We start from the raw sequence: 144,179 nt of genomic DNA, 5'->3' as shown, positions 1-144,179 counted from the left end.
GTATCTGAAAAACACGAAATTAACATTCTATCTCATGGTCTCAGTCAAATAGTAAGCTAATTAATTATTCTTTAGTTGTGTTCCTAATTTCATGACACAAAATAATTTAGTAAAAGAATCATAAATTGTACAAACTACCATACGAAATTGATAATTATACTCAACACCCAATTGCAATAACCCACTTTTATTTCTACAGTCTTGTCTTCCAAAAGAATCTGGAACTGTGAAACAAAACAAAGAATGCAATGCTGGCCAGATGTCCAGATTAGATGTGATTATCTCCTGTCAGAAAAACTATCTTAAAATTGATGACTTCATGCAAAAATAACATACAAATACCTCAGCATAATCATTGAGACCTTCCTCTCATGATCAATTTACAACCTGTATTTTCGGCCTTACTTCCCACTATATACTCCACCCCCTGCAAGCACACACATGGTGCCCAAGTCATACTGGATTACTCATTTTTCCATTCTACTTCCCTCTACACACACACACACACACACACATACACACACACACACACACACACACTTTCTCTACTTTTTCTCACCTCCGTACTTTTCTTTGCTCCTCCTTCTCCCTGTACTGGAAGATCCTCCCTCTTACCACTGTCTCCCCCTAGAATCGGTGTGCTATATTGAAAAGGGTTTGTTGTCAACTAGATCTAGGTCTGATCCAGATCTTACCTAATAGCTGTGTATGACCTTTAACAAGTTACTTAACCTCTCTGAGCTTTAGTTTCCTCACAGGTATTAGGATTAAATAAGACAATGTATGCACAATGCTTAGCACTATGTCTAGCACATGGAAAGCAATGAATAAATTAACTGAAAATCTACCTTCCCTTAATTTAACCTAACTCTAATGCTCTCTCTTCCATAAAGCCATCTCTAGTGGTTAAAATTAATCACTATCTCCCATTCTTCTAAACCATTTTGCCTACACAAATACTGTAGGCATTCTTAAGACATATTGTGTTATATTATGACTTCTTGAATAATGTCTTCATCCTTCACAAGACAAAATATCCTTGACAAAGTCACCAGAGTGACACTCCCTTTGCATATAGGTGGTGATAATTGTCTTTGAATTTTAAGAGCCCTCTTGCCTGTCTTATCTACCTCTTTCAAAAATAGCCTAAATACCAGTTATAATAACAATAGTTTATATTATTCAGTACTTTATTTCATATCTCCTCCTTTCTTCTTAACTTTCCAACTCTTCTTTCCCACGGCCATTCTAGCTAATGACATTACTTCCACTTTATGGAAATTCAGAAGACAACTTTCACAAGCTCCCGATATAACATCCACTGACTTACTTGTAATTGTACCCATATATTCTGCCTTCCCTTCTGTTACTATGAATAAAATATCTGTGCTTCTATCTAAGGCCAACTGCTCTACTTAACCACTGGAATCTATCTTCTCTTACCTACCGAAGGACATTGTTCTATAATCAATTGTTTTCTTCTCTATTCAGTCATTCCCATCAGCATACAAAAAACTATAATATTAGTGATTTTTAAAATATTCCTTAATCCTTCATTTCTCTCCAATTAGCTTTTGTCCCCATTTCTCTCTTCCCCCTTACAACAAAACTCCTTAAAATACTTAATATCTCTAATTCCTTTTCTTTCATTCTCTCTTGATATCACTCTAATCAGACTTTTCTGTAATTTCACTAGGCAACTCTAGTTCATCTATCATCTCCACATTACTAAATCCAATGGTCAATTCTCAGTCATCTCACTTGAACTATCAGCAGCATTTGAATCTGTTGCACTCCTGAAAACACTTTCTTCGCTAGGCTTCCAAGAAGTGTGCTGGCAAATGTTTAACAGCTGATTCCGATAAAAAAGAAAATGTGTGCACCTATATATGTACATGAGTTCATTATAAATTTTACTGATACAAGGATGTGTAGCACCCAGTCTACAAATAATAATAAGATATGCAATGTTTTGTTGTAAATTCCGTTAGTTGATTTTTTTAAAGTATTTTTGTTGGTTTTTGCCAAATTCTTGTAATCACAGCCAACTTAGTGTTGTAATTGATGAATGAATAGTTCCAACATGAATGTTGGTTGATCATTATATTTTGTTACATTAATGAATAAGATGAAAATAAAACAACAAAGATGGTTTATGTGAAAACTTCTCTTTCATCAATTATGTGATTTCTTTGCTGAACCAGATAATTTTTTAACAGTGGACAAATACATCCTCAATTTCTATACCAATCCCAATGTAACAGCTACAGACGCAATTTACTTTTAACTTGCACTTGCATCATTAACATTTTTTATTACTTTCTTATCAGCAAAATAATTAATCAAGCAATTGCAGCATTTGCAATTTCTGAGATATAAATATTCCCACAGCTACCAATGTGACATCCCTGAACACAGATCTGGAAAGAGATGCACAACAGCACATTATATAGCTTTTCTACCACACAAATATAAAAGATTTGAATAACCTCAAGAGCAGAGATGGTATCAAGATGAAACACAATTAGGAATTGGTAAGTGTTGAGTATTTATTACTTTTATTTTTAATATAATTTATTTACATTTATATACAAGTTGTAAATGGCTGTGTTTAACAACCAGCTTGCAAATTTGCTGAAAATGTAATAGGTTCTTGCAAGCTAATCTGAGCCAGCTGCAGCACACCACTGTTTCCAGGGCAGTTCTCTCTTCTAGGTTCTCCTCCTATATCACAGATGCCCTTTCTCAATCACTTTTACTAGTTCCCCCTCATTTCTCACATCCTAAGACTTCTCTTTATTCTTACTCCCTAGGTAAGGGAGTAAGGGACTGAACTTTATTCAGTCTCCTAGATAATCTTATCCAACCTCCTAACTTTAAATATTATCAGTACCTTCAAGACTTTCAAATTTGTATCTATAGCTCAGAACTTTCCCTCACATCCCATATACATAACCAACTAAATACTCAACATGATGTCTAATAAGCATCTCAAACTTAACTTGTCAAAACTGAACTCTACATATGATCCACCCACCCTCAATCTGCTTCTCTTGCAATGTTCTCCATCTCTCATTCTTCCAATTATTCATGCCCAAATCCCTGGAGTCATCATTCATTCTTCTCCTCTAATTCTCCACATCTAATTCATCAGTAAATCCTGTAGGCTCAAACATCAAATTATATACAGACTCTCATCATTTCTCACACCTCCAGTGTTACCATCCTGGTCCAGGTCACCATCATCTATCTCCTGCATTATTGCAGTAACCTCCTTCTAGTTTACATGCTGTCACTTTTGCCTTCCCACAGTCTTTTCTAAACACAACAGCGAGAAAGATCCTTTTAAGTCACAAACCAGATTATGTCACTCCTCACCTCAAACCCTGCAGTGACTCCCCACCCCACTCAGAGCAAAAGCCCACCTCTGTAACTTCAGCTCTTACACCTCTCCTCTTGCTCAGTATATTATACCCCCAGTAGTCTCTGCTGTTTCTCAAATATACCAGGAACTGTCCTGCCTCAGGGCCTCTATACTTGCTATTCTGCCTAAAGCATACTTCCCTTGATATCCATAAAGCTTGCACCTTCACTTCTTTCAAATCTCTGCTCATATGTCATCTTAGTAGTGAGGCCTTCCTTAATACTCCTATATAATATAGCAAACCTCAAGCGTAGCCTCTTGAAAGAAATAAGAATCTCAATTAGGCAATAATGGATGGAGAAGGACATTGTGTAGTATTTATCTTCTACCTAAGAAGGTTAGAAATATAAAAATAATGTAGATGAACCAGGAGCTCTCTTCAATTTCAAAATAAGATATGTTAACAAAGAATGGTGGCATGAACATAAGCTAATACATCTGAATAGAACTTTAATTTTTTAAAATGCTTTCATATTTTACTTGTATAATAGTTTTAACAACTCTGAATCAGGGACAAATATTTTAATCCCCATTTTGTCAAAAAATTAAACAATCAGCAGTTTCCCTGAAATGACCTCACTTTCTAACTCATTTCTACCCACTATTTGCTAATGTAATACCATGTTATACTATGCCTCCCTTACTATTTATATGTATTTGGGGGCTCTAATCACATGATTATCTCTAGTGTCTAAGGCTTTAGGGGGTTTTTTATTTCCTTATTTATAAACAGATATTTTTTGAAAACCTATTAAGCTCCAGAGAACTTTTTCTTTTCTCTCTCTCTCTCTCTCTCTCTCTTTTTGTTTTTTACAGTTATAACTTTGAAGCTCTTTTTTACTTCTGTGGAATTTTTGTAAGTATTTACTTATTTTAGTCTTTTATTATTTCGAAGGGCAATTCTCAAAAATGCATTAGTAGCATTCCCATAATCACAACCATAAAATAATTAGCTAAGTAAGAAGACTTTCACTCATTAATGTTGAGTAATTACCCAGGGAAGATATCATATTGATTCAAAGCAGCAAGATGTTCTCTGAACCAGCAGAGCTTATTATGCCCCTCATCTTGGTTTGAGAAAAATCTGTCACATTAAAAAAAAAAAAAAAAAAAATGGACCAGGTGCAGTGGCTCACGCCTGTAATCTCAGCACTTTGGGAAGCCAAGGTGAGAGAATCACTTGAGGCCAGAAGTTTGAGACTGGCCTGAGCAACATAGCAAAATCCCTTCTCTACAAAAAATGAAAAATTAGCCCAGTGTGGTGGCACACACCTGTAGTCCCAACTACCCAAGAGGCTGAGGCAAGAAGATTGCTTGAGACCAGGAGTTTGAGGCTGCAGTGAGCTATGATGGTACCACTGCACTCCAGCATGGGCGACAGAGTAAGACTCTGTCTCTAAAAACTAAATAAACAAATAAGAAAAAACAAAAGGTCAACTATGATCAAGTCTCTTTTAGACAACTTAAGCTTTTGTACACCAGCATCTAGTGCTGGAATTGTGGCTACCCTTTTATGTTTCTTTTGATTATTAATAATGATCATCACCTGGTGTCAACTCTATCATGGTCTTCAACATTCTCTACTTAAATCTTTATTTCTGGTTAATGAAAGTTTGAACTTGTGGGTAATCTAAAACTAGACACCAATTCAAAAATGATAAATTAAATAAACAAGACAAAATGACAAGGATCCTGTCATACAAGTCAAAAATCCCTAGCCAGATCTCTATAAGTTGAATAAAGTGGAAAGTTGAGACAATTATCCAAGTAAGTCAAGACTAACATTTGAATTGATCTTCAAATAATCAAGTATAAGTGGAAAATTTTTCACCTGAATTGCCCATATAATGACATTAATTCTATTTTGTTCATTAAAGGAAATCTACTTTCATATAACTCCTGATCAACTGAAAGAATGAAACTAAATGTGTATTAACTAAGGGCAGGCACAGGAGGAAATGGAAGTGGAGGAATCATTTTTTAAAATAAGAAATTTTTGCATGAAATATGCAATCAAAGGATATAGTGAATGTTAAATAACTGGAATTATAGGTAATCATGTGCCTGTTAATTAAGGCTCAACTCAATTGTACTTGGCCTAAGAATAGCATTGCCAGAAAGTTATAAATAATGGGATAGGTAATTTAAATTTGAAACAGTGATTGGCAATAGTGCTAACAAATGGACTTTTAAGGGGGAAAAAAGGATGACACATAAAATCATTTGCCACAGCTTAAAAAAAGTAAGAATTATAGAACACACAGTGGTATCATTAGGAAAACTAATATCAAAATAGTAATGTTTGGAACTACTAGAGGAAAATATTAGAGGAAAAGGTGAATTTAATAGACAAATCTTAGAGAGCAAAGCATTTAAAATAATGAAATTCCTTTATATAAATTTATTCAACATTTTTACAGTTTAAAAATAACCTTTACGTGCATGATCTTATCTGATTCTAACCACTGAGAAGTTTTTCCTATTTTACCTGAAACTTCAATTCATAGAGGCTTGTCCAAGTGTTACCAAGTAACAGATTTGGAACTTAATTCTAAAGGTTTTGATTCCAAGTATAGTGTTCTCTCCACAATACCACCCTTAAACGTTCAGAAATAGAGTTGAGCATATTTCTAAGGAAAAAATAAAATACAACTTGACCAATCTGACATAAATAGTATCACTAAATTTTAGAATCTAGGGCCAAATGTTGAATCACTAATTTTCACGTGTTAATTAAAAGTTGTATTCATAACAGATAAGTAAAAATGGCCCTACCTTTATAAGTTTGGTAGATAGAGAAAATAAGTTCTTTCATTCAATAACCAAGCATTTATTAAGTATCTTACTTTGTTCCAAACACTGGGAACTCAGAACTGGGCAAGATAGGCAACAGTCTACCCTCACAGAAATGTTAGTTTGGAAGTAAAGATAATTGACTAGGAAATTTCAATTCAGTAAAAGATTAAAATAGTGTGTAATAATGCTATGATAAGGTACCAGATGTCATGGGAGCAGAAGAATAAGTTGATGCCATACATACCATGTTAACAAGTTCGGCCTTATACACAAGGAGGAATGCAAAGTCATAGAAGATTTTTAAATCAAGGGAAGCATGACCATTTTTTAGTTTTAGAGAAATTACTTTACAGATTGAAATATATCAATTAAAATGAGAAACACCAATTAGATTTTCTTTTCTTTCATACCACTTTTAATAAATATATGGAAAATTGAATAGTTACAATTTTTATTACTTATCAGATATTATGACTAGAAAATAAAAAATTTTATTAGGAAAGATATACATATGCTTAATTCTTACTGTTGATATTATTGTTTTTGTTTTTTTGCAAATCAAGGATATTCATATGAAAATAATAAAATAATACAATAGAAAAGTTATTGTTGCCCTAGGTCTTTAAAAAGAAGTTTTTAATATTAAAATTTACAGTTCTAGATGATACAACAGAGGTATCATTTTATTACTAATATTAGCTAGAATTTATTGAGCAATGCTAAGCATTCTGCATAGATTATATTATTTAATCCTTATAAGAATCCTAAGAAATATTATTATATACATTTTGAAAATGAGGAAATTTTAAAATGAGGGAAATAGGCCAGGCATGGTGGCTCATGCCTGTAATCCTAGCACTCTGGGAGGCCGAGGTGGGCGGATCATTTGAGCTCAGGAGTTTGAGGTTGCTGTGAACTAGGCTGACGCCACGGCACTCTACCCTGGGCAACAGAGTGAGACTCTGTCTCAAAAAATAAAATAAAATAAAACAAAATGAGGGAAATAAAGTACATTTGCCCAAGGCTACATAACCAATAAGTGCTGGAACCAGGATTCAAACTCTGGTCTATCAGGCACTAACGCCTATACTTTTAAGTATTATGACATATTGCAACTTGACTTAGTAGGAAAGGATCACAGTGTTTCTTTTTTCCATATTTTTTTCTGTCATTGTCCTTAGTAATTATCCTTTACCCTCCTTAAAGTAATTTTTTAATATACTTCAAACACCTGTTGGTCAGGATATTTCCTTTATCGAAACAGAAAGATATTAGTATAAAATGGTGGGTTTATATTGCTCCTTTCAGGTAAGCCATGCTTTCAAATTTTCTATAGAATAGTTGAGGGGAAGTATGGGAAAAGTGGAAGGCTAAGAACAAATAAATAGAAAGGAAGAAGATAGCAAATTGCACCTTCAACTAAATATTGAAATATGCATCATTCCAGTATAACAAACTATTAATAGAAAAAAATAAATAAAACTTGGAATTTTAGTGGCCAGACTTAAAACAAACCTGAAGACTAAAATCATTTGGTATATATTAGATGGTTTACAAATTACGTTATCATCTTTAGAAGAGAAATAATATAAATAAGAAATGTTAAAAAAAAAAAAAAAAAAAGCACAGTATGGCATTTCTATCTGTGACCAGATGTATCATTGCCATATCTGGGCAGGTTTACTCCAGAAGCTGACTAGGAAGCTGAATCCAAACCACTGATGGAGGGAGACTATGACTTTGAACACAACTTTTCTTCTCCTTGGACCAAAAAAAAAAAAAACACACCACTATTCTGATGATAAGCATTTGTGTAGCACTTTCCTATTTATAATTCAGTATTTACATAGACTAGGTCTAGGTATCTTGATTTGATCCTCACAATAATCGCTTAAGAAGTATTATTAGTGTAGTCATTATTTTAAGATGAGGAATTTGAAGGACAATCTGTTGATTTGCTTTAGATACCTTAGCCAGCTGATGGTAATGATTGGATTCCAACCCCCGGCTCTCCTCCACTGCACCATGATGCCTTTCATTTGTTCAGGGAATACCACATTCATACAGTGAAAAAAACATTGGACAAGCTTCTGACTCTAATTCTATCACTAACTAGCTTTGTAAAAGTCAAGTTCATATACGTTATCTTATTTGATGAGAAAAAGAAACAACATGTAGTAAGGGGGAAAAAGTATTAAACCCTTTTAATAAATGAAACTGAAGTTCAAAGGATTACATGATTTCCACAAGGTCACCTGGTGCCATCATCATCAGAAGGCATATAAACTCTATTGTCTATGTGGGAGATTGGCACTTTGAGATATTTTTTTTTTTTCCTCTCCCTAAATTTTCCCATTTCCTTTCTTGTCATTCAGGCAGATAACTGGTTCTGTACTTTATTGCCACAGGGGAAGTATATGCCAGGACGGAAAACAGAAGCGATTTTTAAGTAATTCCAATTTGCTTTTCAAAACCCTAAGCCCTCAGAATAAAAGAAGAGTTTGTCACAGAGATGAAAGAGACATTCTCAAGTATAGAGAGACAGACACTTTCTCCTAGCCTCTCTACAGTCTAGAAAGAGATTTTCCCAGCTGAGGAAAACTTGAGAGAAGTCTTTGGATCTCAAGGCAGCAGGGATCATGGCTCTGCTTACAGGTGATATTACCAGTAAGGCAGCAATACCCCAGAGAGGAATGGCAGCATAATGCATCTAGGCAAAAGAAACACAGAAATTCTAGTAAAAAAGAAAATTCATGACTTGGAAGTAGCAAATCTCTGTCATACTAGAAAGATCTATCTAGACACAATAACTCATATCTCAGAGGTAAGCTATTGCATATAGATGATCAATTAGCAGAGTATAACCACATTTCAGATGGAACCCTACGTTAACCCCAGGGAAGTGGGGAAAACCTCAGAAAGGATTGGAGTTATTTTGTCCACTACTCAGTGACTAACAGTCAAAAATAAAGTTGAATTATAGAAAATAAAAGGATATTTCTTACATACCTAAATTTACAGACCAAGGCCTCAGTACCTAGCAAGACAGTATCAACAGAAGAAATAGGATACAAAATCTTACCCATAATCTTTGAATGTTTAAATTTAATAATTCATTTTCACAAGACTTTCTACTTTATAATACATCATTCCTCTTTATCGTAAAACCTAAAATAAATGGGGTCAGGAGAATTGTTTCATAATAAAGGTGATTTGGCCATAATTCTTGAAATAGCTTTGACAAATTTACAAAAAATTGAACCTTTGAAGAAAGCTTACTAGTTGGAATTCAGAATGACTGGACACAAGAGACTGGGTAAAACTCATGATCCTTTGCTGACAAAGCAACCTACATTGAGGATACAGAAATCCTCCTGTCTTGACTGCTACAAATTCCTGAGCAAGAATTATTGCTGCAGAACAGGCCCCCTTCCTCCAAAAAAAAGATGTTATATATATCAGCCTTATACTAAAAAATATTTTATAATCATGAACATGGTAACACAGTAAGAATTAAGAAATAAGCATATAAAGACTATAATTAAGAAAGAATCATATTCTTATAGTTTAGTGAATAAATTATTAAATAATAGTAAGGGATTTATTTCTTGACAAAGGCCTGAATGAACTGAATGCCTTAATCCAATGTTTTAAAAATCCAGTGTTTCGTGTACATCTCACTGATTAGATTCTTCTACCCAAAAAGATAACCAATAATAGGCCTAAAGGAGAGATCAAATATTCTATTATAAATGGAACACCTAAGCAGTCTTCCAAAAACCTAGAAGTTCACTCATTTTATAGTATCAAATCATTAGCATATGATTTGCACATTTTCCCAATACACAGGATGTATTAAATAAAATCAATTAACATCATTTTATCTCTATGCCTATTGTTTGCTTCATAGCATACTCCTAATCAGTAGTTGAACATAAAAAGTATTCATTTCTCACTCCAGAATGTGCTTCCTCCGTGCCTCGTGGATTAATGAATATTTTCCAACATCAAGAGTTTTTGGCTTCATGCTTTCCAATAATCCTCTCAACAAAGGTCAAGATGACCCTTGTGGGGAATTTTAACTTTAAAAAATTCTTTAATAAATTATCTATTTTACTTTGACTTACAGAAATTGCAAAAGTTTAAAAACTGGTTTTTTCCTATTGCACCCCCAGGAAGATTCAGTACTTAACTATTTTGAGTTTTATTGGCTATGGAGGAAAAAAAAACCTGAAGTTTTGTGAAATGGAAAAAGCATCTGGTTATAGTACTGGTATGGCAAAAATGAAAGATCAAACACAAATTTGGTAAAATGTATGCAAAAGGAATAGAATGCCCACACAGGTGCATTCAATAAATTCAGGTACAGGTGTACCTCGTTTTACTGTGTTTCACTCTATTGTACTTTGCTTTTCACAAATTGAAGGTTTGTGACAACCCTGCATCAAGCAGGTCTGTTGGCACCATTGTTCCAAAAGCATGTGCTCATTTCATGTCTTTGTGTCACATTTTGGTAATTCTCCTAATATTTCAAATTTTTTCATTATTATTTTATCTGCTATAGCGATCTGTGACCAGCAAATTTTGATGTTGCTATTGTAATTGTTCTGGGGTGCCACAAACCAAGCCCACATAAGAAGGTATACTTAATTGATAAATGTTGTATGTGTTCTGACTGCTCCACTGACCAGCCATTCCTCCACTTTCTTCCCTCTCCTTGGGCCCCGCTATTTCCTGAAAAACAACAATACTGAAATTAGGCCAATTAATAACTCTACCATGGCCTCTAAGTGTTCAAGTGAAAGGAAGAGTCATGCATTTCTCACTCTCAAAAGCTAGACATGACTAAGCTTAATGAGGAAGGCACATGGAAAACCTAGATCGTCCTAAAGCTAAGTTTCTTGTGCCAGTTAGCCAACTTGTGAATGCAAAAGAAAAGTTCTTGAAGGAAATTAAAAGAGCTACTCTGGAGAACACATGAATGATAAGAAAGCAAAACAGACTTATTGCAGATATAAAGAAAGTCTTAGTTGTCTGGATAGATCAAACCAATCATAACATTCCCTTAAGCCAAACCCTAATCCAGAGGAAGTCCCTAATACTCTTCAATCCTGTGAAGGCTGAGAGAGGTGAGGAAGTTACATAAGAAAAGTTGGAAGCTAGCAGAAGTTGGTTCATGAGGTTTAAGGAAGGAAGCCATCTCCATAATACGAAAGCACAAGGTGAAGCACGAAGTGCTGATGTAGAAGCCACAGCAAGTTATCCAGAAGACCTAGTAAAGATAATTGATGAAGGTGACTACATTAAACAACATATTTTCAATTCAGACAGGATTATAGTAGAAGAAGACACCATCTAGGACTTTCATAGCTAGAGAGAAAAAGTCAATGCCTGGCTTCAAAGCTTCCAAGGACAGGCTGACTCTCTTCTTAGAAGCTAACGCAGCTAGTGACTTTATATTGTAGCCAACACTCATTTACTATTCCACAAATCCTAAGGCACTTAAGAATTATGCTAAATCTACTCTACCTGTGCTCTATAAGTGGAACAACAAAGCCTAGATGATGGCACATCTGTTTACGACATGGTTTACTGCATATTTTAAGCCCACTGTTGAGAACTACTGCTCAGAAAAAAAGATTCCTTTTAAAATATAACTCCTCATGACAACACACTCTAGTCATCCCCCAAGAGTTATGATGAAAATGTGCAAAGAGATTAATGTTGTTTTCATGCCTGCTAACACAACATCCATTCTGCAGCCCACAGAACAAGGAGGAATTTCACCTTTCAAATCTTACTACGTAAGAAATACATTTTGTAAAGTTATCATGCCATACATAGTGATTCCTCTAATAGAGCGAAGCACAGTAAGTTTAAAACCTTCTGGAAAGGATTCACCATTGTAGATGGCATCAAGAACATCCATGATTCATGGAAGGTCAAAATATCAACATTAACAGAAGTTCAGAAGAAGTTTATTTCAATCCTTATAGATGACATTGAGGGATTCAAGTCTTCCATGGAGGAAGTAACTGCAGATGGGGTGGAAATAGCAAGAAAACTAGAATCAGAGGCCAGGCAAGGTGGGTCACACCTGTAACCCTAGCACTCTGGAAGGCTGAGGTGGGAGGATCGTTTGAGCTCAGGAGTTCAAGACCAGCCCGAGCAAGAGCAAGACCCTGTCTCTACTAAAAATAGAAAGAAATTAGCTGGACAACTAAAAATATATATAGAAAAAATTAGCTGGGCATGGTGGTGCATACCTGTAGTCCCAGCTACTTGGGAGGCTGAGGCAGAAGGATTGCTTGAGCCCAAGAGTTTAAGGTTGCTGTGAGCTAGGCTGATGCCACAGCACTCTAGCCCAGGCAACAGAGTGAGACTCTGTCTTAAAAAAAAAAAAAAAAAAAAAGAAAGAAAAGAAAAGAAAAGAAGACTAGAATCAGAAATAGATGTGACTGAATTGCTACAATCTCAGGATAAAACTGGAATGGATGAGGAGTTGCTTCTTATGGATAAGCAAAGAAAATGGCTTCTTGAGATGGAATCTACTCCTGGTGAAGATGCTGTGAACATTGTTGAAACGACAACAAAGGATTTAGAATATTACATAAACTTAGTTGATAAACCAGTAGCAGGGTTTGAGAGAATTGACTCCAATTCTGAAAGACGTTCTACTGTGGGTATAATGCAATCAAACAGCATCTCATGCTACAAAGAAATCTTTTGTGAAAGGAAGAGTCAATTGATGGGGCAAACTTCATTGCTGTCTTACTTTAAGAAATTGCCTCAGCTACTCTAACTTTCAACAACCATCACCTTGATCAGTAAGCAGCCATCAACACTGAGGCAAGACCCTTCACCAGCAAAAAGATTACAACTTGCTGAACGTTCAGATGATTATTAGCATTTTTTAGCAATAAAGTATTCTTTAAGGAATTTACATTTTTTTAAAACATAATGCTATTGCAAACTTAGTAAACTACAGTATAATGTAAACATAACTTTTATATTCACTAAGAAACCAAAACATTTGCATGACTTACATTATTGAGATATTTGCTTCATCGTGGTGGTCTGGAACCTAACCCACAATATATCTGAAGTATGCCTATACATATTTTCCCTTTTAATGATTCTGAAAAAAATTTCAAGAGCTTAAGGAAAGCTAGAGATAGAAAGAGAGTATGCCCAGATAAAGAAAGTCAAATGTAAATTAGTGAGATAGTACAAAAAAAGTTAAGCCACAAAGTGCAGGAAACAAATAATGTAAGAAAAAAACTTTAAATGAGGAAAGAATAAACAGAAGAGTTCTAAGGTCCTTTCCCCATAGAGAAGAAAGAAAAACAGTAATGTCACTTTTATGAAGATAGATCCCACTAAAAGCAAAGACATTAATTAAGACTGTAACCCCAGGAAACAATAATCTCAATATCAAGGGTACCTATGAGATATATGGCAATATCATATCTCATAATTCCAACTGTGCAACATTATTCAGCTTCCCTTTAAGATACAATGTCAAAACATATAACTATGAAAAATACAGTATTTAACTTTTAGTATGCAGTAAAATCTGTTTATACATCCTCCATTACATGTCTGAGAACAGTTGCAAAAATGAATTCAAAGGAAACAAAGTGTCATCTAAATGAATAACATCAAGTAGACTTCTATACCAGTTTAAGAGACGCTCTGAAGACAATAGAATAATTTTTTAAAAAACATAAAAATGAGCATCTCTCTTAAAGTATCAAAGGCATTGATTTCTTTCAAATATTTAATTACAATTAGGAGAATTAAAAATTGTTCAAAAAGAAAACTCCATGTACTAAAAAATTTTTGAAGTATACTTTATCCTTAAAATAGCAACTTTCTGGCCAAGTGGGGTGACTCACACCTGTAATCCTAGCAACTCCCAGACTGAGGTGGGACCAGCCTGAGCAAGAGCAAGACCCAGTCTCTACCAAAAACAGAAAAAAATTAGCTAGGTGTGGTGGTGTGCACCTGTAGTCCCAGCTACTTGGGAGGCTAAAGAAGGAGGATCACTTGAGCCCATGAGTTTGAGACTATAGTGAGCTACCGTGACGCCAATGCACTCTACCCAGGGTGACAGAGACTTTGTCAAAAAAAAAAAAAAAACCACCAGCAACTTTCCACTGAAAACACAGGGAGGGACACAACTATCATTAACTTTTATTTCTTACATTAACCCACATGAAATCATTTCAGATGAATTCAAGAAGACGTTGAAATAGACCCTTACAACACACTATTATCTTGCATCATATCATAGAATACAATTTACCTTAGATTGGTTCTAAATTTTCACAAATTAAAATATGTCAAAGATTGTCCTAAGGGCTCAGCTAGGAGCAAATCAAGTTACTAGTGTAGATGAGAGAATCCTGAATGAAAAACAACTGGTGAGGGAAAAAAAATCTCTGACAGAGAAACACAAGAGTCTTTTGTTGATAAAACTGAGACGTATAAAAATGTGAAGAGACTGGAGTGGGAGAGTTAGGAAGCAATATAATAAAGCAAAAGAGCAGTGAATATGGGGATTTGAGGTACTGCACTTTCAGCTTATCCAGAGAAGACAAGAGTAGCACCTAGAAATGGGCTTAGTGAGAGTTCACACCCATTCCCACTTCCCACCATGGTTGTATGTCTTCAGTGAGAGAATCTCCTCTCTACTTTGATAACAATATACTAAATAAACACCAAATAAAAATCTGTCTTATGAAAATTTCATATTTTAATAATAAATTCAATAATGAATAAACACTTGGCTCAATGAGGATATTGTTTAAAATCACATAAAGTCTAGTTCTTTCTTCATATCTATCACATGTAACAATGAAGAAAGAAAAAGATTCAAGATGATGAAGGACAGTGCTCCCTGCAGAATAAATCTAGGTTAAACTTTAAAATATTTTTCTTATATTATATAAACGGTAGAGATAGACTTAGCCAATTAAAAATATAATGCACATGTAATAACTTTTGGCTAGTTTATAATATTCAAAAATACATATCTTAATACTACCAGTTTTAAGAGAGTTAAAAGCAAGAAAAATTATTTCTCTAGCTAGATCAGTTTATAAGGAAAATTACATAATGCATATACTTTAGTATCATACAAATACATACTTATTTTGCTAATTATAACTTGTTGATTCCTTTAAAAATTTGATCCATTACATCAATTAATTGTTAAGGAAGGAAGAGAAGGAGGGAGGGAGGGAGAAGAAAAAGAGGAAAAGAAAAGAGAGGAAGCCTCTATAATATTTTCTTATAAAGTATTATAATTTTCAATAATTTATCAGCAATTTCTGTAACAGTTCTTTAAAGGTAAAGAAACTCAGTATATTGGGTTTAGAAACCTTAAGTTCACCCTGCTTAGTTAAGTTATACTTATAACACCAATTGCACTTCCTCCTCCTCCTTCCCACATATATTTTTATCCCTTTCTCTCTCTTCCTTCTCTTCTTTCTCTCTCTCCCTTCCCATTCTTGCTCCCTCTCCCTTTTCTCTCTTCTCTCTCTCTCTCTCTCATACACACACACACACACACACATATATACAAAAGAAGTATTTAATTCACTTCTTAGTCTAAAATAAGACAGTCCAATAGGAACTGTCTGGAAAAGTGTTAGAAAGAATAAAAACACACACGAACACATGAAGTTAAATAACTCAGAGAGCCATATCGTTTATTGGCTACATTCCCAAAACCATCTTTGTTCTAGATAAACCAACCGTGTCAAGTCTGGACAAGTGTGTGGCTCCAAAACCTCATAGAGAGTTTACTTCTCTCAGTGATATTATGAGGAACAAGAAGGGAAAGATCTATGTTACCCCAGGAGAGTTCAAGAGTGTTTGTATAAATTTTTATTCAAAACACTCAAGAGACTCTTTATAGTTCATTTCATCTTCCATATCATGTCAAAAACAAAAACAAAAAACACCAAACTGGTTTCACTAGGATCCTTTGGAGCAAAGTTATCAGAGGATAGATCTAGGCTAAATCGAATCCCCAAGGAATGACCTATAACTATGCTTCAGGAACACACTGGATCTTGATTAATTCCAATAATAAAAGTTAAGGAGAAAAAAAGCAGCTGTTTGCTTCATTTGGGGAACTTGATAATCATGTTGTTGGATAATGCATGTATCTGAAAAAGCATAACAGTTACCAAAGTTGTGTTTTATCACAAAAGTGAAGATTTACACTAGAATAAATCCAAATATAAAATCGTTTTAATCAAAAGATAAATTATAAAGCTATAATTTTGTTCGGTGCAAACAAAATTACGTTGCTATCTTTTACAAATATATAATTAGTTTGATAAATATTAAATCCATGGGGAAGAGCTCTACTGTACAAGTTTCTTTTTTTAAAGATTGTTTAAAAGTAACCTTTAAGAAGCTAAGAAAACAAGCTAAGGAAAATTCCAAATCTGTGGTACTCTATCCTTATTACAAATGGTGATATATAAACAACCTAATTTGTGAAATTGCAAATATCTATAATTAAATACTACAGTCTACTTCATTTTACTTTACCAAAATATTACTGAATGATGTACCACTGAAAAGATAGTATTATAGTTAATATTTCCCCCAAAGTGAAGCAAAATTCTATTCTCAAATGGAATACAATTTAAATTACAAATATCAGGACGAAGAAAAAGGAGAAACATATATAGGAACCTCATAGCCCACCTTTCTTCTTGACTGGCATTCTTGAGTCTTTCCACTGCCACAGGATCAAGATCTCTTTTCAGGTCTCACCTTGATCCAGCTGGATTGAGGCCAACAGCCAGGTAACTGTTGCAAACCACTTCACTGTTCAGTTTTGAAATCCAAGCTGAGTCTTCTATTTCAGATAAAGAAAATAATGATGTATTTTTTCCACAACTAAACTTTTTACACTGCCCACAGAGTTTAGAGAAAAATAACTTTTGAGTTTTTCAAGGTTTTCAATTTTCATAAAATATTTATACTGTTTTTAAAAGCTGAAAAAATTATTGTAAGCATAGAAAACGTTATTAAAACTCCTCTTCAGGCAGCAACATTTTTGGAAGTTCAATGACTAACTCAATTAAGGCACAAACCAAATTTAGACAGCTGTCTCATTACTTTATACAAGACCAAATTCAAAGATGAACTGGATGATGATAAAGATGCTCAGTTCTTCAGAGAAAAATTTAATCCCCCCCCAAAAAAAATACTTTTAAAAACCTCTTTGATCTATAAAAAAGTGGGTGAGTTTGAACAGTTTTCTGGGGCAGAACACAGACTGAAAGCCCCCCTTCTATTTACTGGATCAGAAGTTCCAGATCTCACCCCCTCAGTAAGACAGAAGCCAGCTTGCTGTCACTTTCATTATTTTCTTCTGTGCTCTCCAAGCCCCCCAGGCTTGATCCTTAATGCCCCTCTGATTCTGATCCTCCCATGTATTAACTGAGAGGATTGAAAAAAAGGAAAGCAATCCCTTGGCATGGAGACATTAAAGTGACAGTGCTACTCAATGGGCACTTGATGCAGCATGAGTTGGCGAAGCGGATTTCTTCACACTGGAGTCATTCACATCATGCCATCTCTTCGCATCCAAGCAGCTCCCTATCCAGCGAGGAAAAACACTGAGACTGTTCGAGAGGAGAAATCAAACCTTCCCCCAAAGGTGTTTTCAGAGACGCTGTAGTAGTATTAGACATGTAAGCATAAGCTATGCAAATGGTCCGCGATTTTCTAAATGTGACAGTGGCAGCTGCTTGGCTTTCACATCCACCCTTTCTCAATCTCTCTTCAAACTACCCACCTTCCTTTTGCAGAAAAGACACATTTCTCTGCCACCGCTGGCCACCCCTGCCCACACCCCGTTCTTTTATAGAAGAGCACTGTAATGTCCTGCACCCTCCATGCGATGAAATGTTTCCTCAGGCAGGAGAAACAGCAGCACAAGGAAATTATATAACTCTCGAATTTGGCTTCTCTAAGACATGGAGACTGGAGGGTCGGGGGTTGCCGGTCTGGGAGATACTGCTGGGCATTTAACGTGCACAAAATAGTGCCGGGCCTCCTCGCAGTGCCTCCCACCCTGAAAAACTGGCTGACAAGCGGGTCTTCTCGGGATACAAGGGGCAAATTTTTCTCCAGTTGCTTTCCAAGCGGGGCGAAAGAATGAAATCTGAGGGGACTAAAGACTAGAGAGAGTCAGACAGCTGCGAGGGGAGGAGGCTAGTCAGGGCTGCTCTGACAGCGCTGGACGGCCGATGGGGGGCTCTGAGGAGGAGGTGCCAGAGAAGCGGAGCCTTAACACAAACACACGGGCCAGGTAAAAGTGGTGAGCGCCCTCAAAGAGTGAAAGGGACGAGTAGTTAGCTACTCCCCAGCTAACGAAACTGCTCTGAGGAGAGGCAAGCGCGCAGCAACATTCCTACGCTCGGGCCGCCGCATGTTCCCCTCAGGACAAGAAGAGAAGAGGGAGCTAGGCTGACAAATAGCAGGGGGAGGAAATAATGGGCTGGTGGGGGGCGGGCCCAGAGGCGTCTGGACCTTGTCGAAGCCAATGACTGGCCGTAATGTCTGGGCGTCACGTCCAATCACAGCCAGGATGGAGGGCGCGGCGTTTGACTGAGTGGGGGCAGGGCTGGACTGCCAGTGGGAGGCGTGAGCCGTAAGACCGCACCACTTCCCGCCCAGAGCGTTTTGGGTCCCCGCCCATCTGCAAGTCACGTGAGCCGCAAGATGGCGGCGCTCGGGCGTGATGTTGGGGCTGACCTGAGGGATGCAGGTGTGGTGCCGCTGGGAGCTGGGGAAGCGCCCAAGGTAGGCGGAAACCCCTTAATATGGGCTATGGTTTCTGCAGCCTCAAAGTGTTGCCGGACTCTGTACTAAGATGATTCATGAAAAGGGAATTAAAAAGCTAAAAGAGGACAGCTCCCAAGCCCGTGCAAGGCACAGTCGATTAAGTTTCCAGTTGCTAGGAAAAGAGGCGAAGAGACAGTAGAAGACCCGAAGTCAAGTCCTTATTATCTGCAGCTTGTTTTCTCTTGTCTCTGGGCCTTTGCACAGGCCATTTCTTCAACTTAGAATATTTCCCTGCTCCTGACCCCTCCCAACTACCTCGTGAAATTCTTTCAGATATTGGTTTAAATGGCACGTCCTCTGACTAGATTGTTTTCCTTTCCTTTTCCTTTTCTTTTCTTTTTTTTTTTTTTTTTTTTGAGACAGAGTCTCACTCTGTTGCCCGGGCTAGAGTGCCATGGCGTCAACCTAGCTCACAGCAACCTCAAACTCCTGGGCTCAAGTGATCCTCCTGCCTCAGCCTCCCGAGTAGCTAGGACTACAGGCATGTGCCACCATGCCCCGCTAATTTTTTCTATATATTTTTAGTCCAGCTAATTTGCTTCTATTTTTAGTAGAGACGGGGTCTTGCCCTTGCTCAGGCTGGTCTCAAACTCCTGACCTCAAACGATCCTCCTGCCTTGGCCTTCCAGAGTGCTAGGATTACAGGCATGAGCCACCGTGCAGGGGCCTGTTTTCCTATAGGCTTTTTTTTTTTTTTTTTTGACATCCCCATTATGCGTTTAAATTTCCTGCTTATTTTGTTCTGACTCCCACTAGTTTGTGGGTTCCTGACTTTATCTTGATTACCCGGGAACTTGGCATAGGCCAGATGCTCCCTAAATGATGAGCGAGTATTGAATAAAATTCTGAAGGTCAGATGAAGTAACACACATGAAGATACCACAAAACCATAAAGTACTTTGCAAACTATAAACCTACATAAATGCACTGTTACTGGTATAAGGGTGGTGACCAGTTGAGTGGCCTTGGCTTAGTTAATTTGTAGATAAAATGTTGGTTATGCTTACCAACAGGGTAAGGGATATACCATCATCACAAAGGTGGATTTCCCAAGGCAAGGCTTATCCATTGCACTCTGGATGTGCTGACCCCTGTGATTTTTCCAAATGAGGGAAACACAACAGCATAATATGTGGTAGTGGGGAACTGTGATTGTGCTCTCCCATGGTAAAAATATTTATAAAAAGAAAAAGATGTTGGTTGTAGCAATATATTTACATTTTAAACTTAAAATGAAAGCAATCCATTCTTTTGACAATGCTTTGCAAAGTCTGGGACAGACACTCAGTAAATGTTTGCTGTCCTGTTTTCAGTGTTTTAGTATTTAATGTCCTGTAATCTTGATCCTGGTTGTCTCTTTTCCCTATACAGAGCTTAGGATGTAAACTAGGTAGGAGATTAGTACAAGATACTGCCTGGAAGTTCTCTTTGTAGGAGGTGGGAGACTTCGATGAATTTGATGAGAGGACAACAAAAATTTATTTGAGGTTTCTGGTTAATCATCAGGTTATTGACATTTATCTTCTTAGTACATTGGATAGGTTAGGTACAAAATCTCCCCTATATTTTATTATCTCTTCTATCACATTTTCCATTTGGATGTCCGGGAGAGGCAAAACATTAAGTCTAGTCCCTGAAAAATTGTAATTTGTAGAGGTTTTTTTTTTTCCTATCCTCTTCAGATATTTTGAAGAAAAAGAAAAAACTTCTGCAGTAGTGCAGGGAAAGAAGCTATTCCATTATTGCTCATCGCGTAACACTATAAGAAGGTCCAAAGGAGCTCATACCTGCTGTATGTTGATGCAGTGGGCAAAGGAGTATTGCAGTGATCAGCTGTGTGTCTATTGACTATCAGAAGCACTTGGTGTTATTAAAATGCAGATTTCTAGGCCTCATCTTACCTCTTTGAATCCAAATATCTCTGGAGGAAGTTCAAGAGACTGCATTTCAAATAATCACTCCCTGTGATTGTTGTGCACACTCAAGGCTGAGAACCACTGATTCATTAAGTATCTTCTGTGTTCATTATGCTTAGTCCACTCTAATTATCTTGCCTAGTTCGCCTTAAATTTGAGATTTAGTATTTGCCCTTGACCATAAACGTTATTAAAATGGAGATTGGTGTAAATTTGTGAAGGGCCCTCGATTTTTTTTTTTTTTTTTACCTGTTTGGCTAATCTGGAGGAAAAAGCATTGAACTTTGCATTAACAGACCTTCGCCTTACTGTTGTAGTAAACAATTGCAACCACAAATTTGAATTTGCAAGAATGTCCATATTTCCTTGTTTAAATGAAATTAATCCCCGTAATGCCGGAGTGGCAAAAGATTTAGCAAACATTATTAAGACTTTTTTGCAGAGACCTGTGAGTCTTACCCAGAGCAAAACATTCAGAAAGGATCCTGTCTGAGACTGCAGTTTTGTTTTTGTTTTTTACCTCATTAGTTTCTGTTAAGATACTGCTAGTCAACTGGGCAAGTCCTTATGATCCATTGAGGTTGGCAGTTGTCATGTATACCACATAACTATTTCTGGCAAAGGCCCTGCTTCCACCTCAAGTGCTAATAGGGAACTGTATGTGTAATTTATATAGTCCAAGGTAGCCATGATCCACTCTCTGTTTCCAGCCTGAAGCAGTCTCCCTCTTTCTGATTTTCTCTCTCACTATTCTCCCAAGGCATCTGTGTTCTGCTTCTCCAGGAAACTCAACACAATCTCCAAAATGAGCTCAGGCTTTCATGAGAAACAGAGGATAGAGACAGTTGTCCACAAGGAGTTTACACCTCCCCTATAGAGCTAGAAGATCAAGGAGAACTACAAAGGGCCTGGTTATCTTCTTGGAATGAGGAGAGGGGAAAACTGCAAAGATTACAGAAATTCAGTATATCTCACTAAGTTATCTTATACTAAGTCCTAAGGTGAGTCAGCTGTTCGGAACCTCAGTTTTCTCATGTAAAAGTAGAGGTGATCATTATCCTACCAATTTCTTAAATTATGTGAATCAAAAAGCCAGTCTAATAGATAATAAAAACTCAGAAAATATTGATTGAATTATTAACATGAAGTGTATGAAAGCAGATGGCATAGTACCTGGAACATTACTATAAATGTTTTTTAATCTGAATCTGTAGAATTTATAAGGTCTTATTTAATATTAATATCATCAGTTATTATGGCTCTGAAATTTTGTGTTTTCCAGGACATCAAGATGGCAGCATCTATGAATGATCAGCCCAGTCCTTCTCTAGGAGATGCAAAACTCAGAAGACCAAGAGTCATTGAAATCATTGAAAAAAAGTTTGAATGTTTTAGAAAAGAAATGTAAGAGATACATCCAGACTGAAGTCAATAACTTTATTTGCAAATCTTTTATATTGCCATTATTTCTGAGTATCTGAGATCCCATTAACTTTATTGAGTTGCTTATGAAGAAAGGTTATTAAATAGAAGGACTGGAGGGAAACATGGACAGATGAAAATAGGGGGTTGTTAGAATATTTGGGATTGTGTATAACTTCTTCTGCTTCTTAAACAATATCCAAAATTATTGCGGTAATTTTTATGTAATAAATATATTTTAATTAGAAGTAATTAGGAGAAAACCATTTTGCGGAATACTTATATTTAACTGATAAGCAATTGTAATTTATCAGTTTAGGATTGATTATCTCAGCCACAATACTTAGCAAAAGGGAATGCAGATTTCATGGTATACATACAGTCTTACGTTATCATTTTGACTTTTAAATGAATAGAACTTAAGAATAAAATCAAAGGACAGTTGATCTTAAACTTTAGAAATTTCTGGATTTAGGTATGAGTCAGAATAAGAAAACTAGATCTGTCATATCTCTTTGGATGAGGTTTTATAAATCCTGGACAAATTATTTTAAATGTATCTGAACTAATTAAGAAATAGCTATTTTCTATAAGGCCTAACCAAATAGAAACAGTTTTTTTTAGATGACCTGAAGCAAATTAATTTTTAGTAGCAGGAAATTCTTGATTTAGGTAGTTCATAAAATTTGGCTACCTTGGAACATACTTATATTTATTTGTGGCCAAAATTCTTTAAAAGAGCTCTATTTTAGAATCACCCTAAGTCATTTCAGAAAGAGAATCGTATCCTCCCATTAAAATGCAAGTTCCACAAGGAGTGGGAATTTTTTTTTCTTCTCTTTCTCTTTGTTTACCACCCCATCCTCAGCTCTTAGAAAATACTTTTCACATAGTAAATGTTCAAGAAATATTAGATGTTGAGTAAATATATAATAACAAATAACTACCTAGGAAAGGATATATCCATTAGGAGAATATTATGTTGAACTTAATTTTTCTCTTTGTGTTTCTGTTAGGACATTAAATATATACGGAACGATGTCCTTTGCAACAACAGCTGGTTTCTCTGGAATACTAGCAAACTTCATTTTTAGACACTGCTTCAAAGTTAAACATGATGCTTTGAAAACATATGCATCAGTGACTACACTTCCATTTTTGGCTACTATAGTTGCTGAGAAGTTCCTTTTAACTGATGCTTTATATTCAGGTAAATTTAAATTCACTAATATGTAATGCAGTTATTATGTCTAACTAAAGATACTAATTAACATATACTGTTGCTACGGCTAATAATAATCCCTTACATTTGTGTATTGCTGTACCACTTACAAAGTACCTTCACATATATTGTCCTATTGATCCCACAACAGTCCTCCTAATTAGGCAGAGTAAGTAGTACTGTTTCTTTCTTACAGATAGGCAACCCAGAGGCATGTTCAAGTACATGAGAAGCAACATTATATAATGGACAAAGAGTACACTTTGGCGTATAACACACATGATTTCAGGTCCTGTCTCCCACCACTTAAGTTTGTGACATTCAGCAAGTCATTTAATCTCTGAGCTTCAGTTCTCTTATCTATGAATCATTACTAATAGTACTTATCTCACAGGATTGTTGTGAGAATTAAAAGGTACTGTATGTTAAATGTCTAACATGGTATCTGTCACATTATGGGCTTCTAATGTTATTTCCTGCCTCCTCACCTTACCTTGAGTTTTACAACTAGTAATTGATGGAAGCTTTAGCCCTTATTCATTCTTCAGGTCCCTGCTTAAATATCTTTTTCCCAGGGAAACCGTCTCTGATTCCATTATAGTAGGATAGGTTTCTAGATAACATTCTCCATACACTTTACCTTCAAAGCATTGTGCACACTTACAATTATTTAAATGTTTGTCTAATGTCTTTATTCCCCAATAGACTGTCCAGAAAGTCAGAGATAAGGTCTCTTTTATTCACCACTGTATCCCTAGCATCTAGTACATGCCTGACACATAGTAGATAGCAAAAATGTATTCACTAGAATACAGGTGTCTGGTCTGCTAGTTTAGTATTCTTTCATTGTGAAATTGCTTCTGTAACAACCACATATGGAACAGGTAATTCTCCATATGCTAAAATATAATAAAAGCATTTTTAAAATGTGATGCATTTAGCCTGTTATGTGCCATAGACTTTGAATTTCTAATATTCTTTCTCCTGTTTCATTGTCATTGAGGACAGTGCAGATAACTACTCTATGAGATAAAACACTATTTTAAAGGCTCTTATCCTGAGTTTTAAAGGGAGACTAAATTTACTTTTGTTTTTCAGATAATATAAGCCAGGAAAATTGTGTTCTTAGAAGTTCACTGATTGGCATAGTATGCGGAGTTCTATATCCCACTGGTTTGGCTTTTTCTAAAAATGGACGTTTAGCAGTCAAGTAAGTCTATCTGTTGTTTCTTTTCTTTCTTCCTTTTTTCCCTTCCTTCCTTCTTTTTTTTTTTTTTAAGGTTAATAAACTCTCCTTATTCTTTAGCTGTCAGTAATACATTTTAATTATAGTAGGTTGGTATTTCAAATAGCTAACTTTTAACTTTTTTGCTATCTGCATGAGACACCTAGAATGGAAATTATCAGTTGAGGAGAAATCAACAAACTTTTGATAAAATATATCCAGGAGAAGTGGTAACTCTATTTCCTTTTTAGGTATCATACTGTTCCACTGCCACCAAAAGGAAGGGTTTTACTCCATTGGACACTGCTTTGTCAAACAGAGGTGAAAGCAATGGCAATTCCTCTAATCTTTCAGACAACGTTTGGAATATTTAATGGTCTACAGAAGCATGCAGCATTTCAAAAGACACTTGAGAAAACTACATGAAGATTAACCAATAAAATGAATGGATGCTAACTCAGCAGAAAGGATTTTTTATGATGAGGACTCGGGCATTCCTGAAAGAGTTAAAAGTAACACTGGACAGACCATTTGTTTCTGTCCCTTTTGCCTGACATATAGTAAATACTCAATAAATATTCAATAATTCAATCAATAAATGTAAGTTTCATCTTACATATAAGATGTAAATTTTTATTTCCTTTCAAAATGATATGTTTGCCTGGTATATATCAGATATTTAATAAATGTTTAGTAAATCAGTAAATGTAACACAAAATGGAGGTTTCATCTTTTTTCCTTATGTATGGAAATGGGTTTTGGCTTCAAGGTCTGATCTATGCAGTTATATTAATATATTCATTAATTCGTCAAACATTTATGGGCACCTGCTATGTCTCAGGCATTGTGTTACATGTAATAAGAAATAGTTCTTACCCAGAAGGGACTCAAAATTAGAGGAATGAGAAATATGAACACATAGTATGAAAGGATTTAAGAGGTATACACATGATTCTGTGGGGGCACTGAAGGTATAACTATTAACTACTTAGGCAATAGGGAACACTGTGGAGAGAAAAAGTAACATTTGAGCTAAATTTTTTTTTTTTTTTTTTTGGAGACAGAGTCTCGCTCTTTGTGCCCTGGCTAGCGTCAGCCTAGCTCACAGCAACCTCAAACTCCTGGGTTTAAGCAATCCTGCCTCAGCCTCCCAAGTAGTTGGGACTACAGGCATGTGCCACCATACCTGGCTAATTTTTTCTATATATATTTTTAGTTGGCCAGATAATTTCTTTCTATTTTTAGTAGAGACGGGGTCTCACTCTTGCTCAGGCTGGTCTCGAACTCCTGACCTCAAGCAATCCACCCTCCTCGGCCTCCCAGAGTGCTAGGATTACAGGCATGAGCCACCGCACCTGGCCTTGAGCTAAATTTTGAAGAAGGGATTGGAAGTTCATAGGAAGGCAAGGTATGGAAATAACATACAGACTATTTCTCTAAATTCTGATTCACTATTATTTACTATCTTCTTAATATTTACTAATTGTCTTTACTATTTAGTTTAAACAATATTGAGTGCCTACTTACCGTGTGTAGACACCAGGGGTACAAAGATTCACTTCCTGCCCTCAAGAAGCTTAAAATCTAAAGAAAGAGTTCACAGCATGCTTCTTTAGAGTCTCCTAAAGCGTTCCTGACCCACACATTCATTTTGTTCAGGAAATAAACATTGATGAGAATTACAGAATAGAACCTCACATTTCATTCTCCTTGTCCTAATCATATTCATTTTGAGATTGAAGACCCTTTTGTTTATCTAGGAAAGTTTTGATTTCTCCTTCATTTTTGGAAGACAATTTTGCAGGATATAGTAAAATCAGTTGGCATTTTCTTTTTCAATATTTGGATATATCATCTCACTTTCTTATAGACTGACTGCAAGATTTCTACTCAGAAACCTGCTGGTAATCTAATAGCTCCCTTATACATGCGTTGCTTTTTCTTGCTGCTTTCAAGATTCTTTTTGTCTGTGATTTTTGATAATTTGATTATGATGTGTCTCAGCATATGTCTTTTTAGATTTATCCTAGTTGGATTTCTTTGACTTCTTAAATTTGTGTGTCTATTCCTCTCCTCAGATTTGGGAGGCTTTTGGCCATTATTTTTTTCCCACAGGATCTCTTTCTTCTCCTTATGACACTTTTGTAATGTGTATGTTGTTCTACTTGATGGTGCCCCAAAATTTCCTTGGGCTTTCTTCATTTTCCTTCATCCTTTTTTCTCATCAGCCTCAGTAATTTTGACAGTCTTGTCTTTCAGTTTACTGATTTCTTCTTTTGTCTGGTCACGTCTGTTGTTGAGTCCCTCTAGTGAATTTTTCATTCAGTTATTGTATTCTTCAGTTGCAAAATTTGTTTGGTTCTTATTCATAGTTTGTACCTCTTTGTTTATATTCTTTTCTTCACGCATTATTTTTCTGATTTCATTTAATTGTCTATTTGTGCTGTCTTAATTCATTGAGAGCAAAATTATGACAGTATGACAGTACCCTATAATTCTTTTGTAGCTGATGTATCTTTTTTTAGGGTACGTTTCTGGAGACTTACTTTGTTCGTTTAAATGTATCATATTCTCTTTTTTTTTTTTTTATGTCTCCTTTTTGTTTGTCTGTTTTTTGTTTTTGTTTTTGTTTTTTTTTTTTGTCATTTGAAGAATCAGCTACTTTTCCCAGATATTGTGGTCTAGGTTCATATAGAAAGGATGTTCCCCATTAAGCCCAGCTAGAGATTCTGGAGACTTCTCAATCCTTTTCTGGGATTTCATCCTCTCTGGGATTGAAGAGGTTTTTGGGTTTCTATTCAGGAGCTCCTCCTGGTATCTGCCTTTGTTAATGTGGCCTCCACAGAAGCAGATGCTAGGGTCATATTTCTTGTACAGTCTGCAGAACCATGAGCCAAACAAACCTCTTTTTAAATTTCCCAGTCTCAGGTATTCCTTTATAGCAACACAAAACTAACTAAAACACAAAAGTTGAGGGTGTTCATCTTCATTATTTACAAGAAATGCCAAAAGGAATTCTTCAAGTTGAAGGGAAAAGATAATTATACAGAGATATTGCTCCAGAAAAGGAATCCACACAGAATCCCATAGGCATATGAACCTACAGCAGCTCGAGTGGGGTGCCTTTCTGAGACCCTAGATACTAGAGAACTGAGAGCACATCTGCAGATGCTGCATGTCTCCAAAGAGGGATAGAGGAGCCCAGGCATTTCCAAAGACCCCTAGGAAGGTCCCCACCACCCTTCTGTGGGCTTCTGTTGAGACTGAGACATGAACAGAAAGCATTTTCCAGTTTCTTGCCCAAGCTGCTTGCCTGGATGGGGCCTCAGCTTCTCCAGTCACAGGACCAAGGTCCCATTTTGAGAGTTTAACACTGGGTTGCACCCCACCCTCAGGCTCAGTTTAGACTGGCAAGGCTACTACCTCTTCCTGGCTGGGGAGGGACAGAGAAACCAGGCTTTCTAACACATATCTAAAACAATACCCACCACCCTGCAATGGGCTGCTGTGAGACCAAGTCTTGAGTAAGCTGCACTCCCCACAGTTTCCTATCAATGCAGCCTGCCTGGGCAGGGTCCTCCTTCTCTGGTCACAGGCCTAAGACACTATTTTGGGATTTTAAAGCTGAGCTGCATCTTGGGCTGAGTTTGGGCTGAGGCACCTGCAACCACCACCCAGCCGAGGCAGGACAGGGAAGCTCGAGCTCTCCTACACACACCTAGGACAATTCCCACCACCCTGCTACAGTCTCCTCTGAGACTGAGATGTGAACAGACTGCACACCCCACAGTTTCTTGTTCATGCCGCTCACCTGAAAAGGGCTCCACCCTCTTTGACTGCAGCCCACAGCTGACACCATTTTGAGAGTTTAACACTAGGCTGCACCCCACCCTTGGGCTGAGTTCAAGATGATGTGGCTGCAGCCACCACTCAGCTAGGAAGGGACAGGAGAGAGCAAGATCTCCTAAGCACACTTAGGACAATACCTACTGACCTGTTACAGGCATCTGTGGGGCTGGAGACTAGCCTGCCCAATCTATTGCAGCTACCAGTAACACCAATATAGACCACTTGGGTCCTAGTGGGTGGTTGTACCACCACTACTGCCACCTCCCACAAAACACCAGCTGCTCATGGGCCTGAGAACCCATCCACACAACAGCCCTCTCCTCCAAATACAAGCTTTTGAATAAGCCACCTGAAAGACCAAGAATTGGTCCTCCAGGACAAACTTACACTGCCATAAGCATAAACTGCTCTGGGACCTCAAATCAGGCACACAGAGCCCACTGCTGCCACTACTAGGGCCTGAAGATGGGCTCAGCTGGTATTCAAGCCTCCAGCGAAACTTCATCATGGCCTCAACTTATAATTGTGCCCTAAGCCATCACAGAAATCACAGATTCCACACAAACAGAAACCAAAAGCAAGCAGGAGTAGCTATACTTACATTAGGTAAAACAGAATTAAATCAAAAACAGTAAAAAAAAGAAAAAAAAAAAAAAAGACAGAGAAGGTCATTACATAATGATAAAGGGATCAATTCACCAAGAGGATATAACAATCCTAAATCTACATGCACCCAACATTGGAGCACCTGGTATCACAAAACAAATACTACTACACCAAAAGAGACAGACAGCAACACAATAATAGCGGGTGACTTCAACACCCCGCTCACAGCACTAAATAGATCACTGAGACAGAAAATTCAACAAAGAAACATTGGAATTAAATTAGACTTTAGACCAAATTGATTTAACAGGAATTTACAGAACATTCTACCCAGCAACTACAGATTATACGTTCTTTTCATCAACACGTTCTCCAATATAGACCACATGTTATACCACAAAACAAGTCTTAATAAATTTTTAAAAATCAAAATCATATCAAGTATCTTCTTAGACCACAGCAGAATAAAAATGGAAATCAATACAAAGAGGAACTTCAGACATTATGCAAATACGTGGAAATTAAACAACATGGTCCTGAACCATCACTGGGTCAATGAAGAAATAAAGACAGAAATATAAAACTTTTTGAAATGAATGAAAATGAAAACACAACATACCAAAACCTGTGGAACACAGAAAAAGTAGTGCTAAGAGGGAATTTTATAGCATTAAATGATTACATCAAAAAAGTAGAAAGATCACAAACTGACAGCCTAACATCACACCTCAAGGAACTAGCAAAATGAACAAACCAAACCCAAAGTTAGCAGAAGTAAGAAAATAAAAAAGATTAGAGCAGAACTAAATGAAATAGAGACCAAAAAAATGCAAAGAATTAACAAAACAAAACGTTGGTTCTTTGAAAAGATAAATAAAATTGATAAACCACTAGCTAGATTAACCAAAAAAAGAACACAGAAAATCCAAATAAACATAATCAGAATTGAAAAACGAGAATTATAACTGATAGCATAGAAATACAAAAGATTATCACAGGCCAGGTGCAGTGGCTTATGCCTGTAATCCTACCACTCTGGGAGGCCGGGGCAGGAAAATCATCTGAGGTCAGAAGTTTGAGACCATCCTGAGCAAGAGTAAGACCCCATCACTACTAAAAATAGAGAAAATTAGCTAGGCATGGTGGTGCACATCTGTAGTCCCAGCTACTTGGGAGGCTGAGGCAGGAGGATCACTTGAGCCCAAGAGTTTGAGGTTGAAGTGAGCTATGATGACTCCACTGCACACTAGTCAGGGTGACAGAGTGAGACTCTATCTCGGGGAAAAAAAAAAAAAAAGATTATCACAGACTACTATGAACAACTATAATCTCACAAACTAGAAAGGGATGAATTCCTTAAAACATACAACCTCCCATGATAGAACCAGAAAGAAATAGAACTCATGAATAGACCAATCACAAGTAGCAAGATTGAAGCAGTAATAAAAAAAATCTCCCAACAAAAAAATGCTTAGGACCAGATGGATTCACAGCTGAATTCTACCAGACATACAAAGAACTGGTGCCATTGCTACTGAAACTGTTCCAACAGATCAAGAAGGAGAAAATCCTCCCTAACTTATCATTGTGATACCAAAGCCATGAAAGAATGCAACAAATAAAGAAAACTACAGACCAATATCCCTCATGAACATAGATGCAAAATCCTCAACAAATACTAGTAAACCAAATCCAACAACTCATTAAAAGAATAATTCACAAAAATCAAGTAGGTTTCAATCCAGCGATGCAAAGGTGGTTCAACATATTCAAGTCATTAAATGTGATACACCACATAAACAGAATTCAAAACAAAAACCATATGATTATCTCAGTAGATGCAGAAAAAGCATTTGAAAAAATTCAGCATCCCTTCAGGATAAAAACCTTCAAAAACTCAGCATAAAAGGAATATACCTCAAAATAATAAAAACCATATATGACAAATCCACAGCCAACATCATACTGAATGGGGAAAAGTTGAAAGCATTCCCCCTAAGAACTGGAACAAGACAGGATACCCAATTTCACCACTACTATTCAACATAGTACTAGAAGTCCCAGCCAGAGCAACCAGGCAAGAGAAAGAAATAAAGGACATCCAAATTGGTAAAGAGGAAATCAAATTATCTCTCTTTGCTGATATGATTTGATCCTGATATGATTTGATGCTGATGTGATCTGATATGTTTGATGATATGATTCCATGCCTAGAAAATCCTATGGACTCCTCCAAAAGGCTCTCAGATTTGATAAATTAATTCAGCAAAGTCTCAGGTTATAAAATCAACATAAAAAATCAATAGCATTTCTGTACACCAAGAATGACCAAGCTGAAAAGAAAATCAAGAACTCAGTCCCATTTACAATACCTGCAAACAAAATAAAATACTTATTAATATGTTTAACCATGGAGCTGAAACATCTTTACAAGGAAAACTACAAATCACTGATGAAAGAAATCATAGATGATAAAAACAAATGGAAAAATGTTTATGGATTAAAAGAATCAATATTGTTAAAATGACCATACTGTCCAAAGCAATCTACAGACTCAATGCAATCCCTATCAAAATACCAAAGTCATTTTTCATAGAATGAGAAAAAACAATTCTAAAATTCATATGGAACCAAAAAAGAGCCCAAATACCCAAAGCAATACTAAGAAAACAAAACAAAACAAAATAAAACTGGAGGCATCACATTACCTGTCTTCAAATTATACTACAAAGCTATAGTAATTAAAACAGCATAGTGCTGGCATAAAAGTAGACACATAGATCAATGGAACAGAATAGAGAACCCAGAAATAAAACCATATACCTATAACCAACTAATCTTCGATAAAACAGACAAAAAAAATACAACAGGGAAAGGACACTATATTCAGTAAATGGTGCTGGAAAAACTGGATAGTCATATGCAGAATAATGAAACAGGATCCATATCTCTCATCATATATAAAAGTTAACTCAAGATAGATGAAAGACTTAAAAGTAAGACTTGAAACAATAAAAATCCTAGAAGAAAACTAGGAAAAACTGTTCTGGACATTGGCTTAGGTAAAGAATTTATGACTAAGACCCCAAAAGTAAATGCAATAAAAACAAAAATATACAAATGGTACTTAATTAACCTATACAGTTTCTGCACAGCAACAGAAATAACGAAGAGTAAATAGACAACCTATAGAATGTGAGAAAATATTTGCAAACTATGTGTCTGACAAAGGACTAATATCCAGAAACTACAAGGAACTCAAACAACTCAGCACACAAAAAACCCACAAACAATCCTATTAAAAAAATGGGAAAATGACATGAATAGGCATTTTTCAAAAGAAAAGATACAAATGACCAAAAACATATGAAAAAATACTCAACATCACTAATCATCAGGGAAATGCAAATTAAAACCACAGTGAAATACCATCTTACTCCAATTAGAATGACCATTATTAAAAAGTAAAAAAACAATAGATGTTGGCACAAATGCAGTAAAAAGGGAACACTTATACACTGTTGGTGGGAATGTACAATAGTATAACGTCTATGGACATTAGTTCTCAAAGAACTAAAAGTAGTTCTACCGTTCAATCCTGTACTCCCTTTACTGGGTATCCACCCAGAGGAAAAGAAATCATTATATCAAAAAGATACCTGCACTCATATGTTTATCACAGCACAATTCACAATTCAAAGATATGGAATCAAACTAAGCACCCATCAACCAATGAGTGGATGAAGAAAATGTGGTATGACTCAGTGATAAGAAAGAATGAAATAATGTCTTTTGCAGCAACCTGGATGGAACTGGAGACCATCATCCTAAGTGAAGTAACTCAGGAACAGAAAAATAAATGCCTTATGTTCTCAATTATAAGGAACTAAACTGTGGCTACACAAGGACACACAGAGTGGTATAATGGACATTGGAGACTCAAAAGGGGAGAAAGTGGGAGAGGTGAGGGGTCAAAAATTACATATGGAGTACAATGTTCACTATTCAGGTGATGGGTACAAAAGCCCAGATTTCACCACTATACAATATATGTGTAACAGAATTCAACTGGTACCCTCTAATTCTATTAAAATAAAAAAAGGAAAAAAATTAAATGAGAAGTATAATTTGCAGAAAAAATAATATAAACTTGGCCGGGCGCGGTGGCTCACGCCTGTAATCCTAGCACTCTGGGAGGCCGAGGCGGGTGGATCGCTCGAGGTCAGGAGTTCGAGACCAGCCTGAGCAAGAGCAAGACCCCGTCTCTACTAAAAATAGAAAGACATTATATGGACAACTAAAAATCTATATAGAAAAAAATTAGCCGGGCATAGTGGCGCATGCCTGTAGTCCCAGCTACTCGGGAGGCTGAGGCAGTAGGATCACTTAAGCAGAGGAGTCTGAGGTTGCTGTGAGCTAAGCTGACACCACGGCACTCACTCTAGCCTGGGCATCAAAGTGAGACTCTGTCTCAACAACAACAGCAAAAAAAAAAATAAAATAAAATAAAATAAAATAAATAATATAAACTCTTTGAACAATGAAACACTTTATCAGTTGCTCAGAAATTTTGGAAGACAAAAATTAAGATTTCTGAGATATGTTATGATCATGTAGTTTTTGCTATATTTAACTATTTTTGGCATAATGTTTGCTAATAATGTTTAGATGTACCTTCTAAATCAGCACTGTCCAATAAAAATATAATGTAAGCCACATATATAATTTTTAATTTTCTAGTAGCCATACTTAAAAAGCAGAAAGAAACAAAGTATTAATTATTATATATTTTATTTAACCCAATATATTTTATTTAAAATATTATCATTTCAATGTGTAACATAAAAATATTTTGTACTAGGTCTTCAAAATCTGGCATGCATTTCATACTTACCACAAATCTTAATTTGGACTAGTTACATTTCATGTGCTCAATACCCACATGTGTCTATTGGCTACAGTACTGGAATGTATAGTTGCGAGTCAAGTGTCAAGCAATCAAACAGTTCCTAAGCAGCAACATGGTGGCAGCTGCTAAGTTGACTTGCCATAATTTCATTGACTCACCTATTTTTTCTTCTTTTGAAACAAGGTCTTGCTATATTACTCAGGCTGGTCTTGAACTCCTGGCCTCAAGCAATCCTCCCACCTCAGCCTCTCAAGTAGCTGGGATTACAGGCGTGAATCACCACACGCAGATCCACACTTCTATTGATTCAGCCAGTAATGAGACCAAGAGTCCTAAAAGATTTAGAGAGTTTATTAACCATGGAACAGCAAGCAGCATGAGCTTTCATGTTCTCACTGCTTCATCTGGCCATTCAAGTCCCATAGAGATTAAGTGGAGGCAGACCCAGGTGGACCCCGCACAAAGATGGATCCATGTTATAGATGAGGAATACCAAGCTGAGGTAATCCTCAATATTACAAGGGTGCTACAAGCAAACCTGTCCAAACTTTGTTTCTACGAACAACAATTATCTTTATTACCCTGGTCAGGAAACAAATTTGCCCTCTGACCCAGAAGGAAACACAATCTGAAGCTTCCAAGACTACTATGCAAATATCCTTGAAAGGATAGTCCAGGTCACAGAAGATTTAGAAGTGCCATTTAGAATTGTCTCCCAATAACTGGCTTTTCTCTTGGAAGCAGTCTTAGATATTCTAGGCAGAGATAGATGTTCCATAGTGTCCTCTACATATCTCAAAAATAACATAGAACACACAATTAGAATTGTCTTTTGTGCTTGTCTGTCTCTCCCACTATTCTGTGAGCTCTTGGGAGCCAGTGAAACACCAGTACTCAATAAACGTGTAGTGAAGAAATAAGTAACTTTCCAAGAGCTATATTGTCTGTAATCGATAGGCAATAAATCCTGTAAATCATCCATGACCCAGGCACTGCGCCAGTTGAATATATGTGCATACAAACACATGTTTTATTAAGTGCTTTGAAATAAACAGGATAATGAGAGACTAATAGGAAGATTTTAATTTAGATTAATGACCAAGAAAAATTAGGGTTTTATTAATCTAAGACTTGAAGAATAGGAGCCAGCCATGTAAAATCTGGGGATCAAGAGTGGTCAAGTGGAAGGAGCAGCAGGGCTAAAGGATTTATAGCATCAAAAATCTTGGAGCGCTGAGGAACTGAAACACCAAAGCATCTAGACAAGCACAGCAAGTGAGTATTCAAATGGCTCAAGATGACTTGGGAGAGCTTAGAAATAGAGCCAGATTATGCAGGGTTTTACAGACTATGTTAATGACTTAGGGTTTTATTCAAAGTCCAGGAGAAGCCATTAAGTAATTTTTAGTAGGGTATTTTATAATGTGATTTAAGATGTCATTTAAAGTAATCTCTACTACTAGGTGCCTTGTAGAAAATAGAAGAGGAAGAGGAGTCACAACCCCATTAGGAGTCTGTGACAATAAATGGTGACCAAATATGTCTTACTCTGTTTTGTTTCATTTTCAAGCTTTTTAATTTGCCTTTCTTATCCTCATGAGTTTGGTTCCCTAAGTCTAGAAACTCAATATTTTTCATTTTACAGAAGAGGATTTAGCTTTCCTCCCTTCTCTTGCATTAATATTAAACATTAGCCAAGCCAAACTGTTAACCATTCCTTAAATACCTTATACTTTCTGACACCTACCCCTCACCTGTAATGCCCTCCACCTACTTAAATTTTACCATTATTTTGTGTCTAGTTTATATATTCCTTTAATCTTTTCAAAAAACCTCAATACACTAAATTGCCTTTATTAATCCAGAATGGCATGCTACAGATTCTATACAGCATGAACATCTATTACTTTCTAAATTGGCTTTAAACCATTAAAGACGAAATTGTAAGAATGTGAAATAAAGTATCAAGAAACAAAGTACAGTATACACACACACACACACACACACACACGTTATAGTTGGTATCTTAATAAGCTGGTTTTCTCAAACTTTCTCTACATTACCTCAGAAACTTTCCAATTAGGGAATAGGCTGACTTTCCACGTAGGAATCTGCAAAACTGTTTTGATTTTTTTCTGGTTCACTGACTAGACGATTTGATATCAGCTAAGTACCTCCCAGCAGAGGAGTTTTGGGGGCTCTTCTCTTGCTCACCTTGCCAATATGAAGACTTCCCTTTATCTTGAATAGACGTTCTCCTTTGATAAAGCTCAATGATTCTCAAAGCAACCTTGTTAAGCATTGTTATTGGATCTTCACAACATAATCAAGGAGAATGTTACTTCCTCTCCTATTTATAGATGAGGAGAGAAGATAAGAACTGAGACAAAGGTCTTCAGAAGCATAGTCCAGGACTTTGGTTCTCAGTTGTCCTAACTGATGGATCCACTAGGTTCCCTCCTCTATGAACAGTTCCTCTCAGCCACATTAACCCAACCCCGCTTTCAAATAAGCAGTACTCTGGAAGGCACCAGGAATTCTCTGAAAAACAAGCTCCAGCTCTTGAGGTGCTCAGACTATGGTGAGGCAATCAACTAGATCATAACATGGCACAGGGAGCTGAAATGCCAACGGAGAGTACAAAATCGATGGCGCAAAGAAATTTCAGTTCTTTTTTGACTTCTTAACTTGAATAGCTATTGAATGCCAAAAGCTGTGCGGTTTTCATACTCAATGCCAACATCATGAGGTAAGTTCTATTAGCCAGGAAATTAAGTAACGTGCCCAAGGTAGGTTTTCAACGGAAGGGGAAAGTGAAGGTCACCCGATTTATGTTTCGAAATTTCACAATCTCTACAAACTCTGTCCTATGGGGGCGGCGGTAGGCGAAAAGATCACAATCTCAACCAGCCCAACCTCATCGCTCACCCGCCCAGCACCTCCCCCGGCCTGAAGCCCCTTAGCCGGAAGCCGCTTTAGGCTGCAAACCAGGTCCTGGAGCCCAATTATTGGCCGCAACCCCGCGCCCGCCCAGGTCTAGTCACGTGTCAGCTCAAGATGGCTGCGCCCAGTATAGTTGAACAAAGGTTGCAGTGAGCCCCAGCGAGGCTGACGAAAATCGGAGGCGGGAGCGGCTGCTGGAAGAAGGAGAGCATAAGGTACTGACATTCGGGAAAAAGGGGTGAAGAAAATGTCCCGGTATCGGGAGGAGCACAGCGAGGTGACACGCTTGCCACTAGCAGCGCGGGAATGAGATCAGAGAGGAGGGGAGTTGGCCCAACGGTACTGACCGTCTCTTCACTTTCCTAGGAGGAAATAGAAGGAAAAATTCTCTGTGACTGAATTTAATCCCGAGTTTATCGCCACTTTACAGAGTCACAGATGTCCCACTTTACACATTTCCTGTATCTCAGAGCTCGCATAAGAGTGATGTGAGATAGCTAATGCAAAAATCTTTTGAAATATTTGTAGTATTTAAAGGTGGCATTGTCTTTGATAGAGATGTATTACTAATAACGAAGACACGATGTCCTACAAGAACTGCCCCGTCAGGACTTATACTGAATTAAGGGTGACTTTAGACACACCCTAGAAATGTATATTTCATGGAACTCAGAACCTCGCCAATATGTAAAACATAGGAGTGATAGCATTTGGCTTAACATTTTGAGGAAATCATTTTATTTCTGACATATACATTATACACTTTCTCTCTATATACTGAATTTGACAACATACATTCCTCCACCCCATACACAAAATCACTCAGAGCTCCTGTACAGCAGGGTTTGTGTCTATCATGTTATTGTAGCCAAGGCCCGCAAAAACTTGAGTCCTGGAAACCTAGACCTAAATTTGTAAGGTTGCATTGTACTTATTAGGTTAATTTTAAGTCTAGAGATGTGGAATTTCAGTGCACTCAGTATTTCCAAATGACTTCTTACATATTTAAAACAGGTAACAATAAATATATGTTAAATTAGTGCAGTAAATTAATCTTGTAGCAAATGATAGTGAACCAAAAAAATATGACCATAAAACCATGTTGTCCTTTGCTGTTATCCCTGAACTTTTGCTTTTCTTAACTGTTACCCTGAAATTTATTGAGCCAGATCTGCTTAAAACTTTGTTAATGGGCCAGGTGTGGTGGCTCACGTACTCCTAGCACTCTAGAAGGCCAAGACCAGAGGATCTCTTGAGCTCAGGAGTTCAAGACCAGCCTGAGCAAGAGCAAAACTATGTCTCTAAAAAAAAATAAAAAATAAAAAAATTTGTTAATGAGGCAAATCTGTTGAAAACTCATCATTCACCATTTTCACCCTAACTGGTGCAGAGATCAACAAAATACTGGCATGTAGGTTAGATCCAGCATACAGCTTGTTTCTGTACAGCCAGCTGGCTAAGAATGAATGATTTTTTTATATCTTTTAAGAGCTAAAAAAAAAAATTAAACAAACACCCCATGTTACCTGCAAAGCCTAAAATATTTACTATCTGGTCCTTTAGAGAAAAGTTAGCTGATCCCTGGTCTAGGGTATACTAGAAGTAAAAGTGCTGGGTATCTGTGTCTTCTACCTACTAAATACCAAATTCTTTCCTAAAGTGTTTGTACCCATTTAGGGTACAATTTACACTTCCACCAGCAGCACATGAGAGTGTCAGCTACCTCACATTCTTGCCAGTAATGAGAATTGTCAGATTTTAATTTCAATGAAGTTGAGCATATTTTCATGTTTATTGGCTATTTGACTTTCCTTTTTTCATGAAGTGTCTGTTCAAATCTTTTGTCAATTTTTCTATAGGGTTGCTTACCTTTTTTTGTCATTCATTTGTAGTTGAGTATATGTTCTGGGTTCTAACTACTTTGTCAGTTGCATTGCAAGCAAACATTTTCTCCAACAATAGTTTATCTTTATAGTATCTATAGATGACCACGGGTTCTAAATTTTAATATTAATGTTAGTTTTATAAGTCTTATTGTTAAGTGCTATTTGTGAATTGTTTAGGAAATATTTTTAAGGGTTATAAAGATATTTTATATTTCCTAGAAGCTTTATGTGTTGCTTTTCATGTTCTGGTTTCTGTTTCACTTCGTTTTGTTTTTTTGTTATTTTGTTGTTGTTGTTATTGTTTTGGCTTTAGTTTTCCCCAGTATGGTACATATGCATTGATTTTTCAGATTATGAACTCTACAGTGCTTTTAAAATTAAGTATTTAGTCTTCAGGCTTTTAAAGTTTTTTTTTTTGTTTTTTCTATAGATGTACATTTTTGAAAAGTGGTATTTTTATGTTTTTAAGGCTCAAGATGGAAAATCATAAGCCAGATGATACTAGTGAGGAAAATTCAACAATTTTGAGTATCATACTCAGAAAAATTAACCAGCTTCCAGAATCTGAAAGGTAAGATTCCTTCTTAATTTAAAAATATCTTTTTATTGGGTGGATTTCCGTCACTGATTACCTCAGATTTATCTGGTGGTTTGAGTGTAAACAACATAGGATGTCAGAAGGAAACTGAGCCCTTTTCTTGCCTGAATGAGAAAGCCAAGACCTGGAGAGATTAACCATTTTGCTCAACACCACATAGCTAATTGTGGAAGTCAAGGCTAGAACTCATGTCTTTGCACATTGCTCATTAATAATGATTTAGTTTTTCCATTCAGCTTAGAGTGTAGTAAAATGTAACATTTACAGACCTATTTAAATAAAACTTTAAAATAATTTTTAAAATGTCTTCTTTCTCAATTCATTTCTATCAATATGAAATGAATTAGCTTACCAATCTAAAAGAGTACCATGGAACACACACATAGCTAGACAGGGGATGTCAGAGAAAATGGGATCATGGCTAGAGATCTTTAAGATATTATTAAAGAGAAAAAGAAAATATAAGGAGTATATAGACAGTGTACTTATCCAAGACAACACAGGCAACTCTTAATACATTGCACTTTCACAAAATGTTCTTAGACCTTGTCAGTCAAGAAGGTCTCTCTGACTTTAAAAGGATGAAAAGAAGCCAGCCTGAGGAGGTGTGAGAGACAGTATCTCAGGTAGAAGAAATGGCATATGCCTAGCCACAGGATAGCAAAGGGTTTGCCATATTTATGGAACCATTGTTACTGAAGTACAAAGGAAATGGACATAAGAAACAGGAAGGATTTTAAGCAGGGGAATGATGTGATCCATCTAACATTTGTAAAGAATGTTCCAGCTGCTTTTTGGAATACAGATTTAAGATATGAGAGAAAGGAAATACCAAGACCAGTAGAAAAACTGGAGTAGTAATCCTGGTTAGTGGAGATAGTAGGGTGGTAGCAGTTGAGATGAAAAAAGGATGGATTTGAAATATATTTTGAAGGTATAATCTTATTATCTTTCAGGAATGAAAACTGCACAAATTCCGATCTTGCTGCCAAGATCGGCATACCATCTCAACAAGGGAGAACCTATAAACCAAGAGCAGTAATAACGTGATGAGATTTCAAAAATGCTACATATCTCTCCACCCATCCATCCCAACACACACCCTTTTAGTTGTTTTCCTGACGTAAATAACAGAAAACTTTTAAAGCAAAATAGGACATGTGTCCATGTTTCCAGGCCAGCAAGGTAGAGGAAGCCGGAAAGACTGACACAAGCAAGAGAATAGACAGTGGCAGCTTTGAAAAGAAAGGCTGTGTCACTAGGGTCTTGACCAAATTAGAAAGGAGAGCATGGGGGAGCTGCAACTGCAGGAGGAAATAAATTGCTTTCAATCGTTGACACCTAAGCTGGGCAGATGACGATGTCCTGTTATCTTTGCTTAGTTCCTATTTTTTCTTTTCATTTCCATTTTAAGTTTGAATCCTCATTCCTTCTTACATTATCAAACAAGTAGATATGTTTAACAGTTACTTGGTATGTTCTTAAGTGTATGGAGCTTTTTTAATACCAAAAACTTCATTTTATGATCTACAAAGTAATTTCACGTACCACATATTTCATTGCCATTTGTTAAATTTGGTCTTATATGTGTCTACCTATTTCCTGTGTATTTTTTGTCAAAAAGTCATGCGTTTCTAGTTTTATAGGAACTTTTTTGGAAAATTGGCAAGGGGATAACAACAATTTCATGCTAATTGAATTAACTGAAAAATTTGACTTTATGGTATCACATCAAGCTAAAAAGCTGCAGAGTAAAACAAACAGTCAGCAAAGGGAAGAGACAACCCACAGAATGATAGAAAATATTTGTATACTACCCTCTGACAAGGGATTAATAACTAGAATATATAAGGAACTCCAACAACTCAATAGGAAAAAATCAAATTATGTGATTAAAAAGTCAGCAAAAGATCTGAATAGATATTTTTCAAAAGACATACAAATGTCCAAAAGGTGTATGAAAAAAAATGCTCAACATCATTAGTGACCAGAGAAATGCAAATCAAAACTGCAATGAGCTATCATCTCACTCCAGTTAAAATGGCTTTTATAAGACAGACAGGCAATAACGAATGCTGGCTAGGATGTGAAGAAAGGGGCACCCTGGTACACTGTTAGTGGGAATGTAAATTAGTGCAACCACTATGGATATCAGTATGGAGGTCCCTCAAAAAAAAAAAAAAATAGAACTACCATATGACCCAGCAATCCTACTGCTAGGTATATATCCAGAAGAAAGGAAATCAGTATGTTTAAAAGATACCTGCACTTCCATGTTTATTGCAGCACTATTCACGATAGCCAAGACATGGAATCAACCTAAGTGTCTGTCAACAGATGAATGGATAAAGAAATTGTGTTACATACACACAATCAAACATTACATAGCCATAAAAAAGAATGAAACCCTGCCATTTGCAAAAACATGGATGAAACTGGAGAACATGTTATATAAAATAAACCAAACACAGAAGGACAAATCTCACATGTTCTCACTCATATGTGGGCTAAATATTAAAATGATTGATCTCATGGAGACAGAGTAGAATGATGCTTACCAGAGTGTAGGAAGGGTATTGGGGGGCAGGGAAATGGAAGTGGTTAATGGGTACAGAAATATAGTTAGATAGAATGAATAATATTTGATAGCACAACAGAGTGACTATAATCCACAATAAGTTATAGTTTAAAATAACTATAAGAATGAAATTGGAATGTTCCTAACACAAAGAAATGATAAATGCTTGAGGAGACAGATACCCCAGTTACCCTGATTTGATTAATACACATTGTATGCCCGTATCAAAACAGCACATGTACCCTATAAATATATTATGTACCCATAATAGTTAACCTAAAAACAAAAATTTGACTTTAGCTATATAAAATCTGGTTCGGAGACAGCAAACTTTGCTATTCAGATTCCAGTTGCACTATTTGTTTTTATTTATATACATATAAATGTGGGTTTATTTTTATGTATAACAAAGGAATATGGGCAAATAATTTATGTCTCTGAGCATTGGTTACTATTACTAAAATGGGGATAATACATATTTCATGATTGTTATGAAGATGAAATAACTTACTATTTTAGAGGAAGTACTCAAGTTTCTCATTCCCTCCACCCTCACAAAAAACACACGCTTTTCACATTTACATGTTTTCTGTGGTTGTTTGGTGGGTTCTCTAGGTTGTTATCACTCTTATTATCTTGTGTACCCTAAAGTTTCTGTACTGCCACTCTCTGGTACTGCCATTACCATTTCTATAGACTTGTTATATTTCAAGTTTCATTATCTTTCTTCTCCAATAATAGTCAACTATGAAAACCTTGAAGGTAGAAGATAATTTTTTGCACCTTTAGTACTAAGTCTGCTGCATGTAGTGGGTTCTCAGTAAGTGAAATGACAGGCATCATTATGATTGCAAAGTGATAAGTAGAAAAAGTAATAACTTATACTATGTAGGGAGCTTAACTAGGACTTCCTACAAAAGCTGTTTGAAAATCAGTGTAAACCACAGATGAGGGCGTACTGTGTAGCTAGTTTGGCTAGTTAAGAGTAATGAGAAATTTAAGAGAGTGTCTGCATCATAGATGGCAATGCAGGTAGTGACAAAGTGAAGTGGTAGGCTGAAAAGTTTGAATTGGAGTCAGCATTTTCAATAACCAGCAATAATGTTAGGTATTTTTTCCCAAAACTAAAGAATGTATAGAACATGGGTTATAAATTCATACATACCTTGGCTTAAAATCCATTTCCACTATCTCAAAACATCAATTTATTCTTCATCAATGGGTTGCTGTAAAGTACCTGGCATAGAGTATTGATTAAATGTTAGTACTCCCCCATCTCCCAATACTGACACTAATGCTTCAGGGAATAGTGAAAGAAAACATGTTAACTCCACATTATTCAACACCTTCTGTGTCAAGTGCTGCTGAAACCAAATTGAAAACCCCTTTGTATCCATTGTCTTCAAACTGTTTACAGACTAGTGGGGAAGGCTGACATATAAATCAATGACTATAAGATAGTACTACTTTATGGTATATTGTGCTAGAGAGGTAAATATTGGTTATTATGGTAGCTCAGAGGTATGCAAATCAGACTCTTCAGCTGTGCCTTGCTACATAATTAGGACGAAATTTCTATACTGATATCCTTTGCAAAATCACAAAATACGTTTAACAGAATCTGAATGTATTACTGTATCCTAAAGTGTTGACCAAAAGACTTTTAGAATAAAAATATTAATATATAGGTTAAACGTAATGGTTTTTTTTAAGATTTTCGTTTTACAGAGCTGTAAGGCACAGGTGTATCCAGTTACTGTATTCCAAAGTCTTGGTAAATTCTGTAATACATGGCAGATTTGGAGAACTCACATACACAATGGAACCAAAGAAAAAGTTATGTTTTCTTACCCTCTCAGGAATTTACTTGATCATGGATCAACATATATTGGACTTAATGCTGGTCTCTGTGGCCTAATAGCCAACAGTCTTTTTCGACGCACCTTGAATGTGACACAGGCTCGTATTGCTGCTGGCTTACCAATGGCAGTGATCCCATTTTTCACAGCACAGGTAGCTTACACAAGTTTTGTAAGTTTACCTTTGACCACAGGTAAATTCTATTTCACTATCACCATAGAGTTTGCTTTGGTATATGTTATTTGCAACTTTAGTTAATACTTAAGCATTAATATCAAGTAGCTATATGCTGTAATGTAGCTGAGTGTTTGGATAAGATTGAATCATGCTAACCTCTCTATGTAGTGGGGCAACTAATTCACATTAGCATGGTCTACTGGTAAGATGGATATACACAGCAGTTCTAAATACTTTTGCTTTGTCTAACTTACCTTCCTCACAGTGATCATTTAGAGTAAGAAATATTTGGAAACTTTTTTTTTAAAATACTGGCTACCTTAGAATTTTTAAATTTATATTTTACAGAGGAGTTCCTTAAAGGGAAAAATATTTTTATGGGAATAAGACTCTTTATGTAGTAAATCTCTCAAAGCACTAAATACATATACAAGATTTATTAAATAAATGGAGATGTGATTTCCTTTTGAAAATTTACCAAGTTTGCTGAGTGCTTTGAGTATAGCTTATCACAAAAAATCTTTTGATGAATGATTTCAAACGAAAATGTTACCACGGAGGCTAGGAAAGTTAGTTCATCTAAATTTTCTTTATGTTAAGTGCTACTCCAAATTTGTTTAAATTGATACTTTGTTTGAACTCCCATGACCAATGTGGAAAGAATTTTTATAATCAAGGGAAACCTACTGTCCAATAGACTGAGTGAAAATATTAGGCAAGGTCTGTTAACACAAAACAAGTACAGAAAGCTAAAAATAGCCCAAACCCTTAGATTATTATATGCAAGTTCAAAACAAGTAAGAGAAATTTTTTTCCTAAGCTGGTTTATAACCATCAGTTATTCCTAGCTATTTTAAGTTACCCATACATGGAATTGTACCTTTTAACATGCCTTGTAGAATTGCATTTGCCGTGTTACTACCTTAAAAATATCTGTGATACAGGGCATTTTGCATTCTTTAAATCATTTGTTTGCTTGACTATTATGACCTTCAATTCCAGAATGAATTTATTTCCTAGGTGATTTGAACTGTGAAACCTGTACAGTAACTCGGAGTGGACTGGTTGGTCTTGTTTTGGGTGGTCTGTATCCTGTTTTCCTGGCTATCCCTGTGAATGGTGGCCTAGCAGCCAGGTAGGACTGTTTTCTCATAATCAATTAAAAACTTTTATAATGTGATTACCTAGAAAACTCACAACTTAAAATAGCAAATTTATTTTGTTTTTAAGGCATTTAGACCAACGGCAATGTTACCTTCTTGATTAGAAGTTGTTAATAAGACTTGTTTTTTCTTATAAGTAATCAAATTTTACTTTTCAAGAATTTGAAATAGTTCTAGAACTTTCTCACACTGTGTAGTCATGCTACTAACCTTAATTTGTGTATTGAATGTTCACTACAAAGCTGCACACAGTACTATACCTAACATGAAAGTTTTATTATATGAATAGTTTTCTTAGGTACCTAAGTTTGAGCACTTGCACTAAAGGAAAATGCCAGAAATTGTCAAGCTATAATGGTTATTCTCTGTTGAACTCCTGCATTAGCAATCTATGCTATATGAGCCTCCAGAGGTGAGCTGGAGAAAGGGGTAAAAGAAAACAGAGGACAGTTTTTAGGACTAATGGACGCTAAAGAGTGTAGCATGACCTCAATCTTTAGTTTTAAGACTTCTAGGGTTAATATAAATATTGTTCATAGGTTTGCTACGTGACACAACAGTCTTTTATTTTCTTGCAGGTATCAATCAATTCTGCTACCAGAGAAAGGAAACATCTTAACGTACTGGATTAGAATTTCTAAGCCTGTCTTTAGAAAGATGTTATTTCCCATTTTGCTCCAGACTGTGTTTGCAGCATACCTTGGATCTAGACAATATAAACTACTTATAAAGGCCCTTCAATTACCTGAACCTGGCCTATAAATTCACTGATTTTAAGCAAATATGTACTCATAAAAAAATAAAATGGTAAAAATAACCCATGTCTAATGTTATGAATAAACATAGACTTGTAATTTATCGCAAGGTACAACTGGGCAACAAAGGCTGAATCCCATAAAGGCTACCCACTTGAGAGCATGACTTCACTAGTTTGCCAAATATTATCTCTTCCACCTTGCTCATTCCATTTCTTTACGTTAAGCATTGAGTTTGGACTGTAACACAAGAGGAAAAAATGAATAGCTATACAGCCACTTGTCACTGAAGAGTTCATGAAGCCAAAGAGGAATGAAAATGAAAAAAATGTATAAATACTCTATAGCAAATGTTTCTTTTACTTCATTTTCTCAATGCAAAGTGTTTCCATAGGTATTACTAATCCATAGAATCTTAGAATACATTTATTTAACCTTCTTCACAATGGGATCAATCTCAATCTTACTGACAGACAATCAGGACCAGCTTGAGCTATTATGATAGAGCGCTACCTACTTCAAAAAAATCACCTTATTTATATCTTGGACAGCTGTCGTTTTAACATTTAGGCAGTGTCTATCTTTGAAGCTTCCATCTATTGAGGGGTCATTCTTCAGAATCATAGACCTGAGCTGCTTTTTTAGCTGTGTAGTGCTAAGCAAATTAACCTCTCTGACCCTCAGTGAAACATCCTAGTTAATTCATTTCCTGAGATAGTTCACTTATTTTTTTTACTGCCCCATATGATATGTGGGAAAGATCATTTAAATTTTTGAAGTGACTTATTGTGTTCTCCTTCCTAAAATTTCTATCCTAGTTCTCTAAACTATTTTGTGACAGCATCCAAATCAGCAGTGTCCAATAGATCTTCTGTGATAGTGAAAATATTTTATACCTGCACTGTCAATGTTAGCCATTAGTCATGTGGCTGTTGAGCATCTGAACTGTAGCTACAACTGAGTAAGAGATTTTTAAATTTTAATTAATTTAAAAATTTTAGCCACATGTGGCTAATGCTTATTGGACAGTCCAGGCCTAGACCAACACTTTATGAAGCAAGCCAATCATCACAGAAAAGTACCAAACAAAATTTTAAGTACCCATCCTAGATCATATTCATGAGCACTTAACTATTCTTAAGTGATCTTATGCTACTTAAAATTATATGAAAAGAATGTACAAAAGGCAGCTTTCCCAGTGAAATAGGCTTTCAACTTCGTTTAAAGGAAAATATTATATAAAGCAGTGCTGCCAAAGATTTAAAACTCCAGTGAAATTAATAAAATACATTTTTCAGTTTTTCAGAAAGCAGATTTGTTCTTTTGACACATAAAATGTACTCTCTACCAGCCTTATATAAGAAATGATTCCAATTATGAGGCAAAAGAATCTATCTATGAGGCACAGAATAGACTAAAAGGAAACATGCCAAAATGTTTACTGTTGTATATATTTTCTGGGTTATAGAGTTATGGGTGATTTTTCTTGACTGTTTCTGGATTTTTCCAAGTTTTCTGTAATGAATATGCTTTACTTTTACAAGAAATAAGGGAAAATATATATATATAAAACATCTAAAGGGGAAAAAATTACCTATTTATTTTTATAAGCTAAAATATCAAGATGAAAAGCTCTCGGACCCAAAATTATCCATTTTATCTGCATTCTGTCACTTTTATTTAAAGCAGAGTTCTACTTATCATGGCAAAAAATGAATTAAAAGTAATTTCAAAAATAAGGAAGCCAAATTACTGAGTTAGGCTCCTTAAGAATATACAGAATGGTATAATCAACTCAGATAATTCAAAACCCACTAATATAAACTTCAGATTGTTGATAATTTAAAATGTTTTCTTACCTGTCCTTAAACATTCCCAAGGTATTCACTCCCTAGCATAGTATCATTTATAAATAAGTATTTCTGTAACCAAAAAGAATTTCTAATATCTGTCCTCTGCTACGTATTTCTTAAGTCATCTTTCCAATTAGTAGAAATAGGCAACTTAAGCAACAAAGCATGTTAAGTCTGTTGCTACAAATTTACATTACCAAAATATTTGGTCAGAGGGCAAACACATGACATGTAAACCTGAAGTGATCTGCATTGCAATTTAAGCACATTTAGTCATTTGTAGCTAAGACCTAAAGAACACTGCTCTCAATTAGTCAGGAAAATAGTTTTTAATATTTCTGTCCAGTCATGGTAGATAAACTATTTAAATCTGTCACTTACAATTCACTTTGTATAGTTATTTGGCTTAAAAAAAGAGGGTTCACGTTATGTTTATATTAAGACATTAATATATTTTGTAAACCCCAAACTATAGTACAAAGCCAGAGGGGTACAAGAAGCTAACTTCTGTGGATGTACAGGAAAACATACAGAATTTGGAGGCACACTCTAAAGGAAGATGAGCTACCAATAAAATTCAAATCAGTGTATTAACTACAGAAATATTGAAAACACAATTAGTGACTACATTTTTAAATTAGTTCATTGTGAAAATTGAGCAAAATATTTTTAACAAGTTTTGGTCAACAAAAATTACAGGATATATTTTAAGCAACAGGGAATGACTGGCTTAGAGTATTGAAGCTATACATAAAAGTATTCAAATTCAAATATATGAAAAATACTGTGCTTGCCAAACAACACTGCATTTCTAATGGGAGACTTCACCTTTTTGATCCCTGGCTTAGATGGCAAATAAATGAAAACACAGCTCAGAAAAACAGTAAAAACATAAACATTTAGGAAGGTCTCAAAACTTTATATCGATAGTGAATCTGGGGGAAAAAAGTTGTAAATATATCTTACTAAATATTTAACTTTCAAGAGTCGTCAGATTATTTAGCTTACAAATTTGACTAAACTATCAAGACCTTAAACTACACCTTCAAAATGCTAAACTAGGTAAATCACATATTAAAAGGGCAATTAATCATCAGTGAATTACCCACTCTGTTCTATCAAAGTTGTAATTATGGTCATATTATGGGTAAATAATGTTGGTGCCTTTGGTTAAAGAATGATAACCAGTTGTACTGTTGTAGAATTATAACCACCTGTACTGTTGCAGCATCAGCCAGCCACTTAAGCCTACCTCCTACCCGCTCTCCTCCCCTTTTTTATCATCTGCACACTTCCCAAATGAGTAAATAAGATAAAATAACTCAGTCTACCCCAGGTGAAGGAATGTCCAACGAAATGAAATAAAACAATCCAGAGTTTTCAGTATTTTTTCACACTTGTAATAAACTGGAAAAATATTTCAATTAAGTAAAACAACCATTTGCCACAAAAAAGCCACTCCCATCATCCGGAATACTAAAGCCCTTATATATAACACTAGAGAAATTTTAATATAAAACAGTAGAAACTAATATACCATTCATTAGAAACCTCAAATTATTAAAAACAGTGTCAAGTACTATGAGAAAGCTCAAGAAGCCAAAACCTCAGAATCCACACATCCTGGTGTTACCCTAAATTGCAATTAACTACCCACACATTTAATCATAATCACTTTTTCAAAGATATACAGACAAATCAGTGCGTCTATTTAAAAAGACTACTCTCTATAATTAAGGACTTCACATTAACTTTTATAATCTATTTGGCAAGGTGTCTGTCTGTATTCCAAATTAGCTCTCATGTTCCAGGAAATAAACACAAACTCATGATATGCCTTGTGATCACTGATGGCCTGTTTATGTAATTCTAGAACACTAAATGTAATTCCATAGAATGTGCTCTTGATTGTGTAAAAACTCTAATATTTCTTGATGAAATACTATAAATCTCTTCTCCAATGGTTACAATTTTTAAAAGGTATGCAAAGAACTGAGTATCACTCCCATGAAAGACAAAAAAAACGTATAATTTTGTTCCAAGATTAACTTAGTCTCATGTATCTCTATTAAGTCTTTCAAGGATTCCAGAGAATCTTTTCATATCTCCATTTCTGGAAAGTGAAATCAGTATAGAAGTAATTTGGGAACTTGAAAATGGCATTCATTTTTTCAGCAGATGCCAAATTTTTGACCGACATGGCTCCCACAATTACTTTGTTACCATCAGTCCATTCAGTTAACAGGTTGTAGGAAAAGATTCGTTTTTGCAGACACTGCTAAGCTGTTTAAAGAGAAGAGAGAGAGATTAATTCAGTGATTATAAAATGCACAAATATTTAAAATACTTCGAATACTTTTTGTTGGATGATATCAGAGGTGTGACATTTTAACAAACGTGGACTTTTAAGATAAGTCTGGTCAAAGAAAGTCAATGATAGAAATAGGTCAATATGATGTGTTAGTTCAATTAATGTATGAATTCCTGCCACCATCAGAAAACAAATATTAAAAAGCTACATCTTTAGTCTGGTTCTGTATCATTTTACCATAGAGGCACAAAAATAACCAAAAGGGTTCCCCAAATACCATTAGAGTAAATAAAGCCAAACCTGAAAATTTCAAAACAATCCATTTTATATTCCAGAAATCTCCTTTATCCAAATACTAATCATTCAGAACACAATTTTCTAAAAATAGTAAGACAACAGTTTCATATTAATCATAGCTTTTTTAATTAACAAGTAGTGAAAAGGACACTGTAAGATATTGTTTACTACATACTGAAATAAACAGATCTGTTTAAATTCAGAAACCCAAACATTTACAGTAAAATGTGCTTACACATAAATATGACCAAATTTATTTAAAGCCCCTGTTAGAGAGGTCCTAAATACATGCAATTATCATGTAAAAACAAGACCATGAAGTTGATGTAAAAAATGACAAAATCACTAAGTCACCAAAACTAGGAAAAAAATAATGAAATGGAAACTAAGAAAAGACAATAAAAACATAAGGAACCTAATAAAGCAGCTTTAAAAATAGGCCATACTAATCTTTCCATTTTCAAAATTTCTTAATCAAGTAATTCCAAAAAACTGCCATTTATAAAATGACATTCTAAAAATCTACACTTGGAATTTCAAAGCATCCCAATTCAGAAAGCTTTGACTACTTTCTCCCCCAGCCCCAAACTTCCAATAATGCAGGAAAAGCACTGACATAAGGAAGAAAATATTCCAAGGGAATGGTATAATTTTTAGAAAAACAAACTTACTGCTTCCAGAACCTTTTGATTAAGACCCACAGTCATTATTAACAACAATAATTTTTCCTATTTTCATCCATTATTTTTCAATTTCATGTTAGAGATGAATAAATTCTTTGAGCCCATAACTGAAAGATCAACAAACCTGGTTTTATTACGTACGACACCATATTTTTGTCATTGGTACTGCACAAAATTATATACAAAGAAATATATACAAAATGTTCAAGTATTAGTTAAATTTCAATTCAAGGCTTCTGTTTCAAAAAGCTACATTTAACATATTTCATAAAGATAGCACAAATTAGTCATTTCAAATAATCTTTCCAACTACTTTTGGTTTTTTTTTTTTTAATATATATATATATATATAATTCAGTAGGCACTAAAAATCCATGCAGCTGCATTGTGAGGGGCTTGCTCCTGCCCTTAGGTATAAGCAGGTTCATCACTCCAGGTTGTGAGTTTGGCTACTACCCATTCATGCTTAAGTGCAGTAGATGATTTTACAAAATATGCTGTGATCCACTGGAAACCAGAGACCAACTTAGGTCTCAAATCCCGTATTATCTAGCAACAAAATGTTTACAGTTGTGCAAGAACAAGGATTCCATTTTCATACCAAATAACAACAAAATAAAACATTATATGTGTAAGATAACTTACATCTTTGGACTGCTGGAAAACTTTTTAATTATGAACATTTTAAAAATAAAAGACAGCAGAAGCCCTGATATTACCTCTGTTTCCTCATTTCTTATACTACCTTTTAAAATAAAGCAGGAAATGTGGCCAGCAGCTGGTCCCGTCTCTTCTGCCCCAACAGCTGTATCCACTTTAGCACAAAGAAAAACAAGGATGCTAAATACGTATATACTTTATCAAACAGTGATGTTTCACAAAGAATTTAATGCCTCTTACCCTGAAGGACACCACAACTCTATTTATATAACTGGACAACAGATAATAGAGTACTTCAAGGGAAGAATACATCCCATCTTTGGAAAAATAGTGTCAATCAATGTCATTTAAGCGGCCAGAACCACTCAATTTTAAGAATTATTTTTAAATAGGACAAATACTTTTGAAATACAGAGTAAGATTCTTTGTGAAACCTCACTTTACACGTTTTCATTCACATTTCACAACCTTCAATATCTAATCATACATACATAAATTTAACCTAAAATTTTAATACAACAAAAATAAAGGTGTTCGACAATTTATTCATACTCAGTGATGGGGTAATCACTGGGCTGGTCCTCAGAGAAACATTTCATTAACCATTCTTATTCTTCCTCCAATTAACTAAAACACAGAAGTCTGATATGTATGTGTTAATTTCCAACTTCTCTAATGGTGAGATATTAAAATTTGTTACTCTGGATAGTTTGTATTTCTGCACCTTCTACTGAAAACTAAAAGGTATTCTTGAATATTTAAGATTATCTGTCATCACCAGCAAAATAACTATCACATTTGTGCATGCCCCAAATACTTAATGTCAACCTCTGAAAAGTTGCTCTAAAACTGGAATTCCAATTTGCACCTTGTACAACTCGGAACTTCCATTCAACTTCACCTGTTTCACTGTCTCCAAACTGTATCTCTATAAGCAGGTTTCAGTGTACAGTTGGAACCGATGTCATCCAAGGCCATGTCCACACTGGGGACAGAAGAGCTAGGTACACATAAGTCTGAATAAGGGGACACATTAACAGCTATTTCAACCAGAAGAAACACCTTAAAAACATTATGACCAGCACAAGTCTGTTTCCAGGGTGGACAGGGCCCAAATTAGATTCCCCTCCCACCTTCCAAAAAAAAAAAAAAAAAAAATCACACACACACAAATTGAGATGTTGCCCATTAAAGTAGACTAAGCAGCAGAGCATGAGCGTTACGTGAAGAGATGGATCCTTACCAGGTTGTGAGGCGGGAACGACTGTTCTGTAACCCCTACAACGGAGCCTGGCAGGAAGGAAATCACCTAAAAAAGAAACTGTCAGAGAGATTTAATAGTCACATGTTATCATTAGGAGTTGGTTACTGTGTCACATTCATGCTTTTAGCTAAAACACTTAAAGATTCAATATTACTTTTTTTCCTCCTCTGAAATGTGTCCAGTGAAGATGTCCCACTAAGGTGTTTTACATGGTGTAAGGGAGTTGAAAGGGGTAAACGCGGATAAAGAGCAGATTACTTGACCCTACATTTTAAGAGAAGACGACGCCTTCCGGGCGCACGCCGAGCAGAACTCCACCGACACCTTATCCTTGTCCACATGAAGACACACTCCTCCCGCTGAGTCGTCCTCTTCTAGCAGGTCCTGCTGCTGCTTTCCCACCGGCAGCGCGTAGTCGTGGTCACCGGCGGGCGAGTCTCTGAAGAGCGAGGTGGTCAGCCGCAGTCCCACGCCGCTCAGCCGGCTCAGCAAGCGAGCCAGTCCAGTCTCGTTGGCTAAGACTGCCCGTAGGTAGCGACTCTCCTCTTGCAGTGCTTGTACGCGTTTGCCCAGCTCCCGATTCTCGGCCCGCAGCTCCTGGTTCTCGGCTGCCAGACCCCGGACTCGACTCTCCAGCCCCATCACGTACTCCTTCTTCTTCAGCCGATTAAGACGGGCAGCGGCCGCCGCCGCCTTCCGGGGACTCTTTGTCGCCGCCTGGTTGTTATCGTTGCCGCTGCCGCCACCGCCGCCTCCTCCCGGGGACTTTCTCCGCCTCTTTTCGCCGCTGCCATTGTCACTGCTGCTACTGCAGCCTCCGATACCGTTTAACAGCCTCTGCAGCAGGTCGGAAAAGCGCTGCATCTCAGCAGCCGCGGCCTCGTCGTCGTCGTCCCCTCTCCACAGGCCGCCGCTATCCGAGCCTCCGCCGGACGAGGAGAGAGGCCCAGGCGAGCTAAGTCCGGGCTCCAGGTGCCAGTCTGGTTGCCGGGGGTCCAAAAGATCCGCGAGTTCCAGCCCGGACAAAAAGTCCATATCCTCGGTCTCTTCCCCAGGGACGCTGGCGACCGCCTCCTCCTCCATCTCCTCGGGCGAGGGCGCGCGCACGGCCACGCCGCCGCGGCTCCCCGTCCCGGCCTCCAACTCGCCCACGTCGCTGTGCGGCTGCTTGCGGCCAAGAGATCCGGCCGCCGCCGTCTCCTTCTCCCCCGCCGCAGCCCGGATCAGGTCCGCGGACAGCGAGCAGGTCGCGGCCGGCGCCGGGCTCTCGCTGCGGGTTGGGGAGTCGCTGCCTGAGGCTGCCAGCAGCTTGGTCAGGCTATGCCTCATGAGGCCCGGCGGCGGGCCGATGTAGGCCCCGGCCACTCAGACTGGGCCCCAGAGCGAGTACCCGGGGCGCTGGCCAAAACGAAGTGGAGGGAAAGGTCTGAGTCGCCTCCCACCTCACTTGGCTGGTCGACCCCCCCGCGCTTGAGCGGGGGGAGGGATGCGAGATCGAAGCGGTGAGGCCCAGCGATGACTCGACCGCGCCACCCAAACGATGGCCTGGCCGGAAGTCAGTCTCTTTCCTTCCAGCCCCTCCCACCGCGTTTCGCGCGCCACCTGCCTGTAGTATCGCGAGAGTTCAGGTTGCTCCGGAGTAGGAGTAATTCCAGCTTTCTAGTGATATCGTAGTAACTGGCTAAAATAAATAACAAGCTCCAAAATTTTCCCCCAATTCAATAATACTGCCCAATACCCAGGCTCAACACTTAGACACTTAACATTTTGCCATATTTGCTTTATGTAGGTATTTGTAAGTACTATTTTTTGCTAAATCATCCCAAAGTTGCAAACAAGACACCACGCCCCTACATATTTCAGTATGCATCTCTAAAAATAAGGACGTTCTCTTTCATAATCATAATATATTACCAAGTCCTGAGAAAATTAACAATCATTTACTAATATCTGGGCCATATTAAGATGTCCTCAATTGGATGATGGACATGCTAATTACCCTGATCTGATCACTATACATTGTTACGTATGGAAAATCACTATGTATCACATAAATATGCACAATTATTATTTGTCAATTAAAAGATAAAAATAAAAAAAAATGTAGTATGGCATTGCTTACCAAAAGAAAGTCCTCAGTTATTCTCAATCTTTTATAAGCAGATGTTTTCTTTTGAGCCAGGATCCAATCAGGAGTCACTACTTTAGGTTAGTATAGAGTTTGGTTTTTTGTTTGTTGTTTGTTTTAATTTCTCAAACTAGAACAGTTCCCTCCGCTTTTTAGGTTTTCATAATTTTGGCTTTTAGAAGAGACCATGTTAGTTGTCTTGAAGAATGCACCACATTTTGGATTTGTCTCTTTCTTCCTGATGTTGTTTATCTAGTTCCCCTAGTTCCTGTGAAAGTTGTCAGAATCAAAATGGAGTCACTAATGTTAAAAACAAAACAAACAAAACCAACCCTGACAAATAAAGCCAGGGAAGGCCATGAAGAGAAGATTCTCAAGCTTGCATGCCTGATAACAAAAGCTATCAAAAAGACTGCAAAAACCACAACCTTGCACAAAGGCCATCACAACTTTACACAAAAAATATTTCTGCAAGGACATCTGTCCAGCAACTGCCTGTTCAACCTTGAACAGGCATCACAGTTGTTATTGATCTGTGTAGCCAAGGATAATTATTTCAAAACGATTATGTAATTTCCATTTTTTCCTTTAAAGATCTTTGTCTTCCTTTCCCTCCTTGAATACACACATAGTTTGCTATGGCATTCCCTGGCAATGCTCTATTCCCCCCAAAATATCTTTTCTTTAAGAGACTATATCTCTGTTTGTTATTTAGGTTGACACTCCACAAGGGATTTGAGATTTGAAGCAGTTTACAAATACATTAGACTGCAATAAAATAAGACAATTTGAATTTTTAAAAAACAAGGCCAATGAAAATATAGATGAAATAGGAAGATGAGGAGTTCTGAAAGGGGGGAAAGGTTAGTATTGGAATTGGATGGATGCAATATCTTACACAGTTATTCAAGCTGTGCTAAAAATAGATTAAGCTTCCTGGCAGTACAAACAAAAAAGAGAAATAAATTTTCCTTTGTTTGTTCATGAGTAAAGTATATGTGAATTATTTAACTACTTTTCTAGTTCTTAAGTCTTAAAGGAACTTCTCTATGGGAAACTGAATCATACAACAGATAGCCTCAACAATAGCTGCTTTTATATGACTATTTGTTAGAGGAATAGAAAACAAGTTCCAGGAAAGCTGGACACTGATAGTTTCCCAAATGTGCCTGGCACAATGTAGGCTTCAACAAATATTTGTTGAATGAATGAATGAAAAAGGTCTACACTTTTGACTGGAGGCATAACACTGAAGTTCAACTGAGTGAAAACCATTCTGCAAGGGGCAAAAAAATGTATGACCTATGGTATCTAAAAGAATAAATAAAAGGATTCTGTGTCTTTCTTAATCTTTCCATTTGGAAAGGTTTTGCTAAAGTATAGAACACACAGTTCAAGGTGATGTATATACTCTGGCCTGCCTTGAGTACAGGTGTACTGTGTGGCTGGCAATCCCATTCAACTGCATTTTCTCCTTAGGCAAAATTCAACATCATGGATTGATTTATTGTATTTTTTCCCTAAATTATAAAATTCTGGCTTAAATATACATGGTTTAAGAGCCTCTCCAGTTGGAGTAAGAGAAAAGGAGAAAATTAAAAGGGAAGTAAGTTTTTAAAATGTAGCCTCCAAAGAGAAAAAAGTACAACTTTTCAAAAAGTTATCTGCAACAATACCATTTATTGAATAATCTGTATTTGCCCCACTGATTTCCCAACGTGTATGCCATATATTAAATTCTTACACACATTTGGATCTATTTTTGGTCTTTTTCTTCTATTTCATTAATCAGTCTAACAATTTTGGAAGCAAAATCACTAAATTTTTTATTGGAGTTTTACAATACATTTTAATATCTCACATGGCAAGTCCCTCTTTGTTACTTATACTTTCTCAGAATTTTCTAGCTATACTTAAATATTTATTTCTCCACATAACTTTAGCAAACTTTCCAAGTCAAAAACAGCTAGAATTTTCACGGAAAGTGCATTAAATTTATTCATTTCTTTTTCCCAGTTTTTATGCAAATTTTGTTACTGGAATAAATTACCTCTTCCTTTCTATTTCTAAATGGTTATTGTTCCTATAAAGGAAAGATATTGATTTTTTTGTTGTTAAATTTTTAACTGACTACATCACTGAACTTTCTTAACAGTTTTTTTATTTTCAGCTTATTTATTCAAATTTTTGGTAGACAATTATATAACCATATTGTATTAATATATAACCATAATTTTTCCTCTTTCTTTGCAATATTTATTATTTTATTATCTTGACCAATAATAAACTTCTTTGTCTTATTCCCAACTTTAATAGGAATGCCTCTAGTGTTTAGCTGTTGATTTGAGATAGATATTTTTATTATATTAAGAAATATGCTCCTATTTACATTTTACACAGAGGTTTTAACAACATGAATGGTTATTTATTTTATTAAATGACTTATAGCATGAGTCAGGATTTGATGACACTCTAAGTCCTTGGAGGGAAGGAGCTAATAGAGCCAGGTAAGAATTCTGTGAGGTTCACTAGCTTAAGATATTAACAATTGTTTCAAGTCTTACACTTAAGTCTTTAATCCATCTTGAGTTAATTTTTGTGTATGGAGAGAGATATAGATCCAGTTTCATTCCTTTTAGCATAATTCTTAGGGACTCTAGGATTTTTGTAATGGTAAGTGAGCACTGGCTTCCACTTAAAAGCACCAGCTGCCTTAGCCCCTAAGAAGAGAGCCTGTCCTTTGAAGCTTTGAAGCCAGGCATTGACTTCTCCTCTCTAGCTATGAAAGTTCTAGATGGCATCTTCTTCTAATATAATCCTGCCTAAATTGAAAATCTGTTGTTTAATGTAGTCACCATCATCAATTATCTTAGCTAAATCTTCTGGGTAACTTGCTGCATCTTCTACATCAGTACTGGGTGCTTCACCTTGCACTTTTACGTTATGGAGATGGCTTCTTTCCTTAAACTCCATGAACCAACTTCTGCTAGCTTCCAACTTTTCTTCTGTGATGTCCTTACCTCTCAGTCTTTATAGAATTGAAGAGTTAGGGGCCTTGTTCTGGATTAGGCTTTGGCTTAAGGGAATGTGGTGGCTGGTTTGATCATCTATCCAGATCGTGAAAACTTTCTCCATATCAGCAATAAGCTATTTTGCTTCTTATCACTGGAGTAGCCCTTTTAATTTTCTTTAGGAACTTTCCTTCATTCACAAGTTGGCTAACTGGCATAAGAGGCCTAGCTTTAGGCCTGTCTTGGCTTTCTACACAACTTACTCACTAAGCTTAGTCATTTCTAGCTTTTGATTTAAAGGGAGAAACAAGTGATTCTTCCATTAACTTGAATACTTAGGGGCCACTGTAGGGTTGCTAATTGGCCTAATTTCACTATTGTGTGTCTCAGGGAATAGGGAAGCCTGAGGAGAGGGAGAGAGAGACAGGGAAACGTCCAGTCCATGGAGCAGTCAGAACAACACCACATTTATCCATGAAGTTGCCATCTTATATGGGTGTGGTTCATGGCACCCCCAAACAATTATGATAGTAACATCAAAGATTACTGATCACAGAGCACCATAACAGATATAATAATGAAAAAGTTTGAAATGCTGCAAGAATTACCAAAGCACAGAGACACAAAGTGAGCATATGCTGTTGGAAAAAATGGTATCTATACACTTCCTCAATGCAGGGTTGCCATAAACCTTCAATTTATACAAAAAAGGCCCTATCTGTGAAGCACAATAACATGAAATGCAATAAAATCAGGTATGCCTGCAGTACAGAGACCAGTCTGTTCACTTTAATATAGTTTGCCTGTTTACTCATGAAGTATGATTTGTAAGGGGCACTGAGACCATCAGTGGATGTTATGACTGGACAAAAATTGAAGAATCAGGTAATTGACACTGTCCAGGGCACTGCTGTATTATGTTTACAAGCACTACATATATATTTGCATGGATTATGTGCAATTCCCAGGATGCTAGCTGCATTTCCATGTCTTTATCTCCCTCTTAGGAAAGCATTTTTTTTTTTTTTGTTTTTTGAGACAGAGTCTCGCTCTGTTGCCCGGGCTAGAGTGAGTGCCGTGGCGTCAGTCTAGCTCACAGCAACCTCAAACTCCTGGGCTCAAGCGATCCTACTGCCTCAGCCTCTCGAGTAGCTGGGACTACAGGCATGCGCCACCATGCCCGGCTAATTTTTTGTATATATATTTTAGTTGTCCATATAATTTCTTTCTATTTTTAGTAGAGACGGGGTCTCGCTCTTGCTCAGGCTGGTCTCGAACTCCTGACCTCAAGCGATCCACCCGCCTCGGCCTCCCAGAGTGCTAGGATTACAGGCGTGAGCCACCGCGCCTGGCCAGGAAAGCATTTTTGAATGAAATTGAATGAGAGTTATACCATTGTGGACTAATTTGGAATCTGTTTTGTTTTATTTTAAAATGACTAGTATTTGTAAACAATTAATATAGTGGCAAATCACAGGTATACTTCTCAACTAATCAAACCCCACAGTTGCTGCCACTGAAATTGAGAATTGCTGCTTTGATGGGGGAAGGAAGGGCAAGTGTAGAAGAAATTTGCGCATGAGAGATTTAGCAGAGTAGGAGCAGAGCTTTTCATATTCTGATAGCAAGGACTGCGCTTCTTCAGTGGAAGTTGTTTCATCTCTCACCCCAATGGGCATTTCAGAGCCAGAACTTGTCTGTGGTACTCTTACTTCTCATTGGCAATTCCAAATCATTTCTCCTCCTCTCTCCTTCAGAAACCCAAGTTAGTCTGGGCGCAGCAGCTCACGCCTGTAATTCTAGCACTCTGGGAGGCTGAGGCGGGAGGATCACTCGAGCTCAGGAGTTCGAGACCAGAAACCCAAGCTCTTTTTTCATTTTAAGTTTTTAAATATTGAAAATTTTTACTCATACACAAAAGTGGAGAGAATTCTGTGCATACACAGAATCCTTATACGTCTATCAGTCAGACTTAACAGTTATCAAGATTTTGCCATACTTGCTTCATCCCCCTTCCTTTTTTTCTTGCAGACATACTTTAAAGTAAATCCTAGACATCGTGTCATTTCCCTACATATGTCAGGGTACATCATGAACTATAAAGTCATTTTTTTCCTATAACCACAATGCCATGATGACAACTAATAAAATGATTACGGATTTCTTGATATCATTTAAACCCAATCCATATTCAATTGTCTCAAACATGTCTATCTACAGATGACCTAACTGAATCAGGATCTAGCTAATTCTATGCATTTCAGATGGTTGTTATGTCTCCTAAATTTCTTTTAATCTGGGACAGCAACCCTCCCCTCCCTAGCCACCTTTCTCCAATGCCATTTGTTTGAAACCAGGTCAATTGTCCTATTGAGTGTCCCATATTCTAGATTTATCTGTTTGCTTTTCTGTGATGTCATTTTACTTTTCCCACTAGTCTTCATATTTCCTGTAAACAAGAAGTTAGTTCTTAGGGCTTAGTTATCTTAAGGTTCAACATTTTTGGCAAGAATACCTCCTAGGAGGTGCTGCTCTGAATACTGCATCACTTCAGGAAGTACATAGTATTTAGCTGTCCTGTTTTTAGTAATGCTAAGATTGACCAATGTTTTCAAATAGTGACAATCTAATTCCTCCATTGTAAAATTCTCCATTAACCTTTCTCCTAATGGTTGCCCTAATGATGATCAGTGCCATGAAGACTTCCAACCTACTATACTCTCATGTTCCCTCTTGGATATAATTATTTTTGCTCTAGCCTCAATATATATATATATGTGTATATATATATATTGAGTTTTAACATAATGCCAATATTACAACTAACAATAAGACTAATGAATGAAATTCACTAAGATCTCTTTGCAGTTCTATTTATCCTTGGAATATATTCCATTAATGATATTCATTAAAAACTCTGTTTGCTAAAGCTATTTGGACAATTCTTTTTTTTTTTTTTTTTTGCATAGTTACACCAACGTGAAATCATGCCATGTCCTCCTCATATCCCTCACTGAAGATTTTAACTTTCTGGTTTCCTTTCCCATCAGTAAGACCTTATTTAAGGTCACCCAATAAGTGACAGTCAGGATTTGGATCCAGGCAGTCTGATGCCAACACACCCTTTCACTTACTGCACTAATACTTTGGCTACTTTGCTGATTTGCTGGTCATAGATCTGGGTTTCCAAAGGGCCCAGTGAAAGAGTTTGCATGGGGATAGTGGGTGGAGGAGGGGAAGGATTGAGTCAGATTATGAAGACTCAGACTTCTGACAGGGACTAAAGTAAATGTGGATGTGACCATAATGGGATTAATCTGACCAGGGAATCTCTTACTTGAGTCTATTTGGAGCTGCTTATTCTGTAGCCCTGGATGATGCGGCTGTTGGGAAAGGTAATTTTCTTTCCCAGGAACAGGAAGTGCTGTGAAGGCTTTCAAGCTACTGTACTCTCATGTTTCCTCTTCTCTTGGACAATTCTTACACATTCTACAGACAGTTTAAATTTACTTCTAAGAAAAGCTTTCCCTAACCTCTCCTACATTAGGTTGGAGGAACCTGCTATGCACTCCCATGCTATCCTATTCATCAGCATTTTTCTCATCTACCAGGATGCAAATTCAATGAAGATAAGGTGTCTGTCTTTCTCACATTTTATCCCAGCACTTAGCATAGTGCCTGACCAATAACAGACTCTCAATAAAAATTTGTTAAATTAATGCTATGTATTAAATGAATGAGTTAATAATTAAGATTGAGAGATGAGAATGGCTTGGCCTGCCCTACTTCTACCATTTTTTGTCTGTTAGTACAAAACCAAAAATGAACACCAAAAGTCTAAAAGCTTAAGTATATAAGCAAATATGCTCTCTAAAATCTAAAATTTATACAGCCATGTGAAAATCCATGGCAGAAGCTAACACATCCCAATCTTTAAATTTAGGAGAGAAGTACTAATCATTGGGAGGCACTCTTTGAGGGAGAAAAAGATATTGTCATTAGCCATATGTTGTCAAACATTTGTGGAGGCAGCAGCTTTCAACTGAATGGCCTGACCCAGATCTGTCAGGCCATATTTGGCTTTATCTAAAATATGTCTTGCCTACCCAGTTCTTGGAAAAAGGAATATCTGCAGGCCTTTGAGTCACCTATATAGAAATAGGGTTTACTGAGAAGTTAAACGGGTATGTGGAAGAGTCTTATTTTTGTTTTAAATTTTACTATGTTTTGAATAGGTAATATATTCACATGGTTCAAAAGTCAAATGATATAAAATAGAATACATTGAGAAGTTTCCTTCCCACTCCTATCCCTGACCACCTCATTCCCTATACCCCTCCATGCCACTAATAACCACTTTTATTAGTATTTTTCCAATATTTACTTATCCAGATGGAAGTAAATATGTTCATATTCTCATTTCTCTCTCATTGTCTTCCCCTTACACAAAAGATAGTATACTACAGATATTAGTATACATATATCCTGGAGATATTTCTATATTAGTACATAAAGAGATTCCTTTTTCTCTTTGCTATAGTTGCATTGGGCCACCCATAGTTTAACCTGTTCCTTGTTGATGGTATGTAAGCTATTTCCAATCTTTTGCTACTACAATGATGTAATAAATAACCTTAAACATAAAAGAGAAGATTATTTTAGACCGGTACAAATAAGAGTGGATTAGACCATTAAATGGGGTCTGTCTGACAAGTAGCAAAGGCAGGCATCCCTCTGTGGGACTGAGAAGTGAGGGGGTTGTGAAGGCACTGTGGTCAGTTGAATGTGTAATGAATGACCAGGAAGATGAGTCCAAGAAAAAGTTTTTCTGGGACCAGTTTTTTTCCAAGTGTAATCAATAGTAAGTTTGGGAGAGAATAGCATCAAATAGGGAGATCATCTGTACAGCCCCAGGCCCTCTGTTTAATAAAATGTTCCTAGAGTTTGGAAAATATCATCCAGTTTCTTCTTAGGAAGATAGACAATGATCAGAAAAGCCTATTCTTGGCCACTTCCCCAAATTCCAACAACTTTTTTAAGAGGCCAAGACATGATTAAAGATAAAGATAACACTTATCCTGCCTGATAAGTCTCTGGCAACCTAAATGTAGCAGAGCAGACATTGTTGAGGGTCCACCCAACATCCACCCCCTTCAACCCTGCTGGCAGAGCCCTGCCTTTGTCAGGTAGCCTTTCCCACTATGTGGTACAGACTGGCCTCATTCCTATCTCAAGGATGCATCCTGATTGGTCTAAATAGATCATGATGGCAAGACACCTCGTGAAGATTCTTGGCTGAGGTATTTGCATAGGACCAATTTTGGCCAATGACACTGAAAGGCAAGCTGTCTGGAAAGGCAAGATATGCTTTTGGGAGAGCAGTTAGGGTCATGGTCCTCTTCCCTTTATTAGTGTGCCAAGAGGTGGTATCTCAAAAGTCTGCCCAGTTCTTTTGGTCTTGCCATAGTGGGGAGCAGAATCATCCCTGCCCTGATCCACGGTTAGGTAGCTGGGTCAACAGGGCTGAGTAGAACAGCAGGAACCTCGGCAGGTGCTACTTCAAACAATGTTCTTTCAATAACCGTTTAATATAGTACAGTTAGGGAGACATAGATTTTCTATCAATACTTTGTTTGCTAGAAACAGATTAACTTGAACTCATTCTCACTAACTGAAGCAAGAGCCAGTATTCTGAAAATATCAGTTCACAGTTCACTTTTCCTGTAGCTCTTCTCTTTCCAAGCTCTCTTTCATAATTTTTTGGAACCAGACAAGTTCTTCAGAGGCACACTGAAGGGCATACAATTTAGGTAACACAAAAGATCACACTTACCAGCTACACAGCACTGCTCACACATTATTTGGTTTTAGAATCTGTGCTTTGCTGACTTTCATTTTAGGGCTACTGCTTGTGGATGTTGCAGAAAAATTCACCAGGGATTATAGGTCTGCTTTAGAAAGGAATTTTGTTGTTTCCTTTTTAAAATTCCCCTCAAAGGCAGTAGTTTGGAGGGGGTGAATGGGTGAATTTACATTTTTGTCAATTTTTTCTTTCTTTTTTTTTTTGAGACAGAGTCTCACTATGTTGACTAGGCTAGAGTGCAGTGGCGTCAGCCTAGCTCACAGCAACCTCAAACTCCTGGGCTCGAGCAATCCTACTGCCTCAGCCTCCTGAGTAGGTGGGACTACAGGCATGTGCCACCATGCCCAGCTAATTTTTCTATATATATTTTTAGTTGTCCAGCTAATTTCTTTCTATTTTTAGTAGAGACGGCATCTCGCTCTTGCTCAGGAAGGTCTGAAACTCCGGAGCTCAAACGATCCAGCCGCCTCGGCCTCCCAGACTACTACGATTACAGTCGTGAGCCACCGCGCTGGGCCATTTTGTCAATTTTTTCATCAGTAAAATAGTGATTACTGAACCTCCCTTGAAAATTTGGTATGAGGGTGAAATGAAAAGCACTCGACACATGGTAGGTGCACATTCCTCTTCCTTAGCCTATGTCGTGGCTCTTCCTCAGTTGTTTTCTAGGCACCCAGATTTGGCCTTCTATTTTCATTTCCTGATTTCCTTTTAAAATCTTTCAAAAGGGTATTAGAGTGAACTTTATAAGTGGCCCATATCCAACACTGAGGATATACTAAACGGCAATTTTATATGGATCAATATGATGCACACTCCTTAGGATGGCTTGGAACAGTACCGTCCTTAGACCCTGGCAACTGGGTCTCTTCCTTTGTGCCTGCGTTTTAGGGGACACACGCCTCTACTCTACCCACCCTCGCGATCCTCCAGACGTACCCTACCTCACCTAACAAGGAGTCCGTGGAACCTAAGAGGGACGACACTCCAGTAATCGGGACTCCGGGATTCCTACCCAAATGGCCCTCAGCCCGCTTCCCGAATCCCGCTCGCTGCTCAGAGACCTCCTTCCCGCAGGCTGGGCACCAAACAGGTGTCAACAACCACCACACACAGGCTACAGCTGGGGGCGGGTAGGCAGAGTTCGGACGTGCTAGTTGCGCAAGAGGGAGGTGGGACGGTGACTGCACGCATGCGCACCATGTGCCTAGCAGAGCGGCCTGAACCTGGGTGGGAGGAGGAGGAGGGCTCAGTCTGTGGCTTTCATTTGTACTTTTGCTCCTCCCCTCCGTCGCCCTACATCCTCGTCACCCTCTCCGCCAACTCCCTCCACCACCCCCACCCGGCCAGTATAACGAGCCTGCCTGACTTTCAAGGTCCTTGTATTCTGGGCTCAACCTACTCTTCCAGTTTTTGTGTAGAGACAATTCTCCGCACCGCCTCTTAACTGCTTATGATTTCCCCAAGTGTTCTGGACATTTTAAAATACTTCTATACCTTCTGCACAACGCTGTCTCAAAGCCTTCTCCTTTTTCTCCGCTTGAAGGAATTCTACTAGTTCTTTAAGAACCAGCTTATGGGTCAACTCCTATGTGACTCATCCCTGGGAGTCCTCCCAACCATCCCAATCCTTACCCCCAGGCAGGGTTAGATGCTGCACGTCCCGCTTCCCTCACCCCCGTGACCTCATAACACGGCCTGGGAAAATACATTATCTTGTATGTACTTTTTTTCCCCCCTAGACTAGACTGGCGGGGGCGGGGGCGGCTCTTTCATGCTGCTTTTTTTATGCTTATTCTCAATGCCTATCCCAGCACCTGGCCGTAGGCCATATCTTTCAGTGTGGTGTAGTCATCAAAATCTCAGTTCCCCCAGTGACCAAGTGACCTTATGCAAATTACTGAAACACATTTCCTCTTTTTGACATAGAAATAAACATCATTATGTTCTTGAATAATCCTGAGGATTAAATAAAACAATTCATCCAAATTGCTTCAGTACAATGATAAACAGTATGAACCCAATAAAAGATATCATGATTAAGTGAATTCCTATGTTCTGATTCTTGGTACCCTGTAAGAGGAAGTAAATAGTCCTTTGAAGCCAGCAAGCTGGTTTTTATTTTGATGAGAAAAAATTTTTTAATAGTATAATCTTAATAGAAATGTGAGAAAATGGGTTTTAAAAATTACCTGAGGTAAAGTAACACTTGGTTGGAAATGGTTTATTAAAAAGTCACCGAGTAATACTTTTTAGTAAATCCAATTTGTTATGTAACTCTTGGTACTCCAAATGAGTGAGAAAAATACTACATTACAATCTATTTTGAGATATATTCATGTTTATATATCAACTAAATACAAGGAAACAAGGAATATAAAACATTTTTATGACTACTTTTAAGAACTTTAAGTTATTAAGAACTTCACATAAATATATATAACTATTATCTGTTGTTATAACTATTCCTACAGAATTTGGGTATTACTACCAAAATGCTGTAAGTATACACATATACGTTCAGCTTAATATTTTTTAAAAATGGAAAAAGTTAATTATAAAAAATGCTAATATAAACAAAAAACAATTGCTATGAATTACTGTGTAGATCATACCCAGTCTGCTATGACTTGTTATCTCAAAGTGGGGCTTTTTTCCTATAGCATATTGTGCAATATTAAATGAAGCGATTGATATTTGCATTATAATACATATAAATTCTGTCTTTATTAAGAAGAAAACCAAGAAAATGGAATGTGACCTACACTTGCAAGAAAAATAAAAATAATGTTGATTTAACTTATTTGAATCTTCTTTCTCATATAGAATGAGTGCAATAAAGTTGGCCACTTTGGTAAAGAACTTAATGATCTCAATTTTCATTTTCCAAGCTAGTGTAAAATAAAATAAAATCAGACCCTTTTTTCCTGCAAAGTATCCATGCTATTATAATGCTGATATTCACTTGCTTACAGTCTCAACTATGGGAGACTATAGTATACACCTACCTATCTACAATGGTTAATTGTGTTAATTTTTTTCCCACAGTGGCACATTTTAAATTCACTTAAATCATATAAGCTGCTAATTTGAAATCTTAAGATATATGAAGATACCTGTGGCTAAGAATAAATAAAGTATGAAGTACGGGGAGATATTGCTAGTAAATACAGGAAGATTTCAAAGACACAGAAGAAAATCTGGTAAATCTTGTGTATTCTGAAAATTAATGTTAGTTTTACAATAGTAACAGCAATAAAGTAGCTTTTCTTTGAGTTGCCTTTTGTGCTTAAAAGTATAATAAATGGGATATCATCTTTACTCTTGTCATAATGTTAAGGCACAAATATTTGAATTCTAAACTGGAGGCCAGAAACAGCAGAAGCTTCCTTATGGGAAGAGATGGCGGAGTTTGGCATTGAGTTCTCGCTCCTTGCTTAAAAGATCCAGGCTGTGCTTTTTGAAGGCTTCTGACTGCAGTCTGAGTTCATCATAGGCCTTCTGGATCCCATCCACTCTGCGCTGAAGCTCCCGGACTCTTAGGTTGCTGTCTACGGCCACTGCCTCTTGCTCAAACCTTTCTAGGGCATGCCTCCTGGCCATATCTGCTGTCTCCAACTTCTCCTCAAGTTGGCGGATCTCTGCTTGTTTGTTCTGAAGCACCTTGCCCCTTTCCATGGACAGCTGCAGCAGCTCCTCTTTCTCCCGGGTGACGGTCTGCAGCCTGGCCTGCAGCTCCTGGCTCAGGTTGTTGTGCATCTCCTCTGCCTTTGCCATCTGCTCCATGGCTTGCTGGTACTGCTGCCTGAGGCTCTGCAGCTGGCTGCGCAACTGCTCTGTTTCCTCCGCGTAGGTGCAGGCTTGCTGGCTCTGTAGGTCCAGCAGCTCCTTCTCACGGGCCTGCGCCTGGAAGGCATCCTCAGCACACCTATGTTTCAGAGTCTCTAGCTCCTTGGTGAGGGCCTCGCTCTGGGCAGTGAGCTGCAATACTTTGGCCTTCTCATCCTTCAGAGCCTGGCTGAAGAGGCTGCTATTTTCCAGCCTCAGCTTCTCATTCTCCTCCCTCAGCTGGATGTTCTGACTCTTGTGTTCATCCTTAAAGCGGATCATCAACTCGTGGTTGGCTGCCAGGGTCATAAAGCGTTCCTCGAGCTTCCGGGCATGCTCACCAGAGGCTTTGAGCTTCTCCGCCTCCTGCATCCTCTTCTCCTCCAGCTCTGTGTTGAGCAGCTCCAGGATCTGGCAGCGCTCCAGGGCCTCATCCGACCTCCGCTTCAGGATGCAGATGAGCTGGGACTGCTCTTGGATGCGGGAGCGAAGCATCGCCTTCTCGCTCTTCTCCTCCTCGGACAGTCCCCGGAGGTTTGCCAGGGCTTCCCTCAGACCATCCAGTTCCTTAAACTCCATCTTCTCTTCCTCGTTGTTCAGTTTTTCAATTTGCTTATCTAACGGTTCTTCAGGGGGTGGGGTGTCCATTCTGAGAGCCTGCTCTTCCCGAGGCATAGGAGCTCTCCTCCGCTAACTGCCCTGCCGACCAGTCTTTCCCCCTCAGCTTTCAAAAGCCGCGGGACGTTGCCAGGGACTCTTGGCACTCTCCAGTAGTTGGTTTTTCCAGTAAGGAGCCCTGTCATTGGTGGACAGGTCTTCAGAATCCTGTGAAGTAACAACAGGGGAATCTGGGGGAGTCCAGAGCGACTCTAGCCAGGTTACTCTTGCCTTATTAATCAATCACAGATTTCGGCTCACAGCCCAGTATCTGGCCTGTATAGCACAGAGATGCTAATCCCAGTCAATTTCCAGCCAGCATCAGGAGAGGAAACCTGACTCCACCTGATTTCCGGTAGGAGTAAACAAGCCAGCAGTGACATATTCCTTCTCCCTCTTCCCTCTTCTGTTGTCATGAAAATAAATCGCTATCTGTGGAAATACAGTTGGCTCCTTAAAAATTTGCAGTCTGTAAATACAAAGTAGCACTGCTGCTCTGAAAACCAGGACCCTAAACGGCTACAAGTCTGCACCTGTAGTGTTTGGCACAGTTCAGTTTTGATATTTAAGTATTAAAACAGCAAACCCCAATGAAATTTCTTTTGTTTTTCCTAGCATTGTCACCACTTGCGAATAGTGCTCTTTATTAGATATTCAGCACTCTTTATTTTTACCCATTAGCCAAATAAGGTTACAGAAAGCAGCTAAAGTGAACCATGTGTATGTGATAAACATTACAACAAGCAAAAAATCCAAATGAGGCTTATCATCATACACCAAAGTCAACTCTTAATGGATTAAACAGCTAAATGTAAAATGAAATAAAATCAAAGTATTAAAAACAGAAACAGAAGAAAATGAAGGTAAGCATCAAATCTCTGAGCCAGGAAGGACTTTCTTAGCTTAAACATTATGTAAGAGATCAGAAAGGAAAAGCTTAATCAGACTTCATTGAAAATCTAAAGTTATGCATAATTTTAAAAATTATGTGACTTCTGAGATCTCTCCAGCCTCTTCTTCCTCTGGACTTGCCTGACACTTTACTCAGCTACCTAACCAACCCACTCTGTGGCCCTGTTTTTAGATGTTCCTCTGCCTGGAGTGTTTTTTTCCACCTTTTTCCTTTTCACTCTAGTAATATTGTCAGCTTTTTATGCTTAGTTAGAAATTATCTTGTCTGTGAAGCCTTTTCTTGGCTGCAACATGTAGATTTGACCACTCACTTCAATTAGTGCATCCACTATAGCCTATTTGTACTTTTAGCGGACGATGTGAAAGCTTTATTGCAATCATTGTTTACTTGCCTGCCTCCCCTATTAGACTGTGAGATCACGAAGGGCAGAGAATATCTGTTTCATCCTTGTGACTAGACCACTGACTGACACATTGAGGAGACTCAGATAAATATGTGTTGAGTGGATGTTGAAGGCAAAAATCAAACTGAGAAAAATATCCATAAGAAATATGAGAGACACTAGGTTTATATTTCTATAGCGTTTACATATATCAATAAAACATTAACATCGTAAAAGAAAAATGAACACTTAAATTCATAGACAAAAGAACCAAAATGCCAAGAATTGAACCTCAATATTGATCCAAAAAATATGTTAAAATTAGATAGCATTTTATCTATCAAATTAGTCAAAACATTTTCCCCTTATTTTAAGATTACCCAGGTAAGGGTGTGGTGAGATAGGCACTCTCTTATGCTGTTAGTGGAAGTCAGTTGACAGAATGTATTGACAACTTAAAACACTTTTATGCCTTTTGAACTAGTAATTGCCTTCTGGGGAGACCTTTGCTGGGGAAATAATCTAAAATAAAACATTTTGCTCAAAGCTTTTCATTGTAGTGTGTTTGATAATAAATAAGTTGGAAAACTAAAACAAATATCCAAAAAAGAAAAATGTTAAGAAAATTTTGGTATATTCATACAACAGATTATGTAGCCATTAAATACTAATCACTTTTATAGGTAATTTTTAGTGGCATGGAAAATGCTTGTTAGATAACTGAAACAGCAAGATACAAAACTTAAAATTCAGATTATTTTAATGCTGTGAAAATTAAGGGTAAAGAGGTGACTATTCCTGTGATCACTGTTTCTGGTTGTCAGACTTAATATCTCCCATCATGATGAAAAGGAAAATGCCTGGGTGTCATTATAAATATTGGATGGATTTTTAAATGCTTCAGATTCCATTGGGAGCAAAACAGGTCTAATCTGAAAGAAGAGTTTTACATTTTCCCTTCACTGTCAAGATCAGGGTCTCACGTCCCAAATCTTGAATCTCTTGTTTATACAAGGAAAGCAAGGTTGAAGACTGGGGAAATTTCCTAAACTGAAATTTTAACAATTATTTAAAATGACAGTATGTTGAAGTTTTGTGAAAAGGGGTTCCAAAGGCTAAAAAAATGTGAATTAAACTTCTTTGTAATTTTTCCACATTTCTCTTCTTCACTTTTCCTTAAATTTCAAGCTTCATATGCATAAATGGGACTTGTAAAGTCAAGGCAACTGAAAGGAAATCTGGAAGGTCCTCTTTACTTAAAAGGCCATACATATATTGAAATTTTTATTTGTTGATTACCTTATATGGTTGTCTGATGTAGTAAAGTGAATTCACAAAATACATTTCCTAAGAAAAGGAAAAGAAGATAGGAAAAATACTCAAAATATTAATAGTTGTTTCTTGAGGATGAGATTATGTATGCTTCCCCTTCTATCTTCTAGGTTCTTTGCACACAGTGGATACTCAATGATATTTGTTGATTAAATGAATTGATTTTCCATATTTTAAAAAAGTTTATATTTCTTTTATATTAAAATATATTTTAATATTTAAATTTATATTAGATTTATGTTAATATTGTTTTAAATAATATTATATCCATACATTTCTTATAAAGACTGAGAATCTAACAAGTTCCTAATCAATATTCATTCATTATTCAATAGACATTTGCAAGGTATAGTGCTAGATTCTAAGTACATATTAATAAAATAGATACCATCATTCTCTTCAAAGAACTGTGTTTATTTTTATTTATTTCAGAATATTATGGGGATACAAATGTTTTGATTACATGGATTGCTTTTGTAGTGCTTGAGTCAAAGTTATAAGTGTGCCCATCACACAAATAGTGTACATTGTACCTATTAGGTGTGATTTCACCCATCTCCTCCTCCGCCCTCCCTCCTGCTTGATTTCTGTTGAGTTTTACTTCCATCTGTGCACATGAATGCTGATCAGTTAGTTCCAATTTAATAGTGAGTAGATGCAGTGTTTGTTTTTCCATTCTTGCAATACTTCACTGAGGAGATGGTCTCCCAGTTCCATCCAAATTATTACAAAAGGTATTAATTCCTTTTTTATGGCCGAGTAGCACTCCATGGTATACATATAGCAGATTTTATTAATCCGCTCATGAATTGATGGGCATTTGGGTTGATTCCACACCTTTGCGATTGTGAATTGTGCTGCAATACACATTCCAGTGCAAGTGTCTCTTTGATAAAATGACTTTTTTTCCTTTGGGTCAGTAGTGGCATTGCTGGATCGAGTGGTAGGTCTACTTTTAGTTCTTTGAGGAATCTCCATACTATTCTCCATAGAGGTTGTACTAGTTTGCTGTCCGACCAACAGTGTGTAAATGTTCCTTTCTCTCTGCATCCACACCAATATCTATTGTTTTGGGATTTTTTTGATAAAAGCCATTCTCACTGGAGTTAGGTAATATCTCATTGTGGTTTTGATTTGCATTTCCCTGATGATTAGTGACATTGAGCGTTTTTTCATATGTTTATTGACCATTAGTCTACCTTGTTTTGAAAACTTTCATTTACGTCTTTTACCCAATTTCAGTGGGATTGTTTGATTTTTTTTCTTGCTGATTTGGTTGAGTTCTTTGTAGATTATGCTTACTAGCCCTTTATCAAATGTATAGCTTGCAAATATTTTCTCCCCCTCTGTAGGTTGTTTATTTGCTCTGTTGATTTCTTCCTTGATTGTGCAGAAGCCTTTTATTTTAATCAAATCCCATTTATTAACTTTTGTTGTTGCTGTGATTGCCATTAGGGTCTTTTTCATGAATCCTTTGCCTAGAGCAATATCTAGAAGAGTTTTTTTTAACATTTTCTTCTAGAATTCTTTGGTTTAATGTCTTAGGTTTGTCTTTTATCCATCTCGAATTAATTTTTGTGAATGGTGAGTGGTAGGGGTCCTGTCTCATTCTTCATGTGGCTATCCAACTTTCCCAGCACCATTTATTTAATAAGGCTTCTTTCTGCAGTGTGTGTTTTTGTCTGTTTTGTCGAAGATCAGATGGCAATATGTGGATAGTTTTATATCTGGGTTCTCTGTCTGTTCCATTGGTCCATGTCTCTATTTTTGTGCTAGTACCATGCTGTTTTGGTCACTATAACCTTGTATAATAGTATAGCTTAAATACTGGTAAAGTGATGCCTCCAGATTTGTTCCTGTTGCAGAACTTACAGTTTAGTAAACACTTTTGGTTCCTCTCTACCGTGGTGGTTTTCTTTGTTCAACCATTTTTTTCCAGTTAACTTTTGTCCTAAAATTATCCAGTATATTTCCCTTCCCAGAGGTCCAAGACATAAACTAAGCCACTACTCTTCTTACTGGCAACCAATGAATCCCCTCCACTTGTCTTTGCTGTGTCTTTCAATATCTTCCCTTTTTTAAAGCTACTATTTACAGAGTTCTTCTATGTACCCTATATGGCACTAGGCATTTGTACTTCTCTCATTTAATCCTAACAATATTTTTGAAAGGTAGGCATTATTATCCACGTTTTATAGTTTACAAGGAACAAAGAAACCAAAGCTCAGAGAGGCTAAACAAATTGCTCCACGTCACCCAGAGAATAAGTGATAGAGCCAGGATTCAAATCCAGATATTTTTTATACCACAGCTCATAATCTTAGTTCACTCTTCATCTGTTCATTTGCTCATTCATTCATTCATCTCACATAGACTGAGAAACTATTATTTCCAAGGTTGCAATCCTCTCAAGTGATAGCAATAAACAAATAATAGATAACAACAATTCAGTGTGATAATTGCTAAAGTAATCATAGATAAATTAGACATCATTCTTTTCAAAGAATACAGTGGTAAGAATTGGGTGTTATTGACAGCACAAAAAAGGGGTACAAAACCACTCTTGGATGGAAGGGGGAATATTAGTCAAGATTATTTTGATAGAAACTCAATTTAATCTAGCTTAAGGAAGTTTAAATTTATTGGCTCACAGCAAGAACACTGAGGTAGTTCCTAGAATCAAAGTAAGAGTGGCAGGAACGAGGTGGGACTTCAAAAACTAAAACTGCAGCTGCAAAGCCACCAGGACTCTTTATTTTTCCATCTGTTTCTCATCTTAATCACAGATAGGGTAAATATTTAATATGTGATTTTCTCCAATCACAGTCCACACCAGGGGCATAAAAACAGGGTAGTTCAGTTGGATTTATGTAGGGTGGAGTCTGTAATAGTGCTGGTGGGAGGGCATTCAGTAGAAAGAAAAGGAAGCAACAAATGTTGAGGCTATTGACAAGAGAGTGGTTGACTAGATAGAGGAGTGATAATGGGAGGTTATTGATAAGGGTATGAAGGACTGGAATCCTCAATGAGTTTTAGGAATAGATGTTACAGAATAATGAACTGAAGGCCGAAAGCCTAGAAGATTTCGGTCAGAATCAGATGTTTGAATTTAATGCTGCAGAGGTAGAAGTTCCCAGTTATAATGAGGTTTGTGGGTATGTGTGGCTGAAAAGGAAGGGAGAATAAAAACATTCATATTGAGGAGGTCAAGGAACTGAGGAGCCAGGATCTTTAATGAACATTCATATGCTGTGGAGCCAGATGCTAGAAGCTTCAATGAATGAGATGAATCGCGGAGGATGGTAGATGACCACAAGAAGGAGTGGAGAGGATGATCTTAATAGCAAACATTTACTGAATGCTACTTGTCAAGCATGAGCACTTTGTTTTGATTCTTTTATTTTTGCTTCTAGGGTAGGTATCATTTTCCTTTTTTTATAGAAGAGAGAAAACGAAGTTAGGTAACTTGGCCAAGTTTACACACAGCTACTAAATGGTTTAACCAAGATTCAAAGCCATCTGGTTCTAAAGATCATTAACCACTGCACTCTACTCCTTTCCTGATGTCACTGGATGGCACATGTCTTTAGAAACAGAGACATTTAAAACATAGAAGAGCAATGATCTGAAGTCTGACCCCACATCCTAATTGAGGCACTGGGTGTGGGAGAGTGAGTCTTCTTTTTGTGAGGCTGCAAGACAATCAGTTCTTTTGGGACAAATTAGCCAAAGAGGAAGAGGGAATGTTCTGTGACTGGATCAAGTATGTGGGGGCATTTTTTTTACAAAACAAACTAGTAATATTAGTGAATAAGCCTGGGAGGGAATTGAGACAGAAGAGAAGATGGAAGAGTAATCCCAAAGCAAAATGGGAACGAGAGTACTGGAGAAAGCACACGTTCAGGGCTTTTTAATTGGATGGTGAGTATGGATGTCAGGGATATACAAAGATGCCCAAGTAAGTTCCCTAGAAAACATAGCTGGGGAAGGTGGTAGACCTCTCTGGAAGAAGTTAGTCTAGGCTAACAGTAATTTTGCTTTTGGTGGGCTTCTAGACCATGTGAGCCAGCCATTGGGTTCCCAGGATCCTCACCACTTATGTAGAAGCTCCAGTAGTCATGGTAGATGGGGAAATATAGGCTTCTCTGGAGAGTATCAGCAGTGACCCTTAGGAACAAATATCACTCCATTGTTTAAGTAATGGAATTTTGAAATAATTTCACTTGAGGTAGACACAAATTATATATATACCCAGATCTTGATTTCTCCAGTGTCCATGTCTATATATTATTATAACATCTCATTCTTCTGATAATGGGCCATTCCCTATTCCTCCTGCCCGGCTATAGGGTGGGCACATTACCCAGGCTGGGTCAATCATAAGCTATTACTCCATCCACTCCTGGCCACAATGAGTAGTCCAATAGGTAAGGATGTGATGTCAGCCTGGCCAATTTCCCCCAGAGATCTCTCAAGCTGAACCTAGGAAAGAGAAGTTCTTTAGCTAAGAGGTTGTGGTACTGGAGCTGCTTGAAGCACTATTTCCTCTCTCCGAGGATGAAGAGAGACAGCATCTGAGTTTCTGGTTTCTAGCCTGCGAGTCTCCAAAGTAATCTAGGCTTCTTCTTTAATTCTGTGGGCTAAACTAGTATATTTCCAGTAAACCTCCTTTTTGGTTTGTTTCCATTTGGGTTCTGAAAAAAAAGAAAATAACCTAAAAAAAAAAAAAAGCTCAAGAAAATGCCTCCAGTTTAAGAAAAATCTGCTTTGAAGTTTTAGCAGGTTCTTTGCCTAAAAGTCACACTGGCTCAAAAGCTTGTCAACCTGAGTTCACTAAAGAATTCAGGTTGCCTACATTTTATAATGCATGAAACTCACACTTAGCCTTCCTCTTGTAGCCAGGTGAGATTAAATTTATGATTTATACTTTTTTTCAGCGAAAAACATGAAATGAATTTCCCTTCAGACTTCTGAGGCAGTTGGAAATGCTATGGATAGATACAAGGAGGGTGGGTAATTCTATTGTCCACTCTGGTGTTTTGAAGGTGAGAGATCTGGGAATGGGAGAAGGCAGGCAGTCCTCATCCTAGATGGGGAGATACCAGAGCCAATATCATTAGTGCTCCAGTGCTGGCTGGATGCTGGGAGGTGGTTGAAAAGGTAACTGAAGGAAGAGCTGAGAAAGTAGCTTGCACTATTGAAAGGACTCATCACCCTAACACTATGACCTGGCACAAGCTAAAACAGGGTTTGCGTTTCTGCTACTGTGTTCCTGGCTGACCTTAGAAGTGTACCTCTATGTAGCTCATCTTGTCCTTCAGCAAGGTCAGAGCAGGAAGAGGGAATAGAGGCTAAGCACTCCCATAAAAGATCTAGGGACACAGTAGAAAGAGCATTTTCCTAGGTTAGTCTCTCTTACTGGCCAGTGGATAAAAGATTCTAGAATCTGTAGAAAGAGGCAAGCACTCTAGTTGTTTTCAATGACACTTATTAGATGCTTGTAGTAAGATCCCAATGTTCACCTATCACCCAGGCTTCCCTGAACCTACATTAAATCAGTGCTTGTTTTGAGAAAGGCAACCTGGTTGGATCCTAAGGGAGAGTAATGTTCCATATATGAAAATCAAACCAAAAAGTCTCAGAGGAAAACCTTTTAAGAATAAATGTTAACCTCTCTTTAAAGCTTTTCAACTACCTTTTTTTTTTTTTTTTTTTTTTTTTGAGACAGAGTCTCATTCTGTTGCCTGGGCTAGAGTGCTGTGGTGTCAGCCTAGCTCACAGCAACCTCAAACTCCTGGGCTCAAGCAATCCTTCTGCTTCAGCCTCCCAAGTAGCTGAGACTACAGGCATGCCTGCCTAATTTTTTCTGTATATGTTTTTAGTTGTCCAGCTAATTTCTTTCTATTTTCTTTTTTAGTAGAGACGGGGTCTCGTTCTTGCTCAGGCTGGTCTCAAACTCCTGAGCTCAAACAATCCACCCGCCTCGGCCTCCCAGAGTGCTAGGATTACAGGCGTGAGCCACCGCGCCCAGCCTCAAATACCTTTTTTAAAAATAAAAATTCTGCTCTTAATAATAGCCAAAGCTGCCCACTTAGGAGAAATGATGCCTAGAGTTTCAATAAAGACTTCGGAGAAATATTAGCCCAGGAGTTCAGTAGTCTTGCTAGGGAATTTAGATTTTAGGATTCCTAATATAAAGTATTTTATTTAAAATAATAAGTCAGGATAATTTTCCAATATAATTTAAATCATATGATACTTTATTCTAAGAGTTTTTACAAAATACTTTATGAAAATTTTACATACATAGGAAGTACAGTATAATAGAACAACTCACATACTAATTAAAACTTTGTCGCAAAACTTGTAACTACTCTTACTCTGCTTTCATATAGTAAAGTTATAATAAAAACAATCATATATGCAGGGGGTTTTTAAAAAACATAATTCTTACAAAACAAAGGCTAGAGACCTATTTTAAAATAGAATTAAGACAAAATAAGCCAAGAACTGAATACCACCTATGGCCAGTGGGTGGCACCAAAGTGCATTTGAAACTTCTGTTTTGACACTTGAGAAAAAGGAGTTTCTCAAGACAGAAATATATGCAGTAAATTCAGTCTCATTTCCCTAACATGGAATTCCATATTTTATTAGACATTAAAGAGTAAATAGTTTTCCTATGGTCCAATTCTTTATCACTGATATTCTGCCTCCCCTTGCCTGTTACTTTTTTCCACAACCTACATATTTACAAGTCCTGCAAGGATTTTCTATGGTCAAGTGGCAGACTCTCTTAATTGTTGCATGAGATTGTGGTGTGAAACACATGGTAGCAAACTAGAACATTTTGTTTGTTAACAATACCCCACATTTAATAATTTTTGGCAGCTTTTTCTTTGAAGCAGTAGCAGCAGTGCAATTTTCCTAGCTTGCCCAAATATCTTCTTTAATGTTGGAGTCACAAGTAAGTTATATATTTTGTCATTATTTAACTGCTTTGGGCCTTGTACTCAAAAAAGCACATGCAGATTGAATTTTACATGCTGTGTATTATTCCTTGGTGGCAATAGATAAAGTGAGGATCTTTGTCCATGTAGTCAGATTTTCAAGATGAGGTTCCACTTGTTTAGTATTTTTCAGTGGAGGAGCCAGTGGACTGTGGCCTCATTTGGAAATCTTGGCAATCAAAAGCATTCTGAGAGGCAGTGTTGCTTCAATCCAAGTGTTGGGAGAATTTACCATCTTCTCCCAGAGAGCAACTTCCTCTGATGTAGAGTCCATCCAATCCACTTCAGTCCCATAGCTTTTACCTGAAAAAAAAAAAAAAGAAAGTTTTGCATTTATAAAGAAATAGCTCATGGGGGGGGGATGTCATTCCCTGATTATAATCACAATGAAAGAAAGCTAGGAAGAGTTTTAACATCACCAGGAGGGCAGATATGGAACTCATCATATGGAATAGCTGTTCAGCCATCTAAGTGACTCCATTAACAGGATCATTCCCGTAATTTCTACAGTTATGATTTCTCTTCACAGTAATGTACCAGCTAGATGACAATTCATCAGGGGAATACAGGAGTTGGGAAGATTCCTATACTGGGTTGGAATGACACTAGATGATCTCTAAGGCAGTGTAGTTAGGCTTTAATGTCTAACAGACTCAATTTGAATCTTGTCTCTGCCACTTAGTAGCTCTGTTACTTCATTTCTTGGAATATCAGTTCCTTTGGGGATAACATTAGTAACAACCTTGTAGAATCGTTGGGAGGGTTAAATGAAATAATGCAAATAAAGCATTTAATACAATGAGTAGTGCTCCATAAATGTTAGTTATTATTCAAATCACACATTTAGCTTTGAACGATGATCTATGTTTCTTTGGAGGGTGGAGGAGGAACAGCAGTGATAAAGGCTTTTCTGTCCCTGCCACCACAATAATTTACGCTCTATATGGACAGACACTCTACCCTATTAATCCTCATATCTAGAGCCCTTGGCACACGGAGCCTGACATTCCTTCACTCATTCATTCCATTATACTTAACAGAGATAGGATATCTATTTTCATTAGGAAAGCAATAAACAAACCTCTAGTTTCTCCAGAAGAATTGGCTCATGGAAAATTAAAAATGTAACAAATGGTACCTGTTCCAAAGCCAATCCGAAGACCTCCCAAAAACTGGTTGGTTAATTTGTAATGGTCCCAAACAGTAAGCTCTACACAGGCTTCCATCAGATCTTCAGGCCTGAAACCATCATATACCATGGTATGGTTGAAGATAGGGTTGGTAGTTTTCCCTACAGCTCTCGTCTTCTGGCGACTTTTCCTACTTGTATCTGGAAGGATAGTACTACAAAAAAAAAGGCATTATTGTGAGAACATTTTAGTAAGATAGTGAACATTTATGCTTTCAATACACTTCAGCACAGATACTAAATATTGGCACTAGAGGAAAAAGTGTGGAGAGTGAGTGGTGCTGGTGGTTTGGCGGGGTGTGGGAATGGAGGGCGCATCATGATGGACATAGAGTTGGCTAGCCTTGGTTTAAATCCTACCTCTGTCATTTATTGTCTGTGCATTCTAGGGAAAGCTACTTACCCTCTCAGACACATGCTTCCTCATCTATAAAATGGGAACAGTGATGCTGACTTCAAAAGGTTGAAATTAGAATTAAATAACATATGCAAAACACTTAGTTCAATGTTTGCATTTAGTAAGAGCTTAATATGGTAGCACTTGCTTAAGGATTCCTTTAAAACTTGAAAGCATGTTCTTTTCCTGATTATCTGTGATAGCCTAAGGAGTTAGTGTTATACAGAACTGAAAAAGAGAAACCTCTCCAATTTGCTAGATTTGACTTTGGAAATTATATGATTTTTTTGCAATCATTTACATTTCATTTGTGATAATAATTGAATGAACTTTAACCTACCATGCCTCTTGTAAAGGCAAGAAGGTTTGAGAGTGGGGTCAGAATGGGAGACTGACCTGAGCTGAAAAATCTTACCAGCTGACATCTATGAAGAGTATGTGAAAGGAAAATCATAAATCACATTATATATGCTACTTAGATATATGTCACATATCTTAATTAATTAGCTACAACTGTTCTTCTGGTAGAATTTATATATTAATAGATAAAATTAGTCAGAAGGAGCTAAGAGAACATAACAATATCTGTTTAGTTATTATTTACTAGATGCCCATCAGTTTATATGTGTAACAGAGAAAAAGTTTGCTATTTAAAAACCCAAACTGTCTTAAGCTCTTAGGTGCTCTTAGTAGGGATTTGTTGAGTAAATCATTTCCAAATATCTGTAATCTGCTGCAAAGGCCCTTTGCAAATGAGCCATAAAATAGGTGGGACAAAGGAGAGGAGGAATTCTCCCTGCTCCATAAAGAAGCCAAGGGGTGTGACATCCTACCATTAGAAATGTAATCAACTCTTCTGTACTGATTATTGCCCTCACCAACAGATGTTCTCCCTAGAAGACATTATATAACCAAGTATGAGGCCTCTACTTTCATTTGTATACATGACCTCTCAGCTTTATGATGGTAAAACTAAGTGAAGCCTTGGGAGTTCATGATACACATTCCTCTAGTTCTTGTCTCCATTGTTCCCAGTAAATTCATTTAAACTATGAATGATAAGTCAGCATCACAGATACGGAGAACTGAAACCAAACAGCAGAGGCCAGGCTATAGCAGAACTGAAGAAGGCAGAGTCATCAATGTTATTACCATTTAACAAAAGAATTTAGATGGCTTCCCCTTAGCAGTGGTAGATCAAGGCATTCCTTCACCCAGATGTGCACTTCTCCAGTTGTAGGAAGTTTTTTACCTACAATAAAAAAAAAAAGAGAGAAAATTTTTACTGCCAATTTTCTTGGCAATACTGCATCCAAAGATTCAGCCTAAAAATCTTCTGGCACGAGGATACTAACTAGTACTTGACGTTATTCTAATTGATTAAATCTATACATTCTTAACTATATATTTCATAGTCTGGCTATACTGAACTCAGTTCTATAAATATAATTCATATTGATTTCAAGTACACAATATTATATCATTCTTTTTGGGTTTTGCTTGGTTCAGCAAAATCAGATATCAGGGATGTGAATCATTCACTTATAGTTATATTCAAAACATCTCAATGAAATGCATATACCTTTCAAACATTAAAACCAATATCAGTTGGTGCTGGTGGAAAGCATTTTAAACATATCTGAGTGTAAAGTAACCAAAAGAGATACTGGCTAAGGTATAGCCATTCTTCTTATTAAGAGTGGTTACACATTTTATCCGGGTATTGTATATACACACATAATAGTTAATATTATGGACAGGGAATACCAGATTTTTCTGGATGGGTTAGCCCAATTAGTCAACCAAACAGTATTTAATGAGCATCTATTATGTGCTCATCCCTATGCTAGGAATGTCATTATATATACAAGGGGTACAAAAAAAAATAATCTATGCCCTTAGAAAATGTTTTTAGTTAAGCTGGAAAGAGTAATTCAAATAACTACTGTAAGAATGTAATACAATGAAATGCCAAGTTACTACTGTAATATTTTGGAAGATGATGTGATTGGTGAAGGCTGACATAGTCAGGAAAAGCTTAATGGATGAGATGGGACTTCATCTAACACTTTGATAGGTTGAGGAGAAGAGGAAGCCATTCCAGGGAAGAAAAATTACATGAGCAAAAACTTAGACAAGATGGAGCCCATCACAACACACAATCCCCTCAGCCCCTACCACCAAGTAATAGAGGGAAAATGGGAAATGAGGTTGGCAGAATTTCTATGCATGTTGACTATAAATGACAGGATACAGATTATATGCAAAAGAATCTGCCTTTCAGGAAGATCCAGAAGTCACAAGATGGTGGTCTGGCACCAATGTGGCCTAAAGCTATGATTTGCTTGCCTTCGATTGTTTTGTTTTTAACCAAATTAGAAAGCCTTTCTCTAGTTCAGTCACTGCTCTCACCATCATTTCCCCCATCTCACTAGCTGTACTGCCTGGTTACTGAAAGTACTTGGATTTGCAACCCTTGATTTCAGCCATAACTTCATACAGATTCTTAAGGAAAACAACTTGAGGAACTTGCTTGAGAAATGGGGGCAAGTGGCTACCTGGCATTCATTTCCTGCTGGTCTCTTGCTCCTTTTACTGAGCTGAAGACCAGAGGCCCTAATGACAAAGATGCAATTAATAATCTTGAGGAAAAAGCTTTATCTCCAAATAAGACACTGAGAGCAGAAGACTAATAAACTTTAAGTTCTTGGGGACTTCATTTGAATTCTAAGTCCCACCTATGAAAAAGAACATTCAAGTTCCATTCTTATCATAGCACTATCAATAGGTCCAAATTCTGAATATAGGAAAGGTCATTCACATTGTACAAATACAAACTTTTTGGAAAGTGTGGTGAAAGTTAAAATAAGGACTGTAAACTGGACTTAAAACATGAGAATTTTCTCATAGAAACAGAAAGTAGAGTGGTAGTTACCAGGGGCTGGGGGCAGGGGAAAGGGAAGTTGTTGGTTAATGGTTATAGAGTTTCAGATTTGGAAGATAAAAAAATTCTGGAGATCTGTTTCCCAACAATGTGAGTATACTTAACACTACTGAGATGTATACTTAAAAATGGTTAAGATGGTAAATTTTATGTGTTTTTTACCACAGTAAAAAATATGAATTTCCTAATTTACAACTGCGAATTGACTCATTTGGTCTATACAATCACTAACAATAAATTGTTTAGAAAATATAATTGGAACCCAAATAAATCTTTGGAGAGGAGAGGCATAAGGAAAGGGCATGGACCTAGATAGAAAATCATTACATACCAGGGATTGGCTCTGGGACATACTGGAGAGCTAGCTTCATTTCACCTCTGGTTTCTGCTTCAAGGGCAACTGGTGCTGTCTGAAAAATGAAGGAATGTCAGCAGGTGTGAGACACAGACTTTTTATCCTTTTTGTTGGTACAAGTCCTATTACAGGACCACATCTGTCCCATTTCTGGGACTACGTATAACTCACGAGTGCCCTGATTTAAAATTTCCCTCTACATCAGAACTAGACTATTGCTTTTATATCTGGGGAAGCTAGGCTGTCTCTTAAAAAACTTTGCAGGTTATCCAAAAAACATGTCACGGCTGTTAGTTTCAAAAATGGTGGAAAAATCAAAATGGCTTTTTTGGAGATGGCAGAGGTATCCTGGGCTGCTTTAATTTTGATCACGCAGTTGTTTGTTTGTTTGTTTGTTTGTTTTTAAGACAGGCTCTTGCTCTGTTGCCCAGGCTAGAGTAGAGAGCAGTGGTTTCATTATAGCTCACTGCAACTTCAAACTCCTAGTCTCAAGCAATTCTCCCACCTCTGCCTCCCAAATAGCTGAGGCTATACATGTACGCCACCACGCCCAGATAATTTTTTTAAAAAATTTTTGTAGAGATGGGGTCTCTTGCCTGGTAACCTGTTAAAAATGCATATTCTTGGGACCAGATCTTACTGAATCAGAAACCTTGGGAATAGAGCCCAGAAACTGTGTTTTAACAAATCCTTCAGGTGAATCAGATACATGCTAAAATTTGAGATCTACTTCCCTAGGCTTTCAGTTAGAACCCCTTGACGGGCCACAGCCTAGGAATATGGGCAAGCAAAAACTAGACTAGACCACATGAAAACTGAACCTAAGCTTTAATTTAGTTCATTCCCAGACTAAATTAAGATAGTCTGACCCTAATTCCATCTGTCAGAAGCAAAAGTAAATCCTCCCAAATTATCCCTAGAATGTTTTCATATGCAATGTCCCACATGTGATAAAAAATAAACAGGCATACCAAGATGAAGGATTAAGTGACCAAATTAAGATTTACAAAATAGATGAGATACTTACAAATGTTTAAGATACTTGAATTTTCAGATATACACTTTTAAAAAAATCTGATTGCTATATTTATAAAGGTAATGTTAAGACACAGAATTTTAGGAAAGAAATGGAATCAAAACAGTCGAATGAAAACGTATTTAATTTTTTTATTGAGACAGGGTCTTACTCTGTTGCTTGGGCTACAGTGTAGTGGCATTATCATAGCTCACTGTGACCTCAAACTCCTGGGCTCAAGCAATCCGCCTGCCTCAGCCTCCCTAGTAGCTGGAACTACCAGGCATGCGCCACCATGCCTGGCTAATTTTTTTTATTCTTTGTAGAGATGGGGTCTCCCAATGTTGCTCAGGCTGGTCGCAAACTCCTGGCCTCAAGTGATCTTCCTGCCTCGGCCTCCCAAAGTGTTGGGATTATAGGCATGAGCCATCACAGCCAGCTGAAAATCTAAATTTTAAAAATACAATTTTTATATTGTAGATGGGTTTAAACTGTAAATGGTTTTAACAGAGGAATTGACATACCAGATAAAATTATGGAACCAAAAGATAAATTAGCACAAAGTAGTCTGAAGCATAAAGCAAAAAAGAATATAACAGAAGAAAGCATAAGGGACATATGGGACAGAGTAAAAAGATATAATATATGTGTAATTAGAATTTTCAGAAGAGGAGAAAATAGTAGGGCAAAAGCAATATTTGAAGAAATAATTTCTGAGAAATTTTCAAAGTGATGAAAGATACCAAGGCACAGATTCAAGTTCAGTGAATCCAAAACAGGGTAAACACAAAGGAAACTACACCTAGGCTGATTATAGTAAGAGTGTTAAAAATCAAAGACAAAGACAAATATGCTAAAATCTGGGGAACAAAAGAAAACACATAACTTTCAAAAGAGCAAAACAAGATTAATAGCTGACTTTGCAATTGAAATGAATACAATGGAATGACATCTTCAAAGTGCTGAAAGAAATAATTTTCAACCCAGTAATAGAGTAAAAATATTCTTTGAAGATTAAGGTAAAAAAGATGTTATGACACAAGGAAAATCTGAAAGGATCTGTTGCCAATAGATATGCACTAAAAGTAAAACTAAAGGGAAATCTTTGAGCAGAAGAAATAACTCCGTATGGAGATACAGGAAGAGATAAAGAATAATAGAAAGATAAATATGTGGTTAAATCTAAATAAATACATTGTATACAACAATAATATCTTATGGGACTTAAATATATATAATTTTTTTTTTTTTTTTTTTTTTGAGACAGAGTCTCACTCTGTTGCCCAGGCTAGAGTGAGTGCCGTGGCGTCAGCCTAGCTCACAGCAACCTCAAACTCCTGAGCTCGAGCAATCCTCCTGTCTCAGCCTCCCGAGTAGCTGGGACTACAGGCATGTACCACCATGCCCGGCTAATTTTTTCTATATATATTTTTAGCTGTCCATATAATTTCTTTCTATTTTTTTTTAGTAGAGATGGGGTCTCACTCTTGCTCAGGCTGGTCTCGAACTCCTGAGCTCAAACGATCCGCCCACCTCGGCCTCCCAGAGTGCTAGGATTACAGGCGTGAGCCACAGCGCCCGGCCAAATATATATAATTAAAACATGACTAAATATCTCCCAAAAGATGGGAGAATGGGTAAATGGAGTTAAAATGTTCTTGGTTGTTTTCATTGTCCTGGAAGTGGTAAAAGTCCTAATTTATGTTAAACTCTTTTAATTCAAGGATACATAGTGTAGTCTGTACAGTAAACAATAAGGAAAAATGAAAAGAAACCATAACTGACATATAAATAGAAGAGAAAAATGGAATGGAATAATATAACAATTAATCCTAAAGAAGGCACTTATGAAAATAATAATAGGACAAATATTAAGATATTAGATTTGGACCCAAATATGTCAATAATTAAATTAAGTGAAAACGAAGCAGATAATCCAATTAAAGGACATTTTTGGGCTGGGAAAAAAATCAAAACTATTGCTTATAAGAAACATACCTTAACTATAAACATTTAGAAATGTTATAAATCAAAAGATAGAAACAAACTTCTAACCAAAAGGAAGCTGACAGCTATACCAACAGATTATACTTATAGATTTTAAGGCAAGAAGCATTACTAGAGATAGAAAAGGAAATTTCAAAATGATAAAAATGGTCAATTCATCAGGAAAGTATAACAATTCTCAATGTGAATACATGTAATAAGACAGCCTCAAAATAAATCATAGTGAATCAAAGATAACAAAACTAAAAGGAGAAAAAGACAAATCCACAATTGTATCTCTCTTAGTAATTCATAGTATACAGACATAAAATCAGTCAGGATATAAAAGAGTCGAGCTACCATCTGTTTTACTTAATTGGTAGATATATAGAACATTATATCCTACAACCATAGAATATACGTTCTTTTCAAGTGACACACATGCCAGCCTGAGCAAGAGCAAGACCCCCGTCTCCACTAAAAAATAGAAAAAATCAACCAGGCGTGGTGGGACATGCCTGTAGTCCCAGCTACTTGGGAGACTGAGGCAGGAGGATCACTTGAGCCCAGGAGTCTGAGGTTGCCGTGAGCTAGGCTGACACCACAGAACTCTAGCCAAGGTGACAGAGCAAAACTCTGTCTCAAAAAAAAAAAAAAAAAAAAGTGACACACATGGAACACTCATCAAAATTTGGCAATATACTAAACTAAAAGTCAGTCCCAAATTTCAAAGCAGTGAATTATTTAAATGACCTTCCTGAAGTCTCTGAAACATTTGTGTTAAATGGTTTAAACAATCTCCCTATAATTTTTACCCTTTCTTCACTGAATGTACAAGTTAAATAAGTCCAACTCTAGTTTAAAATGATCCCAAACTACAGATCAGCACTCTGAATTAAATGCAATTAAGCTTTTTCCTATACACCAGGCCCCAAACCAACCAAATAAACAAACAAAAAACTCTGAATTTACCTTCTGCTTCAAAGGGTACCACTTCAATTGTTTATTCTGTTTGTTGTCCCAGTCCCATGTTTCCAAATCAAGTTCTACTTCCCCTAGGAAACTATTGCGTTTAAATGTATCCCGATGCCAAACAGACAGGTTCAGCTTCTGTGTCTTTAAGATTTGCTTTTCGATTTTATACTGAAGTTCAAAGAAGAAAATTAGAATGATAAATAACATTACTTTATGCCAAAGTTATGACATAGAGACAAAGAGAAAAGTCATTTGTGTAGATCAGATTTTCTTATCTGTTAGGTTTCAAGTCTCAAAAATATTGCAAAGTCATCTTATTCTAAGTGTCTTATTTCAAAGAGCTCAAATCCATTTTTTACAAAGCTGATTTTCTTCCCCCCTCTGGAAAAGCAAACCAAAGCTCAAATATCATAGCTGGTAATAGCTCTCTAAAAACAAAAGCCAAGTATTCAATTTTTGCTGGATATTTTTAGTCTAGATATAACATGAATCAAATTCATTCTAAAAATAAAGTTCTCTGTTTTCTACCTAAGAACAAGGTATTTTTTTAAGTAGAATTTATTTTTTTAAGCAGTTTTAGGTTCACAGCAAAATTGAACACAAAGTAGAGAGTTCCCACACATCGTCTGCCCCCCCATATGCACACCTCCCTCCCTATCTACATTCTACAAGGACAGGGTATTTTTCAAAAAAAAAAAAACAAGAAGAAAGATAAACTTCGTTTTCCCTGCTTCATATGGTCAAGTAGAAAGATTTGGCATTCTAACAGTTTTTCATCTCAAATGTAGTCAATCCTTGATTATATGTATTCGTGAAAGGGATAATAGTACTTCTAATCTAAAAATAATCTCCATTTGGCTTTATGATGTACTACTTGAATGTCCATTTTGGTCGTAGCAGACTTGCCTTTCTCTGAGTTTACCATTTAAATTAGTTGGCTCTTCCTGAGTATAGGGTTGAAGTAGCTGACACAGAAATAGCTATGGTACTAGGGTCTATCATAGTCAAACAGTAATTTAAAACTTGCTGCAGAAAATCCACAGGCAGTGAATTCACCCATGGATGACTGAGAGTTGATTTAATTGCTGCTTCTTTTTCTAGAGGATGACCAAATACTTGGGACAGAGTTCACAGAAAAAGAGGATGAACAACACTTCTTATATTTTTACTTTTAAATGATGTTAGTCATGACTAAGACAGCATGATGCAGTTTGGGGGAAGAAATGGAATATGAGCCAGGTATACGTTCCATTCATTTGTCCATACATTTATCCTTCCAATAAACATCTTTGGAGTGCCTATCCTAGACTAAGCATCAAGATTTATTAAATGTTTAATGTGTGCTAATTCTTATTGATCCATATTAACCCTTTTAATGTTCACAACTACTGAGGTAGGTACAAGTATTATTATCATCTCCCTTTTGCAGATCCAAAAACTACCACTATCCCTCTTTTGCAGATCTGACACGCAGACATGTTAAGTCATTTGCCCAAAGGTACACAGTTTAAAAACAACACAGAGTTGGTCCCTGCCCTCATGGAACTTTACAATTCAGTGACAAGGAAGACAATTAAACCACTAAAGTGCTGAGTGTTTTTTTTTTTTTTTTTTTTTCTCCCGCCCCTCAGTGCTGAGTTCTAAATATAGCCTATTATAAAGCAAGGTTATTGAGGCAGCAGACAGCAGGAACACTTAGGGGCAAAGGACAACCTTTACCCCTAAGTGCTGTGAAGGAACTAGTGTGCATGTTAAAAAAGATGGACTTGACCCCCCAAGAGTAATGGGAATTCTAAAAGATTTTAAGCAGAGAAACAACCTGATCAAAATTGTGCTTTTAGATCATTCTGGTTGCAATGCTCAACTTTATCAGCAGTGTATTCTTGAGCAAGTTATTTATTTCTCTCAGCTTCATTTGCCTCATCTGTGAGGGTGGCAGATAATGCTGGCTTGGCAGGGTATGTATGGGGAGGGAATGAGGTAATGTATATAATATTCATGGTGTATTGTCTCATACAAAATAGAGTCTCAGAACATTTTATTCCTTTCCTTCTCCAGTCTTGGTGACTGACTTTATCCCGCAGAGATATTACCCAAGATGACATGGCTATTCAAATGCATAGGTCAACCATTCCGGATTTTCCTATATAGAGAGTTCATAGGTACCCGCAGTATCTCGTTATACACAGGATTCAAGGTTTTCTTCACTATAAGTGTTTTCTTCTTGCCCATTTTGCCTTTGTCTGATAACAAATAGGTCTTCACATATCTAAAAAAGAGAATTGAACAGAAAAGAAATTCAGAAGATAAAAGTAATGTTTCCACCTCTACTTTTAAAAATTCACTGAAAACTGACAGCAGAAAATTATTTCATGATGCTGAGAAAAGCAGTAACAAATGTTCCCACCAACACCTTTATACTTAAATACTTAGAGGGATTTTTAGTAAAATTGATCATTTAATATTGTTTTGAAGATTTTTAAGGGGAATTTCCTGAATTCCTCTTTTCCTTTGGCCTTAACTAATATGTAGGGGATGGGGAGGGGCAGAAAACAGATCTCTAAGATAGAGCTAATTCTGTTGATTTGTTTCCTATCGAGAAAAGGCTTTGGTGCCTAAAGTATTTTTTAAGTATTTTTAAAAAGTTTTTGTTACTGTCTTTTGGAAAAAATTAATCTTAGTATACCCCTAATTAAGCCAGATTTAATGTTAAAAAATAAAGGATGTTGACGTCAGCTGTTTTTATAATAAGAATCAAAGAAAAAAGGATTAGGCTTGTCTCAGAAAATAATTAACAGTGAGACTTCTGCATAGGGATAAGTGGGAAATACCACTCAATTTTTGGAAATAAACTAAAATGCAATCAAACCTGTGATTTAAAAAATAAATTAGTAATTTCCCCTAAAGTTCTTCTATAAGATTTTAAAATGGAAACTGCCTCATTCTAGAATCTTAACTATTTTTATACCACTGAACATTATGATATGCCCCACATGTCCCTAATTTTAGAAAAAGTTTAAGTATGATAGAAAGATACAGGGGTTCAAGCCCTTATTCCTCATTTTGAGGCTATCTGAATTTACATATATGGGTTACTTACCTCCTCTGGCCCTTGTTTCTTTATGTATAAAATGAAGGAACTGAAACTAGATGACCCCAAATGTCCTTTCCAAGTTGAAACATTCTGTGTTTCGCTGTGATTTTTATAATTTAATGTTTTGCATATGAATTTAAGTAAATAAAATAGCGTTTTCCCCCAACTTTTCAAACATCCCTTTTAACACAGTCATACACATACCCTCCCCCTTTGTTTACTTTCTTTCCTTCCCAATTCCTACAAGATCAACAGTTTGAGAACTAAAAGAAAGTAGATGACTCCAAAATGTACTTACGGGTCTGAACGTTGTTTTTTAACATCTGCTGCTGCTAAGTCCTTACACTGGGCCACAAAAACATGCAACTCCTTCAGTGACTCCACGTATTCGATTGCAAACTGAATATTTCCTTTAACTTCCAGATTGCCAAAGTCTCCACTATAAACACTCATCACACTGCCACTCACCTGGAATCATCAGAAATACATGTTTGTCTCTATCTCATTGTTGAACCCAGCAAAAGGATCATTTATATAATCTTTGCTTGGCATTATTTCTCTAGCTTGCATATAAAAGCAGTTAATTTAATACAGCATACAGACATGTCAACACGGACAACCTGTCGTGATATACATGACTAGAGTTTTTTTGTGTTTTTTTTTAATTTCCCCCGTAAGACATAGATGAAAAGTGGAATGCAAAGTTATTTAGATGCTGGCTCATTTCAAAGCAGGGTGATTTTATGCTAGATGGCATTCAAATTTCCATTTTTAGTCATGCTTAGGATTTAGAATCCTAAAGAAAGAGGATGTGAGAACCCAGACACTCAAATCTCAGTGACACATTGCTCTATCAAATTTCCAAGGCACTAAAAAGGAATTTTACCACATTACCTATCCACTGAATCTAGGGAAATGCTCACCAAGCCGGAAGCTTTTAGAGATCAGGAAGGGTAGAAAATGGATGACTGATAAAGGGAATTTAAAGCCTCCCCAAGGGCAGACATTAGATTGTTATCAGCAGAAACTCAATTTAAATAGATTTTTTTTTTTTAAAGTTTTCAGAAATGCAAGGCTGGTAAAAATTTAAGCACAGCTTTATACTTTGTTTAGCATACCTGGTGAGATAATGTATGTGTATCAGAGAAATATTTGGATAAGTATATGTGGATATATTTACATATCTATTTCTACACACATACTATTACACATGCACACACAACTACCTCACTTTATGCAAGAAGTTCTATGTAAAGTCAAATTTGTTAAATTCTCTTAAATCAAATCTGAGTAACAGATTTGGGGAGTTTTCCTTTTGAAACCCTGTTCTGAATTCTTCTATAAGGCAAAGAATTACCTCTCATTCTTTTATGTGAATCAGTATATTTATTGATCAGGCTTACTAAAAGAGAGGTACAATTCTATGCCTGCAAGCAGTAGACAAAGCATATCTGATATAAGCAGATCTTACAATAGTTAACTCAATTTTTGCACATAAAAAGGTAGTGGTTCATCTTGTTGGCAATTTAGATTTATTTCTGAAGTACTTACATCCAAAAAACCCACAAACATTCATAATTGATATGAACCAATATATTCTTAAAAACAAAGAAAAAGAATGAAAGGAAAAAAGGAGGATTTAGCTAGCCAGAAGCTAATTGTGGATTAGAGAAAATGCTTGTGCACTTGGAATCTGAGAAATACAACAGGAGGCTGTTTTACAATGAGCATAAGCATGTCTGAGAGAGGTTCAGAGATGTGGAGAGATATTAACGAGGAGCCTTTGTTTACATACAGAAGACAGGGACGTCATGCCAGAGCAGCTGCTAAGATTGGTTAAAGAGCTCGGGCTCTTCTTGTGTCTGCTGAGCTGGTAACTGCTTTCTGATGCTGTATCTGTTTCTCTGTCATCACTCTACAAAACATCATATAATATGCATAGTATTTAAATTCAGAATGAGTTACAGTCAGAAACAATGTCTAGACAAAGATAGTATTTTGGTATCCCACTGATCTATGACATTTCCCGGGGCAAAGGACGCCAGTGCTAATTGCCAGGGAATCAGATTCCGGATGGAGTGAGAGATCTGCATTGGACCTCATCTAAGGAGGAGCGCTGGCTTAGCCACCAAAATAACAAAGTGATTTTTTTGACATACAAATTGTCCCCCACGGTGCTACAGAAAACAGCACTATTGTGAGCTTTCTGTCACTCTTTTAGTATTACATATTTTTGTCACCTGGAGAACTTTATTGATATGTATGAGAAATTACTCAGACAATAAAAGTCTAACATCTGTCAAAACATAAAATGTCATGCTTACTTCCTCTTATTAGTAACATAGCCTTTGCTTCTCTAAAAATCAAATCTTTTACTTGAGATGCTGTTAAACTAGGAAAAAGAAAAGCTAATCTGATCTGTTTCAACTAAAGGTTGTTTTTATATATACATATTTAAAATGTTAAACCACCTCTTATTTATTTCTATAGTGCTATTGTGCTTATCTTTTTGTTGCTATAAGGAATTATATTAAATTATACATTCTACTCACATTATATATATATACACATATATATATATTTTGAGACAGAGTCTCACTCTGTTGCCCAGGCTAGAAGTGCTGTGGCATCAGCCTAGCTCACAGCAACCTCAAAGGCCTGGGCTCAAGTGATCCTCCCGCCTCGGCCTCCCAGAGTGCTAGGATTACAGGCTTGAGCCAATGCACCCAGCCCTCACATTAGATTTTAATACATTTCTTAAAAAAGTAGCTATAAGATACAGATACTTATTTTAAATATGTCCCAGGAAATATTTACCTGGGACAAGAAAGAAAAATGGCAAATTTTATCATATTTAGATCTAAAGTTTATTAGATAGTAGCTTTAAAAATTCATGATTCAGAAGGAGCTCCTTTTGGGCTTAGAGAGCTTATGGAGCAGTTCCGTGGCTCCAGGGGTTAGGGAACACCTTTATGGAGAAGCAGTTAGTTCATGCCAGCATATTCCAGCACCATGCAATTATGCATCAATATAATGGATGACAATTGTAATGCAGATTAATAAAGGAGTTAAAGAAAAACAAAATAAATGACTCACATGGATGAGAAAAGGATTAAAAATCTCAAGAATTAAAAAAAATACATACCTTTTAAATATCTCTGTTGTCACACTCTTTCCCCACATACTTACAATTCATTTCCCTCTGTTATAGTACATACTACATTCTACCCAGTATATCAAATCATTAGGGAATCACTGGAAGGATGGGACCCTGTCTTGTTGATCTGGAACAGTGTTTTTCATGTAACTCTCTTTCAACAAATGTGACTGATGATCAGCCTCAAAGGGACTGTGGACAAATGAGCAAGGCCTGATTTCATTTCCACTTCCTTTAGTACCCAGTTCAACATCATGCACTCCATGAAAATGACACAACTGAATTCTGACATCTTTGGTACACAAACCCAAGTGATTTGAACTCTTCCGTGCAGAGCTATGAGACAGCAAGTTAAAACTGAAGGGAGGAGAAAGATAAAAAACTAGAAACTGACATTATTTGCTCTCAAACTATTATAAGGTTCACTCATATCATCATCCAAGACCAAAGCAGATCTACAAAGGTATAAAACCACAGGAACTCCATGGGGTACCTACCCTTGGCTTCCAGTTAATGAGTTAGTTCCAAAGAATGAGTGATTCTTACCAAAGGAAATTGTAATGTGGGTTCTTAAACATATGCAAGGGCTGAAAATTTGCAGATATGGTTCATTAAAGGGCCAAGAATAGATAGAAGGGTGCCCAGGACAGTGTGTGTGGGTGGGAGAATGTAATTTATGTTAAGGAAAGCTTTGGGCTTTTAATATTAAGCCCAAAGCTTTCCTTGACATTCCACCTGCTAAAAGAATGCTTGAGAATGAAACCTTTTATTTCACCATCAGAAATCAGACCAAAACCACAAATAGTAGCAGCTAACACTTACCAGGTACTGCTATGCACCGGTACTGTGCTGTGTGTTTTTTCTGCATTACCCCACTGATTCCTTGAAACAAAATGTGGTAGGTTCTAGGAAACCAGACTCAGGGAAGGTAAAGACTTTGTCCACGATCACAGAGAAAGTTAGCATCATAGCCAGGACTGGGAATGTCTGGCTCCAAAGCTCAGGCTCCTAAATACCTGACTGCAAGAACATGGGATCTTGATTAAGTCAAAGGACCTCAGTTAAAGTCTTAGATCTAATTTTTAGTAGCTGTTGCACTCTGGGAGAGTTACTTAACCTCTCTGAGGCTCTTTCTTATTTTATAAAATGGAGAAATAGTACCTATCATGTATAGTTAGTGAGAGTTGGATATCAGAATGATTAAGTGTCCGGCATATACTAGGTACGCAATGAATAGTACCTAGATAACAGTCATGTTCTTACTTGAGACACTATAGTATAGTAGTTAAGAGCACAGGAGTCAGATCTGGGCTTCAGTCCCGGTTCAACCCCTTTCTAGCTAAGTGAGGTTACTTTACTTCTTAGTTTCAGTTTCTTCACCTGTAATATATGACCATAGTGATGGTGCCTACCCCCCAGGGTTGTTGAAGGATTAAATGAGGTAATATATGTCAAGTGCCTGGCACCAGTAGATACTCAAAGTGTGCTGTGTCATTGTTATGTTACTATTTTAACAAATGCTTTCAAGCCAGTCATGCAACCTAGACTAAGCTTTCACAAATGGACTCTCCTCTACTGCAGAGGTGTAATTAGTTCATGCCAACATATTTCTGCCTAGATTTCTTATTTTGTACTTGCTTTGAAACAAAAATCATATTCCCAAATCTATGCTATTTCACTTCACTGATCAAAAAGAGTTACAGTTTGAGTCAAATGAGACCTGCCTTGCCTTGTTCCAGGATCAACAGTACTACTTCTATTGACTTGGAAGGCAAGGGTCAGTCCTGCTGACCTCTTTGGTCTCTGCCAGAGCAGAACACAAACATACCAAGCATGGCATAGCAAATCCACCTATCTGGCTCCATTTTTCTGAAGGTACAAAAGACAAACTTGCCTCATCTTGGAGAAATGCTGGAACAGACTTGCTCATCCTTTTGAGTTTGTCGGGGTGGGAAAACTGATTATCAGGTTGTGCAGGCACTGTGGAAACTAAACAGCAGCATTTCCATTTCAAAATAATTCTTACAATTGTCAGACAACATTAGGCACAAGTTGAAAACACTTTTCTTTCATCTATGAACAGATATATTTTGTAAAAAGGTTAAAGGTACAGTAGTTCACATGCACAGGATCAGGGGGTAAATGACATGCAGTTTTTAGAAATTATATATAAAGAGAACTAGCAAGGAGTTGAACCAAACACAAAATTTAAATGAATATTAATTTTAAAAACACTAGTTTTTATTGAACTGGAGCTGGACTTGAATTAAAGTATGCTGTCAGTGTGAATTGGTTTAACTTATTTTTTCACATCAGAGTTTCAAACCACAAGGTAATTTATTGGTTCATCTCCTTGAGATATATCACTAACATGCTGCAGGCTGAAAACTATTTCATCTGGACGGTAAAGATTTTTGCACACAACTTAGTAATAAAAGTGTCCCAGTCATTGAGTGTCTAAGAGTAGGTTTGTTTGTTTAGTGACCCTGGGGATTACTTTTCTAATAGTGTTTCTTATTCCAAATTATGAAAGAATATACTTTAAAATTTATTTTTTGAAAATAGAAATTAGATACCTGTTGACTCAGAGAATTTTTTATATACCCAGGCCAATTTAGAATGGTTTAAGTTAGGGTATTCTAAGAATTTAATATGAAAATGGAGCATATGTCTCCTTTATAATATAGAAAGTCTTCTTTCTGATATAGAAAGTATATGTGTGAAAAAAAAAAGCATGTGTGGAAGGCACAATAAGAGGATAAATTCTAATCCTAATTTGCATATCTCTAGTTAGAAAACTGTTCCTTTGTCTAAGAATTATGATGTCTAAGCTTTTCTTATGGTGAATCATAGCTCTTACAACGAATGAGTTAATGTTTCAAGGCAGTTAAAACAGTGCCTGGCACATGTAAGCTCTGCATATGTATTTTCAAATCCAATAAATATTTGAGAGAATCTTTAAATTATACCATGAATACAATATAAATACATTAACTTGCCTTTATCATTAAAAGAGGTATTAGGAAAATAGATAAAAATCAAATCATATTTCTATGTATAACTCAAAACATCCAAATTCATTCCAAAACATTAGCTAAATTATCTTTAGTCAAAAGAAATCTAATGAAACAAACACTGAAAATTCAGCTACACATATAAAATATATCCTTGTTCACACAGCCTTAGGCTCAACAAAGGTAATGTACATCAGAATATCCTTACAGTGTCTCACTAGAATCATACCCACTTTACTCACTTCCCATTAAACAATTGTGTGTGTGTGTGTATGTGTGTGTGTGTGTGAACATGTATTGGGGCAAGTTATATTGGTACCAACGTAAGATTAGGTCCCACAATATGGTCTAATAATAATACAAACATTTTTTTGTTATAACATTACTCCCTATTATTTTCAAAGTTTATTGTTAGATGATGTCATGAGGGTCAAATTCAATCATACCCTCTATTCGAATGTAGTCAATTTTAGATTTATGGGCTTTATTTATGTTTTATGATCATGTATTTGATTTTTGTGGTAAAAATATACTCTTCATTAGTGAAAAGGCACTAAGAGTTATTCTGGAAAATATCACTAAAAAGAGAGAAATTAATTACCCAGAGTTCAGCCCATTTGCCTTGACCAATAACTAAGCCAGTTAGAAGGTCATGAATGAAGATACAGATTACAGAGACATGTATGTCTATGTATGTTCTGCTTTCACTCCTCAGGCTAAATTTTGAAGAAAATATAGCAAGGTAAAATAAGATGCCCAAACTTAAGTATATACCAGTTCAAAAGCAACTGGAAAAGCCTCTAACACCCCTCAGTGGCAGAAGTCTTGTTTCCTCTGCAGCAGACAACACATATTCTCAAGGCCAGAGCCTGGACTGTCTTCTTTCCTAGGCAGTTCTTAAGAATATGTCAAGTCATGTGCCAAAGCTCAGCACCTTTCTTGCTAGCAGGAAGACCTCATGAACAAGTTTCAGATTTCATTCTACATGTCACCTACTGGTCCCATCATCAGCACATTTTTTCTCTAATGGCTCCTTCATTTAGCCACTCTCCTCACTAAGGCCTATGAGCACATCCAAAGACTAATGGGAAATTATTATTACAAATATTGTGGACCTGAGGGTAGACATATGTAACATTATCTTCATAGCTCTGGTGCCTAGGTTTATGAAACCAGGAATCTAAACCTAAGAAATCACACACATACATACACACACATACACACACACTCCTGCATGCTTTGCTAGGCCCCATAAGCACCTTTTTAATCCATTATTTGTCCTTAAGATAGTAGTCAGAGCTAAGTAGCACAATCTTAAGATTAAACAGAAAACAGTAAACATTATCTTTGCTTGGTAATGGATATTAATTAGTTGATGGTCATTAGTTACCACAAGTATACATTTTACATCTTAGATTCAGATGTTCACTTCCTTTAGACTTTAGACATGAATATTTACTATTCGAGTCCAGTTTGGAATCTCAGAGTTTAAACCCTGGACTTAATAAAATTTGCTTTTATAGAAATGTCGAGAAGCATATACAACCATATTACATACTGTCAAAGTACAGTTCTTTCTTAGCTTCAAATAAGTTATAAATTGCTTCATATCTACACTTTTGTATAGAGGCCACAAGAGATCTAATACTCAAGACCATACTGTAACATAAAAGCCAAATGAAATCAGAAGGTGCTAACTTGATTTTAAGACTTAAAAAGCAGAGAAACTGACAAAAGTACAATACTCACCAGTAATATTTATATATTAAATATATATGTTATATATATTTAACATAACTCTCCTGCAGTGAAACCATAAATTATTCTTTCAACACAGACAATAGTAAAATGTTTTTAATAAAACCCTTATATAATGAAATAGTTTTGCAGGCTGCAGGAGTTTAGTAGCAATAATAAACGCTGCATTATTAATGGGGTTAGTTATTTCAGTATATTTAACAAACACTGTGTAGAGCAGAACATTTAGTCATTTGTGAGAAAGATCCTGCTACTCACTTCCTGGTACGCATTCATTTGTATCTGGTTCCTGATCTGCTTTTTGATCTACTCAGGAGGGCAACATTGAGAATAAATACCATTTTAACAGAAGGATTAAAGAGACATGAAAGTAAAGCTCAAATGTCAGTTTCACAAACTGAAAGAGCAGAATTTATTTGTCCAGGTTTTCAGCTTGCTTTCGTCCATTCCCCCATGTGACTCTTCATTACCCTCTTTAAGGTCTCCTGTTCAACTAAAAATCTAAGATCCAACAAAGGAGGTATGTGGCATCTTTCATTTAATTCACTAAACCACAGCATGGAAAATGGGAAGGAGCACTGGACTAGGAGTAATGAAGCTGAGCTTCTATTCCCTGCCCTCCCATTAACAGAGTAGCCACAGAATCTTAGAAAAGTCGTCTAATTTCTCTGAGCTTTTATCTGCAAAATGGAGATAAAAATCCCTGCCCTATCAACTTCAATGAGGTCACTGTAAATATAAAATGAGAAAGACAAAACCATTACATAAAAGAATCACCTTTGAGGACCTCTGTTGCTGCATTTATACAGGAAAGCTCAGTGAGTACAATTTTTATAGAGAAGGTAATTCAGAAAAAAAAAGAATCTAGCATACAAATATAAACTATATATTTGCATAAATTCTGAATTATAAAAATCACACTCATTTCCATTCCTCCCCCTACCAAGGAACTATTATCCTGTTCATTTTATGACTGAACCTAGTAATAGCTGATCCACTGACAAGCTTCAAGATCTTCTGACTCCATAATATTCAGGATCAATTTTACCCTCAGTCTATACTTAGTTATTTACATAAGCAGAGGCAGGGTTCTCTGCCCTTGTTCTGGGACCCTTTCCTTTGAACTTAAGGCTTTACCAGTTGTCCCCAGAGAGATCTAAATAATGTTGAGACTTGAGAATCAAACACAGGAATAACTTAACCCAGGAACCCATTCCACTCACTCACAATGAGTTCTGCAAGTCAGAGCAGCAAAAATCAGCTCATACCCATAGAAATACAATTTCCTATTTATAGAAACCCTTGTTTCCTAAGAATCTCTGATGAGATCCTCACAACAGTATCACCAGCAGAAGCCTTAAGAATATAAACAGTATTAAATGCACCAAGTCAGAATCGTTTTATAACAACTTAGGCACTATTCAGCACATATAGTGGCAAATGACGTTCTTTTATTTATCCAACAGCTGCGTCCCGGAGACTGCCCAAATCACCCCAGAACTTAATACACAGACAGACATGCAAATACATAAAGATATTTACCATCTTCAGCACTACGTACTAATTCTTCTGGCAGATTATCTACTTTTGCTTGATCTGTTCAGGAGAAATTAACAAATGGTTAACATGGCTGACCCTTAAAGAGAAAAGAACAATGAGGTTGTCCCTGGAAGCCCCCGGAGTTGGAAGCAATTAGTCAAGATGCAGTGAGGGGTGCAACCAAGATGTCTTCCCCAAAATACTTTCTCTTTAGATTAGCTACTTGAGCCAGTGCCATAGCGAGAGCTCCCATTTCAGCCCCGATGCAGCTCACATCAGCACACTGCTGCACACTGACTCCCAAGGGTTGGAGGGTTAGCTCAGAGCAAGCAATCGGCCAGCAGCAGGAGAAAGCACGGGGCTGCAACAGCCTCTCTATTCTTCTGTAAAGGGTAAGATGCTAGCCATGACTAACACCTTCCCAAACCCATGGTCATTAACAAATATTTGTGTGTGTGCATCATCGTTTGCGTATGCCTCTGGGAGGCTTGCTTGGGAAGTCAACTGAAGAGATGTAACTGGGGACCAGCTGCTAAGTGGAATCTTGGCAGGCTAGTGTGAGAGTGGGTATCGGTATTTAGAAAGGAGCGTGCAGGAATACCGGTCAGCTGATGGTGATTTCTTTCTTTCTTTCTTTTTTTTTTTTTTTAACCCTACACATTCCTGAGTACTTTAAAGCTGCACCATGGAAATAGCCCCATGCTTCACAGGCAAGAGGTTTGCTAAATTGAACAATTGTTGCTGAGGTTTTTTTTCCCCCGTCAGGGCCCATCACCAACATAAGGAAGAATAATTGGGGCTGCTCAACAAAGGATTGGACTCGCCTTCTCTAGAAGCATTCAGGCGGCTGTGGGGGTTGGCCACCTGTTGAGGAGGCTTTAAAGGGAATTCCTGCATTGGGGGGAGGCTGAAATGGGTGACTTTCAAGGTCCCTTCCAACTCTAAGATTCCAAGATCCTCGGGAGGGTTAAGTCTGCATTCTAAATCGGGATTACTGTCTTCAGAGCCCTGGGAATCTCTGAATTTTAGAAATTGTTTGATGGAGTGGCTTTTTCTTTTCCTTCCAAAACTCTGACTTCTTAGTCTCAATTACAGATGCATAAAATATATTCTAAACACAACAACAGTCGATTATGATCAATCATATGAGTTTGGCAGTGGTTAACTTTCACTTGATAATTTTTCTCATAACCAGCTGCAAGCCCAGGGATGTATCTTAGCTTAAAAACAGTAAGAACAAAACCCCTAGAAGTTATAGTTTCTAAGTCCATTTGTCTGGCACACAAGTCCCTTTATACATTATGCTTTCTGTTGGTGCTCAAGAAGTCCTTCATCAATTAAAGCAGCAGCCAGTGCCTAAAGTCTTGCATGTTAGGTTGTCTTTGGGCTTGCAGTTCCAGTATTCAAAAGAAATGTGTGAATAGAAAACAAGGGCTAAAAGAAAAAGGAAAGTCCTAATTCAACTCCATTATCAAGTGAAATTCATCAGACACCCAACACTGTCATATATAACATGGTCCCTTCGTAAATGCTCTGGATAGTAGTCTGTTAATTTTGACTCTTGGGTCTGCTGTGTGATGCTAAACAAGTTATTTCACCACTGTGAGCCACATTGTCCTCATCTATAAAACAGGGATAAAAATAATTCATCTTTCACAGGATTGCTTATGCTGGTTAAATGAGATAATACATGTCAAAGTCTTAGCCACATTTTGGCAAGTAATACTCAATAAATGTTAGCTATTACTACTGTGTTCACTAGTATTACAAGTTACCACAATCCTTTAAAACTCACTGAACTTGAGTAAACACTCAAAGTGGGATTTGTCAATTCAAGGAAACCTAGCGTTTTAGTAACCAAACTTCACGAATTATTTTAAAAGTTTCAGCCACTTTATGTTGAGCCTCTTCAGCACACTTCAGAAAGGTTATTCTCATCTATTAATCCCCCATTAGGGGTTTCAATGCGCAATAGCATGCAGCGAGGCCACGGGCGAGCACATACGCATTTTTAGACTTAGACGGGGCATGAACAGTGGAGCAAACTTTATTCTCACTTGATGAATCTGATGAAATGTCTTCTAGACTTTTGGAAGGCATTTTCCTAGCAGCACTCCTTTCCAGAGTTTTCAAAACAGGACTGGGTTCTTCTTCTGAACCTGTTATAAGACAAAACCGATGAACGCTGCACTATACAAAAACAAAAAAACCCTCTAACAAATGGACATTGAAATGGTGGGTTGAAAGGAGACTATACCATAAGCCTTCCTATTTTTATTTACTCTAAGAAGCACTTACTTCACAGAAAAATATTGCACCACTATTAATATGCCCTTTTAAAACTAATATTTGTAAACATAAACAATATAGAAATAAGATTACCACATTAATAGAAATACGATCTCTTAGTTGTCTACAGCTCTATTTTAGGCACATTTGTATTGTACCAGACTCTGAATCTTCCCATTTAACATTCTAGCTTTTGAAGACAGCCATGAAATGATTTTAGAAGCATTAAAAACAAAAAACAAAAAACAAAAAAAACCTCATTGAAAACCATGGAAGACAGGATTCAGATGTTTAACATATGTGTATAATTGAGTACACAGATGAGTAGGTTCTCCAGATCAGTGGCATAACTGGGCTTTCTGAGTTTCATGATCTAGTAAAATTTCCAAGGAAATGTTGGGAAATAACATGAGATAGTCAACTTTTTATTTTAGTAAGACATATTAAAGAGTGTGTGTTTGGTGCTGGGTGAGGGGGTGTCATTTACTAATGCCTTTATTTTATAAAAGGAAAGGCATTTTAGAGCCAAAAGAAAAAAAGAAAGAAAAAGGACATAACCTCAGAATAGGAACAATTCTTAAACACATCTAACTTTATATAAAAAAAAAAACAACTCTAGACAGTTCTTAATTTTTCCATTTTGACAACCCCTTCGTGGATAAACTCAGGCCTGAGTACTGACATTTATCACTGTTGTGTTCTCAGTGCTTACAACAGGGGCTGGCAAGGAGCAATTCAAAAATATTTGCTGAATCAATGAATGATTCAATTAATGAATCAATAAATGTATTAACAAGAAACACTTCTCTAGACAATAATTTTCTGAAATGCATACCAGTTCTGCCCAATGTTAATATGCATTCCACAGCAAATGGATTCTAAAATGAATTAGATTTGGGGTGTTCTTTGTTCAAATTTAAAAGGTTTCTTACTGCAGATCTTCTCAAAGACTTTAATATGCTAATAATGAGCATAGTCTCCCAGCATCTCCAAAAGTATTTGACCATGGAACCTCTTTTTGTTTTCTCCTAAAGGAGTAAATTGAGGTATTGGTTGGTTAAAATATCAGCCACAAGTCAAATGTGTTAGGTTGCTCCCCAAGATTATGGTACCCTTGTAGTTAGGTTCTTTTCCAACTCTACCCTATCCTCACTACAGTTTGTTGTAAAATAATAATTTAGATTAAAGTATATAAAACCACAAGGGGACCATTTTATACCTCTCCATAGTCTTGTAATTTTAAAATATCTTCTTTGGGCTCTGTCTAGGTGATTATTTTTTATTTTAATTTTTTTTTCTTTACAGAGGTAATAAAGTTAAATCTACATGATTATTTAACATTATTCTTTTTTTAGATAGGCTTTTTTATGTTCAGTCAGTTATGCTGGTATACTATCAGCATGGCTATTCACATTAGGTGATAGTCCCTAAAGTAAGTGTAAATTTGCAAGCCCTCCTCCTCCTGTGGGTTGGTTTACCCTAGTAACTCATGGGCAGTTTGGTAAGAGTCTACCACAGCAAGTTTTACATGCTGGCTTTATTTTTGTATATGTCTGGTTTCAGAGACTAGTATTTCAATTTCCAATTTTTATCAGCAACATTTGTTAAAGAGTCTTCAAGTTGAGTATACAGGATTAAAGGTGGATTCTTTGGTCAGTGTTCAAGAAGAGACCCTACAGCTACTTACAGAGGAACCCAAACCTCTCAAGTAAGCCACTCAGAAAAGCTTATCTATTTTCATTGAGACTGAAGGGAGCTAGAAAATGACAAATTCTATTAAACTATCAGAAAGGTCATCAACACCAGTTGTGCAACTTTGGTTAAAATGTCCCAGCCAGAAAGCATCCTCTACCATTTCACCATCCTAACCAGGTGACTTCTCATTCCTATCTGCTCTGAGGTTTCTCTGCTAAAATGCCCATGTGTTGATTGAATAGCAAACTGAAACAAGTCCTGTGTTTTACAGCCTGGCTGAAACCAGTACCCCAAGTCCACTTAGATGAATGTGGAGATCAATTAAGATCTTCATCGACTTAGCCAAGGCTGAAACCAAAGAAATGCAGCAGGCCAGGCAATGTCCTTATGTGGAATCAGGTGAAGTCATCTGACCAAAGTCATACTCTAAAACAGGAAGATGCTGCAGATAATTGAAAATGAGAGGGAGAGAGTGGTAACAAAAACATCATAGCACAAGAATCTGAGAGAAGGACATTTCCAGCCTCGTACTTTGTCCCCGGTATTTAGCTACTACTCTAGTACAATATTGCTCCTAAATGGGAAATTTGTGCCCATTTGTGGCAATTGCTTGTCACAAATCTTACTAGAGACTTCTGTGAGGACTGCCAATTAACAAAGAAACTCAAATTACTTCCAGGAGAAAAACTGGCTTAAATGTTTTAAAGGTGGTTCCTAAACTCAAAAAGTTAATTTAAAAATATTTCTGAAACCTAAAAATTCTACAGGTAGATTAATGAGAAGTCAGACTATGAAACAGCTTTGCAGTAAAGCTGTTTCTATGTAACTCATTTGATTCAAGAATAGAAATGTTTTTTATGAAGAAAGGTCCAAGAGAACTGAAGGGAGAAGAATTTAGCACCATTTGGGAATATTAAATTTATCTCAATTAAAATAATATCATCCTTTACATCAGCATTCCATAAAGCACACTCTTTATGAGTTAAAAATTTTAAAATGCTCACTGGAAGTGTTTCTCCAGCTTTCCATGTTAGAACTGGTGTTTTCATCTGAAAAATCAGAGTTAGAGAAACCTTTTTCTTCCTCTTTCACTTGTCTCTTATATGGTGATGCCAGAATCAATTCAATTTTACTTGTTTTTGTAGGATTTTCTTTGTTCGTCAGGAGAGGAATGGGTTGCCTATTTCTGGACAGACTAATTGCTTCAGGAGCCTCATCAAAGCCAGGTTCCTGCAAAGCCCCTTGTCTCCCTGCAACCTCACTTTTACTATCCCTGTCCTCTGGGGGTTTTATAGTTTTAATGGTCTCTATGTCATGATCCACATAAAGTTGTGGACTTCCAGAGATCTCAACCCTACTTTGAGAACCACAAATATCTACTGATAAATCAGTCACAGCTTCATCTCCTCTCAATACTTTATCACATTGGTTGACTTGAGATTCCAAACCATTACTTTTAACTTTCATTTCAGAAGCCACTGACTCTGCCCAGTAAAAATGGGGCACTGCCCCCAAGAACCTGGCCTGCTCTGACTGTGAGGGTTCTTTCTCAGGAGTTTCCTCCTTCACTGACACCTGGAACCGATAAGGAGGAGCTTCAGATATTTCTTTAAGAAGTTTCTCAAAACCAATATCAAAAGCACTCTCAGTTATTGATGGAGCCTCAGACTTTTCTACTGTTTCTTTTATTTCCTCAGGATGGAATTCATAAGCAGCTTTCCTGGGCTCCTCTGTACCACCTATTAACTTTGATGGAGAAAGAGTCCCTGTATCGCTTTCATATTTTGAGGGGGAGGTTTCAATTGTTTCCTTCAGCAGTTTTTCTAAGCCAGCACTGAATTCGAGGAATTCCGATTTGGGTTGAAGAACTGTTGCCCTCACAATTTCTGCCACTTCCTGAGGTAGCTCTTTGCCATACTGCACAACAGTGAAACCAGACGAGCTAAGGGTCTGTTCTGATGGAGACATTTGGGCACCTGAATAAGATCCAACTTCATGAGTTTTATCAGGAACTACATTGAAGGAATAAAAATCCTTCCTGTGTGGAACTATGGTGTCCATTGTAACCCATGGTGGGATCACTCCCAGAGGATTTGTGGGGCTACCTGTTGCCTGTACTCCTTCAGAAAATTCTGGTTTTCCTTCTCCAGGACCGACTTCCCTCCCAGCTGGGTAACTCAACCAAGCTTCTCTATGCAGCTTCTGTAATGCAGCATTTATATCATTCAATGTAGGTTTGGGTGGAAGAATAACTTTCTCTATAGTCTCTGAAATTTCCCTTTGAGAAGGCAGTGCCCTATCCTGGGGAACAAGATGAGCATCCTGGGACAAAAACATATCTTGGGGAGAGTTGGCCGCATCCCCAAAAGAACCCTTTCTGTAAAGATGAGAAGGCTGATCCAATGGGTGAGAATCTTCTGCAGCCATCTGAAGCAAGTTCTCCGTGTTTAGCTGGCACTCACCTCTTTCAGCTTTCTGAGGGAGAGCTATATTTCCCAAAGTTGTATCTCCCTCTGGAGAAGTAGCTACGATCTCTCCCTGATCTGCTGAAGTGTTGTGACTCTGTTCTACCCCTTTTTCAAAAAATCTACCCTCTTCAGACTCAGAGTTTGTTCTAGTGGTAATGGGTTCCAAATCAGTTTGCAAGGGAGAGGGTGAAGTTCCAGTTGCTTCCTTCAGACTAGCACTCAAAGTGTTCTGTTTGACCTTTGGAGGAGCTACTGCTTTGTCTACTTGCTCATCGGTGACCTTCTTGGGTCCTTTGGCTTCTTGCTGAGTATCAGCAAAATCTGTCTTTTGAGGCCATGTCCTATTTTCAGAAACACTTGGTGTGAGCACGAGTTTTCCATGAACTTTTCCACCAGAAGGTTGAATTACTGGTGATGAAGCTTCTGAAAGTAACTTCTGTAAGCTGGCATTAAAAGTGTCTTTGTAGTTTGTAGACAAAACGCTTGTTTTCACTATGGATTCTTGAATCTCTGGGTCTGAGTAATGCTTTTCTTCCTCGAACACTGGAGTAACAAGCCATTCCGTATTCTTTTCCACATTTTCCATTGGAGACTCATTGCCTGGAAACTGATGAGTGGACTCTCTAGGTGGTCTCAAAGGAAATGTGGTTTCATCTGGTAGCACCTGGAGCATGCATTTTGAGTTTAATTTCTCCATTTCCTCTCTTGCTGTAACTTTTTGTTGGCTTATAAGTGTCTCTACCTCATGGGTATTTTTTCCTGATAATTTAATGTCACTGAATTCTTTGTGTTTCTGGCTATTAACAGGCATGGGATTTTTTTGATGACTTGTGGTAGTATTCTTCGCACCACTATTCTTACTGTTTGGATTAGCTTCTAAGTCCCAAAACTTTCTCAAATTCTCAAACTGAGAGTGATTATAGACCTGTTCTGCATTAGATCCATCCATTCTTTCTTTTAGAGACATAACTTTAAAGTTGGTATTTGATTCACCAACTAAAGGTCTGTCTTTCTCCAAAGGATTGTGTATTTCATTTCCAACATTTGAGGGATGTTGCAATGCTGGTAAAGTAATGTCTCTTCTAGAATGCAAACTGTCTGCCACTGGCATTCTTTTTATAGGCTCATTTGTCTTATTCTGAAACAGAGACACTTTACTTGATTGGTCAGCTGAAGGAGGGTTTTTGGATGGACCTGATATTTGGGGCCTGGTGTCTTTAGGTTTATTTGAGGAATCAAAACTGGAGCGTGGGGGTGCTTGATCATCCTCATCTAGGACCACTCGTTTGGCAGTGACCCAGTTATATTCACTCTGGCCTGTAGATAAGCTATCTGTGGCCATACTTTGTGACTTCACAGGCTGACATGCTTTAGCAGAAGGTTGTTCCTGGATGCCTGAAGATATGGGTTCTTTATGAGTTAACTTAGTAGTTTTCTCTCCTTCCCAAAAGGATATTCTCTCACTCACTCTTTTGTATTTCTCTCTTTGCCCTTGGTTCTTGGGAACCTCACCAGCTTCTTGTTGCAGTTGGACCTCAGGCTTCTTCCAAGGAGATCCATTGTTGGCAACCCCAGGTGGTAACTCAATATTCTCTGGCTCTAAGGAAGCCATCAGGATGTGAGCATTTCCTCCTTTGCTCTTTCTCTCTGCTTTTATGTTGTCTTTCAAATTTGGTTCTTTGAAAATTGTTGAAGAGTCAAAATTCACTTCTGAGTCTCCTCTATTTTTTTCATGAACATGAAGCTTGGGTTCTTCACCAGAACTGCCAATATTCTTAGTGTTGCATGGAACTTGGTCTTCTGCATTAGATCCCTTGAGAACACTGAAGGAATGGTTATTGGCTGCAGGAGGTACCCCATTTCCTAAGCTTTTTGAGTCTTGGCTATAGTCCGTATTTTCACTCCTTTGACTTGGAGTACCATAGCTTTCACCTGGTTGCAGTATACCCAGGCCTTCTTTTGGGGTGCTTTGTGGGTACAAATTCATAGGTTTGGATGTGATATCCACATCATTATCTTGGCCATTTCCAGAAAGCAGCATATCTCCTTCTACCTGAGATGTTGAGTCAGATCTCACTGGCTTCAATTCAACTTTGGTAGATGGTAGGGCCTTTGGGCCATTTTCTTTTAGACTGTTGTCATCTGTCACCAAGGCAATAGCAACCTGTGATTTTGAGCCCATTTTTTCTTCAGGCTCTATTTCTTGGGGAAGTTGGAGGGATGGCTCATTGTCATCTGAATGAGAACTTCGGTTAAACCAGTCTAGGACTTTAGATATGGAATCATCAGTTGTCTTCCTTATCTCAGTGGCATGTGGACCAGAGCGTGAGAATGTCTTAGCTTTTAGAGCTGGGAGAGGAGGGGGCTTACCTTGCTGATGGTCTCTAGAACTGCGACCTGGCACCTGAGATGGCTCAGGCTCAACACAATGAGACAGTTCACCTGCAATATAGAAATGCTTTGCTAAATAAGAAAAAAGCATGCATAAGGAACTATTATTCAATCATTCACATCATCTTTTTAAAAACGCACTTTTTATACCACTAATTGTACCAGCATTTTTCAGGGGTTATAGTTGTCTCAATTAAGATGTCCTACCAAAGCTGCCCTATGACAGTAATGGAAGGTAAATGTAGTATGGGGTATAGACCTAATTGGGAAATTTCCTCAAAGTCCCTTGTTTATTTTAAAAATTCATGTGAATTTTGCATTCTGTTCCATGTTACATTTTAAATATTAATTTTCTCCTACTCTCAAATCTTTGCACAAAACTGACACTCCAGGAAGGTACACCATGCTGATTTTATGACTTAATCCATCCCTGGCATAATATCGTGAACCCTCGATGGGGTTTATACCCAAGTTTGAGGAGCACAGACTTAAGTGATTTCAGGATTTAGAAGAACAACTTTCAAGTAAGACGAAACAGGGAATTCCTTCCACAACATTTGAATGGGACAATGAGGATATTTGCATTCCTGGGCCTTACTCCCAACATACTAAGCCAGAATCTCTGAAGATGGGGCCTAGGAATCTTTACTAACAGCTATCTTAGTAATCATTTTGCACACTGAAGTTTTAAGAACCATGATCTCAACAGACCCTTCCACTATGCCCCATTTCCTTTCTGCCATTTGTAAGTTAGAAATTATTTCTATAAGCTAAATAAACTAAGATGAAGATTGATGGAGAATGTGATCTCTACCTCACTGATTTGGACTTAACCAATGGCTAGGAAGCTACAGAAGGATATTTAAGTTTTTTCTAAGCTATCAAGAAAGCAGAGTCTTTTCCGAGCCTTAATCACAGTGCACACAGTACATTTGGATCAGGGAACTCGGGCATTTCCTTACGACTCATAGGGCATTTAGTTAAGACCCTTTAGTTAAGGCTTAGATGTTTTAGTACTTCTCCTTTTCCTAAAATGCTATACACATAAAGGGATGGTCCTAAAAATTGTGTGAGCTGAATTTTTAGGAAGTTAGCTGCATTTCAAATGCACTAGAGAACATGCCAGTTAATAAATCTCTATCTTTGATTTTAATCATCAACTCTGGCTAAGTGTGAAAACAAAGAGTTTGTACAATAATTGGCACATAGTGGATATTGGTTTCCTTTCTTAAGTACATATTGTATTACTAAATATATGTCAATAAGTATGACTTTCCTCTGAGAGACCTTTAAGAATTCTTAGTCTATTTACAGACTATTTAATGGTGATGAAAAAAATGTTTGTGATACACTGTTAGTGAAAAAAGAAGTCAGGGCAGTACAAACACAATTTACAAATTACACTCATGCCTAAAAATTGGAATTCCAACTAAATGTTAGCTATAGTTAGTGCTGGGTGATGACATCACAGACAAGATTTTTAAAAATTCTGTGTGCATTTCTTCTTGAATATTTTGCAGTTAAAGTTACTGGCTTAAAAATAAGAACAGTTGTTTTAAAAATTCAGTGCCAGGAATGGTTTGTTTCCTCTGAGGATTTTTTTTTCTGGTATGATAATGAGACATTGACTGTCCTCAAGTTCAGAGCTAAAGTCAAACCCTTATGATTCACACACTTACTATTTTTTGGTCCTGGTTTTCTTTTTATGCTCCAGTATTACTTGTATATATTTTTGTGATGAGCAAAAAGGGGAAAAAGCATGGCATTACCAAGTAAGCAATGTTTTATTTATAAGCACTCTGTGAGACTAGACAGGCTACCAGTCAATCAAAATGGGTTTAGCTGATGTTTTGCTCCCAAATTTAATGGTTGTTGGGATTTAAAAATCAGAAAGCACAAATAAATAAATCCAAAATTACAAAGGCAATCTGTGAGAAAACAGGTACAGTTTCCAAAACAAGAAAGGCTTACCAAATTTTTCTATCTGTTATAATAAAGGTAAATATTATTAAGGAAATTTTTGGTGTCTTTTGAATAAACATCTAGGTAAACATCATGCAATTATTTGTTAACATTTGGTCAAACAATAATTTCCTTTAATATGAGTTCTATTATTTTTTAGGAAAACATTCGCCAATTTTTAATTTTTTTTAAAAAAAGGTTGTCATGTTCAAATGATTTTAAGTGTCTTTTAAGAAATGGATTGACTGTAAAATGGAAAAAGCTTCAGGACTGAGCAAAAGTGACTCAGAGTTAACCTAGTACTGACTAATAAGGGAGAAGGAGAGCAGGAGAGTTAGAAGCTTGACTGTTGCTGTTGTAAATTTTCTTAACTGTAAAGAAATCATCATAGAGTTGGATGCAGGTTTACTGAAGATGAGAGAGAGTATACAGCATAATTTTTCCCATTGCTTCTGTTTTTTTAAATCTAAGAAATTATGATTATGGGGCATTCTGATTACTTCCTAATCCTAAAGGTATCAGAAAGTAGTTTGAGGCATTCCCTGAGAGTGGTGAGGCCTTCAAGACAAGGCTAGTTAGCAGGAAAAAGCAGTCATTCATTGCCTCTCAATTCACACCACTTAAAAGAAAAAGTTCCTTTGGAGCTTTGAAAATCTAAAAACAAATGTCTGGAGGCTCTAGGCAGGCCAAAGTCTGAGGCTTTTTCATAATAAGTACTAAAGTGTAGTTCCCACCCTTTGAGGCTAAGAAAGTGAACGTTCTCTTGAGATTACAAGAGAAATCAAAGTTTGGTAAAATGGTAATTAATAAATTTGCATTAGATGAGTAATATATTTACTCTGTACAAAGATATTAGCATTTCTTTAATTCTTACTCTCTCTGTATTTACCTGAATTTAACTAAAAACAATACCATTTGTTTAAATAATTGATATGGGTTTTTTGTTTGTTTGTTTTTTAGGGTAAAGCATAATGGGCCAGAAACTGTGCTATCCTGTTTCTTTTCCTTATTGATGATTGAGGAAAACCTCCAAACCTATTAAGAGGTTTAAGCATTTACCAGGGGCATCTGTCCGAATTCTAGCTGGAATGCCTAAACGGCAAAAAACAGGCTTCTACAGGGCTGGCTGACCTGGTCATTTCAAGAACACTTGGTCAGTTTTCATAACCTAGTGATAACAACTTTCTTACCAGCAGGGCTTTTGGGCAATTCTGATTCAAGCCTTGTTAATCCTGATTTATCTTTGTGTTCACTGATGGTGGATGAACTCTCAATGGACTGTGGTCTTGCAGTTGCAATTTCTGAATGAGAATGGAGCCCATTAATTGGAAAAGAACCTGAAGTCATTGGCTGATGTGTTTCATTTTTTGATACATTTGGGCTTGAGGCTGACTGATGAAAAGGCAAAGGTTTTCTGTACTGGGAAGACTTAGGATCATTCTGAAACTCATCTATGTCCCCTGCATCTTCTAATCCATTCTTCATCCTATCAGATTCTAAAACACTAAATTCTCCTACTTCCCGGCCATGGACTAGCCCAGGACTCTGTGGAAGTTCATCCCTCACTGCAGAGAATCTCACATGCTTTAATTGCTCCAGTGAGTTTGAGGAAGAGTCATCTTCTAAAGAATGCTCCTTTTCAGAAATTCTCTCATGGATGGTTAGGCTGGGTGACATAATTTTGCTTTTGGGTTCCAAGTTGTGATTAAAACGAAGAATAGTTTCTGAGTCTGTGCTACTGGAACTGGAGTTGCGCTTGAGAATCCCTTTAGGAGCCCCTCTTGTGCTCAGGGAGTCTGTCCTTTGTCTAGGAAAAGACTGGCTATCCTCTTGGTTTAAATCATTTGATTTGTAGATCATTTTCCTGGCTTTGGGGATTGGAGCCTTGATTTCAGATCCATTTGAAGGGCCTGGGAAAGTCTGCTTTGACTTCTCTAATGTTTGGCTTGAAATATCTAGCATAGGTGACTTTCCTTTTGACTCTGACAATTCACCTGAAAATTAAAACACATTAGGTGATATATACATATATCAGATGGAGAATAATGCTGCAACTTAAAATACCTATCATAAACTTAACCTATAGTTAGTAAAAGTATTGACATACTAAGGACAGTAAAGTAGGTCGCATAAGTGCAGACCTAATGTGCAAAGCCTTTAAAAATTCATGCATTGTGTTCTCACCCATATGTGAGGGCTAAATATTAAAACAATTGATCTCATGTAGACAGAGAGTAGAATGATGGTTACCCAAGGCTGGGAAGGGTAGCAGGGAACAGGGGATAAACTGGGGATGGTTAGTGAGTACAAAAATATAGTTAGATAGGTAGATAGAATGAACAATATTTGATAGCACAACAAAGTGCCTATAGTCAACAATAAGTTATAGTATACTTTAAAATAACCAGAAGGGTGGAATTGGAATGTTCTCAATACAAAGAAACGATAAATGATTGAACTTCAATTGCCCTGATTTGATTAATACACATTGTATGCCTGTATCAAAACATCACATGTACCCTATAAATATATACAACTATTACGTATCCATAAGAATTAAAAATAAAAAATATTAAAAAATAAATCAAGGGCCAGGAAAAATAAAAAAAAATCATGTATTGGGGCACAGAAGATTTTTAGGGCAGTGAAACTACTCCGTACAATACTACAAGGGTGGATCTATTGGATACATGCCATTGTACATTTGAGTGTTACGTATAGAGGGTGCAATACCAAGAGTGAACCCTGATGTAAACTATGGAGTTTGGGTGATAATGATGTTTCAATGTAGTCCATCAGTTGTAACAAACGTACCACTCTGGTGCATGTTGCTGGTAATGGGGGAGGCTGTGCCTGTGTGGAGATAGGGCATATATGGGAAATGACTGTATCTTTTGCTCAATATTGTTGTGAACCTAAAACTGCTCTAAAAATGTCTATTAAAAAATTCATGCACGAACTTCATTGCACAGTACATTTAAGATTACTGTGCTTTACATACTTTGAGATATTTTACACTCAATACAGAAAGTTTTTTAAAAAAGAATAAAAAGAAAATTGCTCAAAGGAGGCTTAAAAAAAAACATAGAAGTTGCTTAAAAAATTCACGTATGGAAATCAGAAAAGGGAATTCAATTTTTAAAAAATAAAATCCCAATACCTAAAACAAAAATTTGTTTTTTTCAAAAAGTTAAAAACAAACAGGTAACATGTTCCAGTGATTTTTTTTTCTACAAAATATTTTATGTAACATAAAATGCACCCAGTGGAAAATATATTATTAAAACAGGCAACTGAGAGCCCTAGCTCCACTGTTCAATTGTTAATTTTCTACCCCTTGACCAATCTTTTAATGTTTGTAGAATCTTCTTATGGTTGCTTTTGAAGAGACTGAACTGTCTAGTATTTCGTCTTAACAGTATGTAAGAATGATAAAAGTCCATAAAGACAGACTTACGTCAGTTAAGCCACAAACCTGATCAAAAGCTTCTGGGCAACTGGGCTGATAATTACAGATTAGAGGATCATAACATTGTCAAGAGACCTTTTCTTCTTGAGGCGACCTCTTTTAATTTTAAACAGAAATGTGTGGATACATGGTAGGTATCCAATTAATACTGTTAAGTGAAAGACTGAATGCCTCCGGCAAATAAATTTCTCAATTCACCGATGAGGGAACCCAAGGCATGGAGGTCACATAACAAGCAGCAGCTCCAAGATTAGAATGCATGAACTTCCAGTTTCTAAAATTTATGCTTTCTCTTTCTCAAGGAAGAAACCAATGGGCATAGTAGAATAAGAAAGTCTTCGCAACTTTTCACTTTCTCTTGGAAGTTATTTTAGTGAAAGGAACTCTGAGAATTTCTCTTAGTCCACGGATAACAAAGATAAAACTATCTAGTCCATAAAAATAATATTTACCCTCTTTTGAAGTCTGAAATAAACCAGCCCTTCCATTTTTTGACTGTTCATTTTTGGTTTGTTGCGATGAGTGATCTTCTGGCAACTTGGAGCTGTGAAATGGATTCTTCCTTTGCTGGGGAAAAATATTGTTTATTATACTTATTTTAAATATCATGTAGCAACTCAGTGTTAGCGAATGCTTATTATCTCCAATTTTGATAGTTTGATCCAGTAAACTCTGGCATGTTTGAAAAATAGTGGTCCTGATTAATCTGGTTAGCACAGAATTATCACATATGCCATACAAAAAAAATTGTAAAAATATACTTAAAGCCAGAGTCCTACAAAGTTAGGTCAGAAACAAGCATTTAAATCAAAATTCCATTTTACAGGTAAGAAAACTTGGCTCTGGATAGAGCAAAGACCTGGTCAAGGTCAAAGCAAACTTGGGTCTCTCATCTGGTTATAGTCCCACCAGTGCTTTTTCTACCGCACCAGACTCTCATTGTGCTAGATTACACCTGTATTGAATACAATTGTAATCGACATTTCCTAAGGATTTGGAAGACACTTTAGGTATCCTGAAGCACCTCATTGTCATTATTATGCTCATCAATTCTAATGACAAAAAGAGTATCAATTAATAGGGATTTTTAATTAATATAAGACTGAATACCAATGTTTACTGTCTACAGTTTCATAAATAGGCAATTCTCTTCCAGAAGCAGACCTCTAACACAGATTCAGGAAGCTATGAGTAGGAATAAGGACTGACATGGAACTAACAAGCCACATTCCATATACTTAAAAGAAGCAGTATCATACAGTTTTAGACTTTTTACTCTCTAGGGCTGCAGTCCTCAACCCTCAGGCTCCCCAGGCTGTGGGACTGGTACCTTCCTCTGTGGCCTGTTAGGAACTGGGCTGCACAGTAGGAGGTGAGTGGTGAGGGAGGGAAGCTTCATCTGCATTTACAGCTGCTCCCCATCATTCACATCACTGCCTGAGCTCTGCCTTCTGTCAGATCAGCAGCAGCATTAGATTCTCGTAGGAGCGTGAACCCTACTGTAAACTATGTGTGTGAGGGATCTAGGTTGAGCGCTCCTTAGGAGAATCTAATGCCCGATGATCTGAGGTGGAGCTGAGGCGGTGATGCTGGGGAAAGGTTGTAAATATATTATCATTAGCAGAGAGGTTTGACTGCACAATAATTGTAACGCACTTGAATCATCCCGAAACCATCCCCCGCCCCACTCCATGGAAAAATTGTCTTCCATGAAACCGGTCCCTGGTGCCAAAAAGGTTGGGGACTGCTGCTTTAGGCAAGAAATCTGGGTCTTCAGCAATGGATTAACATGGTATTCATCAACTTTTCCTACCATAAGAAAAATAGTAAAAATTATTGATATTTTATAACAAAAAGAGTACTAAAAAATTCTCTTTATTTCATGGTGCTTTTGATAAAATGAGAAAAATAGCATTCTTGCCAAAAATGAATTTTTTTTAAGTCTGGGCTCAATCTACCTTAGCCGGAGACACAGCTGGTTTCCTTGTGTTTTCCTGGGACATAGCAATCACAGTGGAAGCTGAATTTACCACACTGGAACTGCAAAAGAAACAATTCAGAGAATAAAACATCACCCTTTGAGGAAGCATAAATCATGCCTCTGAAGCTGAAAGTTCTTAAGGCAGACTGGAAGAGGAAGCTGGCTTAAAGGCATGAGGATTCTCTAGAGGAGGATTCCCTATCCTGGGAACAGGATAGCCCCAGGGTGGAGTAAGGTAAGAGTGAATGGAGACAGGCGAGTTGAGCAGGCCCCCTCCTGAACATCTTCTCCCTCTCCTATTGAGTAAGAAGGGCAAAAGAGGGTCATGGAGGCCCTGGAAGCAGGGTAGGGAACAACCTGCTCAGACTTCCTGCTCCAGTGCCCTTGCCTCAGGCATAGGTGGTGAAGTCACTATTGGCTGAAACCACTGTACCCTATTAAACGCCACCAGTTCTTAGCAGCATCACAGAGTTAGGAGCTTGGAAAGTATCTGAGGAGGTGCTGGCTTTTCCTCACACAGCAAAGGAACCAAAGCCCTGGGGAGAGGAGCAATTTGCCCCAGGGCCATAGAACCTTGCCCAAGATGATTGTCACTAAAATCATGGGCTAGATGTTCCTGCAGTTTCATTTCCTTTCCTTACCTCACCTCTGTACTTCAATGGCTATTTCTGTACAAAGTTAGTCCCAGGAAAAGGCTGAACTCTTGAGGAAGCCATTCCTTCATTACCCTCCTCACTGTTCCAGAAAGAAATTACAGCAGATGAGGCAGATGTATATAAAATACAGCTTGATCACATGGAGGCAAGAAAATGGGGAAAAAGGGATGAGTAGGGAACAGAGTAGGAAATTATAATGGAGCCAGAATTAAGGCTAATAGACACATTATAGGAGTCCTCTATTCTTGCAAATAGGTGTGCACAAACTTGAGTCAAGTTATCTGCAAAAAAAGTAAAAAAAAAAAAAAAAAAAAAAAAAAAAAGAAACCTGGTCGCTGATAGAATTCAGTGTCTATACGATACAATAAAAATGACCCATAGCTCAGAACTAGAAAGCAATTTCTTTTGAGTGTCATTTTAAGAAGCCATTGGGTGATATGACATCCTTACAGCAGATAAGATGGTCATTTTCTCAGAGTGTTTTGTATGGTGTTCCTTGAGTAAATAAAGCAGTCACATAATCAAAGGACCTGAGCCAACTGCTGACGGTTGAGAGGTCTCCATTGAACACCCATCTTCTCCTACCATCTTCTTCCTTCTCCCTTTCCACTCACCAAGCCCAAAGGATAAGCAAAGTCTCTACATTATTCTCCCTCTGCTCCCTGGAATTCCAGTTCCTGTGCTTCCAGGACCCCAGCCTCAACTGCCCATCTTGCACATCATGTTGTTCCTCTTTCCTAGAGATGACATCAGTCTCTCCCTCACAGAACTCTATCCAGCTATGTGTTTTGTGTCTACTATTCAATCTCCTTCTGTATATACATTTCTCATCTCTCACAGTAAACTGGGAGATCCCTCAAGAGTATCTTGACCATCTTTATATCCCCTGCAGTGCCTTGCACAGTGCCTGGTACATGACTAAATAAAGGCCAACTGAGCCAGTGCCAGGAGAGGCAGCAGCAGACAGGAGTCTGGGTTTTTTTTTTTTTTTAAATCCATGTTGTTTTCCAAACTACAATGAGGTAGATTATTTAGGTATTAAACAAAATGTCTTTGTTTCTGCTATACAACAAGCAAAAGAGAGGAGGCAACAAAGCAGTCAGAACACATGGTCAGGCACTAAAATGCCAGAAACACACAGTATTCGTTGGATTACACTGTAGTTGGGATGGGGGAAAATGGGATAAGGGTGCGATACTTGGTTAGCTACAGTTCACAATCTGTTTAATAGGAAAAAATGAGAACAAGGGTCTTATGCCTCAAACTTTGTCCAAAAATACAGCTACTTCCTAGTAGCTCTGCTTCTCTAAAGGAATACTACAATGTTTTGCTCACCTGTCTTTTATTGGGCAACCATCAGTAAGGCAACCATCTTATTCTCAACTGGTCCTTGCAACATCTCTGTGAGGTACTTCATTCTCCCCATTTTACATGTGAGAAAACTGAGGCTTAAAGAGGTTAAGTAACCTGATTGAGGTCACAAAATTAGTAAAAGAGCTGGAGATTTTAACCCAGGTATGTCTGACTCCAAACACAATCATGATAATGGCAGGTTATACTGCCTCTGATTTCTTGCATTATTAAAACAGGGTTTGTGGCAAGAGGACCAGAGACAAGTCTGGGTGATTTTTCCTTCCTAGTGACTCACACAGCTGTGTCTTCTTTTCCACCTCTACTGATACCTCCTTTATTTCTGCCAACTGTATTGGCTTCACATCTGGCCTCCTGACTCCTAAGTTCCACTCTCCTAATCCATTTGGCGTTCTACCGCTAAGCTGGTCCAAATGGTCCAAAACACAATTTTGATCATGTCCCTGTTCTGTTCATTACCATTGCGTGGATCCTCAAGGCTCGTGGAATGAAGTCTGAACTCCTTGGTAAGGCACTTGAGACCATCCACCATCTGCCCCAATATAGCTTCCCAGTCCTCCTTTCTGTTGACCATTCCTGCCAAGTGGTCAATCTACTTACAGTCCCAGAAACTCACCTGACTGCCATTTCTATTCAACTATCCCCCAGCCCCTCCCTGTGTTTTCTCTGCTCTCTTTGTCCAAATTTTCCCTATCATCTCCAAGTCCAGTCCAAATCTCCCTTCCTGTATCAGCCTGGCTAGGAGTGAATCTCCCCTGTCTCAATTAGTACAGCACATTTTACTGGTACTTTGGATTAGGAATTTGCTCCCTGCCTGGCACTATTTGTTGTCAGGTGGTCAGATCTTCATATATAGATGCATTATTTTTCCTAAGAGAATATGGTCTCTTTGTAGCCAGATACTGCGTCTTTTGTTTCTTAGAATTCCTCGCAGAGGGTAGCAGACTGTGTCCTGAATAGGAAAGATCTCAATACATTCCACATGATGAGATTTTTAAACTATGAAGCAAGCCAAATTCCAAATCCTGCGCTCTGTAACTTTCTTCCCTCGGGCACTCTTCAAAATAGACCTGTGATATTAGAAGCAGCATTTAGAAAAAATTAGTTTACTTTATTAAGAAGATTACTAAAATGTGAGACTATGATTTGGGCATTAGGGTTCCCCTCCTAATAAAGTCTGCATTTTAATACAAGTCTTTGAAGCCTTAACTAAAAAGAATAAATAGTGTTAGCTACTGTGGAAGGGCCACTGGGGGAAGAGGTAGGACTTTACAGCACTCTCAAAATCACACCACTAGGCAGCTGGACACCCATCTGCCTTCTATATCCAGCCATAAAGTGCTCCCACGCACATGCAGGAACTCTGAAAAATTTTTGAACCTTTACCAGCCATTCTCTCTAAAACAGTTAAAAATAACAGCAGATATACCTTCTTCTGTGGTTTTTTTTTTAGCTTAAATATTAACAGTTTATACAACCAGAAACAAATTCTGCAAGTGATGTTTTTCACATGGTTTTTGCTGTTTTCATCTCTCCCTTTGGACTGTGAGTTCCTTGGGGGCTCACGCTGTGTCTGATCCCCAGCACCCAGCACCACGCTGGCATGTGTTGGCACTCAGTGAAGCCTGAACAAATAAACAAATGAAGAAATGCCTCCGGGATGGAGGGAAGCAAATTAGAAAATACGGTATGCCAAGCCCTTCAAGTCAGTATTTTTTTAAGTAAAATATTAATTGGGGGCATGCATAGTCCTCCATCACTGCCACAGTCCATGCTACAGATTTGTTGAACATGAATATTCCCATCCAAGCATGAGGCATTTTGATGTCACAGTGAAACTATTCCTGCTACAACCAATTTGAATAAATCCAAGATCTTATCGGCTTAAGAAGGATTCTTTTAAGAGCTCAATATAAATGATTTTGTAGGCCAGGTCTCCAAAAAATGAAATATACACATTACTGATTTTGCTATCAATCCTAGAAAAAAATATAAAATGCATTGTCCTGTAGATCAGCTCTTCTCTACCCTGCCTTTGAGAGTAAGCTGGTTACCATACACTGACCTCATTACTGGAGGTAAAGGCAAGTAGTTAATCCTTCTGGAAGAGGGATATGTACAAAAGCCTTCCAGGAAAAAGAAATGAGTGGAAAAAATTATTCCAGAGCTAAAGATCTGATTTAAATGGATTGTTTGATATTCCACAGAGGGTAAGATGGAGGGAGACTGGTGTCAGAAGTATCACTAAAGCACAGGCAATGAAGCTCGAAGACTAGCATTTTTGGTTTACAACACTGACTTAAAAAATAGTGTTTTAATTCTACCAAAAACAAAGTTTGATGGGGATGCACAGTTTTGCTTGCAAGGAAACTCATCATGTTCTTGCCATTTCATAGGTAAATGCCCAGAGGAAAACCTGCCAATGCCGTGGAGTAAAATATCACAGTGAAGGGTTTTTTCCTGTTCTCCCTGAACTCATTTTGGAGACATTCTCTGGAGATGTTTTTGATTAACGGACATACAAACCTCTACAGCAACCAAGCCCCCTCCTACCTCCATGCCTTCTAGTTCCCCAACTTGAATGCTCCTCTCACACTGCCCACCTCAAAGTTGATAACCAGAATTAGAACTGTGACCATTCAGAATTTTCCCTTTGCCACGGCAGAGGAAACCTTATTTTTCTGCTCCTCTGCTCGTAAACCTTTCTCTACTTCCTTGTGCTAGAGGTGCAAACAAAGGTGAGTCCAGAAAGAATGCAGGTGGCTTACAGTGCTTGACTACATGCTGGGTACCCATAGCATTTTAATTCTTCATGGGTAGGACCCCACAGAATTGTGCCCACAATAGAAAGAAGATTCTTGCTGCAGAACTTACTAGAAAAACTTCTTCAGAAACTATAATTAGTCACTGTTGCCTCATACTCTCTGACTCCTGGCTAAGAAAATATTGACAGGTATTGAGTCATTCTTTTGAAGTTCACTTAGTCTAAAAGTACAGGCCCCAAAATACACTTAACACACCCAGTTTACAAAGGTTAAAGTATAGGTGAGAAACATTGCAGGAACCTGATACAGAGTAAAGTAGTAGTTTCTGACATGGAAAGAAGGAAGTAAAAAATAGCTCCTCCTACAGTTCTGCATGATTAGTATCCATGCCACATATTATAGGGTTGGCCTTCAACGAGCAAAGCCTGCTGGGTACATCTAACATCTTTATTCCTGCCTTCTCGACCATACTTCATCCATGAAATAATAATTACAATGTCAGCTGGAAATGGCCAATTTTCTTTTTTCCTGAGAAGTGCCAAGTGATTCCCATAACTCTTTTATTTAATCTCACAACATCCTGGTGAGGCAATTCTGTTCTGATTTACAAATGAGACCAGGAAGACGTGTCTGAGGTCACTCACACAAGGAACGTAGAAAACAGTGAAGATGCAAGTCATGAATGCTATGTTATTAGCCTCAAATAGAGGAAGAGTGAGAGGATACCCACCAGGCCTATGGGGTCATGAGGAAAATAAGTCTGCTATGAGGGCAGCAGTACCTCTGTTTCTCAGGCCCTTTGAGATGAGTTACTAGAAGAAGAATGGGAAGTCTGACTCAGATAAAACTGGGCAATGAGCTATTTGTCTCTGACAAACCTTCTCCTTTCCCATTCTGTAGCCCCTGTTCCCACTTCCCTCTGCTGGTCAGTGCCATGACACTCCCTAGTCCCCATCATCCCAGCTCTTAAGAGCTGCTCTCAGTCCCTTGGTGGCGAATCTCAATGTCTGTGTTTTTTCTCCTAGGTTTTCTAATATTGGAGGTCTCATCTTTCTTTATGGAAGAAAGGCCTTCATCCTATAGTGGTCCTCAGCCTTTTTGGTACCAGGGACTGGTTTCATGGAAGACAATTTTTCCATGGACCAAGGGTGGCGGGGCGGGGTGTCATGGGTTGGGGAGAGGTGGTGTGGAGCTCAGGCAGTGAGATGTGGCTCATTTCCTAACAGGCCACAGACCAGTACTGAGCCGCCGCCCAGGGGTTGGGGACCGCAGTAGGCAGCCGGTGAGTAGGGAATAACCAAGGGGAAAGAAGTAAGGTATTCCTCACACCCTTTCCTGGGCTTCCTAAAATATCTGTGGGGATACAAGAGCCCATGGTTCCATTTCTTGAGTACTTACTATATGCTATGGACTGTCTTAAGAATTCTATATTCACTAGCTAATTAAGTGCTCAATAATTCTGCTAGCAAACTATTATTAGTCCCATTTTAAAGCTGAGGAAGTAAAGGCTCAAGAAGTCGATACCACTACAAGGTCACAGTATCAATTAGTGACTACTGTTGAGGTGTTTCAACCTCTAGCCAACGTGGACTCTACAGATATAATAGAACATTACAAATAGTCCCAGAGTGGAAACAGTACAGCCTACAATTCATGGGAAACAAAATGATCCCCTCTCCAACTGGGAAATGGATAAATAATGGGTGTAATAATAGAGTTAGTATTCCATCATCCATGAGACATAACTTTACCATATTTGACTTTGAAATGCCTACTGGAGCCTATATTATACACCCTCCCCTTCACCTATAAACTACATTGGAAATATTCCTGTTCCCCATGTGCCTCAGCCTTGCCCTGACTCAGTGACTGTCCCACCAGCAAATTCATCGATTTCATCCCGTTGGAGGCTCTGAATGAAACTATCATCACTGAGGAGCTAGAGATAAAATGCAACTAACTGCCCCTCCCACCAAAGGGTAACAACTATACCCTCAAGGGACAGACATCAATGGGAAGATCCTTAAATATCCAAAAGTAAATCATTACGGTCTAAAAGGTGTGTGGCAATGTCACCCCACAACTGGCTATTTCTTAGGAAGGATATACAAAGGTACGTTTTGATTGGTCAGATAATAACATGTATGGAAAACACCAAAAAAATTGAGACTGAAATATTGAGGATAATCTGTATCTTTAAGAGGCATTTATTGAGTATGTACAATGTGCCAGATATTCTACATATGTTATCGCTCATTATCATCATAGCCTTTTGGCTACATATTATCATTCTTAGCTATGGTTAAGAACATAGAAAGCTTAAATGGTTCAGACACAATCAAATGGCGAATAAGTGGCAGATTTAGAATTTGATTTCATGTCTGTCTGGTTCCTGTGCTTGAGCTTCTTCCATTGTACCAGGCTGTCACAATGCAATCATAATGCATTGCTTCCCTGAAATGACTTATTCTCCTGTATTCATTTTAGAGTACCTCTTCATTCCACTCCAAGGAGAAATCCTCAGTACAAAAAAAAAAAAAACTATTTCTGGTGCCAAAAGAAATCACCGCTTAACACTTAACATTTTAATTTTATTTCAGATTCAGATTTATTAGAAATTCTAGGAGCTGGGGAAGAGTACTACTCAGGATTTGTCCCAACAGGGCCCAGAATTCCCTCATACACTGCCCCTTTCCCCATGCCCATAACGCCAGTCTGGCATTTGTACTCATAGCCCGCCATTTTGCCTGCACAGCACACCAAGCCATGAGACCCACAAGCAGCAGCTCTCCCCTCAAGTTCTTTCTGTTTTACCTCAGGCTCGTTGGTGCTGCATCTTCTTCTGGCTCTTCCACAACGCCAGCTAGCTCTGAGGGAAGGAAAGCATCTTTGTTGACATTATTCACCCAGCTTTCCTTTGCCCCATTTGCTCTGTCCTTACTCTGCTCAGCTGAAACAGGAAATGATAAAGACAGGAGGGTTATCTCTCACCTCTATGACCCACAACTCGCTCATTGGCTCTTATCACTGAACGCTTGAACCTGAACCTCAGGCCTTCCTAGTGCCAAGGCAATCACTGAGTCTAAGTACCCGGGATTAGAATTACATCTGTGACAGCAGTCAGTAGATTCCCATGATGTTAGCTCCCCCCAGGCAGAGTCTCCTGAGAGCGCAGGCGTGTCTTTAAATGTGCAGGTGACTCCAGAGACCACTAAAGCAAAATTCGGACTGCCTCTAGGCTAATCTGACTTAAATTGGGGTCAGGACCAAATGTGCATGGCCAGGGGATGCTCAGAGCAGGGAGTCCTCAGTGGCACAGAAGCAACATCATTACCAAGCATTTAGTGAACAGCTGCAATGTGCCCAACACAATGCTTGGCTCTAAGGCACAAAGGGGAACAGATGATTCTAGCCTAGAATGTCCCTCTCCACTGCCTCCTCCTCCTCCCAGTTTCTGCACATCCAAATTCTAAATATTCCTCAATCGCAGCTCATATGTCTGAGCCTCCATAAAATCTCTGTGCTCCAGGAAATAACCTCTTTTGCCACTGAACACCCAGGACTCTTTTTTTCTTTTCTTTTTTCTTTTCTTTTTTTTTTTTTGGAGACAGAGTCTCACTCTGTCGCCCAGGCTAGAGTGCCACAGTATCAGCCTAGCTCACAGCAACCTCAAACTCCTGGGCTCAAGAAATCCTTCTGCCTCAGCTTCCCGAGTAGCTGGGACTACAGGCATGCACCACCATGTCTGACTAATTTTTTCTACATATTTTTAGTTATCCAACTAATTTCTTTCTATTTTTTTTTTTTTTTTTTTTTTTTTAGTAGGGACGAGGTCTGGCTCTTGCTCAGGCTGGTCTTGAACTCCTGAGCTCAAATGATCCACCCGCCTCAGCCTCCCAAAGTGCTAAGATTACAGGTGTGAGCCACTGCGCCTGGCCCAGGGCTCTTTCTTTACCTGAACTTCTCTGAAAGTTAGCATCAACTGAATGATGACTATTAGGCACTATTCTGAGTTCCTTGCATGCATTATCCTATGAGGTTGGAGCTATTGTCCAAGTTTACAGATTTGGAAATTGAGGAACAAAGAGATCAAGAAACTTGCCTAAGGCCACATAGCCAGTAAGTGCCAAGAATAGTTTCATCAGTGTTAAGATGATGAAGCAATACTGGGGCTCCTGATTTCCAAATATTTTCCAGGGTGGTATCCCCATAAGTCCCTTTACACATAAGTCTAGTTTCTTCAACTGCAAAATGGAATCCACAGTACTGCCCAGTATTCCTCGAGATTTCTGAAGGGCTGGGTGGGGTTTTTTTGTTTGTTTGTTTGTTTGTTTGAAGACAGGGTCTTATTCTGTCACCCAGGCTGAAGTGCAGTAGCACAATCATAACTCACTTCAGCCTCAAACTCCTGGGTTCAAGTGATCCTCCTGCCTCAGCCTCCTGAGTAACTGGGACTACAGGCGTACTCACACCACATGCAGCTAATTTTTAAAATTTTTTTTAGAGATGAGGTCTCATTATGTTGCCCAGGCTGGTCTTAAACTCCTGGCCTCAAGCCATCCTCCTGCCTCAGCCTCTCAGAGTGCTGGGGTTCCAGGCGTGAGCCACTGTGCTCTGCCGTCTAAGTGGTTTTAAAAAGTAAGAGGGCTGCAAACAATGCATTGTACATACTAAGCAGTCAGCCCTTATCTTTAAGGAGTGTGGCACTGAAGCAGAAAGACTTTGAAATTCCAGCTCCTCCATTTCTTAACTATATGATCTTGAACAAGTTACTTCTCTGAGCTTCATATACCCCATATACAGAATGGGGAAAAATAATGCCTACCTTACAATATTGCTGCTACAATTAGAAATAATAGAAATTAAATGCCTAACATATATTAGATGCTCAAAAAGTGATAGCTATTTTCCTCATTGAGCATAAGCCAGACCTAGACAGAGGTTTACACTGACTAATCCGGAGTTAAAGAGAAGGCACATAGTACATATTTACTGAACTAACAGAAATCTAAACAAGCTCTCAAAATATTGCCTTTACAGTCCCTTAAATAATATACTAGGTTGATTAAAGAAGGCTTGACCAGATGTCAATATCATTGAACAGGAAGGCTGATCTCTTTTTGTCTAAACCTTCACCTTACTCAGAAGGTTCTGAATCTTCAGAGTCAAAAGCCAAAGAAAAGGTGGTAAATCCTTTATAAACACAATTACCTATGCTACTACAATTCTACATGCACCCAAAGGGCTTCCTATGTTCCTCTATATCACACTCAGTCAGTTAGCCCTTCCCCTATCCATCTGGATCTAGGGCAAGAAGATTTTAAGTAGAAGGCCACACGTTACGAAAAGCATACCTCCAAGTGATTTCCCTCAGCAGATTTCAGTGATGATTCTGACACCCTTCCCTTCTCCCAACTCCTCTTTCCCAAACACATGCTGGCTGTAAGTATGCTAGCCAAACCACCTCACCTGCCACCTGGAGCCTCTTCTTCCTCATAGATGCTCTGATGATATCTGCACCATGGATTTTGTCTTTGTGCCTTTTTGCCTTGGCCTCATAAAACCATTGGCCACTCATATTCTTCAGCTGCTGGTCATCCTTAATTTTTTCAGGCAAATGTCTACAAAAGGAAAAGCGCTTTACCTCACTGAGAACCCACGGTAAATAAATGAGCTCATTGTGAAAATGCACCAAGAAATTCGTAAACATACAGCCAAAATGAAGCTTTTGATATTTTAAATGATCCCACAAACCTTCCAGATGACTAACAAATGTATGTTCCCCTTTAACTGAAAAGTCAGAGAAGCCAAGGACAACATTTTTCTTTTTCAAATCAAAGGTTTAATCCATGATCCCCAGATGACACATGAAATTTCTCGAAGGCAGATTCACTTTTTGGCTATAGTCTTCTGTGTCTACTGTTTAAATGTAAATACCCCAGTGAGGGATAATATAGTAAGGTTCCCTAGGCCTTGCTTTCCTCATCTGTAAAAGGGGGTTAATAATAGAAATCTACCTCATTGGGGTTGCCATGAGGACTAAATAAGCTAATGCCTGTAAACAGCCCTCTGCTCATGCCTGGTGCCTAATAAACACTGCAGGAATAACTGGGGGGTAGTTATCAGCTTCTCAGTCCTCTCCATTTTAGTGAGATGAGTTTATCAGAGACTTCCCTGGAAGGCTGTGGGTGGAGGAGCATGATGTCCCTGGCACTTAATGTTAGGGAAATGAACACAGAAAAAGCAGGCTGGAATCAGGGAGACCAAATTTGAGCAGACAGTTGTGCAGGCAAGTTCCATTTGTGCAGATTCTGCTTTTAAGAGTTCCATAATCATTTATGCTCACTGAAAAGCTAAAACCTAAAGACAAACGGAATGCAGTACTGTGCTCCTGAAACTCTCCTAATTTATACTGCCTGGAAAAATATTGTTCTAATTGCTAAGTCTCCATCCATCGCAGTAAAATGAAAATCACAAAAATCTATCTTTTCTTACTCATAGAGATGTACTTAGAATAAAGTGGAATAAAAGTCTTATGGAAACTTTGAACTCTTGGAAGATAACGTGCTACATAAATCCAAGAGGGTTTCATAATTGTCATTCAAGTTAATGTGCACACTTCCTAAACTAACAAATCTAAGATTTTTTGGCAGAGAATGTGAATGGGCCAAGGTGGTAGCAGGGCTATGTGTGAGGGTTGCACAAAGGCATACCTGGGAGTGGGGCAAGGAGTGGGGGCAGTTATCCCGGGTCTAGCAAGGATGTCTCCTCTCTCCCAAGCGTGCCCAGAGAGTGTCCTTCCACCCAGAGTAAACTGTGCTAGAGCTTCCTCTCTTCTCCCAATTACCTAGGAAGAAGTGACCCTATCCCAAACATGTCCAATGGCAATGCTTGGCGACGCATTGTCAGGACAGCCCATCTCCAAATCCTGACAGGGACAGTGTCATCACTTCATGGTTCTGGTTTGGTGACCATGGTCTCATGGTCACCAAAGAGATTCTGCTTTTATTAAATGTTTCTTATGGTTTCTCACTGCCTAAGGCATTCTACAGAGCAAATAATCCCTGCTGGGCTGTTGGTAGAGCTTTTGCTTTCTCCTCCCCAAAAGACCAAGTGTGAGTCAATTCCAGAAGAGAGAGTCCTTCCACCTCTCCCTGGTCAGATAGTGAGCTCCTGGGGGCAGGCCTTCATGCAATACCTCTTTGCTTAGTGTCTGGAAAATAGCGGGTATCTATTCAGTGCTTGCGGAGTGGCGGACTATCACATGAAGCCCCTGATGACCTGGATTCAGGTTACATTTTCAGGTTCCTTTTCCAGCAGTTACTCCCATCCCCCACTTGCTAGCCCACTTGGCTACTCACTGTTCTCCAAACTGCTCTTTTATGACCTCTGTTGCTATTAGAGGCAGGAAGGTATGGCAGAAAGGCTCTAGGCTTTTGGAAGCTGCCAAAATTATGCCCAAGTCTCAGTTCTGATTCTTTCTAGATGTGACCCTGCACAGGTTACTGAACTGCTGTAAGCTTTAGTCTCCTTGTTTGCAATGATAGGGGAACATAAGACCTACCCTGAAGGACTTCTGAGATGATTAATTGAGATGTTTACCTGAAAGTACTTAACAGTGCCTGGATCTTGGTAAGAAGCCAATAAATGTAAAGTCTCTTGGTGTGTCTTTCCCTCACTTCTCTGTCCAGCACATTGGTCCTCATCCTTCAGATCCAGCCCAAGCCTCACCTTGCCAGTGAGGCCTTCCCTGACTCGAGAGGGCACAGTTAGTTTGCCCTTTTCCGTGCCCCCACAGCACCTCCACTTCAGTACTCACCACACCATGTTCCAATGATCTATTTGCACATCTGTTTCACCCACTAATCTGTAGACTCTGCAAACTCCTTGAAGGCGAGGACTACATCTTAGTCACCTTTGTAACGCCAGCACCCAGCAGCGAGCCTGGCACAGAGCTGATACCCAAGAACTGTTTGTTGAGTGAATAAATCAATGAACAAATACATGCTCAGCAGCCACCCTAGTCTGAGTCAGTCGAGATAAAAGAAGATCCTGTCACTGCTGAGGTTAAGTGAACCACGCCCCAACCCAATGGTAGTGTCTTCTGATGAGGCAGGACACGCTCATCTCTCATCAGGACAGGAAAAAACACCATGAAATATGGTGTCAGTCAGCATTCTTGTTGAAGAGGACTACAAACCCTCATAGCATAACAACTCTCAAATTTTCTTCATAAGATTATTTATTTTTGTTGTTCAACTAAAAGGCACTTTGTAGGGATTCTTGTGCAACTCTTGATCTGTTCCTGCCAAAATGACTTTCTGCAAGCCCCCAATCAATGTTCAATGTACAATGAGCACAGGCTGTATGTCAGATTCACTGAAACACATGACCCCTAAAAAGGCCAGTAGCTATTACAGTAAGGAAAAGGTTTCCGGCTCATTTGTTTTAAAGTCACAAAAGAAAAGGAATATTCTTTCAAATTTAATAAATGCCACTTACATATTTCCTAACATGACTATCACCACTAGGTTTAATAATCAACTTCTTTTTCTATCCTAGTCACTTGTAATGTTTTTTTAGATAAATCTGTATGTGTGACATCCAAGTCCAAGTTTGTAAAGATGTAGACCATTTTAAAAATTCCACTATCTAGTGGTGCCATTGAAATCTCCTCTTCTATCAGACCATGTTAATCTCTCATTTTTCCTGAACTCTAATTGCACCCACCAAATTAGCATTTGATTCTGTAATCACTGTACCATCTAGTTGAAGTAGGGAAAAGGTAAATTTCGTGGGACTGACACTTTTTATCCTTTATCATCCTCTCCACACATGCACATTGTATTTAGTAGAGCGCGGAGCACAGAGATGCTCAATTAGCATCGGGGGGCTGGTGGACAGGAGCCCAGGTGGAAGAATAGCACTCAGCCCAGAGAGGACACTCTCCTGCCGGCCTTCCAGGCAGAATGTTCTGGTTATTCTCCCATCCGTTCCTTCATTGCTTCTGCTAACACTTACACGGTATCTGTTTTGCATTGAACCACACACTTGGCACTTAACATGCATCATATCATATAATCCTTACAATCTTACCATGATGTATAAAGAATTTAGTCCATTGCAAAAGATGGTCATTTTGCCTCCTCTGTATGTTAAAGGTCACACCTAAACCCTGTCTGGTTATTTGTTCACTCATTCATTCATTCTCTATCATATACCAGGCATAAGCTCGGAATTGTACATTAAAAAAGTCAATCTACAGCCCTGCAATGTCAACTCCCTTTGGTGCAGAGGGAGTGTGAGCACTTACAGAGGAAAGCCAGAAGAGCAGTGGCGCCCTCCAGGCTGGCTTCAACACTTTCCCCTCAGCCTATCCCTTTTTGTGCTCACACATGCACATCTCAGCTTGCAGCTACTCAACATGATCAGGCAAAGGCCTAACATCATAGGCAGGACCTGGTTGATAATCTCCAGTCAACTCTGGCTATCAAGAATCAGCAGGCTGGCCAGAGGGGTTGATTGGTCCATTCTCTAGCCTTTCGGTTTTTTTTTTTTTTAGTCCCTCAGTATATTCTGGGCAATAAGTTTAGATTGTGTGATTTGGAGGTACTCTTAGATGTTTGTTTTGAATGTGAGAGCTGGGAGGGATCTTAGATAGTTACAGTCTCACTTTCTAGATGAAATGATTGAGGCCCAGGGAAATGAAGAGGCTTGCCCAAGGTCACACAGAGCTAGAACCCGAAGCCAGCCAGTCTCTCAGCCAAACTCTTTTCACTACCCCAACCTGCCTCAGAGAGCCAGACATGCTTCAGTGTCTCAGATAGCTGTCACACTTCACTCTACCAAAGAACTCAATCTCTGATGGAGAATCTGAAAACCAACACATACAAAAACAAAGTAAAGTACAAACGTTCCTTACAATGGGAAATGAGAAGAAACGTGTGTTTCATAGATCCCCACAATCTGCTGAGAGTCAGCACGGTGTGTGGAAAGTGCAAGGCCTTGAAGTTGGGTCAGCAAGGCTCCAATCCTTCAGGGCACTTCCCTCTTCAACCCCATTTCCCCATTTTTTGAGTGGGTTCAGCTACCCTGTTCTGAGGATGAAATGGGAAAACGTATGTGCAGCACCATGCACAATGCAGTTCCTTGACAAACATTGATTCCTTTCCCCCTTTGTTTTGACAGAAAACACCAAGAGAGGTCCTGGAAATCAGTTCCTCAACGATAACTGCCTTCATTTAAAAGAAACCAGTCTTAAGGAGGCAGCTGAGAATCATAAGATGTAGTGGCGGTTGAGATGGTATCGACTACAAAGATGACAGTCACCATAGATGTGGTTGTGTGCATATGGGGGTGGGGGACGTGGTGCTGGTGGTGGTGCACAGACAGACATGCACGGCAATTTCCTGCTGGCAGTGTGACGCAAAGCACAGGAAACGCCAACTCCTGAGTGTGTCATTTTCAAACCATACAAGACTAAAATTACATATGTGTATGTATGGTGGTGTTTCCTTAAAGGACGGGGAAGACAGGGCGGGGGCAGGGGAGAGACAGAGAAAGACAGAGGGCAGGGGTGGGAGAGAGAAAAAGAATCCACCCTGATGTCTGCTTCACTGCTGGCCTGTGAAATGTCTCTGCCTGGGAGTTAGGGAAGCAAGCTGAGTAGAGATACATGGTAATAACTGGGTCCAGCATTTGTGGCTGCAGAGAGGCAGTATAAAGGACAGTTGTGGTGGCAGCAGTGACCTGGAACTGTCATCTTCCCAACTGTGCCCCAGAAACAGCACAGTGGATATTCCCTTGAGTTCAAGTCCATGTTCTACCATTAACAGTTTGAGTGATTTAGGAACTGGACGCTTCTCCTATATGACACTCATTTTTCTCATCCATGAAATCAGGATGGGAGGGAACAATATATAAACTAAATCATCTCCCAAGTGTCTTGGGCTTAGATGTGAAGAATTCGAAGCACTGGACATATCGAGAATGGCAAACAGATTTTCATTTGAATGCCAAATCTCCTCTACAGCCACATTAAAGAGATTCTAAAGCAGTGTCTGGTCTTGTGTGCAGCAGTGTTATAATCCATTAGTGATGCCCTCATAGCTATAGGAGAGTTATATCTGTAAAATGACAGATACGAACCAAAAAAATCTCCTTCCCAGAGCTGTTAGGCTGTAACTCTGATGGAAGACCAAAGACAAACGGCTGAGGGATGGTGAAGGGGCCGATAAGCAAAAGGCCACAGAGTAGCATATTCAAAGATCAGAGACCCACTTCTGGTTCCACTCTCCCAGGAGGGAACAGTCTCAGAACTATCCCCACAAGTCCCTTCAGACCTAAAGGGAAGAGGGGGTCAGAGCAAGACTCCTCTTATGTGGAGCAGGAGATGGGTTGGGCCTCTTTCAGCATCCACAAGCCATGGTTCCCAAGCCCATCTATGTACACAATCACTCCTCCTCAGCCCTCGGTCCTGGAACTGCCCATGGACAAGTCCACATGAGGTGTTTGGTGCCTAATTAGGAAGTCCTCCAGAAAAGTGGTGGTATTAATACATTGGCTTGACTAAACTGGATTTTTCACCACCCCAAGCCTTCCTCTTATCATTTATTCATAAAAGCAAAAAAACAGGGGCAGCTCCATTGGCAGCTGCTGGGGCACCCTCAGAAACAGCAGACAGGAGAGTCTGCAAAACCAACACTATGAAGGGACTCATGGCATTTTTGCTGCAGCTGTAGATGGGCTGGTGCCTGAGCGTACCCACTCACACCTCTTACAAGGCCCAGTTCCAGGCAGAACTTTGCATTTCTGAGGATATTTTCTTTTTTTTTTTTTTTTTTTGAGACAGAGTCTTGCTCTGTTGCCCGGGCTAGAGTGAGTACTGTGGCGTCAGCCTAGCTCACAGCAACCTCAAACTCCTGGGCTTAAGCGATCCTACTGCCTCAGCCTCCCGAGTAGCTGGGACTACAGGCATGCACCACCATGCCCGGCTAATTTTTTCTATATATATTTTAGTTTGCCAGATAATTTCTTTCTATTTTTAGTAGAGACGAGGTCTCGCTCTTGCTCAGGCTGGTCTCGAACTCCTGACCTCGAGCGATCCACCCACCTCGGCCTCCCAGAGTGCTAGGATTACAGGCGTGAGCCACCGCGCCCGGCCAGATATTTTCAAGAACCAATACAAGTGCCCAAGAAACACCTTCACTTTACTCAGACAGAATCACAGATGACAGGGAAGACTCAACAGCGTGAAATCCCAGGGGCCAAGAAAATACAGAGAGGAGGGAGGGAGGGACGAAGGGAGGCTCTCTCCTTGTATTCTGACTAGCAAGAGGGCTAGAACTGCAGGCCAAAAGTAACTCTTCAGTGAGCAGAGAAATAAAAGGTACTCACACCTCTCCAATACGCACAGGCCCACATCCTGAGTTAGAAAGAGAGACTCAGGGTACTCCCAGTTCTGCTGCTTTCTTTCCATGTCCCTCCATCTTGCCTTCGGAGAAAATAAAGGAATTCCCACTTCCCATTATTCTGGAAGAATCAGTATTTTCTGTACGCTGCCCCCTCACCCATTCCTAAATGGGTGTAACAACAGTCCCTACCTTGCCAAGTCTCAGGGTTGCTGTGAGGAACATAAGAGGATAACATTCATGAAAGGGCTTTATAAACTGTGAATGAGTAAAGAAGCAATGCTACCAGGAGGCTCTGATGGCTGAGTTAGTGTCAGTCCTCCACCCCTCCTGGGGAAACTGCTCAAGGCACACCACTTGCGAGAATGGGCAGCAGAGCCCCACCGAGGTGCATGGAGCACTGCAAGTGACTTGTGGGGAAGAGCATGGTCCCCACCACCTACAGCCATCCCTTGTCATTATCCCAGCTCAGTGTCCTACCTCACACCACAACAGCCGACCCCTTCTCCATTGCTAGGTCCCAGGAGGGCCTGTCTGCTATGGTTTTCTCAGGGAGAGGAGGTGGAGTTAGTGAGCGAGTACCTGAAGACAGGGATTTGATTCTCATTTCTGACACCTACTGGTTGTGTGATCTTGGACAAGTGACCTGACTTGTCTCAAAGTCAACTTCCACACACATCAAATGGGGTAATTATATCCCACTCTGCCCCCCAACTGTACATATTTCTTATTTCATAAGAAATTATGGGCACGTTAAGCCCTTTGCAACTTGTTAAACACTGTCTATATACAAGGTATTATTGGTAGCCATAATCAGACATTCTGTAGTGCTTGAAATGAATTTCAGCATTTTTTTAAAATAAAGCATCCATGTTCAATTAGGGTCAAAATACAGGAAATGGCACAAATAAATCCATTATTTATGGCCCTGTGTTCCAGGAAGTAAGAATATGGCTTATGCCTCCTTTGGATAACTCCTGGGGTGGAAATCATAAAATTAATACTACTAACTTACATTCAGGAAGACTTTCATTGCCTTCAAAGACCAAGATTACACAGGCAGTAAATGGCAGGGCCTGGACTAAGCCCAGTTTTTCAGGATCCTGGTCCAGTGCTCTTTCTACCACTACGGTGAGAAAGTGGTAGGAATGTTGACATGGAGCATTTGGGCTCCACCCAACAAGGATAGTGTGTCAATTGCCAATCCTCTTTATGGGACTCAAGTCAAATGAAAAATTGGCTCAGAGAGTAATTTTAATTCTGCTATTAAAACCAATTCCAACATGTATGAAAGAATGCAGAAATGTGAGCTACTTCTCAATTTATTTTCTTTTAAAAATTTCAGAAATTAAAAAAAATTCTAATTTGGTTCATGACTCAGTAAAAAAAAAAAGTGGAGATAAATGCACACATGCAAGAATGTAGGTGTATGGGTTTGTATATATTTCATTTTTAACTCAGTGTTTAATAAGTTAAAGGAATTTAGTTAGGTTTTTAATCAAGACCCCATTTCTGGCAGGAGTTCAAGGGGATAAATTAAGATACCAAGGAGGAAAAAGTTCTGTCCAGGAAGTAAACCTAAAATTGAAACTCATAAGTTTAAGCTCCACGTCAGAACTACCACTTACGGTTGAAAAAACAAAGCATCCCTTTTGTTACGAACTGTCTCTTCCTTCCCTCAAGCCCAAGGACTTCTCTGGCCCCTTACCTGACTCTCTCCTCTTCAACCCTCTTCAGGGCAGCATCCCGCTGCAAAACCTTCATGATGGTCTCTTGTTCCTCCTCAGTCAGGAAGCTTAAGTCGATCATTTTGAAAAGGGCATGCAAAAACAACAAATGTGGCTTAAAATTTTCAGGGCTAAACAACTAAGACTGCAACCAGGAAGATTAAAAGATGCAAAAGTGAACTGACATAATATCGTGTTCAGTTCTGCAGCAAAAGTCGTCTTATTTTGGCTCAGCAAAAGTTTTGGGTAACTGACAGCAGAGTCTTAAGTGCCTTTTGCCATGAAGAAGTAGTGGTCCGTGGGATGATATTGAGAAGAGGCTCTCAGAAGGACGCTGTATTCCTCATCAGACAGGTCTCTTGTTCCTCCTGTGGCATTCCCAGCATGCTCCCTCTCTGGATCAGTCTTAGACTCAGTTTATTCTCCCTCTGCCCTTGTCGTCAACTTGATGAGAAGCGGCAGCATCAGAGCATCACCTACCTGGGGAATTGTGAGACAGCAAACACCACACAGTGAGAGGCAGGTCCTACAAACATTTTTCATTATTACGAGATTTTTAAATGACCATGTGAGATGGTCTCTGAGATCAGGGAAACCAGTTCAGCCGGCTTCCTGAGCAAATGGTAAATGGTTCATGCAACGTGCTTTAACCCAATTCCAGATTGCCAAGATGGAGAGCACACAAAAATGCCTGTCAATGTTTAACGATTCACCGGAAAAAAAGGATGGTTACAAAAAGGAACTGGTTCTCTCTCTGCAAACTCCTGAGACACTGGGCTAAAAAGTCATGCTAAAGGTTAGTAAGGCTAGGAGATACCATTCTAGTTGTCAAGTAATTATGGGTTAGACACTAGAAATTTTAAATGCTTACCTCTTCACAAGTAAGAACGTTCCTCTGTATTATTGCACCATAATAACAGGAGAACTAGTATCAGGTAGAAGTAGTTTGCAGAATAGTGGGAATTACTATTTTTCATCCAGTCCCACTGCTCACTTTTGCTGGGTCTGGAGGAACCTACCAAGCCTGTCTCCCTTCATTTCTGAGGGTAAAGAACACTTACTTGTATGTGTGTATAAACTGGGGGAAAGGAGAAGGCAGAATTTCAAAACACTCCACCATCCAAAGCAAGCATTACCATGGGCAAGAATCCTATTTTCTCTGAAGCATATTTAACACGTATGTAATGGGAAGGGGTGAGACCTGAAGAATGCCACAGCCAGACGGGACTTCAGAGATTATCTACTCATGGTTGGGGCACTTTTAATAAGTGCAGTGTTGCACATACACTAGATACTAAAAGCCATGTGTTTGGTAAATTTTAAAGCAGCCCCATTTAAGAATAAAATAGAGTGTGTACACTAGTGAGCAAATTTTATGAATAAATTCCTTGCAAAATACTACTACTGGGAAGTCTTTTGTCTACCACTTGCTGTCTATAAGCTATTAGGCAAGTTACCCACCACTCTGAGGCTCAGTTTTCTCATTTGTACTTATTTGACATTAGGATGTCCCTCACAAACTATAAGGATTAAATGAAATAGTGAATATAAAATAACAGATCTCTTGCATCCTGTACAAAAAATAGCTACTAATATATTCTAGCTTCCTTTCTGGGTTCACACTTTTGTCCCACCAAGCTGAATAAGACCATACTTACTTATATATTTCTTTTTTGTGTTATGTATCTTTCTGATGACCTTTGTTTTAATTTCCTGTAGCTGTTTGCATATTGCTCACAGTGACTACTCAAATAAATACTAAGATTTTATTTCATTTTCTTTTTTAAATGTGGATATATTACTGCTTATTTATCCTGAAAACTCCTCATCCTTCAATACAGATCAAAGTTACCACCTACATGAAGCTTTCCCTAGCTTCCCTGGCCAGAGTTAAAGCTGCAATTGTTCCTAATTCTTTACTTTCTCCCTGTAACAGAACCATACTATCATGTTCCCCCTGCAGTAAGCAGCGTATTCATCCCTACCCTCCTGATGTTGGGCTTGGCCTGTGACTTGCTTTGGCCAATGAAATGTCAGCAAACGTGATGCAAGCATAGGCTGTAAATGTGCCTGTGTGGTTTGACTTTGCTTCTCATGTTCTTGCCATGTGCCATGAGAAGAGCTGGTCCCAGTTATTCACTGACTCTGCAATCTGGGTCCCAGAAATAGAGACACAAGGACAGACCTGAACTTGACCCACCTTAAGCAGGGCACCCCAGCTGACCTATAGATAGGAAAGCAAGAAATAAATATTTGGTTGTTGGAACCACTGAGGTTTGAGGGTTGTTATACAACACTTCCTCAGCAGGAACTTGACTGTTAGATACTAAAGCTTTCTCCTCCATAAAACACCTCTGCTGCTGTAATTGTCTGCTGTCAGTCTCTCCAACTTGACTATGAGTCTCTGAATGTGAGCAAATGAGTAAATGAATGAATGGACCTAATGCAAATATACTGCATCACCGGAAGATGCCTATCTCAATTCTTCCCTTTCCTTTATGACCAGTAACTTCCTTAGATCTCAAAGACTGGCAGAAAAAATGGATTAAGCCACATTCTGGGGCCCGTGTTCCCAAAGAGGTCTTACACTGCCATCCGGTTCAATGGGAGATTGTTTTTGAGTTCAAGGAGTGAGGGACAGGAAGAAAACAAAGAAGAAAACAACTTATGTTGTCCAGCAGTGGTAACTGGCAGGGTTGCTGAAGGAGGAAATGTTGGTTTTCACACCTTCAAGTAGAATTACAAGCTAACCAGAGCTTCTATGTAAAAGCTTCTAAGGGTTAAAAGTTCTCCCTAAAAATAGGCTGTTAGGCAGAGGGCAATGTTCTCACTTCACAGACAAAAGAAGGAAGGGCTGGAAGCCTTTCCTTCTAATTGAGCCAGGAGTACCCAACCGGCTTGCAGGGGAACCCTCAGAGGGCACCGAGACTTTGCAGTATTAGGTGTTCATCCAACTCCCAATATCCCAAATGATGTCTAGCATGGGAGTTTGTTGAACACTTCATTCATTCATTTGACAAAGATTGATTGAAAGCCTAGCACTATTCTAAGCACTGGAAATCCAGCAATGAACGAGACAGAGAAACTACCTGTCTTTGTGGAGCTTTCATGCCAGTGGGAGAAGATAATGATCAAACTAAATATTAAAAAATAAAAATAAAACACATTTTTTTTTTTTTTTTTTTTGAGACAGAGTCTCACTCTGTTGCCCAGGCTAGAGTGAGTGCCGTGGCGTCAGCCTAGCTCACAGCAACCTCAAACTCCTGAGCTCAAGCGATCCTCCTGTCTCAGCCTCCCGAGTAGCTGGGACTACAGGCATGCACCACCATGCCCGGCTAATTTTTTCTATATATATTTTTAGTTGTCCATATAATTTCTTTCTATTTTTAGTAGAGATGGGGTCTCGCTCTTGCTCAGGCTGGTCTCGAACTCCTGAGCTCAAACGATCCGCCCACCTCGGCCTCCCAGAGTGCTAGGATTACAGGCGTGAGCCACCGCGCCCGGCCAAAACACATTTTTTTAAACACTAAAGGATTAAATTATATAACATGTTATGAGGTGATAAGAGCTATGGAAGATGACAAAGTAGGGGAGGGAGGAGGAGAATAAAGTGGGGGGAGTTGGAGTTTTAAGGAGAGTGGTTAGGGTAGGTCTCATTGAGAAGGTGACATCTGAACACAAACATGACAGAGATGAGGAAACAGGCCATGTAAGTATGTGAGGGTCCTGAGGTGGGAGTTGTCTGGCATATTGAAGAACAACAAGGAGGCCAGTGCTGGTACACCATAGTACCCCAGAAAAACAGGAAGACAGGAGGTCAGAAAGGAAATGGGCCAGGCTGTGTTCGTTTTGTAAGGACTGGAAGATTTCTGGCTTCTTCTCTGAGATAGAGCAGTGTTAAGGAAGGACAGACAAAACGAGAAGGGAATAGACACTGTGTACCTCCTACATGCCTGGACTTTTCTATATCATCTCATACATATTGACAGAAACTTCACAAAGTCACTCTAAGGTAGGTTTTATTATCTGTGTTTCTCAAATGAGGAGAGTGAGGCTCAGGCAGCTGTTCACCACCAAACTTATGTGTGGCAGGACTGGCATTTGCCATTGGCCAGAATAAGCCAACCTGATGCTGACATCTTATTTAATTTTTCCCGCCATGCAGATTCCTCAAACCAGTGAGGGAGAACAAAACTCCTGTCTGCCTGTGAACCCTCAGTCTCTGCTGAAGCATAAACTGTGAGGAATGAATTTTGTCCCACAGAGTCTCATATTCTCCCCAGAGCTTCACAGTAATCTCCAAGAGGGAGGGTAGGAGAGAATATACCAATAATTCCCAGGAATTACTGATGTGTTCACGAAAGGAGCCATTCCTGGAGAAAGCAAAAAGTTTGCTCTGGGTTCAGCCCCCCACCCCCATCCTCCACATGCTGCAGGTGATTTCTTCAAAACTCTGATCTGACCAAGCCACATTCCTAGGCGCAAAACCCTTCACCAACTCCCGCCCCCCCACCATTGGCTAAAGGTCAAAATTCTTAACATAGCCTGTAGAACTCTCCATGAACTAGGACCTGCTTTCCTCTCCAAGCTCTTTTCCTTAGGTTCCAGCCATTCTGAACTTTCTGCCTTTAGGCTTTTACATATGCTGCTCCTCCCCCTTCCTCCTGGAACACCCTTTCCCAGGTGTTCCTCTTAGATCTCAAGTTTTATGTCACTTACTGCATAAAAGTCTCCCCTGACACCCCCAGGCCAGGTTAGGTACCTCTCCTGCGTGCTCCATTAGTACCTAACTTCCTCAGTCTCAGTGCTCATCACTGTCTCAAATCCCTATTTACTCATGTTTGTCCCCGACCAGTTTCTGAGAGAGGCCTGGCTCTCTGAGTGCTTTGTATTCCCAGCACCTGCCACTGTGCCTTGCACATACTAAGCACTCAAGAATTCATGGAAATAAATATATAAATAAACGAACAGAGGAAGAAGGGGATTGCACTTCCACTTCCCCCTAAACATGAACCTGGCTCTAGGGCTCATAATTGAAAAACCAGGTCCATGTCTCTCATTGGCTTCCAGCTCCAGGTCTTTCACATCACCTTCAATAAGGTTTGAATAAGTCACGTGACTTCTCTAAGTCTCTGTTATCTCATGTGTATGATGAATGAATATAGTCTCTTCCTTATGAAGACAACTGTGTGGCTCTGGTGAGAATGGAGGACACTGTAGAGAACAAATAAGAATAATGAGCAGCAGTAAGACAGCAGCACTAAAGGGAAATTTGAGGGCACCAGATGTAGAGTGTGCTTAATTCATATTTTCCGTGTGTTGGCCCTGCCATGCCACATCTATAAATGCCAACACTCTTTTTCCTGTCAATTGTCCAAAAGTTAAGCTGGAGAGAGAAACCAAGTCCCCAAACAGTTGGTGCTTGCCTTTGATGGCAGCAAAAAGAACTGGGCTTGCAGCCTTACTCCTAATCATCTTGCCTGACCAAACCCAGGTCAAAGCCTAGTTAACAAAAGAATTTCTTTCCCAGCAGGCTCTGCTGCAAGGAGGGGCCCAGAGAGCATCTTCTCCTTTCTCAATCAACTATTGTTTTGCCAAAGCCTACTGACCCAAAGGTGGGGAGAAAACTTACATAAGTAGTGACTCTCACATGATGAGGATTTTAGAAGAGAAGCAAACTGTTCTAACAGTCCCAAGACATCAAGAATGAAGGTTTGAAAGAAAAATCTGAGCAGCAGAAGGCAGGCAGTAACAAATATACTTGAGTTAGGAAGAATGATGCTGGACAACAAAAGCTCTGGTTGATGAAAAGGCCCATCCACAATGGTAACGCTTACAAAAACCATCATGCATAAAAATAAATGCTTTGTAAACACCCTAGATCATAGCAGCATTGGAGGATGAATGGAATGATCCACAGATGGTTCAGAAGTCAAGGATGGAGCAAGTTGAGTGTGACAATCAGAGAACCTTTGTTTGCCTCCCTCCCAGCGGAAAGATCTCCCGCCAGTATACAGACTGGGGGTCATCAGACCACACTGCCAGGGCGCCGATGCCCAAAGCTGCTAACTGCTCTGCCATGCTGCTCCACTTCTCAGGCTCAACATGGCACTATGGTTGGACTTTCCCCTAGACCCACCTGTTGGAGCCATTTCACCCTGCACTTCGGAATCACATTTAATTACTCTCCCTTTCACATAACAACTTACAAGGAAGACAGATCTCATGCTTTCCCGAAGTCATCTCTGTTGAGGGGAAGATAAACTTCCTCCTTCCCTCAACTGTTCCTCACATGATGTTTTCTAAGCCTCCCATGATCTTGATCATTTTTCTCTGGAATGAAAAATGAGCAGGTGGTACTAAGTGCTTTATCTATATGAACTTAATCACTCTGACCACCAGGAAGGTAGGTATTCTCCACATCGTGTAGATGAGAAAACTGGGACTCAAGAAGTTAAATAACTTGCCTAAGGTCACTCAACCAGAACATGATTTGAACCCAAGGCTTAAGATTCTAAAGCGACTATTTCTACTCTTTCACTGCATCGTCTCTCCCTTGACTTCTCAGAGAGACCACACAGCTGGGTAGGGGCAAAAATGAGACTAGAACCCAGGTTCCGATTCCCAGCCCAGTTCTCTTTTCATCTTGCTGTTCCTCCCTCTGTAAATTCTTTCTTTATTGTCATTTCTCATGAGCAACATGCAATGGTCCTCAAAGCATGGCATGATCTTCTCTGCACAAATTATTAGGAACTGGAAAACTAGGAGGACATTTGGATTTGTTTTATGGATAGACATGGAAAAGAAGACAAGCATGGGATAGAGGGCAAAAGGCACCTGTGTCAACATGCAGGTGTTTATACTTGCCTACTAGCTTCTTAGAAGGTTATAGATCCTTGGAACCAGATTTCTGTTTTATTTTTTATAGAGGAACTGAAAATTAAAAACTGACAGGTACCTCAAGATACAAAGCCTTCATTTTTGTGAGGATTATTGTAAAGGTAGAAGCCATTTTTCTGCTTTATTCCTTTCCTGCAGGTCGAGGCTGACATAGCAGACAGCTTATGTCTTTTGGAAACTGGCTTGGTGGTCTCAAACTAAGAATGAAGGGGAGATATGGGGACGAAAGACTACTTATATGTGACAATTTCCCCTACCCTTTAATCTCATATTCAAACCCAACGATAATGTCTCTGGATTTCTGGAAAAGTTCACCTTCCACAATACCTTGGCCTCAAGTTTAAACTTATGATACTCATAAAAATCAAACATTTCAACCAAGCCCTAGCCAAGGGCAAGATAATGGGCCATGTGAGGAGATAGCATCACACACAACTAACCCTCATACAAGTACTATGTCAACTGGCAATAAAGGAGGCACAAACCAAGTGTCAGGTAGGCTGCAGGGATTTGAAGGAGATAAAATGAGGTGAGCCTTGAAGGCTGAGCTGGAGAAGGAGGTGGGCAAGAGCACTGGGCTGTGAAACCATAAGAAGTTCAAAGGAAGACTGGTAACTAGAGTGCAGGGTATAAACGGGGAAAGTGACTGGGGTCTGACCCCAAGAAGCCTGAAATATCAAGGGAAGAAATTTGAGCCTGAATTTTTCATGTCTTTCACTCTTGATAAACGTGCTAGAACCAACACTTTAATCTATATTTTCTTGATATATCAGGATTCCAAGAGACAAAAACAGTGAAGAAAGAAAAGAGCTAGGGAAATGGGCAGCTGAAAGTCCATTTAAAACTTCACACCTGGGCTGAAAATTCACCTCTAGAAAAGAGATGGCAGTCTACAAAAGGGATGACTTAACTTTGGCAACAAATCAAGAAGGAGCTTTTAAGATACAGTAGCAACCAGGCGCGATGGCTCACCCCTGTAATCCTAACACTCTGGGAGGCCAAGGTGGAAGGATCATTTGAGCTCAGGAGTTCGAGATCAGCCTGAGCAAGAGTGAGACCCCATCTCCACTAAAAAAAAAAAAAAAAAAAATAGAAAGAAATTAGCTGGACAACTAAAACTATATAGAAAAAATTAGCCAGGCATGGTGGCACATGCCTATAGTCCCAGCTACTCGGGAGGCTGAGGCAGAAGGATTACTTGAGCCCAGGAGTTTGAGGTTGCTGTGAGCTAGGCTGACGCCATGGCACTCTAGCCCAGGCAACAGAGTGAGATTCTGTCTCAAAAAAAAAAAAAAAAAGATACAGTAGGACAGAGCTCATCGGCCATTGCATGGAGCTGCTTATAAAAGCCACCACATTCATGGGCTCTTATTGATTATATAGCTTGGGAAGCACTAGGAGTTTTGCCTAAGTTCAAAATGCCAGAGACAAACTTTCTCTCTCCTTGGAGTGGCAGCATCCACCACAGGCCCAGATCTCATGTCTAGAAGAGGGGAAGTTGTATGCCCCAAAAGTTCTGATAGGGTATGCAGGCCCTGCCCTCAGAGAGTTCACGTTCTGCAGAGGAGGACAGACATGCAACAAGCCCAAGAAGTCCTACAAAGCAGAAGAGCAGAGGGCTCTAAAACTTTTAACTGGGGGTAGAGTAAATGTAGTCTTGGGGGGCCAGGGAAGGCTTCCTTGAGGAAATACAATCTCTGTCAGCTGCACACTCTACAGTGACATCTCAACTGGCAGTGCTAACATTTCAGTTATATTCAGGATTGCTTCAGTAACACAGCAGGATTCAAAATCTGGCTGATCAGCAGCAGATTCCCAGACATTGCTCAAGACCTACTGAACCAAAGTCTTCAGGGCTGACGTCCAGTAATCTGCATTTTCTGAAACGTTCCCACATGATGTGGATATTTGGCCAACTTTGGGAATCACAGTTATAAAGGATTCCCAATAGGTCAGAAATGGCTGATGATTGGCTAAATAGCACAGCACGTAGTCGAAGTTAAACACATTCATCTGCATATCAACTGTTTTTCAGCTGTGACAAGAGCAAACACAAGAAATGAAATAACAGCCAAATCATAGAGTCATAGCTAGTTCTTTGTGTGGATGAGGAATCTGAGACAGAGAAGGATTAGACCAATTGCTCAAGTTCACACAATTGCCTAATGTTAGAGATAGGACACCCAGGGGAGATCTCCCTTATCTTCCAGAACACATACAATTTCAATATAATAAAGATTGGTGAATGGGCTAATAACTACTTTGGGCTGCA

At 38.2% G+C, this 144,179-nt stretch overlaps 5 protein-coding genes and 1 non-coding gene across 30 annotated transcripts; 3 read left to right on the top strand and 3 right to left on the bottom strand.

The window, feature by feature from the left end:
- Positions 1 to 18,976: 18,976 nt before the first annotated feature.
- TMEM126B (transmembrane protein 126B) lies at positions 18,977 to 25,540 on the top strand. The gene is made up of 5 exons (XM_069469133.1): positions 18,977 to 19,057; positions 22,298 to 22,419; positions 23,454 to 23,647; positions 24,758 to 24,869; positions 25,136 to 25,540. Exons 1-5 carry the CDS (start codon positions 18,977 to 18,979, stop codon positions 25,308 to 25,310), a joined length of 684 nt encoding a protein of 227 aa, XP_069325234.1. The 3' UTR covers positions 25,311 to 25,540.
- Positions 20,103 to 20,266, top strand: LOC138385654 (U1 spliceosomal RNA). The gene has a single exon (XR_011233866.1). It is a non-coding gene; the product is annotated as a U1 spliceosomal RNA (small nuclear RNA).
- Positions 25,541 to 37,315: 11,775 nt separating the features above from the next.
- Positions 37,316 to 46,242, top strand: TMEM126A (transmembrane protein 126A). The gene is made up of 5 exons (XM_069469132.1): positions 37,316 to 37,406; positions 39,547 to 39,648; positions 44,113 to 44,306; positions 45,311 to 45,425; positions 46,032 to 46,242. The coding sequence occupies exons 2-5, from the start codon at positions 39,554 to 39,556 to the stop codon at positions 46,213 to 46,215; spliced, it is 588 nt and encodes a 195-aa protein (XP_069325233.1). The 5' UTR covers positions 37,316 to 37,406; positions 39,547 to 39,553; the 3' UTR covers positions 46,216 to 46,242.
- A 3,243-nt stretch (positions 46,243 to 49,485) lies between these two features.
- On the bottom strand, positions 49,486 to 54,800 carry CREBZF (CREB/ATF bZIP transcription factor). Of its 5 annotated transcripts, XR_011233670.1 has the most exons (4): positions 53,545 to 54,800; positions 53,256 to 53,333; positions 52,098 to 52,166; positions 49,486 to 50,344 (listed from the first exon to the last, which is right to left on the bottom strand). XR_011233670.1 is itself a non-coding variant. In XM_069469130.1 (2 exons), exons 1-2 carry the CDS (start codon positions 54,603 to 54,605, stop codon positions 53,318 to 53,320), a joined length of 1,077 nt encoding a protein of 358 aa, XP_069325231.1. In that variant the 5' UTR covers positions 54,606 to 54,800; the 3' UTR covers positions 51,692 to 53,317. The 5 variants fall into 5 exon arrangements, 2 of the variants coding, with proteins under 2 accessions (XP_069325231.1, XP_069325232.1); XR_011233671.1 differs by lacking the exon at positions 49,486 to 50,344 and having other exon boundaries at positions 51,692 to 52,997; XR_011233669.1 differs by lacking the exon at positions 49,486 to 50,344 and having other exon boundaries at positions 51,693 to 52,166.
- A 12,868-nt stretch (positions 54,801 to 67,668) lies between these two features.
- Positions 67,669 to 75,668, bottom strand: CCDC89 (coiled-coil domain containing 89). Its single transcript, XM_069470483.1, has 2 exons — positions 75,642 to 75,668; positions 67,669 to 68,796 (listed from the first exon to the last, which is right to left on the bottom strand). The coding sequence occupies exons 1-2, from the start codon at positions 75,666 to 75,668 to the stop codon at positions 67,669 to 67,671; spliced, it is 1,155 nt and encodes a 384-aa protein (XP_069326584.1).
- A 1,900-nt stretch (positions 75,669 to 77,568) lies between these two features.
- SYTL2 (synaptotagmin like 2) lies at positions 77,569 to 135,089 on the bottom strand. 21 transcript variants are annotated; one of them, XM_069469107.1, is made up of 19 exons: positions 134,989 to 135,089; positions 126,340 to 126,491; positions 123,685 to 123,820; positions 116,056 to 116,137; positions 114,550 to 114,664; positions 111,819 to 112,622; positions 104,812 to 108,717; positions 101,881 to 101,982; positions 99,827 to 99,880; positions 98,543 to 98,590; positions 95,407 to 95,501; positions 92,151 to 92,270; positions 90,654 to 90,823; positions 89,428 to 89,530; positions 87,259 to 87,429; positions 83,262 to 83,340; positions 81,139 to 81,238; positions 79,539 to 79,744; positions 78,103 to 78,703 (listed from the first exon to the last, which is right to left on the bottom strand). In XM_069469107.1, exons 1-19 carry the CDS (start codon positions 135,087 to 135,089, stop codon positions 78,558 to 78,560), a joined length of 6,690 nt encoding a protein of 2,229 aa, XP_069325208.1. In that variant the 3' UTR covers positions 78,103 to 78,557. The 21 variants fall into 21 exon arrangements, with proteins under 21 accessions (XP_069325226.1, XP_069325230.1, XP_069325228.1 ...); XM_069469114.1 differs by having other exon boundaries at positions 108,646 to 108,717; XM_069469109.1 differs by having other exon boundaries at positions 123,685 to 123,739.
- Positions 135,090 to 144,179: the final 9,090 nt, after the last annotated feature.

This window comes from Eulemur rufifrons, chromosome 6 (genome assembly GCF_041146395.1).
Source record: "Eulemur rufifrons isolate Redbay chromosome 6, OSU_ERuf_1, whole genome shotgun sequence".
Lineage (NCBI taxonomy): Eukaryota > Metazoa > Chordata > Mammalia > Primates > Lemuridae > Eulemur > Eulemur rufifrons.
The sequence above is the reverse complement of the archived record's forward strand: the minus strand, read 5'-3'. Positions and strand labels throughout refer to the sequence as shown.

Excerpts from the sequence above, each read along its gene's own strand:
- TMEM126B (XM_069469133.1), top strand. The coding sequence starts at position 18,977 with ATGGCGGCGCTCGGGCGTGATGTTGGGGCTGACCTGAGGGATGCAGGT. Across the intron at positions 22,420-23,453 it reads GAATGTTTTAGAAAAGAAAT|GACATTAAATATATACGGAA; the intron begins GTAAGAGATACA and ends TGTTTCTGTTAG. Across the intron at positions 23,648-24,757 it reads AACTGATGCTTTATATTCAG|ATAATATAAGCCAGGAAAAT; the intron begins GTAAATTTAAAT and ends TTTGTTTTTCAG.
- TMEM126A (XM_069469132.1), top strand. The coding sequence starts at position 39,554 with ATGGAAAATCATAAGCCAGATGATACTAGTGAGGAAAATTCAACAATT. Across the intron at positions 39,649-44,112 it reads CAGCTTCCAGAATCTGAAAG|GAATTTACTTGATCATGGAT; the intron begins GTAAGATTCCTT and ends TTACCCTCTCAG. Across the intron at positions 44,307-45,310 it reads AAGTTTACCTTTGACCACAG|GTGATTTGAACTGTGAAACC; the intron begins GTAAATTCTATT and ends TTTATTTCCTAG.
- CREBZF (XM_069469130.1), bottom strand. The coding sequence starts at position 54,605 with ATGAGGCATAGCCTGACCAAGCTGCTGGCAGCCTCAGGCAGCGACTCC.
- CCDC89 (XM_069470483.1), bottom strand. The coding sequence starts at position 75,668 with ATGGACACTGGAGAAATCAAGATCTGG. Across the intron at positions 68,797-75,641 it reads CTGGAGAAATCAAGATCTGG|CGGAGGAGAGCTCCTATGCC; the intron begins GTATATATATAA and ends CAGGGCAGTTAG.
- SYTL2 (XM_069469107.1), bottom strand. The coding sequence starts at position 135,089 with ATGATCGACTTAAGCTTCCTGACTGAGGAGGAACAAGAGACCATCATG. Across the intron at positions 90,824-92,150 it reads GCATGACGTCCCTGTCTTCT|GTGAGTGGCAGTGTGATGAG; the intron begins GTATGTAAACAA and ends TGATGATTCCAG. Across the intron at positions 89,531-90,653 it reads AAAAAACAACGTTCAGACCC|ATATGTGAAGACCTATTTGT; the intron begins GTAAGTACATTT and ends TCTCTTTTTTAG.